Raw genomic sequence first — 116,532 nt, 5'->3', positions numbered from 1 at the left:
TATAATATATCTCCACATATTACCTTCTGTTTAACAAGACTGCCCAAACATAAACCAACACATTAATCATTTTAGTTTGTGTGTATAGTTACATTACTTTTACTTACTTGTACAGTTTCCCCCACTAAACGTATCCTTTTACTTTAAACTGTAATCAACAATACATTGTAACATAAAAAGATCTATCATCAGACAAGCAGATCAAACAAACAGAGGATATGATATGAATAAACTCTAAAATTCTACAACAATTGATACATTAATCACTGCATTTATAGCTAAGGGTGTTTGTTATGTCTTGAACTTTTATACCTTCAGAAATCAGCTTATTTACTACAGAAACACCAGAATAAACCTCAGCCCTTATCTCTCTCTCAGATCACTGCAGGCCTGAGGGAAGCAGATCAGGCTTCTGTTTTGTCAGCAGTGGTGTGTTATGGTAACAATGCATGCTGGGTAATGGGGAAATGGAGAGGAGAGTAAACACTGAGGTGAGAAGCCCCTCACCGCAGGAGTCTGAGAGTGTTTTCTCGCGTGTGATCTCTCTCGGGTTTATAACGTGAAGGTGTGAGACGCTGCACTCCCAGAGTGAAAAAACACACCACCCCACGCCTCACACTGAGAACCGGCACCTTTACAAACAACCAGAGCCTTTATAGACACCCATAAACCACCTATTTATGAGTCTGTCTGTCTGTCTGTGTGAGTGTTTGAGTGTGTGAGTATACAGGAAGACAAGAAGACAAGATCAATATCTACACGCCTTTGATCTAAACTAATAATATATACATCTCTGGAAAAAAAAGTAAGAGAGCACTTCAGTTTCTGAATCAGTTTATCTGATTTTGCTATTTATAGGTTTATGTTTGAGTAAAATGAACATTGTTGTTTTATTCTATAAACTACAGACAACATATCATTCATTTTCATTTAGTGCATTTATTTAGATTTAGAAATTTTGGCAAATTTTAGGCATTTATTTGCAGAAAATATGAGAAATGGCTGAAATAACAACAAAAACATGCAGAGCTTTCAGATAATCTCAAATAATGCAAAGAAAACAAAAAGTTCATATTAATAAAGAGCATTTAAGAGTTCGGAAATCAAAAATATTTGGTGGAATAACCCTGGTTGTTTTTTAATCACAGTTTTTATTTCATGCATCTTGGCATCATGTTCTCCTCCACCAGTCTTACACACTGCTTTTGGATAACTTTATGCTGCTTTACTCCTGGTGCAAAAATTCAAGCAGTTCAGTTTGGTGGTTTGATGGTTTGTGATCATCCATCTTCCTCTTGATTGTATTCCAGAGGTTTTCAATTTGATAAAATCAAAGAAACTCATCATTTTTAAGTGCTCTCTTATTTTTTTTAAAAAAGCTGAATATTTATAATTTGGTTTTAGTCTTAGGCAAAGCGTTAAATGCATTCGTCTGATACCAATCTTAACACTTTTTAAATTTACATTTTAAACATCTATTCATTTATTATCTCCATTATTCTCCATTCTCCAAGCCGAGCAATGGAATCCCATCATTTATTTTCACCTTATTCTCTCACCTAAACCTAAACGTGAATCTGCGCTTTATTATAGTTAAAACAACCCCAAATATCATTGACTGGTCAAACACACACACACACACACACACACACACACAGACAGGAGGTATCAGAAGTGGGAAATGATACCCATACATATACACATTTTAAGTAAATGCTACTTTTGCACATTTTAAGATGTGTCTGCAGCTAAAGGAAAATTAATGAATCATAAATTAACACCTAAAACAACTTTATACTTTGTACTCCTGGTAAAAAAAAGAGTAGTGGTTCACACTACATGACTGAGCCAGCGCTGAGTAATCGCTGAATTGCTTTCAAGCTGAGTTTTCCGCCATCAATCTACAAAAAAACTGCAAAAAAAATCTAAAAATGAGTAACAAACAGGCTACGATTGTGCAGTTTGAAGTAGTCATCAGTCAAGATTGAAAGACGATGGTTTTAAATATATATATTTTTAATGTGTGAAATGCTGCTGGAGTTTTAGTAGCACTAAAGGGGCAGAAGAGTTAATAACAGCTGCTGGTTGGTATTCATGTGATCTCTGAAGGGGCCTGTTCTGAATAAAACCTGAAGCATTTACGTAAGTAAACGGCGGTGTTGGGTCTTTGTTTGAGTGTGTGTGTGTGTGTGTGTGTGTGTGTGTGTGTGTGTGTGTGACGAGTGTAGTAGACACCGGGTCGGGTGGATGTCCACATCCATCTGCCGTCCTGACAGTGGGTGAGCCGAGTCCCGCGGGAGAGAGGGGCCCGTCCCGCCACACCAAACAATACCAAACCTCGCGCCCATTCACCCCCCCCATAACTCACATTATTCTAATCTCTGCACGCGCTCAGAAGCAGCCGCACGCATACACACACCTGCTCCAATCACTGCTCAGCCTGCACGAATAATCAGTGTGGAAATCTAAATTTCACAGTGGCCCGAACGCAGCTGATTAACCAAACCTGAGCTGAGTCTAAAAAAAGAAAACATTATATATATATATATATATATATATATATATATATATATATCATCTTTCTAGAAATCCAAAGAAGCTTTACAATCCCATGTGTGTTTTACACACAATCACCTACAGCGACAGCCAATCACACACAGCATACTCTCAACCGGAAACCACTGTCCACCTGCAAGGACTGCAACAGGCACTGAGAAGTTGACCCAAATGCAACTGAATAACCCAAGTTATATACTAATATAGCGCCTTTGTAGAAGCTCAAGGACACCTTAGAATCATATTTTACACACAACCATTTACTGTATAATCAATATTCAACAACACACACACACCAGTGAGAAGCAGCAGCCAATCACACACAGCATACTCTCAACCGGAAACCACTGTCCACCTGGAGGACTGTATCCAGCACTCAGGATCTGACCCAAACACAGCTTATTAACTACTATATCAATGTATTCTACTAGATCTGTTTATAAGATGCACAGAGTTATCATAGGTTATTCCTACCCCCCATTAACAGGGTCCTGGGCTCTTGATTGGTTTGCTTGCCTTGTTGTAAAGGGACTAACTGTGGGAGTGTGTTCTGTTTTCAGTCAAAACTGCTTGAATACGACCTGTAAACTGATAAGCTGGAGATTCTGAAGAGGAGCTGCTGTTATCTGACACAGCGCTCTGTCCTCGCTCATCCTGTCTATCTGTTTTAGGAAAACAGAACCCCCCCTCGACCCTGGGGAGGTGTGTAATGATGCTGCGCTGAGCTGTTAGGAAGTGTAGGCTTGGACTATGCTGTTAAAAGAGGTGTTTTATACCACAGATAAACACTTAACAACACTGCTAGTGTCAGATTTTAACACTAGCTGTGTTAATGTAAACCTAAAAGTGTTGATTTAACACTTATTTACTCTTTATTTTCTCTGCAGGGTTTATTTTATTGCAGCTTCTGATTTATGGCTATCAGTTTCACTTTCCAGGACTGGGCTAGACTACTAAGATACTGCACATTTATTATAAAAAAAAAACTATTGTTAATATATCAGTAATCAGTTATTTTATAAAATTAATATTAACTAATCCACAAATCCAAATTCTGACTGTGTTTAAAATAAAATAAACAAATGGAGATAAAGTATTGTAGATATATCAATACAGGATATCATTTGTCAGCTGTACGTATGTACACACACACACACACACACACACACACACACACACACACACACACACACACACACAGAGCTCAGGCCAGACTGCAGCTCTAGAGGGAATTTGATTGAACTCATTGAAGCTCCAGCACAGTCTGCGCGCACACACACACACACACACACACACACACAGTCCTGACCCGTCTAAAGCAGCTGACCTTTGACCTCCACCCCAACTGCCCCGAGCAGCTGCCAGCCCAGCCCACCCACAATACCCCGCATCTGCCACTATACCCCCCCGAGGGTCCGCAGGGGGAGGGGCACCAGCTAACTTCATTATACTAAACACACACACACACACACACACTTCCATACACACGTGCTATGAACACACACACTAAAAATAAGTTCTCTATAGGGCACACTTTCATTCATACACACATTATAAACACACACACACACACACACACACACACTGACGCTTCCACACACACACTATAAACACACATAATACACAATACACAAATATAAAACACATACACACACTATATACACACTACACATATAAACATATAAACTCTTTAGATTCTCTATAAGGCTCACCTTCATACACACACACATTATACACACTATATACACACAGACATTCTCTATAGGGCACTATTATATTCTCTATAGAATATAAACTTTTATTTTTTGCTTTATTTTGCAGATCCACCAAAAAAACTACACTCGAAAACCACCGGGCTGGAGATGACTACAGCTGCAACAACACAAAACCTGCATATAAACTGATATAAATGGATATAAACTGATATAAACTGATATAAATGGATATAAACTGATATTAATGGATATAAACTGATATAAACTAATGTAAACTGATATAAACTTGTATAAACACATCTAAGTTGTATAGAATAATAGGGTTTAGAGTAATTAGTCCAGCTGAGCAGAAGTATAATATTTCCTCTCCACACCTAAAAGCTGCGTTTCTGAAAGGTACAGGTGAATCCGGCTCTCAGAGATGGATCTGATCAGCGGCGGCTGAGGAATGTGACTGAGTGAGAAATCACACGTTCCACACGTTCCAACTAAAATTACAAACATTCCTGCTAAAAGTTCAACTAAATCATGTGATTTTCATTTTTACTCAAATAAAAGTAGCTCAGCCAATCCGCTCTCCCTCCTGCCCCACCCCTAAACCCATACATCATCCAGTGCCCCTCACAAACTACTCCTCACATTTTTGTAAAATATTTTTCAAATTTGAGTTGAGGGTCGAGTCAAGTAAAATCAGGAAGTTTAGACGCCATTAAAAGACAGACTTTAAGACTTTTAAGACATTTTGACATTTTAAGTTACATTTTTAAATACAATACTCAAAATATGCATTTACTCAGAACAGCTACAGTTTCCAGAAGTGTTCTTGCTCTGGCCCCAAAAGTGAGGATGCATAACATGATGAAAACTAAAGGAAATACCCAGCATTTACTTAGAATTCAATACAGACGGGAAAAGATCCTGTTCAGACCCACAATAATGAGTTTTTCAGTTTTTTATCCCTAGTAGCACTTCAGCTGAGGACTGCAGCTCGGAGCTGAGAGCCGGAAGCGGGTTTGGTGTGAGACGTTGCAGAGGCTGGTGGGTGGGAGTGAGATGATTGGAGACTCTGGAGTGACGCAGAGTGTTCTAGAGTGAGAGGAAACCCGCCGGTGGATCAGCGCCGGCGGCTCGTGGGAGGTTTTACTGACTGTGTCACAGATTTCCTGTCTCTCTGGCACTCGAACCAGCCGAGCCTCGAACAATAGAACTGCAATTAGAGCAGAACCGCATTAGTCTTTATTACAGACTGTACACACAAACACACACACTATAAACAACAACACACACACAAACACAAACATACACACACTTCCATATACACACACACACTGTAAACCTGACCAAGAACATGATCACAAAATATACAAACATCCCCTTCAACTCCTGTTCTCCATTCTTCACATCTACTAGTGACTTTTTCACAGATATGACAAATTATGTCATTCTGGAACGGGGTCAGACTGGAACAATATCTTTCTGGAACAGTTCAAACTGAATCGGTATTATTCTGGAATGATTCAAACTGAATTAATATCATTCTGGACCGGTTCGAACTGAATCACTATCATTCTGAAATGATTCAAACTGAATTAATATCATTCTGAAATGATTCAAACTGAATCAATGTCATTCTGGAATGGTTTAAACTGAATCAATGTCATTCTGGAATGGTTTAAACTGAATCACTATTATTCTGGAACGGTTCGAACTGAATCACTATCATTCTGAAATGATTCAAACTGAATCAATGTCATTCTGGAATGGTTTAAACTGAATCACTATTATTCTGGAACGGTTCAAACTGAATCACTATTATTCTAGAATGGTTTAAACTGAATCAGTGTTATTCTAAAATGGTTCAAACTTAATTAATGTCATTCTTGAACGATTCAAACTGAATCAATGTCATTCTAGAACAGTTCAAACTGAATCACTATAGTTCTGGAATGATTCAAACTGAATCAATGTCCCTCTGGAACGGTTCACTATCATTCTAGAACGATTCATACTGAATCACTATCATTCTGAAATGATTTATACTGAATCACTATCATTCTAGAATGGTTCAAACTGAATCGATATCATTCTGAAACAGTGCAAACTCATTCTTGAACGATTCAAACTAATTAAATGTAATTCTGGAACGGTTCAAACTGAATTAATGTCATTCTGGAACGGTTTAAACTGAATTAATGTAATTCTGGAACGGTTTAAACTGAATTAATGTCATTCTGGAACGGTTTAAACTGAATTAATGTCATTCTGGAACGGGTCAGTCTGGAAGTCTCAGGTGAGGTTTGTGAAGCTCAGCTCTGTTCTCTGAAGCTTCCTGTGGAAAGTGGTGGTTTATGGGGTGTCGGCGTGTTGATGAAGCTGCAGTAGATGTTTGTGTTCTGCAGTTTGTTGCTTTGTAGATGTTGGGTTTCCTGTTTACTCGCGGTCGGCCTGCAGTCAGGTTCAGTGGCAGGTTCAGTGCCGGGTTTAGCGCCGGTTCTTTAAATAGCCTGAGCTGCTTTTTTTCCAACCACTGTTATTTCCATTCACACTAATAACCACAGACCTGTGAAACGATGCATAACAACTCAAAGACCCCCGATCATAAACAACTCATAAATAAAATCCTAACTGAATAATTTTAAAGTTTTAGACTTTCAGACTTTTAGAGTTTAGAGTTAAGACTTTTAGAGTTTTAGAATTTAAGAGTTTTAGAGTTTTAGCGCTTTAGAGTTTTAGGGCTTTAGAATTTTTAGAGATTTAGAGCTTTAGAGCTTTAGAGGTTTAGAGTTGTAAAGTCGTAGAGCTTTAGACTTTTAGAGTTTTAGAGTTTCAGAACTTTAGAGTTATAGAGTTTTAGGGCTTTAGAGTTTTAGAGTTTTAGAGCTTTAGAGTTTTAGAGTTTAAAATTTAGAGTTTTAAAGTGTATTGTAGTGAATTCCAGCTCACTGCTGCTTTGTAGCTAAAAGATGATTTACCAGCTGATCCAGTCAGTAGAGCGAGTCTAATAATTAATACTGTTATTTATAAAAGTTATGAGATATAAAAGGGCATCAAAAGGAATATAATAAAATCCAGATTTGAATCCCCCCCCCCCCACTACAGTTTACAGGAACAGGAGTTCACTCTGAAAGGGGAGATGAGAAAAATCAGAAGCTGAATGGATGCGTAACCTGAATTTCCCAGCCTCTGATCAGCATCAGCTACATAACTCTGAATGACTCAAATGTTTCAGTGATGTATCAGATCTGAATGATGATGTCACTCAACCCACTGATGTCAGACTTCATCGGAATGTGATGCTTATCTTTAATCAATACAAGCATTCTTTTAATGTTTTCAAAACTCTAAACTCTAAATACATTTAACACAACATCTGTCTGTTGTGGAATATACTATTGATACAATTCATGTTGTTATCATGTAATATGCACTTAATTATCGTGTTATTAGCATACTTACATTTTATTAACAAACATAACCCATAATTCTGCATCTTTCTTGAAGTTTAAACGAGTTTAGACTACACCTCTTCGCATAGAAAAAAATATATATTATTATTATTATTATTATTTATTTATTTTAAAATATATTTTTTGTTATTATACGAAATAAACGAATAATGATGATGATGATAAAGATGATTGATACAAGTAGACTCAGGACTTAGAACTGCATGAGCCAATAAAACTTTTTTTATACAGCAGCGCCATCTAGTGACATTAAAGTTGTCGGACTCATTAATAAAATTCAGACTTTTTTGCCACCCAAAAATATGTAGCATTGGATCATTTTACTAAATAAATAAATGATCCAGAACAATATTATTTGTCTCATTTGTGTAACTGCTTTCCCTTTATCTACTTTTAGGACATCTGATCTGATGTTTTACGTCATATTTATGCAGAAATATAGAAATTTCTAAAAAAAAAAATAAAAAAAAAGTGTTCACAAATTCTAAGGTGTGACATATGCATAATTTTACTCTGTTGCATGTCATTGGGAGAGATATTGATCAAATAATAATTTAAATAAACCCTAAAGCGTAAAAAATAGTAAAAAATAAAAATAAAAAATTACACTATTACACACAGGGAGGCTCTGACTTAACATTTATTTAAAACTTTAATTAGAAAATGGAATATAAAATTTGATTTCAAATTAAAATTTTCATTAATTTTCAGAAATAGCATAAAACAAGCAAGAACATACAAGATAAATACAAAAATACAATCAAATTCTGATCTATATCTACAGTATACTTTTTTTGAGATTATAATTACATGGGTAGATATAATGTCGGATTTTTAAATGCACTTCTCTGACTTATTGTGTTATAAATACAAAACTTATAAAGGAGTAACCAAGGGAGTTCCTCCAAGAGGTTTCTATAAAACGAGAATTCCATTTTATTTATTTAATATTATTTTCCTAATTTTTCTTTTTTATATACATATATAAAACTTCTTAAATATGTTTTAATATAGTTTAGATAAAAAAAATCAGTTCTGAAATTTGACCATTAATATAAAGCAAAGGTTTAAACTTGAAGACAGTGTAAAACTGAATATGAGATTCCATCAGCATTAATAATAAAGCTTTATGAGTACCTTAAGCTACGACATGTTTTTCTTTATATTTTATAGGAAATAAAATCTTCATAAAGAGAGCAAATGTCCAGATTCGTCCAACAAATTAGCAGCATAATAAATAAAGATTTATTTTTTTACTGTTATTATCATTGTTTAAAAGACCTGATTTATGTCGAGAAAAATAATAATAGACATAACACAAGTTTGTCCACATGGTCAGTGTAGCATGACGTGGTGCAACTCTGGCCGCGGCCTGTGGGGGCGCTGTTGTGCAGAACCGCCTCATACCATAACAGAGCGCAGTGTTTAGTGTAAGTTATAAGTTATACGCAGTTTAATGTCGTTTTTCTCTTCGTAAACTGTTTAAACTCGGGAATCCGCAGGTGTGGAGGTGTGTTTGGACTCAGGTGAGGATTTTACAGTCTTTCTGTGTCTCTGCAGCGTGTGGAAAACTGTGCGGGAGTGATTTACTTGTGATTTTGCTTCTTGTTTCTTGAATTTTCCGTTCCACCTTAAATACTGGGAGAGGTACAGTTACAGCTATGGTTGCAGCCTTGGGCGCCAGGACGTAACTGTATCGGTATTTAAGGTGGAACGGAAAATTCAAGAGATTTAAACAACTTAAGCTTTATACTTTTTTAAAGTTAGTTGGATAAGATTTAATATGTTTATATTTGTTTATAACATTGTAGTTTATGGTGTTTATGTTATCTAAAGTCTCTACATCTGAAGAAAAAACGCTGTAATCTGATCTTCTTAACCTTCTTAACCTTCAGGGAACAGAAGGGAGGGAGGAATGCTGGGTGGAATTTTTAAAACGACCCCAAACACCTGTGACACACCTGTAAGTTACCTGCACATGTATTTTTCTCTGTACAAATAAGAATAAATATAAGGGATTAATTCTAATTGTGTTAAAGCAAACACTGTACAGCAGACTATTTAATAATTTAGTGTCTCAGATTTTACTTGGTCATACAGCTCTGGAAAAAAATAAGTTTCTGTATCAGTTTCTCTGATTTTGTTATTTATAGGTATATCATGTTTGAGTAAAATGAACATTGTTGTTTTATTCTATAAATTACAGACATCATTTTTAATCACAATTTTTTCATGCATCTTGGCATCATGTTCTCCTCCACCAGTCTTACACACTGCTTTTGGATAACTTTATGCTGCTTTACTCCTGGTGCAAAAATTCAAGCAGTTCAGTTTGGTGGTTTGATGGTTTGTGATCATCCATCTTCATCTTGATTATATTCCAGATGTTTTTAATTTGATAAAATCAATTTTTAATTTTTAAGTGATCTCTTATTGTTTTCAGAGCTTACGCAACTTCTTTATTGTTTGTTTAATTTCTAAACATCTTTCCATGCTTTCTGTTCAGACCACTCTCTCAGTTGATAGAGAGGCTTCGGCCAGCAGTGATCATGCAGTGACCAGCGTAAGTAACGTAACTCTGTAATTTTTGTATTTTTTTGGTCATTTTACTTATTGTAGTCTGTCAACTGTGTTTTATTTCAGGATAATGCAGGCTTGCTAAGCGGCCTGTTCAGACGATCACCCAAACCCAGCCCGAAATCAGCTCACGGACAGGTAAGAAGCCTGAAGAATCTGCAAACTTTTCTAAATTGCAAATTTGTAGGTTTGATTAATACAATTTGTCTGTAAATATGTACCATACTACTTGTAGCATTTAGTTAAAACAAGGTTTATTTTGGGCGTAACATGAAATAATAAACCAATCAGAGTGTCTCTTTAAGCTCATCATTCTCTTTAAGAGTAGATCAGGTGAGCTCTGTCTTTGGTGGATTGCTATTGTAACGGTGCAGCTACCTGGACGTGTTCAACAAACTCTTCTCAGCAGAGGAAACTGAGCTGCTGGTTGACGCTGTGAAGGAGCTCCAGCAGCTCATTTACGGGAACAGCAATGTTATTTTATTTACTATTCTGTTTATTGTTGATGTAAAAGTTGGGTTTGTGCTGCTGTGTGTTCATGGGGGCATATGCACGTTGAGCATTGCCAAGATAGCAATGAACGTCTGACTGATGACTGCTGTCAGAGTTTTAATCAGTCAGTGGTGCACCTGTGTTTTCTGTTGGCATGAAAGCAATACTCTAGAAATGTATCTGAACACTAATGACATAACACTAATGTAATTGTGTAAAAGAAAGCAATTATATCTTTTTAACGACTACAAAATTGATAATAATTAATTAGTAATAAATAATTAGTAATTAATCATTGTTTGGGAAATATATATTTATAGTTTATTATTCATCTACTGCATTCTTTCCATACTGTGTGTATATTATAAAATCATAGTTATTGAAGCATTGATTTGTTATTTAGCATGACTGGATAAAATACTGTACGCTGTTAATTATACTGTTCACATATAAATAAACACACAATGACCATTATGAAATATTATTAATTTCATACCCATTTATTGTACTATAAATCAGTAATGCAATGTAATGAGTCTGACAGAGAACAGTCAGTTTAGTTTTCAGTTTTTAAAGCTAATTTTGCGAATTTTGAGAATATCATCAATCTTATCTCTGTCAAATATGAACTAAACAAGATTTTAAAAAGCTGGTGGATGTGTGGTTTCTCAGAGATCAGCTTTTAAGTGTGTGATTTATGAGGACAGTGCCTCAGGGATATTAAAGCATGTTAAATCACGCCCAACAGAAAATAGGCTGTTTCTGTCTGGGCACGGCTGTGAGAAGACACTCCCAAACCACTGTGCAGCTTTATCAATCTCTTACTGTGTATTAATATGAGTTTTTAAGACTTTAAGATGTTTAGCACCCATTATTTAAAAAATAAAAAGATTTGCACTGTGTTTCATAAGCAGTGAAGTTTGTCTTATTTTGAGATGGAAATGATCATTGCTATCAAACAAAACAACAAAACATTTAGCTTTAAAGTAGTTTTCTTTAAAATTGGTGGAGAATAGATTTTACCTGCTTTAAAATCTCAATCACAGTCTATACATTACATTACAGGTTCAACTTTATCTCCTCCAGAGAGTCCTATTCTACTGGCAGTATATCTGTGATGTGTTCATTAGAAACCTTTGGACATATATTTTGAGATATTGTTCATAACAAGAATAAAACATTTAAAAACAAGTCTGCATGACGATTATCAAATATTGAAGACAATGAATTTAATTTATATATATATATATATATATATATATATATATATATATATATATATATATATTAATGACCCAGAATGCTTAATACATGAACAGAAGCTCTGTCATTTAATATTTCAGCTCCTCATGTGTCATATCTCTAAATTTAGAGGCAGTTTTTGTTGTGATGGATGTTGTGATGTTTCAGTGGCCCACGCTGATCAGGTGATGAGGTGGGCTGAGGAGTGAGGAAGTTTGGGTGATGTCTCAACATCTCAATCACCAGATTTCACCCTTATTAAGAGAGTTTATAAAGGATTCTGGAAGCATCAGCTCTTTTTTTAGTTTAGATTAAGAGAACTGTGAAGACAGAGGTGCTAGATTGAAGGTAAATCACATTTATTTATATTTACTGATGTTCCCTATGTGATTTTTTTTTATTTTTTAGGAAAATCCACTTGTTCAGACCGAGTCAAACCAATCAAATCAACCCAGTGTAAGTAACTATCTATCTATCTATCTATCTATCTATCTATCTATCTATCTATCTATCTATCTATCTATCTATCTATCTATCTATCTATCTATCTATCTATCTATCTATATCTATCGTATAATGATAGAATATTTTCATTGACTGTTTTTAAACATAAGTGTACTTTTAAATTTCCTTCAGGATTAGTAAAGTGTCTATCTAGCTATCATTCATTGCTGTTTTAAGCCACACCTATTTTAGCAGCTGTAATTAGTATTAAAATATTAATTAGGGGTGTATATATAGATTAGGGGTGAGCCATGTCGTATTGTACTAATAATAATAATATGCAATAATATGATATAATAATAATTGTTTTCCAAAATGTTTAAATATCGCTATCGCAAAAATACCCTGAAATATCGTGATATTATTTTAGGGCCGTATTGGCGACCCATAATGCAGATTCAGAGCAGTGTGTGAAGAGTAAATATATAAACTGCTGTGATGGTTGTGTGTTTTTAGAGTGGGATGTTTGGATGGATTTTCAGGAACCCGTTCGGCTCCTCAGTTCAGGTATCTCCTCCTCCACACCTGAGACTCCCGTTTCTAACTCATCAGTGACATTGGTCCAGATATTGGAGTGTGTGTTGACTGGTGTGTGATATGATGCTGGAGTGTGTGTTTAACTGGTGAGCATATGTGTTTCCCTGCAGGAGCGGGAAAAAGCAGAGCCGCCTGGAGATACACACTCAGAATCCACCCAGGTTAGTGTTTACTCAGTTTACCTGTGCTTTAGCTGGACAGGTGTAATGATTTAAAGATTGGTGCTGACAGAGTACATTATCATCTCTCATTAAAAGATTAAATGATTTGATTCTCTTCTATTTTTATTTTTAAAAACTCATTTTTAGTGTGATGTTTATTTGTTTTATTCAGTTGGTCTACCAGTAAAGGGTATATTTTTAATCTGTATTATCTTGGGTTCATACTGTCTGTAGTAAAATAAAAGTTATAGTTAATATAATAAAAACTTTTTTGTTTTTTGTACTTTCCTTTTTCTTACATGGGGATTGTCGTTTTGTCTCTATATATCTCTAGAATCTGGATTATGTCTGATAGACAGTATAGATTATCATTGACATGCTCTTTTCCTTGTCGCCGCAGAAGACTAGCTCATGTCCTGATGGGACGACTGAAGAAGACAGCTCCTTAAATCAGGTACAGACAGCCCTGATCCCATTTAACATTAACCTTTACAAAAGAGAACAGACCAGAGAGAGAGAGAGAGTACAGTAGGTCATGCTGCTGTTTCTCCATCAGCAGCCAGAGTCTGAGAGAGAGAGAGAGAGTACAGTAGGTCATGCTGCTGTTTCTCCATCAGCAGCCAGAGTCTGAGAGAGAGAGAGAGAGAGAGTACAGTAGGTCATGCTGCTGTTTCTCCATCAGCAGCCAGAGTCTGAGAGAGAGAGAGAGAGAGAGTACAGTAGGTCATGCTGCTGTTTCTCCATCAGCAGCCAGAGTCTGAGAGAGAGAGAGAGAGAGAGAGTACAGTAGGTCATGCTGCTGTTTCTCCATCAGCAGCCGGAGTCTGAGAGAGAGAGAGAGAGAGAGAGAGAGAGAGAGTACAGTAGGTCATGCTGCTGTTTCTCCATCAGCAGCCAGAGTCTGAGAGAGAGAGAGAGAGAGTACAGTAGGTCATGCTGCTGACTCAACATGTATCACAGGAGATTTGGGGGGAAAAATAATAAAAACTAAAATATATATTATATATTTTACACTTTAATGAGATTAAATAAATGATCATCTTCAAAGCAAAAAAAAAAAATCAGGACAGTGTCTCAGAGTTCCGTCTGTTCTCACGGCGATTCCTTCTGCGCCTTCTTTTATTTTGGGTCTGAGTCCCAGCAGTCATGTGGGAGTCATACTGAGGGACAAACAGTGCTTTCTCTGTCTGTGTGTGTGTGTGTGTGTGTGTGTGTGTGTGTGTGTGTTTTAATCAGACTGGTGTGAGCTCAGAAATTACAGACAGTGTGTTAAAAGCAGACGAGACGCCCCCCATCCCCCCCAGACCCACCCAGGAGGTACAGTAAAGGTGGAATATCCACTTATTAGAGTTATATTACAGGTAAATGTAAAGGTAATAACATACATTAGTTCTCTCTTTCGCTCTCTCTCTCTCTCTCTCTCTCTCTGTCTCCAGGAGCTCAACACTACCCTGATTTACAGACTGAGTCTTCTCCATCCAGCAGAGAGTGACTGCACTCAGGTATCACACTGATTTACTCACCATCTGCTCCATCTGTTTGTGTATTTAGGGCTGGGCAATAATGTAAAAAAGTATATTAAATTTTTTTTCACATGCAAAAAACATCAGTATCGGTAGCAACAGATTCTTAAAGAGGCACTAAACCCATAAACATATTTTATTAATTAATATCTGAAATGTCTTCCTTTAAAGTAATGAATCATATCAGTCCAGCTTACATTTATATAAACATTTCCTAACCTTTAAAAATCTTTATATTTCCTACCAGGAATCAGTGCAATCGGTGGACCAGTGCCCAGTCAAAGCAGCACAAGATGAAGACCATCAGGTGAACACACCTTTTATGGTCAGCTCACACAGCTCACACAGGTTACATGCTAAAAAGTGACCCAAATCATGCCATTGACAAAACTCGTACAGAACTGCGTAAAGCTGCAAGTCCCATGCATCATATGTGTGTAAATTCCTGTAATATTACTTTCCTGCCTTATTTTACATGATCTTTTTTTAGTATCTCTCAGCTTGTCAAAAAATGCATGTGTAAAGCTTGACCTTTTGGGTGATTTAAAGCGTATATTCCACTTCCACTTTAAAACTGCTTTAAGTAAACCATGCTCATAGTCAAATCGATTTATTATTCGAACTATTTATGTGGTTAAATGTTTCAGACTGACTTTATAAAACTATTAATTCAGTAATTTACAGTTGTGTTCAAAATTATAATATTAGTATAGTATAATTAAATTAATTAAATTATACTATAAAGAGCACTATCAATAAACGTTTTTTTTTTTTTGGTCTTGTCGCTGGGTGACTAAGACAAGTTGAGTAAACAAAACTGTAATTCTAAAAAAACCGAGTTCTGGATGTTAATCTACACAGATTTCTCTCCTTAAAAAATGTTTATTTGGGTAAAGAGTAAAGCGCTTCTATTTATTTACAAGAAGCTAAGATTTGCAGGTCCACTAAGGCTGGGTGCAGCAGCATTAGCAGCTAACCGTTAGCACTAGCTGTGGTTAGCTGCTAATGCCACCCGACAGCGCTACACTGAGGAACACTGAGTGTTTTTTGTCCAGTTAGCCAGGGTGATATTAGCTAGCGGTTCATCTTTCGTAGCTTGTTTTAACACGGTAAACACACAGACTACAGTCTGATAAACTCACCTCTGAACGGCAGTGAAAGAGCTAGAGCATAGCGTGGTTAGCGGCTAATGCTAATGCTAATGCTAATACTGCTCCAGTCTGGGTGCTGGAGAACTATACTGAAACTCCTGTATAACTCTGTACTTCAGTGTTCAGAGTGGCTTTACTGCTCCTTAATACCTGACTGATAGAATTCATACATAAGGAGCACCGGATTATATATAAGGAGCTCTGATGATTTTTTGGGAAAATTTAAGGATTTTGGATTAAAACTGCTGTCCAGTGAAAAACATGTATTTCCATTTTTATCCATTTTAAGTTTTTATTATTGCTTGAAACCTGTAGCTGCTCTGTACGCTGTGTAAACATTCTGTGAGGATAGACAGATACAATTGCTGAAAAATAAATAAGAAAAAAATGATCTTACACCATTTTTGAGATTCTGATGCTTTTCGTTGGACGAAGATGATATACAGTCCTATGTATAATCTAAAAATGTCTTTCTCAGGATGACGCTGAGGAGTGTGCTTCCATTACGAGTCAAAAGGACAAAGATGGCAAAGAGGAAACGGCTGAAAATTCAAAAAGCACACTGGTATTTCATCGTATATAATATAATATATATATATATATATATATATATTTTTTTTATGTCTCCTTCAAAAATAAATCAAATACTTAAATACGAAAAAAAAATAATTTTATTAATTTCCCTTCACAGCCAAAGAAGAAGATAGTGAAAAAGAAGAAGAATCCATTTATGCCTCATGTTGTGCCCAAGGTACAGCACACACCTTTACTAAACATCTGTATGAGAGGCTTATGTTTGTCTGGGTTTGATAATAAAAAATTGGACAAACTTTAAAATAAAATTCTGTCTTTTTTCATTATTTTAAAATGTTCTGAATTGTAGATTAATACTAAAAATCTATGTTTATCCGAAAACAGATGGAATGATTTATAAAAGTGATAAAAGTGTTAAACAAACCAGGATATGTTTTATATTTTACGTTCTTTGAGCTCATGCTTTATGCTGTTCTGTGTTTCAGGGTAAAGTGCAGCAGAAGAAGAGTGGAGCTGGAGCTGAACCTGTGGAGGTATCACCTACAGAACTGTCTCACATCTTATCTAACAGCTGTGTAGTGTGTGTTTAGCGGTAATTTTACTGCGTGTCAGAACAGAGTAAAAAAATTCCCTCCTAGAACTGAAACTAAGTGTAGCGTGTCCGTACATGAAGCTGTGTTATGTAGGATTAATACCCTAAAGAGCCACCAAACCCTAAAGCATATTTTTTTAATTAATAACTGAAATGTGTTCTTTTAAAGTAATGAAACATACCAGTCCTGCTTAAATTTGTTAAAAATCTGTCCTAACCTTTAAAAAAAACTCTTTTATTGTGGTGATTTCTGCCTCTGCAGCTCCTCTCAGGTTCTGTCAATCAATAATACCAATGTAATGTCCAGCCATCTGCGTCTCACCCCTATCAGAGTGTATGCGAGGGTTCTTACGTAATTAGTGTTACACAGTGTGTTACAGTTACTACCTCCACCATGTTTGGAAGCTGAACTTCAGCCTGGCTATTTCTCACTGTGGGCTGTTAATCTGATTAAAACAGTTATTTTATTATGCTAAACTATGTTTTAGCAGCAGGATTAACAGTGTTTTCTGCTGCTGTGTATTGAGGAGTTCCTCTTTGTGTGTTTGTTAGGTAATCTTTTGTGAGTACTTGTGTCAATATTTGGGAAATTTCCTCCCATTTCCTCTTTTTTTATCGGTGCTTCTGTTTCTGTATTTCTAAGCTGGGGGTTTTGCAGAAGTCTGTGGCACCTCAGACAACGGCTTTATCTTTTTTTTATTAGGCTCATGAAAAATCTGGAATTTGAAAATAGTGATTTCCAGGCCTGGATAAGTTTTGGAAAAATTAAAAAATTATGGACATTTGCTCTACAAACCTTTGTTTTTCTGTTTTAACAACAAATTAAATGTTTGGGTAAATCAATTGTGTCTCTTTACATTAGCTATCTGGCTGCGTGGAATCCTACTCTGACTGAGTTTTACCTTACCTTACCTTTTCTAATCCTTACCTTACCTTACCTTCCTAACCTAACCTTACATTTCAGAGTGAAGTGCAGAAGAAGTCCCTCATGGAGCAGCTGAATGAGCTTCGCTTGGAGAAAGCTCATAAGGAGGAAGAGGAGGTGTGTTTTTTATTAGTAAAGCAGAAACACAGGCTGTACATTCCTTAAAGGAGCCCAGCAAGCAAATTATATTATCATTCAATATTATTTATTTAAAAACACCAGCTGTAAACAAGCCTATATATTTTATAAATATTTAACATCTTTAAGATCCCAGAAGTTAAACCAACAAAACTCTTATATAAATATATATATATATATATTTCTAGCACAGGTTGGTTTAATATTCTCTGTGTTGCAGGATCTTGAAGGCCTGATGGAGTGGTGGAGCACAGTTAAACGTGAGTAATGGTTAACTAGAAATCTGCACAACATTTCCCACCATTAGATATGAAGCTGAACTGTTTATATAAACAGTGCTGTTATATGATGCTGTATATAGAATTTCTACTTCTATACATCTAATCTTCTCACATATCCTTCAGAATGGGAGCAGATGCCCAAAGAGGAAGATATGACAGAAAAAGAAGAGGCCAAGTAAGTGATATTGATGTTGAAACTACTGAAAAAAACATTATTAATCAGTTAAGATGTGTTCAGTGTTTGCTTATTTAGTTCTGCACTGAAGCCACAAGAATTCAAATTACAATTAACCAAAGTTTCAACCAAATTCAGGCCAGCACACTAAGAGTAGTAAGTAACAGAGTCTCAGAAAAAACACAAAAAAACAAGTCTGTTAGAGATTACCGTGTTTTTCAGACAATAAGGAGCACTTAAAATCCTTTAAATTCCCAAAAATCAACATTAGCTTCATACTTTCAGTGCTAATTGGTTGGAATATATACGCTTTCATTGCTTGTTAGCAACATTAGCTTCGTATTGTCAGTGCTAATTGGTGGAGTATAAGCTTTAATTGCTTATTAGCACCATTATCTTCATATTTCTAGTGTTAATTGGTTGGAATATATAAGCTTTCATTGTTTGTTAGCAACATTTCGCTTCATATTTTCAGTGCTAAGTTTTTTTAGCAATATTAATCATATAGTTCCAGTGCTTATTGCTTGGGCACACGCTTTTATTATTTGTTTACTTGCCACATTAGCCTTAAAGCTCCAGTAATATTTGCTGAATATTTGCTAAACCACATTAGCCTCATAGTGGCAGTGATTAACTTTTTTTAAAGAAAGTAAATATATCTTAGCTGGAAACTGGTGGAATAAGAAATGAACACTGTTGTTATTGAGTTATATGGGTGTTTAAGTTGTTGAGTTGTTGAGTTATTGGTCTGGTTGTTGGTGCACTCTCTCTCAGGGCGTTCGCGGTGACGGCAGAGAAGATCCAGAGGGGGATCCGAGTGTTTAACCAGCTGTTCTCAGAGCGAGCTGAAGGTCTCTGGCAGCACGTTATTGATTTGCGGGCGATTGCTGACGGTCTGGACCGCTTCAACTGGAGAACCAAAGTGGCGCAGATCACCGGCGGCTCCACCAGTGCCGTGGGTGGAGTGGCGACCATCACCGGCCTCGCCCTGGCGCCGGTTACAATGGGAACCTCCCTCATCGTGACGGCGGTGGGCCTTGGCGTGGCGGCGGCCGGCGGCCTCACCTCCGCGTCTGCTGGGATCTCCAACGCTGTCAACAACTCCATGGACCGCAAGAAGGTGGAGCGCATCGTGGAGGACTACCAGAGCAAGATGGCCGACCTCAACAAGTGCATGAAGTTCATCAAGCAGGGCATCGAGAACCTGCGTCAGTTTAACCTGCTGAGGGTGAAGAAACAGGCCTACAACCGGGACTTCCCCGGCCTCAACAGCGTCTACGAGGACGGAGCCATGGCCAGCAAAGCCATCCTCAGCAACGCCAACGAGATCATGCGGGTGGTGCAGATCGCCAACGTGGCGGGCAGCACGGCGGCCCGAGCCGTCCAGATCGCCAGCATGGCCACCGGTGTGCTCACCGGGCTCTTCGTAGGCATGGACATCTACTTCGTGACCAAGGACTCGCAGGAGCTCAGGAAAGGAGCCAAATCCGAATTCGCCGCCAAGATCCGAGAGGTGGCCGACCAGCTGCACGAAGGACTGGTGGAGCTCAACACCATCCGAGAGGAGCTGCAGTGCTCGGGATCCAACGCTGGAGCACCAGATACCAACCCTGCCGCACCACCACCGAGCTCTGAGGAACACCGGGAGAAGAGCGAACCCAGTCCAGACTCACAGCAGGCTTAAAGAATCACGGTTATAGACTTTTATAGACTTTTATTGACTCTTTAGACACTTTAGTCTAGTGTTTTAGGGGTTGTTTGGGTTTAAAAGGTGTTAAAAGATGCATCTCTTCACCTGGTCAATCTATTTTTCTCGTAGTTGAATAATAAGTGACTGCAAACATTTCCTTTTAAACTTTTTATGGTCTTAATATTTAATATATTGAAAGTTTATTTATGTTTTGTATGGATAATGTGTGGTGGTGCCACAGTGTGTTGCACAGTTCCAGGGGCTTGGGGTTGGGGGTTCGATCCTCACTCCTTGGTGGACTATTTTCGTATCCACATGGGTTTTTCTGGAATAATCCCAAAAATACATGTGGAAAAGGAACTGCCTGTGCCGAGTTACCCCTTAAATACAAGTGGGTATGTGTTAACTGTGTGAATGGTTGTGTATGGCACTAGGACTCTTGGTTAGCTTCAGACCTGACCAGAAAGAAGCGAAAAAGAGATGGATGGATGTAGGGCTGGACAGTAATTCAATAATAATATTTATCATGATAAAAAATGTTTTAAATACATTTTCAATATGTCAGTATAACAATCTTAAAAATGCACTAATGCTACTTATTTACTAATACTAATTATTTAAAAATCATACTATGATTTTCTGGATTTTCTGTTAAATTCTGTCTCTCACAGTTAAAGTTTACCTACAATAAAAATTACAGACCTATATCAGGATATGAATTATATCCGTAATGTAGATCCAGCAATAGATAGATTTTGTATAAAAGTTTTAGTTTTAATATATTTAAGAGTGTCCAGATTTGAGAAACAAAGTTGGCGTATTCCAGCTGCTTTAAAGTCCTTTATTCCTTGTTTCCTCATTTTTATTTAATTAGTAATTTTGCATTTTATTTCATGTGTAAATCGAGGGAGGAGAGTCTGGAGAGACAGACAGTCCGAACTGCTCGAGGTCTATTGTGAAGTTTCCACCAATCAGTGATGGTTTGGAGAGTCATGTCATCTGCTGGTGTTGATCCACTCTTATGAAGATTTCATTTTCCAGCAGGACTTGGCACGCTCCCCACACAGCCAAAAGTACTGTACAATATTCTAGTTTTCTGAGACACTATTTTTAGGTTTCATTGGCTGTAAGCTTCATAATCAATAATCAACAATGAAATAAATAAACGCTTAAAATGGATCACTCTGTGTGTGTAATAAATATATAAAATATAAGATATGAGCTTCACATTTTCAACTGAATTACTGGAATACATTAATTTGTCATTGATTTTCTAATTTTTTGAGATGCACCTGTACGTTCCTGAAGTTACAGACCTTTTTACAGAACTTTACACGGTGACCTTCTGTTCTGTTTTAAATATATATATTTTTTTCCCTAAAATTATTTTAATTACAGTCGATATTTTACCATGACAGTGTGGACAGAAAAGAGTATAAAGTGTAAAAAAAATAATGCACTTTAAAATGAAGATTCTGATGATGAACTCCCTCTATATATGTAATAAATATGTAATAAAGTGTTTATTCAGAGTAAATATTGAATATTAAATGTACTGTTACACAACGTTTATATGAAATTTTAACAACTATGCTGCAGACAAAGACGAAACGCGCAGTGTATTGATACTCACCCAGGAGTGAGTCAGTTTGTTCCATTAATATTTTATGAGAAATAAAAGTGTTCTGAGTTAAGGAGATAAAAGGGTTACATTGTTCTGTTTTCATTTGTTATCTGTCCTTGGAAACTCTGTATCTGTGGTTCAAGGTCTATCAGCAGGCTGGTGCTACAGGTAATTCAGCCCCCTCTCTGGCAGGAAACAGGGCACGATGAACAGTAGTTTCATTTTTGCTGAAAGGAAACGGGACGTCCTGCATCCTTCCGTGCTCTTCTAGACAAAGCAGCTCTGTTCTTCAGGTACGACTGTGTTCTCCTGCTTTAATAACCGCTATTTTAATAATAATCTAACAGTATTTATAAAAATCTACCACTAAGGAAGTCTGTGATTGTTTTGTTTGGCTTGTTTTTTTGTTTTATTGGTACCACTTTTCAATAAGGGTACATCAAAAAACAGTATTTACATCATTAATAAACATTGTTACATGGTAAAATAATGTCTTGGCTATTTATTAATTGACACTAGTTATGATATTATTAAACATTTTTACATTTTAAGGCTTAAGAATGTTGTAAACAATAATAAATGGAGATGTTAGGCAGAAAAAAATGCAATTGTGACTAAACTAGTGTCAATTACTGATTAGTTGAGAAATTCTGTCGTTTGTACTGTTAATTAACAGATTTCATTCAGTTTTAAGTATAAATATTCTGAAATATACATTTTCAGTTAATTTCTGGGCCAAGAGCTATTTTAATTGTGATAGATGAGTGTATATACTCTTTTATATAGTGTGAGTGTAGAGAACATGTAAAAGTAGGTACAAAACATTACACTATATGTCCAAAGTGTGTGGACACACCTTCTAATGGATGTTTTCAGCTACTATAAATATACTAATATTTATATTGTAAATATTTGTTTTTATTTTATACTAATATTTAGCTAGATACTGAGGGGTTTCCAGAGCTTCAGTTTTTGGGGGGTTTCCAGAGCTGGGTTTTGGGGGGGTTGGTGGGGGTGTGAGTGGTGGGCGTTTAGGAGATGTCAACAGGTGATTATAATCAAGATTTGCTACAAAAGCAGTATCTATAAAAGGACAAATAGCCCACACAAGAAAATGATTGTTTACGATGTTCTGCAAAAAACACTGATGATTTTATGTGGTGAGACAGCACCACTGAAGCAGCTAAATTCTAATGTTAGTTTACAAAGCAGACAGACGCAAAACATTCATATCAAATTAATGTTTACTGAGATTTATATTTATTTTCCTAAAGCCTTTTCCCATAAATCCATTCCATCGTATGGCACAGAAAATGGTACCACTTTAAAATAAGACTACCTTTATAAAGGGTTTATAAATGGTTTAAAATGAGTTTATTAATGGTTGATAATTAGGTTGTAATCAGTTATAACACATACATAGAAAGGGCAACAGTATAGATGGCTGTGGGTTCACTATTTGTCAAACAACAGGTCATTGTTGCCCTTTCTACGTATGTGTTATAACTGATTATTAATGATTTTTGAAGCATTTACAACCTAATTAGTAACTATTAATAAACTAATTGTAAACCATTTATAAACCCTTTATAAAGGTAGTCTTATTTTAAAGTGGTACCCAGAAAAGTTTAAGGCATAGAAGAGGCAGTTTAATGCACACTGGTCTTTTTCTTTTTCATGAATCTTCTGTGACGAGAGGTAACTTTAATTAATTAATCATTAATTAAATTGGCTAATGTTGTTTCATATATGTTCAAAGTCCAAAGCCAGAGCTTACAGCACTTAATGCTTCCCTTTGCTGACTTTTAACAGTTAAGGAGATGCGGATTTCATTTTCCAGCAGGACTTGGCAGATACAATAAAGAGAATTCATACTGGTGATAAGCCATTGCCGATTCAATGCACAAATTGTGTTCAGGCAAAAATAGGCTTGCCTGTATTTTTCTTGTTTTCCTATGTAAACATAAAGAACACAGGCTCATGTAGAGTTTCGACTGGTGTGTTTCTTCTTTTTAAGGTTTGTCGTCGCTCGACCTTCAGATCAACATGAGTACGGTTACATCCCGACTGTCCAGACAGCAGGAGAAGCAGCTCTGCTTCTTACTGAACTGCTCCAGACTCAGCCTGCTGTTCAAGGCCAGTGTTCACGGCTACACCGCGGACGCCTTCCACAGGCGCTGCGATCGGCAGGGGCCGACCGTTACAGTAGCCTACAACAACTCTTATTTTATCTTTGGAGCGTACACCAGCAAAGACTACGCCCAGACAGGCCAGAATATCGCAGATGACAAAGCCTTCGTGTTCAGCTTCAACGAGCGAGAGATGAAGAAAAAACCTCTGCGTGTGGTCAGCACAGAAGCCCAGCGTTCCTTCGTTGATGCAAATACTGGTCCAAATTTTGTATCCCTGTTGTTTTTACATAACAATACAGCCACAGTTTACAGCAATCCAGGAACCTACAATTTTGACCCCGTGGAGATGCACGGCAATGACCTGCAGCTGACGGAGTTTGAGGTCTACAGAGTGGAGGGTGAGACTGTAAATCCCGATTCAAACCTTTAGATATTGCTCTATTTACACTGATCCATAGATAAGAGCCATTCTTGTTATTGGTAACCGTTTCTTGCAGGTGCTGGATCCCTCATGGAGAAGCCTTGGAGAAACATCCATTGGGATTTTGAGTAAGTATCTTTGTTGGCAGTCAATGCACTGTAAAGTAGCTGAATGCATTTATTAGATGCAGAGTCCAAGTCTTGATCTGGAATACTAAAGTTACTAAAGGTTTACTCACCAATGAAGAAATCTCATGTCCTGCTGTATTTCCGCAGGAAGAAAAAAGGTCTGATGGACATGATCACAGGCTGGAAGCACGGAATGAGCTCTGTGAAGAAAGCTCGTATTCTGCTGGTTGGACCTGTTGGAGTTGGGAAGTCCAGCTTCTTCAACTCCATCAACTCTGTCTTCAAGGGATACGTGTCCAACCAAGCCAACACAGGCTGTGCAGGCACCAGTCTGACCACACAGGTACCAAGCTCAAACTTAGGCAGTGATCAGTGAACAATAAACCCAGAGTCCGAGAACAGTCCCAGTTACCTAGAGTTTACAATGATTATGTTTTAATTGTTTTGTAGTTCCGTGCCTACTCCATAAAGACCGGCGGTGGGAAGTTTCTGCCTTTGACTCTGTGTGATACTATGGGATTGGAAGAAGGATTAAACGCTGGACTGGATATCGATGACTTCGCAAGCATTCTGAAAGGCCACGTTCAAGACAAGTATCAGGTCGGTATCATCAAATCTGATAAATGCACACTTCCATTATTCCATGTATGTTCCATTATTTAAACATACATGATTCTTTGTCCAAACTATGGAACAATTAAGCATGAGATTGGCTAAGCTATTAATCTATTGATTGATCTTCGTTCTGACTCTCACCTATGTTCATGAGTGATGGGTTGCGACTGAAAGAATGAAACCAAGAATACAGAAGAATGGCTGGGGTCTCCTTTAGTCATCAAACCGTGATTGACTCAGAGTAGAAGCACCAGTTGAGATGATTCGGCATCTGATAAGAATGCCACCAGGGCACCTTCCTAGGGAGGTGTTCCTAGCACATCCAGATCAAGGACTAGTTGGAGAGATTATTTCTCCACTTTGGTCTGGGAGTGCCTAGAGATTCTCCAGTCACAGTTGGTCAAAGTAGCCAGGGAAAGGACAGGTTGGGACAACTCGATCTCAGATAAGCAGTTAATGATGGATGGATGGATGGATGGATGGATTGATTGATTGACGGACTAGACTTTTTCACTGCTGGTTCAAGTGGAGCCATACTGTTTTGTGCTGCTGTATATCTGTAATAATGGTTAGGGTTTCTCTTTCCATTTCTGTAGTTGAAAGTGTCTAGTCTCACTCCTGCCCTGATTTATTGTAAAGCAGATCATATTAACTACATTCAAACACAGAACTCTATGTTTTTATGCCATCTACCAGTCTCATCCAACACCACTACTGGTATAGCCCTCGTTCCACATTACTGCTGGTCTTGTCCAACAGTTGTTACCATGGCTAGCATGCCAGCTATCATCCTTGCGTCCTTGCCTCACACATTGCTACCTACTGCCCAACATCAGCGGATTCCCATGCCTTTAAACCAGCCTACCAAATGGACACAATGGTTCTGTACACACAAGTAAGGTTAGCGAACAATGCTGTCCCATGAGATTAATCATTTTTTCTCTGTTTTAAAAGTCCCAGGACATGAATGAATGAAACTGTTGAAACATGAATGAATGAAACTGCAGGCTGGTAGCTGTCAATATGAACAACAAGTCTCGTGTACCTTCTCCACAGTTCAACCCATCGATGCCTCTGCAAACAGAATCTCCTGCATTCTGCAAAGAGCCGGAGCTGAAGGATAAGATCCACACCGTGGTGTACGTGATCGACACCTGTAAAGTCAAGCTCCTCTCTGACAAAATGATGGAGAAGTTGGCTGCTTTCCGTAGGAAAACCAACCAACTGGGTAATTAACACTCAAACATTTCTCTCATTCTATCTTTTTTATGGTGGTTTTCCCTGCAAGTCTTGTTTCCTTTCAGTGTTTTTTTTTACTATACTCTAAAGCCCTATCTGGATGGGATTAGTTTTCTCAGTAAAACGTGATAAAACTCCTGCATCCGGACTGCAATTGAAAAAACAGGAGGACCAGTGAGTTTTTACGCTTTTTTTCTCGGTCACATGACATCATCACAGCGTTCAGTAGCTCCTCCATTTCCACTCGCTGTTGTGTTTTTTAACGTGGATCTCTGTGGAAACGCTCGTGCACAAAATGTAATTACGGTGCGCGGCAGTGGACAAATATCTATTTTATTAAAGGCGAGGAGACGAAACTCAGAGATGTGCGTCCGGACGGGACTAAAATTACCGGAGGAGCACGGAGTTCAGAGAAAAACAGTAGATAATTCAGCCTGTAATTTGTTTATCAGACGACGTCTGAGAAATAAAAACATGTACATGATCGTTCTGGACGGGAATAAAATCACAGAGGATATTACCCCAGGACCCCATGAGAAACTAATCCCGTCTGGATAGTTGTTAAGAGAAGTTCGTCGGTGTGTATAATATTCTCTTTTGTTGTTTTTTCAGGTATCCCACAGCTTGTACTGTTGACAAAAGTGGATGAGGCTTGTTCTGCTGTGGCATCAGATCTGAGGAGTGTCTACCAAAGCCATTATATCTACAAAATGGTGAGATTTTAGATGTTGATAGAAGGGCTTGGAACAGAATGGTTCAGGTTGCTGTAAAGATGCTCAAAACCTGTCTATCTCTTTTTGCAGGTTCAGGAGGTGAGTGTGAATCTGGGAGTCTCTCTCTCTGCTGTGATTCCAGTGAAGAACTACAGCGAAGAGCTGGAACTGGATCCTAAAACAGACATCCTGCTCCTGAATGCAGTTATTCAGATGCTCAGAACCACTGAGAGTTACTTCGATGATCTTTACCAGGAGGATGATTAGAAGTCTGACTGCAGGTTGTTGTAAAGGGTAGACTTGGTTGGTAATGATAATGTTAAAAGGCCTATAGACTGGTGACAAATGAAAGGAAATGGCTGGTGGGCGGGGCTTTGTGCGTACACTTCAAATCAATCCGACTTTATCCTTAACTTTATACGATCCACCTTATTTTGCATGATGACACTTTATTACAGTGTAAACTAGACAGTGTACCGCTACATTATAACAGGGTAAATTTGATGTGCCCTCAACATAACTCAACACTTAGCCATTAACGTCTGAACCAATGGGAACAAAATTTGAGAGTACCTAGCCATTGTGCCCAATTATCTATTTTCCCTCTATTTTCACCGATGTCATATGACTCACTATTATTACAAGGCCTCAAATGTTAATGGGGAGCAGAGCTGTTAAATTTGTTTTTTTTGGGTTAAATTTTCTCATACTGACCACTGGATATGTAACATGGCACTTCATGGCAAAGAACTCTCTGAGGATGTGAGAAATAGAAATGTTTCTCTACATAAGGAATTTCATTGCTATTGGGAGTGGTCATTTTTAGGATAATAGTGCGCTTCATGGTCATCAGATAAAAACGTATGGTGGTATTGATGTTATGGACAGTGCTTTTACCCAATAGAACAACAGAACATCCTTCCAATCAGTGCAGGGCATCCAAAAGCTCTGTTAATGACCCAGCACCTCAGTGAGACATTTTCATTTGTCACCAGTCTGTACAGGCATTTTGTAAACTAAACTTTGCCTCAAGAAACTAGAAACTACAACCACTGATGCCGTCTGACAGTAAAAGATTAACAGTATGTAGAATGCTTTAGGATTTAATGACCTATCTGCTGTATGTGGCTACATGCATCTCAAGGTGCATCTCTAAATCGTTGCATGTTAAACATAGAAAATGCAATAAAACTGTTAAATATGTTTTCTGTTCCATGCTTCGAATGTTCTTTTTCATGACCAAAAAACACATTTTTAAACTCTCTCACAGTTCAGGATTAGTGTTTGCTCTTTACATGCTTTTCTCTATATAGTTATCATGTTATGTTCAGTCACTGCAAAATCTTTGTCAGAAAATAAAACAAATAAAAAGAAAAAGAAAAAGCTCTAAAACTGAACTTAACATTTTGTAAATAACTGATGGCATCAAAAAACAAGGGATTAAGTGAGCATTAGCATTAGTGGCTAACCGCTAAAACTCACCTTTGAACGGCTAACTTACCTTTGAATTCTAATGCTGCTCCAGCAGTGCTAGCCGGGGTTAGCAGCAGACTACAGGCCGATAATACTCGTCATATCTGACCGGGGAAATAGTGGTTAGTGGCTAATGCTAACAGCGGAGTGGCTTTACTGCTCCTTAATACCTGACTGGTAGAACTCATACATAAGGAGCACCGGATTACATGGTGCACTATCGATTTTTGGAAAAATTAGGATTTTAAGTGCACCTTATAGTGTGAAAAATATAGTAAATATAAATCAGTATAAGTATAAACTATTTTTAATACCCTTGATTTTAGAAGAAACAATGAAAGAGCTGTCCAATTAGTTTTGCTACATTTTCCTTTGCTTTTTTATTTTTGTAATTTTTGTATACATCACCTTAAATATTTTAAGATTTCAAGAACCCAAAGAAAGCTGAAAACGAATGCAGAAGATGGCGATTCTAGCAGAAATTATATTTTAAAAGAACCTTTTGTCAATTAGACATTTTTCTCAGACATTCTGGGCACAGTGTACGAGATATCACACGGCACAGCATTACAAGACTCATGATAAAATGCTTTTTATTAGATTAAGGAAGTGGTAAACTTACAGCTATTCTCGTTTTCATTGTCGATGCTACGAGGACTGACAGTATGGAGGTGTGGCAGTGTGATCACATCCCGTCCCATTTATCATAAAGATAAAAAAAAAAACAGTATATCAGTATTTTTTACACATCGCCAAAGTTTACAGAGGTAAAAAGCAGGATTTAATAAGTCTCTAGTGTTACACAAACACACACTATAGATACATTCATTTCCATCAATCAAACCGACAGGTAGTGCATTTCTACAGAAGGGTTAGATAAAATCAAATCATTTCATCACTAAAACTCTTTCTACCAGTGTTATCATAACAATATCACACCTCTGTGCAACATTAAAGGGGAAATCCAATAATATTTAACATCTTTACATCATAGAGAAACTTCCCAAGAGAGAACTGTTTAGAATGGTGGTGAATTGAAGTGAAAGGAGTCTGAACTTCTAAAATTATATCATTTTTTTATAATATTTGGGTGAAAAACTTGTTTTAAAAAAAAATTAGAAGCCTCTACATTCACATTACCAGGCTTAACTGACTCAAATCTGATTTATTTTTGCTCAATGTGGCTCAGATCTGATTTTTTTTCATACCTGTGTGAATGTGCCAAATCCGATTTTTTTGTTAAATCAGATTTGATTCACTTTAACATGTGGTCCTAAATCAAGATACATATCTGATCCACGTACATGCTACATGAAAGTGGACAACAGTCAAATCTAAATTCATGCTTTTTTTTCTTTTTGCTTTTACACATTAGCATTAGCGCTACGTGCTTCTCTCTCTCTCTCGTACCCACACTGCATCTCTTGGTGCAGCTGTGCAGCTATAACTGCAAAAAAAACAGCAAAAGCAAACCACCTGTCCTTTTTTCATCTCCTGGAGCTGAGCATGAACTTCAGAGCAGCTGTTTACTGTTTCTCCACTCCAGCAAAAGATGCTCCACATATGAGCTGCTAACTCATCCATTTCCCTTTATAAAGCTACGAGTCTCTCCTCTCTCTAATATGAGGGTTTTTGTTGTTGGTGAAGAAGGAGGCGTTTATACAGGTATCAATGTGCAGCATGTGAGACGATTCAGGAACAGATTCTGTGTTCACACTACACACAGATACAGATCACTTACATTTACAGTGAATGTGAACCGACAAGATACACAAATCTGATCTGAGCAAAAAATCGAATTTGAGCAAAGTGGCTTGTAATGTGAACGCAGCCTCAGTGTCCTGATTAATGATGATTGGAGCAGATAAATGGACAGTGAGTATATATATATATATATATATATATATATATATATATATATATATATATATATATATATATAAACACAGATTTGGTCAAAATAACTGTACAAAACTGTTAATCCTAATAACTATTAATGTGAGGGAAAAGGGAAACAGAAACAGAGCAGACTCATGGAAACATTAGGTGTGGCCAGATCTACAGACTGGTACATTGTTCAATAAAGGAAATTCCCAATTTTTGCCTGCAGCATGTTGTTTAAAAAAGAGAGGTTTCTGTTTCATTTTTGTGGAAAACTATAAATAACGTGCGTGCATTTTTCTGTGCTCACTTTGAGAACGCTGTTCCTTAATTCAGGTAAGAGATCTTCTGCTTTAATTATGATTTGGTATGAGATTTATCACCTTTATCCTTGGACTTCTTCAGTTATCCTGAAATAACTGAAGTTACAGAACATTGCTAACAATAAGTAGAATTAAAATTATTTGAATTAAATATAAATAATATAAAATAAAACTAAATAATCTTCCTTTTAATCTTCCAGAATCACTAACTCAATGTAAAATCTAAATTTATTTTCTCTTTCTTTGTAATAACACTATAATAACAGTATTAATAACAGCAATAGCATGAAAGTAGCAATAGAAATAGATCTGTAATCAAACAATAATACTAAAAAATTAACACTGCAAAATAATATTGTAATAATATAGTAAGTAAACAATACTAATAATAGTAATAGCATGTAGTTTTGGAGTAACATTAATATCATAATAACAGTAAAAACGTTGTAACAGTGAAGTGATGACTTTTTTGTAAATATTGTATTACAGTTATAACATGGTAAATACACAATATAAATAAACATGCAATAACACAACAGAAATAACACTGCAATACACAATTGTATTTCCAGATTGCCATTACAATTGATGTAACCCAGTAATAACACAATAGCAATAACATGTTATAATATCTAAAATGTAGTAATATTACCATAGTAATTACACAATATTAACATCTGCAAATCAATTTATCTGTTCTTTTTATCTCGCTATACCTCATCTACTCATTCTTCAGGGATCAACAACTCAAGCACAATGTAAAAACTTGTTTCTTCTTATTTCTATCTGTTTGTCTGTGTCAGTCTATCTTTCTAAATATCTATAAATTTGACTGTCTATCTTATCTGTATTAGTTTGAATGTAATCTGTATTTAAACATTTTCTTTTATCATTTTTTGCTTTGCAACCACTAACATTTCTTTTAAGAACTCTGCTGATTCTTAGTGCAAATTAAAGACTGATTTTTAAAATGGTAGAGAGAGTATTACTCACAAAAATCTCCATCATTTAAAATTATATTTATATTGCAACCTGCTTCACAGTGAGCATCAATTGTGTGTTACTGTGAAATAAACAATCTATGAAGATTCTCTTCTTGAGAGAATAGCCATGGAGGAGCATGGCCGCCCTCACTCGAAAAAGCCCAGGCTAGTTCCAATGGACCACAGTTCTGAACACTGTGCCCCTGTTCTTCAGCTTCAGAGATTGCATTTGAAGTCAGTGGGCCAACGAGAACTGCTAGCTTTATTCTACCGGTCCTTTCCTTGTCTCTAAGTTGGGGCATATTTCCCTGAGGTAGTGTGCTCAGGTGGTAAAATGTTGGCCAGGATTCGAGCCCCCAAAAAACATGGCTCAATTGCCAAGTGTGATCGCTCCGAATCGTTCTCGGGCCCGGTGGAACGAATCGTTTTTGACCCACTTGAAGAGGTGGGTAAAGGCTTGGTTTACTTAGACTCGAGCACAGTATGCATGCAGTGTAAGTGCAATCCGTGCCCAAACACGGAACAAGATGTTGTCAGGGATGCAACATTTCTGTATACGAACATGACAGTGTTGTGCCGAATTCAGCACCACCAGCAGGAAATGTGTAATGTGTAACTGTGACTTTTGGAGCGTATTTCTAAGTAAGCTAAAGTGGATTGTCAAGAAGATGGTGCGTACGCACTACCAAGAGAGGGTGCTTTGCATGGCGGGGGTGCTGAATTCGTTACAACGCCGGCAAGCCCACGGAGCAGTGAGTAATGACGTAAGCTTGCTCGGGCACGGATTGTTTAAACATAGTGTGAGGGGGCAGAACCGTGCTCCAGCACCATTCAACAAGAGTAAACCCTTACTGTGTTTTGAGTCTTCTTACCTGTTCCTTGATCAGACCCTTGCCCTATAATGTGACCCCTCTCAAATTGCTTTACAACTTTATTTTGCTTGCAAAAGATGCTACCAAACCACTGCAGTGTCAGATTGAAAAGCATATGCAATGGACCAGCTGAACGTAATCATTTAGGTACAGTAAGGTAGGTAAAGCCTGTCCATGCAAGCATCATTCCTGTCAACTGATTCCCTGTGGGTGCAGCTATTTTAGTTTACTATTAAGGGGACTTATTAAGGTGACCAGTTCATCTTGTGAAACAGTCAGATTGTTTAGACAGATGTGTTTCTTCTTTTTAAGGTCTGTCATCACTCCTCCTTCAGATCAACATGAGTACGGTTACATCCCGACTGTCCAGACAGCAGGAGAAGCAGCTCTGCTTCTTACTGAACTGCTCCAGACTCAGCCTGCTGTTCAAGGCCAGTGTTCACGGCTACACGGCGGACGCCTTCCACAGGCGCTGCGATTGGCAGGGGCCGACCGTTACGGTAGCCTACAACAACTCTTGGTTTATCTTTGGAGCGTACACCAGCAAATACTACGCCCAGACAGGCCAGAATATCGCAGATGACAAAGCCTTCGTGTTCAGCTTCAACGAGCGAGAGATGAAGAAAAAACCTCTGCGTGTGGTCAGCACAGAAGCCCAGCGTTCCTTCATTGATGCAAAAACTGGTCCAAATTTTGTATCCCTGCTGTTTTTATATAACAATACAGCCACAGTTTACAGCAATCCAGGAACCTACAACTTCAATCCAGTGGAGATACATGGCAATAACCTGCAGCTGACGGAGTTTGAGGTCTACAGAGTGGAGGGTGAGACTCCTAACCTTTAGAGATTGCTTTATTTACACTGATCCCTGGATATTCTATGGACATTCTTCTTATGTCTGACTGTTTTCCAGCAGGTGCTGAAGCCCTCATGGAGAAGCCTTGGAGAAACATCCAGTGGGATATTGAGTAAGTAAAATCGCTCATGCAAAGTTTCATAGCTGATATTGCCAGACCGTACAAGCTAGCCTCATTGATTCTCATTCAACCCCAAGAAGAGTCTTAATTTTGGAGGATACTGAAGGTCTGTTTATCCACCAAAGAAAAAAATCTCATGTTTTATATTTCTGCAGGAAGAAAAAAGGTCTGATGGACATGATCACAGAATGGAAGCACGGCGTAAGCTCTGTGAAGAAAGCTCGTATTCTGCTGGTTGGACCTGTTGGCGCTGGGAAGTCCAGCTTCTACAACTCCATCAACTCTGTCTTCAAGGGATACGTGTCCAACCAAGCCAACATGGGCTATGCAGGCACCAGTCTGACCACACAGGTACACTATATACTCTACTATACTATATACTCTAGTACTCTAGTAGGCTAGAAGGCTTTCCCTGGAGAGTAGAGACTCATTAACCACAAAAACCTTTAAATTTAGGAGAGGCAATGCATGAGCAGATGTTCCAATATTACATAGAGTCCTAGCATAGTCCCAGTTACCTAACAGAGGATTAATCCAAGACAAGACAATGTTTACAATGATTCTACTTTCATTTTTTTGTAGTTCCGTGCCTACTCCATTAAGACCGGTGGTGGGAAGGTTTTGCCCTTTACTCTATGCGATACGATGGGATTGGAAGAGGGTATAAACGCTGGACTGGATATCGATGACTTCGTGAGCATTCTGAAAGGCCACATTCAGAACAAGTATCAGGTGGGGCTCATTACATTTGATAGATGCAGGTAATGAATGGATGAAACCGTTGGAAACACTGACTGGTAGCTGTCTGTACGAATAACCCTTAAATAAATTTCTTGTATCTTCTGTACATCTTCTGCACAGTTTAACCCAGCGATGCCTCTACAAACACAATCTCCTTCCTTCTGCAAAGAGCCCGAGCTGAAGGACAAGATCCACACCGTGGTGTACGTGATCGACACCTGCAACGTCAAGCTCCTCTCGGAAAAGGTTTTGGAGAAGTTGGCTGCATTTCGTAGGAAAACCAACCAACTGGGTAATTAACGGTTTTCCACATTTGTCTATTTATAGGAGAAAGGTTTCTGTTTTGAGTCTTAATGGTTCTTCCTCTTTGTGGTTCTCGCACGTGCCTTTTGGGAGATTTTCAGTTTTCAGCTGTTCTTTCTCTTCTTAGTCTTAGATAGGCTTGTAAGAATAATTAAATGATCAACATACTTTGATGATCGATTTCTGCGATCGATTGTTGCTGACCACGCATTTTTTACCGCACTCCTCCAGGGTTTTTTTCCGATAAAGGTGATGACATGTCTTTTTAGCCTTTCTAGCCTTTTTTTAGACCTTTTTAGCCTTGGTTCCTGTTGGTAGTCCTCCCTCATGCTCTATGTGCAGTTTTACTTTTTATTCTCTTTTTCAGTCTTCTGAAAAAATTAGGAGAAATGAAGGAAAACCATCTGCAAAAAAAAGAAGAAAAAGCAAAATTGTGTGTATAATGTTCTGTTTTATCTGTTCTTCAGGTATCCCACAGATTTTTCTAATGACCAAGGTGGATGAGGCTTGCCCTTCTGTGGCATCCGACCTGAAGAATCTCTATCAAAGCAATTACATCCACAAAATGGTGAGATTTTAGCTGGAGACGTGGGTGGTGCAGCTTCCTTTAAAATCTATCTAAAGTTGAAGTTTTCTTTTCTTCAGATGCAGGAGGTGAGTGCAAACCTGGGAGTCCCTCTCTCTAATGTGATTCCAGTGAAGAACTACAGCCAAGACGTGGATCTGGATCCTCAAACGGACATCCTGCTCCTTAACGCATTCGTTCAGATACTCAGAACCACTGAGGGTTTTTTTGAGGATTTTTCTCAGGAGGAGGAATAGAAGCCAGGCTGCAGATTATCTAGAGCTAGTGGTGATGAATGGTAATGATCAATAAAAAGCCTGAAGACCTGTTTACGTAAAAGACAGGGTGGTGGTGCATTGTGCTTCCAATTCAAATTTAAATCGGCCCAATTTTAACTTACCTTCATCTGCAGGACATGAGGGGTAACTCAATCAGATCTCCAGTTAAAAAGCTATGGAAATATCAACAATTTCCAACTTTACAATTAGAGAAAACCACTTACAGTGGTATTTTTTTGCATGTTTGTCCAACTAAAATCACCCCAAAAGCTCATTGACGACTCATCCAAGAGGTCACGAAAGACCCCAAAACAACATCCAAAAGACCTTCAGGCTTCACTTCCCTTAGGTCAGCATTCATGACTCCGATATAAGAGAAAGACTGTCTTTGTATATTATTTAAATTTGTTTGATGATCCGAAACATTTACGAGTGGCAAACATGCAAAAAAATAAGAAATCATGAAGGGGCAACACTTATTTACACCACTTTAATTGACATGTTACCAGCCCTAGTCTGTGGTGTCTAGGGTGAAGCTATTTAAGTTAGGTGCTCTAAACTTAAATAGTGCTGGACAGTGTAGCCAAAATCTATATACTGATAATTATCATGATAAATATCAGTATTGTCCAGCCCTACCTACCAATAAACTACATCCATGGATGCTCTGATAAAAAAGAGCAGTGCTTCATCTATACAGTGGAATTCTAAAAAATCTGTCATATCAATTTCAATAACTTTTTATGATGCTTTTGATGCTTTCTTCTTCATATGGGTTCTCTTTTCATTTGTCTCTATATTCCTCTGGTGTAAAGGGGTTTGAGGGTTTAAAGTACATATTTAGGTTAAGTTAGGAGTTAGGGGTTAAGGTTAAGTTTATGGTTTGGTTAAGAATTAGCTTAGAGCTGTTTATCATAATGCTTAGGGTTATGTTTTATTTTGAGGTTATATTATATTTAGGGTTATTTTAGGGTTTGTCTAGATTCTCTTTTGTAAGTATGATTGGATCGTCTGACTGTAAGTCCAAGATTCAAGTCCATAAAGTGTCTGAAAAAGGGTCTTGAGTTTTTAGCGAATTAAAAAAAAAAAGATTATGAACTTTTAAGTGCACTTGCTTCTTTTGTTTTATTTAATTCCAAATTAAATACATGCATTTAATATGGGTGTGGTCTCATGCCACAAGGTCTTGCAAGATTAAATCTGTGTTTAAAAAATGTGTTTTGTGAGACTTATACAGGTATATTATACAGGTAACCAAAACAAATGTTCCTTCTATTAAAACTTTTTTCTCTTTAATGATACAACTTTTACTTTTACAACTTTTAAACTCAACTTTAATTGATTAAATTAATTAATAAAATTAATTGACACTATCTTATTACTTTTGCTACATCTTTCTTTCACTTTTTCATTTTTGTTATATTTTTCCTTATACACATCACCGTTACATTTTTTTTTAAAGATTTAAAGATTTTCCAGGTCCAGCTAAAATATCCAACACAAAGAAAGCTGAAATCGAATCCAGAAAATGGCAATTCTGGCCAGTTTTGGAATTAAAAATACATTCTGGGCACAGTGTACGAGATATCACACGGCACAGCATTACAAGATTCATGATAAAATGCTTTTTATTAGATTAAGGAAGTGGTAAACTTACAGCTATTCTCGTTTTCATTGTCGATGCTACGAGGACTGACAGTATGGAGGTGTGGCAGTGTGATCACATCCCGTCCCATTTATCATAAAGATAAAAAAAAAAACAGTATATCAGTATTTTTTACACATCGCCAAAGTTTACAGAGGTAAAAAGCAGGATTTAATAAGTCTCTAGTGTTACACAAACACACACTATAGATACATTCATTTCCATCAATCAAACCGACAGGTACTGCATTTCTACAGAAGGGTTAGATAAAATCAAATCATTTCATCACTAAAACTCTTTCTACCAGTGTTATCATAACAATATCACACCTCTGTGCAACATTAAAGGGGAAGTCCAATAATATTTAACATCTTTAACATCATAGAGAAACTTCCCAAGAGAGAACTGTTTAGAATGGTGGTGAATTGCAGTGAAAGGAGTCTGAACTTCTAAAATTATATCATTTTTTTTTATAATATTTGGGTGAAAAACTTGTTTAAAAAAAAATTAGAAGCCTCTACATTCACATTACCAGGCTTAACTGACTCAAATCTGATTTATTTTTGCTCAATGTGGCTCAGATCTGATTTTTTTTCATACCTGTGTGAATGTGCCAAATCCGATTTTTTTGTTAAATCAGATTTGATTCACTTTAACATGTGGTCCTAAATCAAGATACATATCTGATCCACGTACATGCTACATGAAAGTGGACAACAGTCAAATCTAAATTCATGCTTTTTTTTCTTTTTGCTTTTACACATTAGCATTAGCATTAGCGCTACGTGCTTCTCTCTCTCTCTCTCATACCCACACTGCATCTCTTGGTGCAGCTGTGCAGCTATAACTGCAAAAAAAACAGCAAAAGCAAACCGCCTGTCCTTTTTTCTCCTCCTGGAGCTGAGCATGAACTTCAGATCAGCTGTTTACTCTCCACTCCAGCAAAAGATGCTCCACATATGAGCTGCTAACTCATCCATTTCCCTTTATAAAGCTACGAGTCTCTCCTCTCTCTAATATGAGGGGTTTTGTTGTTGGTGAAGAAGGAGGCGTTTATACAGGTATCAATGTGCAGCATGTGAGACGATTCAGGAACAGATTCTGTGTTCACATTACACACAGATACAGATCACTTACATTTACAGTGATAGGTAAATCTGATTTAAGCAAAAAACTGGACTGGATTGTAAATAAAATGGCTAAATTTGTCTCAATTCACCACCACTTTAAAGCAGATTTAATCAGGGTTGGTACGTTTCACTACAGTTACAGTATATGAAATATTTAGCACTATTTAGTACTATTGGTGGAATTTCCCTTTAAAAGGAAATTGAACTAATGAAGAAAAATAGAAAATCAAAAAGCTAGCAGCCATTAGTTAGCAAAAAGTAATGTGCATCATAAAAATAATAATAATTAGTGGCTAATTCTCTTCACTCGGTATTAGCACTGTCAGACTTTGGGTTTAAACTATTTCTAATGCAGGAAAAAAAACAGCAGCGAGCATTACAAACGAAAAAACAACCAAAAACAATAGTTAATTAATAAAAACAGAATAAAATAATTGTAAACAAATCTAATAGTGAACTCTAGCTACACCGCGCTACATCGTCTCACACCAATAGCTATTGATCCTTCTCACAGCGCCATAGCGTCTGTATACAGTATACAGTACAGTATTCTGTCAACACGTCAAAAGTGCACCAATATAGTGTCAAAAATCTCTTATTCAAATCTTCAACATTTTCTTCTTGTTTTTTTTTTTGTTTTAAATAGAATCTATACCTCGGATTTAACTGAATTAAAAACTCAAAATTCAGTCCTGATTAAAAATTAAAACTAAAAAATAAAATAAAATAATCCAATAGCAAGTTATTCATCCATACAGTATCCAAACAACTGAGGTAATTTGTTTGTAAAACAAAGTATTACACAAAGTGATTAAAGGAGAACTCCGGTGTAAAATTGAAAATTGAATTTTGTTGTAGTTAAACATGATAAAGAGTATTAACCTTGACCTTGTTGTATAGCTCCCCTCCGCTTTCCTGCAGCTTTCCGAGATCCAGCAATTTTATTGTATTATTCTGTTTATCAAAACACCCTTAAGACTGAGTTTTAATGGGGCATATTTTTGCCCCTGCAGATAAATTGCATTTTTTACACTGTTAATCAGGCTCAGAGAAGCTTCACACTTTATTGGTAGAACACGGAGAGCTCTGACATTTAAAACGAGCCATTAATACCTTAAAAACTGCAGAAGAAGTTTATTAAAAATAACTCTATAAATAACTTTACAACCCGTAGCGTTACGCTACATCCCCGTACGAAGTAGATTACACTTTTAATAAACTTCTTGTGCAATGCCTCCTTTTAAATGTATGTGAGACTTTAAATAAACATGATTATTTTAATGTTTTTTTTTACATATATATATCATGTTTTACTACAACAAAAATACATATTACACTGAAGTTCTCCTTTAAAATGGGCTTTTTTAGGACACCAGACTTCATTATGTAATTTGAGGGATATTCAACGTAGATCATAGATCCACAAATTAGTACAAAAGGGGAAGAAACGACAACATTCAATGATTTTACGTTAAAATTCGTAACTGACAGCAGGCAGGGAGCGAATACAGACATCAGACGTGATAAAGAAAGGCCTCTATTAGCATATAGCATATATCTTTAAATATATATTAATCAGTGAAATAAGTTGACTAAAAGATGTCCTCATTAAAAGCATAATGAACCAAGCATTTAGCGTTCTTTATTTTTCCACTTTAATGTAATATAACAGCTAATAACTCCGAATTAGCTGCTGAATTTAGGGCGAATAAACTTATTTTATTTTATTTTTTTCATAACTTTACCTAAATACCAATCCAGCCTGCTGGACTTCATCAAATTCCCTGTTTCTCTTTTGTCATTTTTATTGTAATTAAATTTTTTTTATGAAGCTGTATCTTCATATCTATCCCATCAGTAATGACATCACCAGGGCAGGTCCGCGCTCAGTTCGGTCCGTAGAAAAAGCTAGCCTACATTTCCCACAATGCACCACTTTCAAATAGCGTCCAACACAAAGTTGTGAATGACGTCGACCGCCCGCGAGTCAAAACCACAGATATCCAGCATGCCCCGGTCATCAGGATCAGCCACAGAGAGGCCGTTGCTCGTCATTCCGCAAACAATCAGCTTGGAAAACACGCCGGTTTTCTGATGGAGCGAACAAAATTAACATTTTTAACATTCTGCCTTAAAGAAATAAGAGAAAAAAGCATGGAAAGTTTAAAAAATAGTCAGAAAATAATAAAGCATATCGTTGCTGCCCAATGAAAAAACTTAACTTTCAATGGAAGTCAATATATATATATATATACATTTAAAAAAAGTTTATTACGAGTAATTTTGAACTAAAAAGGGTCCAAAATGAAGATTTTTTCGCAACTCACAGCCCACTGAACCAGCCACAAAACAGTCCTACAGTTTCTACAGTCCCCTGAAATCTACAGCTCTGAAAATATAGATATATAAATATAGAAAGTACTTAAAAATGATGAGTTTCTTTGATTTTACCAAATTATAAACCTCTGGAATAGAATCAAGAGGAAGATGGATGATCACAAACCATCAAACCACCAAACTGAACTGCTTGAATTTTTACACCAGGAGTAAAGCAGCATAAAGTTATCCAAAAGCAGTGTGTAAGACTGGTGGAGGAGAACATGATGCCAAGATGCATGAAAACTAAAATTGTGATTAAAAACCAGGTTTATTCCACCAAATATTTCTGATTTCTGAACTCTTAAATACTCTTTAAACTATTAAATAATCTTTTTTTTTGTTATTTCAGCCATTTCTCATATTCTGTAAATAAATGCTCTAAATGATTTAAATATTTCTATTAGGAATTGAGGAGAAATGTTGTCTGTAGTTTATAGAATAAAACAACAATGTTCATTTTACTCAAACACAAACCTATAAATAGCAAAACCAGAGGAACTGATTCAGAGCTGTATAGAGTAGGGCCACCTACTTCTCGATACGTCCTCAGAGCCTCTGTGGGGTTAATGGTTGCGTAGGTCTCGTTGTTGGTGAATATGATGAACACGTCCACGGTCTTGTCGTTCTCTGAAGCCCACTGTATGGGCAGAGTGCAGTCCGTACCAACACTCTGTATCTGCAGGAAATTAAAAGAAATAAAGTGTAATAAATCCTGTTTAAATAGATAATGTGCAGCCAAAATACTTAATCTATAATTAATATAACGGACTTGCACTACACAACACCTGCACTACTGATATACTTGCACTGTCAATACACACTTTAATTCTTTAAGGACTTACGCACCCATTCACTTTACCAGCCTTAAGCTATATACCATATACTGTATTTGCACTACTGTTATTTACTATTTTTACTGTCATTCCATCTCAATCACCATCAATATTGCACTACTGTCTTACGTATGTTTATTGTGTCTTGCTGTATTGAACATATAGTGTCTCCCACTCTTTTATATTATAATTATATATCTATTTTTACTTATTTACTTATATTTATATATCTATTCCTCCCCCACACCACTGCACCTTGTTTTTGTCTCATGTATGTCTATTTGTGTCCCTGCTGTATTGTACACATAGTGTCTCCCATTCTCCTTTATTATATCTATTATCTGTACTTGCTGTAAAATTGGGAAGGAGAGTAACGTAATTTCAATTCTCTGTATGTCCTGTACATATGCAGTATTGACAATAAAACTACTTGACTTGATAAAATCTAAAACACTATAGGCCTTTTAGAGATCTATAGGCGAGACATCACTTGCTCATCGTTCAGCGTGATTTAGGAGCGTGTCGGTGCGCCTTTGCTATCGTAACATCGGGAAAAGTACACCTTGAGCAGATTGAAATGCACAAAAGTCATGTACTAATTCTCTTTACTAATCATGGGTGTGGAAATAATAAACCAATCAGAGTGTCACTTCAAGAGATCATCATTCACTTTAAGAACCGGGTGAGCTCTGACTTTGGCGCATTCATATCTTAACAGCGCAGCGCTTTTGTGTGTCTCAGCATCAATGGTATTTTATTTAGTATTCTGTTTATTGTTGATGTAAAAGCAGGATTTGAGTCTTTGTGTGTGTATATATGTACAGATGGATGACTTCTGACTGTTGTCAGGGTTTTAATCAGTCAGTGGCGCACCTAGCAGGTGTTTCTGCCACCAAGATTGAATAAAATTATTGAAGATGCTATTTTAACAGCACTGTTGTTGTTCTAACCCTGCACAGGGAGTACAATAGAGCCCTATATCTTTTAAAATGAATTTTTAACAGGACATTTCTGTAGATCTTCAGGTGTTTCTTACCTGGACCAGCTGTGCTGTTACTTGGATTAGAGACGTGTCGTCTGAGATCACACAGGGAACCAAAGCCTCCTCAGAGAAGATCAACACCTCAGATTCCGGTTCAGTTCGTGCAATCACCTTAACACACAAGAGTGGATAAGTAAAGGGTGATTGCATTTCCTTTAAAATATATGATTAACCCTTAAAATATCAGTAACAATTGGTTAAACTGAGTTATTTACAGTAGAAAACTGAGCAAAGTGAAGATCATTAATTATCAAATATTTTATTAATGTAAATTCAATTCATGTAATTATTTAAAACCCAAAAAAGCATTTTATTGAATAATGTTTAGACTGATCATCTTATGTTATTAAAAAGAGAAAGATTTCTGGATGATTGTTTTTTCCGTCAAAAACTTGATGTAACCATAAAAAGAGAGAGAGCGCCACCTTGTGGATGAAATGAAGAAATGACAAAGCATTTTGGTTATTGATTAGCCTAAAAAAGAAGTAAAATCTTCTACAATGTTAATAATTATAGTTAAAATCAGTAAATATTAAGATTTTATATGATTAGACCAACACAGTGAAAATAATACATGGTTTTCAAACAATTATTATTTTTTAATCAAATAAAAATATAAAATGTGTGACGTGCAAAAATACTCAGCCCCCCTTTAGCACTAGTAGAGCCACCTTTCCTTGCAATTACAGTTTAGCAATAAAACCACAAATAAGCTCAACAAAAATGATTGAGGTCACGTCCACACATTGCGTGATAATCAATAATTTAAATATGGTGACAGGCCTATAACCATTAGTATTATATTTAATTTTAGTAGTGTATTCTTAAAATATATTTTTTTTATTTAATGTTTGTCATATCACAATGACTATCTTTAATTTTTAATCGCGAAAACACCATGAAATATCGTGATATTATTTTAGGGGCATATCGCCCACCCCTAATATATAGTGTATTTTTTCTGGTCTAGTGTTTACATATAAAGACAGGCTGCAGCCGAGTCCTGTAACAGATCAGCTGTCGCCCTGCTTCAGCAGCGTGTGTTCAGTGTGTGTTCAGTGTGTTTATAAGACAGACAGCTGCTGTTCGTCTACATGAGAGGTGAATTCCTCAGAAGGTTCTGAGCATGCCGTCACAACAGGAACGCTAGGAATGTGTCTGAAGGCCACAAAACAAACCCCTTTAGGAACTGTTTCAGACTAAACCCCACTTATATATTATTACACATTCTGCACTCTTTAAATTGCACTGTTTTTTAAATATAATTGCTTATGTTACATTTTTTATTATATATTACTTATTACCAACTTCTAGGAATGCCTTTTGTCGGAAATTTAAATCAAACACATTTTTTTCACAGGGTTTCATTCAATTTGCTGGATAAACTGGTGTTTATCTCACCATGCTCATGGCTGCAGCTACGGCCACGCTGGGGACGGAGCTTCCCAGAGCCAGGCTATGGAGACAGGCGCTCACATCCACTCCCACCATGAAGCGCTTCCCCGTGGGCTCCACGTTCTGTCATCAGAGATTCCACACACAAACACAAGCACATGAGACACGGACCAGTGTTTAAAAATTAAATCAGTTAAAAGTTAGCTTAACGCTAGCTTATGTTTGCTGCTATTACCAGGCCAATAATTATATGAAGACGTTAAAAAATGAAAGATAAATTAGAACTAAAATATAAAACCCTAAACAATTCAATTATTAAGGATTTATGAATCTAAAAAATTAATACAATACAATAAAAAAAAACATGTTCTGAATGTCTGTAAAGGTGAAGCAGGTCTGGACGTGGCAGGACTCACTGAGAGACACTTAGCGAAGGCGCAGTCCAGCGCTTGAATGATGTCTCTGTTCGGCTGCCATTTTAACTTTCCCCGCTTCCCGTGGCCACGCTTGTAGTTTTCAGATGCAACCAGGACGCTGAAGGGGTGCGTTTTAGCCTGTATCGACAGTTAAAAACAACACAGCTAGCTTTGAAGACTGATTTATGTAAAAGAGCTCGGATTTGATTGGCTGCATTAAATTGTACCTCATTAAAAAGCAGTCCAGTTCAGTGTTCTAAACTGCTATAGGATGGTTAGGTGAATATTACAGCTGGGCATCGTTTTAAAATTTATGATACTGATACCATACAGATACCCAAACAATACTTTTTTCGATACTTTTTTCTAAATTTTAACCCAAAAATTATTTAACAGCTGACATGAGTAATCTCATTCTCATACTCTCATACTACGTTTTCGTTTTTTAATAAAACAGCAGCATTACTTTACTTCTGCTTTGACTACAAATAATTTTCCCTAAGCATACTGCTGAATGTAGTTCAGTTTTTAAGAGGTATTTTAAAGAAATAGCAGCATTACATTGGCAAAATTCAATTATATTTACATAATTTGTGTCAATTCCTTAAAAATATCAGTGTAGTATGGTTTAGGTGGCAGGGTACATCTTTTTTACTGTATTATAATATCTCAGGGAAGAGAAAGAGAGAGAGAGAGAGCAAGCGAGTAAACCTAATTTATTTAAAATAATGTAAAACATTCATTTTAGCCCCAGCTTTAATATCAATAATCATACCTTTGTCAGGGCTTGTTCGTCCTGGATTCTCTCACAAACAGCAGCAACTTCAGGACTTCCAGGCATCAGAACTTTATCTGCAGTCATTTTACCCAGGTGCCTCATCAGAGCAGACATGGACATCTCCTTCAGCAAAGCTTTCCATACCTACAAGCAGACATGAGGTCATGAGGTGATCTGAGGTGATCTATTTACTTAAAAACTTGGGACTAGAGCTGAACGATATGTTGAAAATATTCATGATATTTAAAGGCATTATAAGGATACACAATATTTATTGTTATAAATTCATATGCAGACAAAATGCATACACATTACACATCCGATATTCAAATATAAACTCTGGCGGATTGCTATTTTAACGGCGCAGCTACCTGGACATGTCCAACGCTTCTCAGCAAACCAATCAATATGAAGTACACAGAGCTGCAGGTGATGATGACAGCATGTAGGACAGTTCTTTAATCCGATTGATAAGGTGATAAAATGCCATGTGTGATTAAAACTAATAATATACAATATAACATACACACGGTGCATCTCGTGGTCTGGACTCTAATCCTGACTTTCAGGTGTTAAAACTCACCTCTTTGGACTTGAGATGAGTGGTCAGAATCTGCTCGCGCTCCAGCCTGTACTCCTCTATCAGATGCACGACTTCCTGTTCATCCGTCGAGTGCTTGGCCTTCTCCACCGCCTCCAGATACAGAAACACCTTCATCAGCTCCTCAGACTTCTCCTTATCTGCATACGCCTCCTGCACCACCTTCCAGCCTTTCGTCACGTATTTGCTTATAAGTGCAATAGCTGTGAAACACAAAGTACATACTGTATATTAATGTTCTTATACATTCATTCTGGATTGTGTGCAATATTTTATTTTTCATATCGACTTTTTATTTCATATTTATTTATTTCATAAACCATTCCTAAACATGATTAAAAGTGTTCTTAAACAATCGAAATTAATAAAAATTAGATGTTACTTTGTCTCAATGGCTCTAGTAGTACTACTGTTTTTCTAGTGTTTTTGCAGTGGGCGTGGCCAAGCTACTGTTTAATTAGTTTATAAACATGTTCATTGGCTGGATCATGGTCTATTCTGATGGACAACAACCAGCTATCAAATAGTGTTAATAGTGTTAATATACAACAAAACATAAAAAAAACAAGGAAAATAAATGATGTCCATTGTAATAGACACAGGGTCTGAAAGAATTAATGTTATTTTAGAGCCTCCTTACGGATATTAATGTTAATAGAACTTTATACTGGATATAACTGTTGTTATTCTGGATATTAAATGATTAAAACTTAATTCTGGACAAAATGTTAATAAAACTTTAAAACTGACTTTAAAACTTTAATATTGACTATAAATGTTTTTAGAACATCACTAACTATTATATTATAAATAGTGTTACTATAGCTTAATTAAAGCTAGATATATATATATACTAACATAATTCTGGACATTAACATGAACTAAAACTTTAGATTTGAAAAAAAAATTATAAGTTTATAGAACTTAATTCTGGATATTAATGTTATTAAACTTAAAACTGGCAAGTAATGTTATCAAAATAAAATTCTTGATATTAATGATACTAGAACCTCATATTGGACATAAATGTTTTTAATACTTCAGTAACTAATATATTAAAGTGTTATTACATGTTATTAAACTTAAAACTGGACAGTAATGGTATTAAAACCATTACTATGTTGCTAGATCTTTACACTGGACAAAGATATTTTTAATATAATACCTATTACATTATATATAGCTTTACAGATTCATTCTGGATATTACTGTTACTAGAACATCATACTGGATATAAGGATTTCTAAAACCTTAGTAACTATTATAATATAGTGTTATTACAGCTTGAATTTGAAAATTAATGATATTAGAGCTTCATTTTTTGTGTTTTTCTCTAAGCTGTAACCCGCTGCTCACCATCGTTGGCTGGTTTAAGGTGAGACAGTCTGAGAAGGTCCTGATGGGACCACCCGGCCCGGTGTTTACACCTGGTGACGGTGTGCGCGAGGCTGAGGGCATCCTGGCTGTTGTACCAATCAGAAACAGCCCTGCGTAGGCCACGCCCCCACATGCCACAGCACAGGCCATCCTTAAGCTCCTTCTTGTACTGTATGAAGGTGAAGAGCTGCCCGGGGGAGCTGCAGAGCTCCTGCAGGGCGCGGAACGCCGCCTGCTTGGCCTTAGAGTCCGAGTTCTGCGAGCACACGGCCAGAGCGAACAGCGCCGGGTTCGGCCGGACCGTTTTACCCTCCAGACACATTCTCTTCACCTCCTCCACCACCTCGCAGCCGCGGCCCCCCTGCACCAGCTCCATGAGGGCCAGGGCGCCCTCCGGTCCCAGCGCTCGCTCCCTCGTGCAGTAGGTGGCGCTCTCCGAGCCGTAGCAGAGGAAACGCCGCAGACGCAGAGACTCTGTGACCGCCCACGGATGATCAGCGCCGCCTGAACTGAAATGGCCCTGCTCCTCCTGATCGTTCAGCAACTGCTCTGGGGGAGAGGACAGCTCCATAGTGATGCTTCCTTTAAATAATATACAAAAAAATAAATCACAAAAAAAAACTTAAATTAGTCTTTGATTATTTAATACAAAAATACACAGTGGTGGCCACAACTACAACACAGTTATAGTGCATTTATTTACTATCCAAACCCACCAGTGAATCTACAGGTGTCTTCACCTGTGTTTCATTTGAAATGCTGATGGTAGTACAATAGTGGACAATCAGAATTAATACAATAAATATATATTTTTTGGGGGGGGACTACTTTTTGATGCACAACATGGTCTTTCTTAAGATTGTGACAGTTTCGAAGATTATTAAAAAAATTAAAATGGGCTTTTTTATACGTTTGTAACTTACTGTGCTGTTAGAAGTATACATGATATAAAACACTAAGGGTTTAAATTAAGGCTTTTATAACTATTGTGTTTACTTTGTCCCACAAAATTACACAATATATGAAGGAATCAGACTTCCATAACAAATAAACAGCTGATGAATGTAAACAATAGGCCTTAAAAATAAATTTTAAAAAGTGTGTAGATATATTCAAAAGCTATGTTGCTATTTAAACGATGCAAGCTAAAAACAGAGTGAAAACAGATTGCTGATGGGGTGTAAAATAGCAATGAACATTACGACACGCCTTGCTCAGGGATTTAAAGTGAACTGTTTATTCATATTTTAAGCATTTGTTTATTATTACGACTTCCAACTAATGAAAACCGACAAAATTCCTCCCTTAATAATATAAAAAAACATTCATTTATAAACTGCATTTTGTGTTTATTTGTGTTATCTTTGACTTATATTTACAATTTGTTTGAGGATCTGAAACATTTAAGAGAGACAAACATGCAAACAATTCATAAGATAAGAAATCATAAAGGAGACAAAGCCTTTTTACACATCTGTATTTATAGATGTGTGTCATATTTGCCTAAAATAACATAGATTGAGCAAAATATAAATTTTATTAGATATAATATAACAGTGAAAAAGAGAAGGATATCTAGCAACCTAGCATCCTAGCTATCCTAAGCTATGCTAAGTTAGCTTTCCACCCAAAACTTGACCACCACAGGATAACCAGCAGCGTCTAAAACAGCCTGTTTTTTATATATTAACCCAACTATCCTCTATATTCGCTATTAATTTAAAATTAACTAACTATAAACTACCAGCCTTTTAGCTATTTATCTCTCATTTTAGCTGGATAGGAGGTTAGCTAAGCTAGTTAGCATTCCTAAAGCTTAGCTTAGCGCCTAATCACTCCTGAATCTGGATGCTGAGGGGAGGAAGGGAGCGTCACATTACAATAATCAACATTTACGGTATTTTCCCAGTCTTTATAAACATCTCGCTGTATTAACTCGATTTAAACAGTATATATCTGCTTACCGAGCTGTGTGCCAAAGCTCTGGCTTTCCGAAATTTCCCAAATATCCAAGTGTTCCCTACTTAGGAAGGAGAAAAGCTAGCTAAATCCAAGGCCGCGCTCCAATACACACACCCTGCTGCCCTAACTAGTTAGGGCGCCTAGTTGGAATGTCACTTAGATACCTAAGAAGGAGAACAGCTAGCTAAATCCAGGGGCGCGCTCCAATACGCGCACCCTTCTGCCCTAACTAGTTAGGGCGCCTAGCTGGAATGTCTCTTAATCACTTAGGAAGGAGAAAAGCTTGCTAAATATGAGGGCGCGCTCCAATATGCGCACCCTTATGACCTAACTAGTTAGGGCGCCTACCTGAAATGCCTCTTACCCACTTAGGAAGGGGGAAAGCTAGCTAAATCCAGGGGCGCGCTCCAATACGCGCACCCTTCTGCCCTAACTAGTTAGGGCGCCGAGCTGGAATGCGCTTGTGTCCTGACATAGAAGGCTAGCAAAATTTGTATGATTTACTTTCCACTGGTTGATTATGAGTTTAATACTGGAAATGTTTAAAGGGTCAGCGTAAACGTGGGGTTTTTGTAAAGGATGGAGTGTAATTCATAGTGTCGGCCAGAAGGGGGCAGCAAGCTTTAAAGAAACAAACACTATATTATTGCCATCTATCTAAATTATTCAATTAAGGTGTTCCAATTAAGGTTTTCACCTTTGGAAATTAAAATAAGGTAAGCCCACCACAGCTCCACTGGCACATGACCACCACGGGCCAACTCCTGTGGAGTAAAAATCTAAAACTAAATTTGATGTATATAAATAAAATGATGGCGTGTAATCCATAAACTCTGCCAGAAGGGGGCAGCAAGCGCCAATAAACAAATCCGCACTGTTGCTTTGAACTTTGAAGCATTTTCAAAAACCTTTACCCAAAGAAACGTACAAAACCTCCACCCTGGAGAGTGTTATCAAAAATATTCACTATCAAAAAAACTGCACACTAATAACAGTTCTTAAAAAAACATCCACCCTGGAGAGTGCTCTCAAAAAATACCATTGGGAGCATTCTTAAAATCCTCCACCAAGCAAAGCACACTTAAAAAACATATCTACTGGAGATTATATTCAAAAACCTCCACCCAAAAACCTTACCAAGCAAAGCACTATGGGAAACCATATCTACTGGAGAGTATTCCCAAAAACCTCCACCCTGGAGAGCATTATCAACAACCACCATCCTGAGGAGCATTTTCAAAAACCTCCACCCAATAACATCCATCAAGCAAAGCACTCTGAAACAACATATCTACTGGAGATTATTCTCAAAAAACTTCACCCAAAAAACTCCACCAAGCAAAGCACTCTGAAACAACATATCTACTGGAGATTATTCTCAAAAAACTTCACCCAAAAAACTCCACCAAGCAAAGCACTCTGAAACAACATATCTACTGGAGATTATTCTCAAAAAACTTCACCCAAAAAACTCCACCAAGCAAAGCACTCTGAGAAAACATATCTACTGTAGAGTACTCTCAAAAACCAGCAGAGATAATGGAGGGTCAGGAGGTTCATGATTATTTGATTATTTGCTCATCTGTTCCTTCAACAGTAAAACCATAAAGAAATGAGGTTTTAAATCTTCAGTCCTGCAGGAACAGTGATCCCATTCAAACCAAATTCATACTGGATTTAAAGACAGTGAAATCCCTGCACCATTTACCATGAATCATCCTGTCAGAGCAGGATCACCAATCAATTCCAGAGCAGACAGAGAGATGAGAGGGAGACCGGTGAGTTTGATGGCTGAGAGAAATACGCTGCAGATCTGAGGAGTTTCTGTCGGACAGTCGGAGACGAAACGGCTTCAAAACACACAAAACCTGCTGCTGTAAAACTTCAGACCTTCAGATTCCTGCTGTGTTTCCTGACCTTGAAAATAAAGTAGAAAGTGCTCAGAGATAAATAACACTGACAGACGGAGCGCAGGATTTATACAACATTTTATTAGAAACACTGAATTTCTGACAATATTAATATCCAGAATATATGGAAACATTTTGCTGCCAAATATAATAAAACAAAACATAATTACTTGGTAGATAAAAATTACATTATATGTTGTAATTATGACATACATTTTTTCGTGATTGTGAAATATTCTGACATAGATACAATATATGTTGTTTTTATTATATAAGACCTTAATTATTAGAGGTTTATTTCATGAATACGTCATAAAATCTCATAATAATGACATGCAGATTTTTTTTTGTTTGTTTAATTGTACTTGTCATCATTACACTTCCGTAAGTATTAACTTTTATTAACGTTAATATCCAGAATTACATTTTAATAACATTAAGATCCAGAATGAACTTCTAATAATGTCTAGATTAAAGTTTTAATAGCAATATATACATATTTAATATTTAAGTATTTATTTAAACCCACCTTCAGTGTCCTGCTGTATAGTCTTTTATACTAGAACTTGCAAAAAAAACAGCAGTAAAGGACTTGTTTATAGGTTGTGTTGGACAAATGGTCTGGAGCAAAAAAACAAAAACAAGAAAGCATCTCAACAAAGATTTAAGACTATGACTGCGAAGTAATTTAAGACTTATTACTTTTAATATGAAATTAAAAAAATGTTTATATTATAAAAGTAACTTTTTTGAATATTCCAAAAATAACTATATTCAAATCTTCAGGTTTAATGTATTTAATACAACCTGACCATACAGTATGTAGAGTACATTATCTAGAGCTAATTATCTCCTAAATTTAACTGCACTAATTAGCCTTCAGTTCTGGTGTGTTAAACAGGACGAGGGTCCAAAGAGGAAACAGACAATAGAACAATAGAACAATAGAAGAGTAGCCCAATATGTCATCTCTGGATAAGGTGTCTTGGGCTAATTAGCCACATAGCTTTACTTAGTACTTCACTATTGACTTGAATTTTTCTTCCCCCCTACCGTTAGTGATGCCCCTCAACACCAGGAGGGTTAAGAAAACTAGCCCACGCCTCCTCCGACACATGACATAAAGTCAGACTCCGCCTCTTTTTGAGCTGCTGCTGATGCTTTAGCATTGCACAGTAGCATCACAGCAGTGCTAACGCTCAGAGGAAAGCAGCGCAGCGACTCGGTTCTGATACATCAGCTCACAGATGCAGCCTTTTGCTGATCCACATCACCCTAGGAGTGATGAGGGGAAAGAGAGAACGCCATCTACTGTACTGTACCCACCCAGAGAAAACAAGGACAACTGTGCTCTCTCGGGGCTCCGGCAGCTGATGGCAAGCTGCATGCATGGGATTCAAATATTGTTAGCAGGGCTGCCCTTCTTACATTTTTCTCGATGTTGCATTAAAGACAATGATACATTTTTTTAGAATGAGTGTCTGTTCACTTTGGTTCTGAGTTACGACTCAGAAAACCCAAAGAAATCTAATTTGATTATTTGATTTAGAACACAGTGGAAAAACCAATCATTGTTTTTTTTTTTAAGAATCGCAGTGATTGTATTGGAAAAAAGTGATAAATAACCAACAAATACATACAAACAAACAGAGGAGATCCTGACATTTAACAAAACCACACGCCACATAAGCACTGTTATCCCAATCACATCTTCTCCTCTAAAGGCAGGCAATGGTAAGGGCATACATTGACATTTGAAACTGCAAGAGGGAGAGTAAAATGTCACTTGAGCAATTAGTGATTCCTGTGTTTGAGTGGAGCAAAGGCTGCTGAGCTTCTTCCGGTTTCTTCTGGTGAAGCACTGGGTCCTGAACTGGCTTATGAACATGCAAGAGAAACTAAGAGATTAAGAGTACAGGCAAATCCAAGCTCCCAAGATTCTGATTAACTGATAACTTGTTATTAATAAAAAATATAAAATATCTATTGAGTATTGAGCTGTGGAGAAGTGCGACTGTGTTGTCGGGAAGGATGGTTCTCCATCCAGGTCTTATTGGATAAGTCGGGGAGGTGGGAATGAGGTTGGTGGTGATCACTCTCATCCAGTCATGGATCTAATTATTGATTACTGATTACTGATCACCCCTTTGAGGAGGTTACTGCCGCCTCAACATCAATCTTTTACCAAAACTCACTTTACTGAAAGCTTCGCTCCACCATTGAGACTTTGGGAAGTGTGCCACTATAACTCCAAACATTTCTTCAAATTTGATTTATATCTATGTATATGTCTGCATATTAATTACACTATAAAAAAGGTTGCTACAGAACAGCTGGAACTTTGCTCAAGGTCCAACAGTGAGCATCAAACCCACAATTCTATAAACATTTAACAACACTTTTCACACCTGAAAATGTAACTCCGGATTAGAATTCGCACCAAAGTTTGTGTGTCTGCTGCATTGTATCCACTCATTTCAAGTAGTTTAGGTTTCACACTGCAGTTTAGGGAGTGGACTAAGAAACTACACCACATCATGTCCTCATCATCAGCTACATGGGCGAAGTCTTTCTATACTTCACATTGTGAAATGTTAGTTATGTTAGAGTTAGGCTTTGAGTTGCTTTGCTTTATTTAGACGTTGTGCCGAATCTTAGCTCTCTGTCAGAATCCGACAGTGAATAAATGAATTCCCTGCTTTTGGCACAACACCGGTTTTACTGTTATTAGTTGAAATATTTAATGTTGAACCAAAATATGTGTCTAATAAAGAGGTTAAATAGAAAAAGTATTTTCTAGATAAAGTCTTTGGCGTGACGTATCATTGGAATCTGTGGTAAAACTTACGCTGTGCTTTTATTTCTTTTTTTCTCAGGTTTGATTAGACTGTAATTGGTCTGAAACAACTAGAAAAGTGTATCACACTGCAGACAAGCTGGAGACCAGACCATGGTTCAGTAGATCTGGACCACAGAGAACTTCTTATTTGGTCAAACCAAACTCTGGTCCTTTTTTCCTTTTTTCCAGACTTTGTTTCACACCCACTTTTATATCTAATACTTTTGTTTTTTACCCAAACTGATAAGTCTGAAAGTCTGAGCCAAACAAGCAATGCAGACTGAAATAAAAACACCTTCTAATAGGGCCTATTACTGAGCCCGGTGGTACACCATACACCATCAGTACCTTCAGGAGACACATCCACACATCCAGATGATTTTTTTTTTAATTTAAGAACTTCCAAAGACATCCAAAGTTTGTAGAAGAATTTTCTTCCCAGTTTTTTGGTATAATCTGCAGGATCAGAAGGTCAGTTATCTCCTGGCTGCAGCTCATCTTCTGGGACACTCCAGTGAAGAAGAGCGTGAACCAGGTTCCCACTGAGGCAGAAGAAACTCTCCGTGTCCCGATCATTTCACACCTGACTGCTCTCTCTACGACAGACCCCACAGATTTTCTGCCCGAGGAGAGGTCACGGGGTCGACTCCCGACCACGGCACCATTCATCACACCAGCGCTGATAATACCAGCCTGCGCTGACATTAACCTACTTCTGGACTTATGGGATTTAAAAAAGCCCAGTAGGAGGATGAAGACATTCTTCAGATCTTACTGGTCCCCTTTTAGTGTTCTATATACAGCACTGGAAAATTTCTGAAAAAAGTTTCTGAATCAATTTCTCTGATTTTGCTATTTATAGGTTTATGTTTGAGTAAAATGAACATTGTTGTTTTATTCTATAAACTACAGACAACATTTCTCCCAAATTTCAAATAAAAATATTGTCATTTAGAGCATTTAAATTGGCAAAAAGTGAAAAATGGCTGAAATAACAAAAAAAAAAAAAAAGATGCAGAGCTTTCAGATAATCTCAAATAATGCAAAGAAAACAAATTCATATTCATAAAGTTGTTTTAAGAGTTCAGAAATCAGAAATATTTGGTGTAATAAACCTGGTGGTTTTTAATCAGTTTTTTATGCATCTTGGCATCATGTTCTCCACCACCAGTCTTACACACTGCTTTTGGGTAAAGTTTAGATAACGTTTAAGCAGTTCAGCTTGGTTTGATTTGGCTTGTGTTGTGTTTTTTTTATTTATTTACTTATTTACTTACCATTTAGATAAAAAGGATATGGACAAAGTTCTATATAGTCTACTCAGTAACTAAAACTACCAATATACACAGAAACATTAACATACAAACCATATAGTATAGAAATGGTATAATTGAACCACTTGGAACAGCAGAGCAACCACCTAGCAACCCCATAGCATCCTCCTGGGAAGCAGATTAGCAAAAACTACTGGGAAGCGGTTGCCTAGCAACCCCTTAGTAATCAACCGAGAATTGCTTAAGCTTTGCAAAACTGTAAATCTGATAAATATTTCGTTTCCCAACATACTTTCAATATACGCAACCCTGACAGGATGATCAGAAAGCCTGGGTTGGTCCTCGGGGGGTAATTGGACGCAGTGGAGATGTGGAGAAGGTGTAGGAGATGAGGAAACAGCGGCTCATGAAGAATCAGTCCGCTCCTGCAGGAAAACACGATTCTGCGGCTCATTTTTCTTGCCGCCGTCAGATTGCAAAGCTCTGCACTCTGATTGGATATTCCCCAGGCACCTCTGAACATGGATGGATCATCTGCTGTGGACAATTCAATGCTGCTTACTTTGCACTGGTCATGGATGCAGCATTGTTCATATCTCAGCCGTACTTTATGAGCTCATAACTCACTATGTCTAGTGACATTCAGAAAGAAATATACACAGGACTAAACCTATAGGGGTTTGGAACATGTACTATGTGTTTACCATAGGCTGAAGTAGAGATGTTCTTCAACCATCAGGAAGAACAGCTCGAATTAACAGCTCTGGAAAAAGTTTGATTTTACTAAATTAAAAACCTCTGGAATATAATCAAGAGGAAGATGGATGATCACAAACCATCAAACCACCAAACTGAACTGCTTGAATTTTTACACCAGGAGTAAAGCAGCATAAAGTTATCCAAAAGCAGTGTGTAAGACTGGTGGAGGAGGAGAACATGATGCCAAGATGCATGAACAAAAAAAAAATGATTTAAAAACCACCAGGGTTATTCCACCAAATATTGATTTCTGAGCTCCTAAAACTGTGAATTACTATGAACTTGTTTGGTATCTTTGCATTATTTGAGGTCTGAGAGCTCTGCATCTTTTTTTTTTGTTTTTCAGCCATTTCTCATTTTCTGCAAATAAAAGCTGTAAATGACAATTTTTTTTATGTTTTTATTTGGAATTTGGGAGAAATGTTGTCTGTAGTTTATAAAATAAAACATCAATGTTCATTTTACTCAAACATAAACCTATAAATAGCAAAATCGGTCTTACACACTGCTTTTGGATAACTTTATGCCACTCCTGGTGCAAAAAAATCAATTTGGTAAAATCAAAGAGCTGCATATGTCTTGGAAAAGTCCTTCTTTCATTATTTGATTTTATTTATTCATTTATTCTTACATATTATGTATTGTAAAGAAGTTCTAAACTATCAAACACTCCACACAACATATATGGAAATGTGTTTGAACACCTTTTTTAATGAATTCATTTACGACCCATTGCTGACATGAGTAGGTGTCCCAATGCATTTGTACAGATTGTATTTTTTTTTTGTCTTTTTAATATGATGGAGAGTTCCAGACTCAGTTTCTGACTTTAAAACAAAAACTAATTTCTTCATTTTTAACTTTCAGAATAAAAATATAAATTTCAGACCTCCAGTTACTCTGAACTGCGCTTCTGTCTCCGTCATGTGCAGGGCTGGGTTTATACAGAGGTCCTCCTGGAAATGTGTATTGAACTCCTGTGGTTCCCTGTTTTATAGCGGCTAATGCTAATCATTTACATGCATGTTCATACCTCTCTCGCGCTACGTTCCCCCGCAGCGCTGCCACCTGCAGTGTGTGCAACCTGGGAGTGTATTCACACACACTGTGAGCCTCAACATAGGCATTCGCGTCTTCTTTCTTCTCCCATCTGCTCTTTTATAAACCCTCAGATCATTCTCTCGCTTATTTCCCTCACAGCCAGAGACTTCATATTCATTTCCCCACGCCATGTGCTTCCACTCGCTGGCCACTTTATTAGAAACACCCACCAGCGTCTCCTTCCTCTCGTTTTATACCATATTATATATAACTATCTTATACCTGTCCTTGTGTCCTTTTAGACACTGTCCACTTTATTAGAAACACCTGCATCCTGGCGTCTCCTTTTTTTCGCCACTTTATTAGAAACACCTACATCCTTGCGTTTCCTCTTTTTGGCCACTTTATTAGAAACACCTGCATTCTCGTGTTTCCTCTTTTTTGACACTTTATTAGAAACACCTGCATTCTCGTGTTTCCTCTTTTTTGACACTTTATTAGAAACACCTGCATCCTGGTATTTCCTCTTTTTTGACACTTTATTAGAAACACCTGCATCCTTGTGTTTCCTCTTTTTTTGCCACTTTATTAGAAACACCTGCATCCTTGTGTTTCCTCTTTTTTGACACTTTATTAGAAACACCTGCATTCTCGTGTTTCCTCTTTTTTGACACTTTATTAGAAACACCTGCATCCTGGCGTTTCCTCTTTTTTGCCACTTTATTAGAAACACCTGCATCCTGGCGTTTCCTCTTTTTGGCCACTTTATTAGAAACACCTGCATCCTTGTGTTTCCTCTTTTTTTGCCACTTTATTAGAAACACCTGCATCCTTGTGTTTCCTCTTTTTTGACACTTTATTAGAAACACCTGCATCCTCATGTTTCTTCTTTTTGCCACTTTATTAGAAACACCTACATCCTTTCGTTTCCTCTTTTTGGCCACTTTATTAGAAACACCTGCATCCTGGTGTTTCCTCTTTTTGGCCACTTTATTAGAAACACCTACATCCTTGCGTTTCCTCTTTTTGGCCACTTTATTAGAAACACCTACATCCTTTTGTTTCCTCTTTTTTGACACTTTATTAGAAACACCTGCATTCTCGTGTTTCCTCTTTTTTGCCACTTTATTAGAAACACCTGCATCCTGGTGTTTCCTCTTTTTTGACACTTCATTAGAAACACCTACATCCTTTTGTTTCCTCTTTTTGGCCACTTTATTAGAAACACCTGCATCCTATGTTTCCTCTTTTTTTGCCACTTTATTAGAAACACCTACATCCTGGTGTTTCCTCTTTTTTGACACTTTATTAGAAACACCTGCATTCTCGTGTTTCCTCTTTTTTGCCACTTTATTAGAAACACCTACATCCTGGTGTTTCCTCTTTTTTGACACTTTATTAGAAACACCTGCATTCTCGTGTTTCCTCTTTTTTGCCACTTTATTAGAAACACCTGCATCCTGGTGTTTCCTCTTTTTTGACACTTCATTAGAAACACCTGCATCCTATGTTTCTTCTTTTTGCCACTTTATTAGAAACACCTACATCCTTTCGTTTCCTCTTTTTGGACACTTTATTAGAAACACCTGCATCCTGGCATTTCCTCTTTTTTGCCACTTTATTAGAAACACCTGCATCTTTGTGTTTCCTCTTTTTTGCCACTTTTTTAGAAACACCTGCATTCTCGTGTTTCCTCTTTTTTGCCACTTTATTAGAAACACCTACATCCTTGTGTTTCCTCTTTTTGGCCACTTTATTAGAAACATCTACATCCTGGCGTTTCCTCTTTTTTGCCACTTTATTAGAAACACCTGCATCCTGGTGTTTCCTCTTTTTTTGCCACTTTATTAGGAACACCTCTCAGCTTGTGCTTTCACTGTCTGCACACGTTGTTTTGTTACATCAGACGTCAGAACTGAACTCTCATTGGCTCGACACAAAATATCTGTAAGCCCATCTGCATCAGAGCTTCAGCTAACAGATAATACCAGTAGCTATGGACTGTTCCATCATTCCCGAGGGCGGGGGGTCAGTGTGTCAGTGCAGGGTCAGTGGAGAGTGCATCATACAGTGTGTGAAATGGAGGAAAAGTGGCCACCCAGGGAATCCTCCCACAGCGAGGCAGGAAATCAGCGCTCTGTTCTTTCTGCAGAGCTGAACCAGCCATTTAAATGTCACGGCTATAATCATCCGGAAGTTTCTGAGATGTGAGATATTGCTTAAATAGAGGAGTTCATCCTTCTGAACCAAAATCAATCAGAGCCCAGCGTGAGAGCTCCCTCTTACACCGCACTCACAGCATCGACTAAGAGCTTTCTCAACACCACGGCCGAGCAGCACATCCCACAGCTGCAGTCCCATTACACACACGCTGCAGAGAGCTGTTTCTAATAAAGTGGCCAGACTGTGAAAGCACAAGAAGGACGGTGTTTGTAATAATGTGGCTAAAAAGAGGAAACACAAGGATGCGGGTGTTTCCAATAAAGTGGCTAAAGAGTGGAAGAACAAGGCAGTGGGTGTTCATGATAAAGTGGCCAGTAAATAGAAACAGGTGGTGGGTGTTTCTAATAAAGTGGCCAGTGAAGAAGCACAATAAGGTATAGGTGTTTCTAATAAAGTGGCCAGTAAGCACAGTAAGGTAGAGGTGATTCTAATAAAGTGGCCAGTGAAGAAGCACAATAAGGTATAGGTGTTTCTAATAAAGTGGCCAATGAGGAAGCACAAGGTGGTATAGGTGTTTCTAATAAAGTGGCCAGTGTGTGCTAGGTGTAGATGGGCTGTATCTCTCAGTAGTGACAGTAGCAGCAGTAGTGTTTCTCCCGGATGGTGGTTCAGATGAAGCTGCTGTTTGGTAGTGCAGTAGTGTTTGGTAGTGCAGTAGTGTTTGGTAGTGCAGTAGTGTTTGGTAGTGCAGTAGTGTTTGGTAGTGCAGTAGTGTTTGGTAGTGCTGCTGTTTGGTAGTGCAGTAGTGTTTGGTAGTGCAGTAGTGTTTGGTAGTGCTGCTGTTTGGTAGTGCAGTAGTGTTTGGTAGTGCAGTAGTGTTTGGTAGTGCTGCTGTTTGGTAGTGCTGCTGTTTGGTAGTGCAGTAGTGTTTGGTAGTGCTGTAGTGTTTGGTAGTGCAGTAGTGTTTGGTAGTGCTGTAGTGTTTGGTAGTGCAGTAGTGTTTGGTAGTGCTGTAGTGTTTGGTAGTGCAGTAGTGTTTGGTAGTGCTGTAGTGTTTGGTAGTGCTGTAGTGTTTGGTAGTGCAGTAGTGTTTGGTAGTGCTGTAGTGTTTGGTAGTGCAGTAGTGTTTGGTAGTGCTGTAGTGTTTGGTAGTGCAGTAGTGTTTGGTAGTGCTGTAGTGTTTGGTAGTGCTGTAGTGTTTGGTAGTGCAGTAGTGTTTGGTAGTGCTGTAGTGTTTGGTAGTGCAGTAGTGTTTGGTAGTGCTGTAGTGTTTGGTAGTGCTGTAGTGTTTGGTAGTGCTGTAGTGTTTGGTAGTGCAGTAGTGTTTGGTAGTGCTGCTGTTTGGTAGTGCAGTAGTGTTTGGTAGTGCAGTAGTGTTTGGTAGTGCAGTAGTGTTTGGTAGTGCTGCTGTTTGGTAGTGCAGTAGTGTTTGGTAGTGCTGTAGTGTTTGGTAGTGCAGTAGTGTTTGGTAGTGCTGTAGTGTTTGGTAGTGCTGTAGTGTTTGGTAGTGCAGTAGTGTTTGGTAATGCTGTAGTGTTTGGTAGTGCAGTAGTGTTTGGTAGTGCTGTAGTGTTTGGTAGTGCTGTAGTGTTTGGTAGTGCAGTAGTGTTTGGTAATGCTGTAGTGTTTGGTAGTGCAGTAGTGTTTGGTAGTGCTGTAGTGTTTGGTAGTGCAGTAGTGTTTGGTAGTGCAGTAGTGTTTGGTAGTGCTGTAGTGTTTGGTAGTGCAGTAGTGTTTGGTAGTGCAGTAGTGTTTGGTAGTGCTGCTGTTTGGTAGTGCTGCTGTTTGGTAGTGCATTAGTGTTTGGTAGTGCAGTAGTGTTTGGTAGTGGAGTAGTGTTTGGTAGTGCAGTAGTGTTTGGTAGTGCTGCTGTTTGGTAGTGCTGCTGTTTGGTAGTGCAGTAGTGTTTGGTAGTGCAGTAGTGTTTGGTAGTGGAGTAGTGTTTGGTAGTGCTGCTGTTTGGTAGTGCAGCAGTGTTTGGTAGTGCAGTAGTGTTTGGTAGTGCTGCTGTTTGGTAGTGCTGCTGTTTGGTAGTGCAGTAGTGTTTGGTAGTGCAGTAGTGTTTGGTAGTGCAGTAGTGTTTGGTAGTGCAGTAGTGTTTGGTAGTGCTGCTGTTTGGTAGTGCAGTAGTGTTTGGTAGTGCTGCTGTTTGGTAGTGCTGCTGTTTGATAGTGCTGCTGTTTGGTAGTGCAGTAGTGTTTGGTAGTGCAGTAGTGTTTGGTAGTGCAGTAGTGTTTGGTAGTGCTGCTGTTTGGTAGTGCAGTAGTGTTTGGTAGTGCAGTAGTGTTTGGTAGTGCAGTAGTGTTTGGTAGTGCTGCTGTTTGGTAGTGCAGTAGTGTTTGGTAGTGCTGTAGTGTTTGATAGTGCAGTAGTGTTTGGTAGTGCAGTAGTGTTTGGTAGTGCTGCTGTTTGGTAGTGCAGTAGTGTTTGGTAGTGCTGCTGTTTGGTAGTGCTGCTGTTTGGTAGTGCAGTAGTGTTTGGTAGTGCTGTAGTGTTTGGTAGTGCAGTAGTGTTTGGTAGTGCTGTAGTGTTTGGTAGTGCTGTAGTGTTTGGTAGTGCAGTAGTGTTTGGTAGTGCAGTAGTGTTTGGTAGTGCAGTAGTGTTTGGTAGTGCTGTAGTGTTTGGTAGTGCAGTAGTGTTTGGTAGTGCTGCTGTTTGGTAGTGCAGTAGTGTTTGGTAGTGCAGTAGTGTTTGGTAGTGCTGTAGTGTTTGGTAGTGCAGTAGTGTTTGGTAGTGCTGCTGTTTGGTAGTGCAGTAGTGTTTGGTAGTGCAGTAGTGTTTGGTAGTGCTGTAGTGTTTGGTAGTGCAGTAGTGTTTGGTAGTGCTGCTGTTTGGTAGTGCAGTAGTGTTTGGTAGTGCAGTAGTGTTTGGTAGTGCTGTAGTGTTTGGTAGTGCTGTAGTGTTTGGTAGTGCAGTAGTGTTTGGTAGTGCTGTAGTGTTTGGTAGTGCTGTAGTGTTTGGTAGTGCAGTAGTGTTTGGTAGTGCTGCTGTTTGGTAGTGCTGCTGTTTGGTAGTGCAGTAGTGTTTGGTAGTGCTGTAGTGTTTGGTAGTGCAGTAGTGTTTGGTAGTGCTGCTGTTTGGTAGTGCAGTAGTGTTTGGTAGTGCTGTAGTGTTTGGTAGTGCAGTAGTGTTTGGTAGTGCAGTAGTGTTTGGTAGTGCAGTAGTGTTTGGTAGTGCTGCTGTTTGGTAGTGCAGTAGTGTTTGGTAGTGCTGTAGTGTTTGGTAGTGCTGTAGTGTTTGGTAGTGCTGTAGTGTTTGGTAGTGCAGTAGTGACTCGGCCGCTGGCTCGTCTCCCAGATGTTTAGAGGCCATCTGCGCCCGGGTCAGAGTGATGTTCTCTGAACATATGGAGGAACACTGTGGGGTTGGTGTGACAAGACGTGACTGTGAGCTGCTCATGTTTATCAGATGAGGACGGCAGTGACCTGTGATGTTTACAGATTGATGATGTTGTCATCCAGACAGAGTGAGGCTTTTTATTTCTCAAAAGTGCTTAATTATAATAAGAGAGTGGCATAGCAGCAGCTGGGTGATGCCATCATAATTTACTTTAGAAATATAAAGCAGCTGTAGTGATTTACTGTGCATGCACTTTTTAGTGTACTCCAAATTAAGATCAAAGAACTCCAAGAGAAAAGGTATTTATATAGAAATTTATTTATACCACAACAAATGTTGTCACTAACTGCTTTATGATGATGATGATAAAGTTACATTAACTGTATTTTTCACACTATAAGATGCACTTAAAATCCTTTCCTTTTCCCTTATAATCAGGTGCTCCTTATGTATGAATTATATCAGTCAGGTATTAAAATATATATTTTTTAAGAATTAAATTTTTGTTTACTAAACTTAGCTTAGCTTTGCAGGTATAACTACCCAGCAGTGAGATCTGCTGAATTAGAAGGAAAACATGGCGACCCCCTGTTCCTTACTAGTGTAGGATAATGTGCATTATAATCCGATGCGCCTTAAAGTGCAAAAATTTGGTACCAACACACAGTAGCACCAATCACCCGTTTTTCTGTTTTTCCAGGCAGATGTCACATAATGCTAGAAGATATTTAACACTTCCTGAGTCTCTAAAAACAAACTTTCTGAGGTGTAAATCGTAAAATTTTCAATCACAGCTGTTGTAATCATTTGGCAACGTGAATCAGATGCACTAAACTCGCTCAAATTCTGGAGTTTTGTCACTTAGGAGATGTATAAAACATAAGATAAGTTCTTCTGAAAGTGATAATGTGAATTTTGTATTAGAAACAACCCGGGGCTAATTTAAAAAGACTTGGGGCTAACGAAAAAATGACTCCAGGCTAGTGAAAAAAGACCCGGGGGTACAGCCTTATGGCAAGACCAGGAAACACTTAAGGAACGTTAAGGAGGTTTTTTTCTTCTCATGTAAACTTAGAGATACAATGTTCTTGAATGACAGTTTCTGAGTTTTTAGGCTGCAGCCATTTATCACCAACTTTCTAAAATAAATGTGCAGTTTCCCAGAGAGGGACTAAGTTTAGGTTTGGACTAAACATAATAAAGGTTTATTATAATTATACTGTACAAATACATATAAATATACAGCTCTGTTAAAACTGAATAGAGCACTTCAGTTTCTGAATCAGTTTCTCTGATTTTGCTATTTATAGGTTTATGTTGGATTAAAATGAACATTGTTGTTTTATTCTATAAACTACAGACAATATTTCTCCCAAATTCCAAATAAAAATATTCTCATTTAGAGCATTTATTTGCAGAAAATGAGAAATGGCTGAAATAACAAAAAAGATGCAGAGCTTTCAGACCTCAAATAATGCAAATTAAACTAAAAGTTCCTATTAATTCAAAGTTTTAAAAGTTCAGAAATCAATATTTGGTGGAATAACCCTGGTTGGTTTTTAATCACAGTTTTTTTTCATGCATCTTGGCATCATGTTCTCCTCCACCAGTCTTACACACTGCTTTTGGTTAACTTTATGCTGCTTTACTCCTGCTGTGAAAAAAATCAAGCAATTCAGCTTGGTTTGGTGGCTTTTGATCATCCATCTTCCTCTTGAAAAAAACTCATCATTTTTAAGTGGCCTCTTATTTTTTTGTAAAGCTTTAAAGTCCACAATTACTACAAAATCATTACTTATTATGAAGCAATAGTGCGAGCAAACAATGATGCAAAATTTAAGTGAACATTTAAACATTTCCAGGACAATTTACACAAATTATTTCTGTGTATGTGTTCTTTAGATCCTGAAAAGTGGACGTCTGTTTACTCTGTTGGAAAATGTAAAAGTAAATATTAAAAAGTGTTAAAGCCTGCAGACTTCTCAAGGTTGAAATCAAAGTTTACACTCTTTAGCATGAGAGAATGAGCGCTAGCAGGTCCATCGCTCGTTTGGCTCTGACGGCTGTGTTAGCCGGTTTAAAAGCTTTGACCTTGTGTGTGTATGGATACATGGCATTGTAAATCAACGTGGCGTGAAGTCCTACAGGGTCTTGCGGTGTGTCCAGGTAAGATATGTCAGTATTTATGTTTGTGCTGGAGCCACATACAGGCTCAGTAATGGTTGTCCATAATACACAGTTCATCACAGCATCTTTTAGGCCGTATGATGCCAAGGCCACCACAGAGATTTATGGGATGGTGCAACATGGCTGCAGTTTGACAGCGGCAATTAATCTTCCTTCCAACTCTAGTCCTGAGGGGTCAGAATAGCACACAAGGTGGAGTTTTTCTGCTCTAAGGTCCATTTACTGTCAGTGATACACCCTGTATTTCAGCATTAAACCTAGAAATGTTTACCCTTGTGTGCTAATGACTGATCTGTTAAAGGAGAGGGATGAAAGATAGTCAAACCCAATGGTGAAACCAAATCAAAATTTCGATGTTTGTTAAAGAACTTAACAATATAAAGTCAAATCCAACAGCAAAATCAATCAAATCTCCATATCTATTGATGGATGGGTCAACACAATGTCAAACCCAATCAAAATCTCCATGTCTGTTGGGGGTGGGACAACACTGTCAAGTCCACTAGTGAAACCATTCAAAGAGTCAATATCTGTTGGGATTGGGCCAACAGAAAGTCAAACACTGAGTGATAAAGACAACACAGTCAAACCCAGTCTTAACAAAAATAATCACCAATAATCTCCATATCTTTTACATTACATTACATTACATTACATTTGGCAGACGCTTTTGTCCAAAGCGACTTACAATAGTTGTTGGGACTTACAATATCTGTTGGGATTGAGCCAACAGAAAGTCTAAACCAATGGCAAAACCAATCAGAATTTCCATGTTAGTTGGGAAATGGGACAAATTCAACCACACTGAAAAATATTGTCGCTGTCAAATAATAAAAAAAAACAAGTATCTCCAAAAAAGCAAAAGTAACATGAGAAAGAAAAAACCTTCTGAACTTTTAATAAAAGTCAATGTAAAAAGAGTTTATTTCAGATCATTTTGGAGAATTTCTAATGGTCTGTTCATCATTTTGGCGCAGTGTAAGGAAACAGTATTCAACAGCGACATTGGACAGCGACAATATGCAAATCCAGTGAGATTTGGACAGAATAATCAAACACAATTCAAAAATTCAAAACAATCTCCATATCTGTTGGGATTGAGCCAAATTAAATTAGAAATTAAAAATTACTAGCAATAATCTCTATATCTGTTGGGATTGAGCCAATGAAAAGGTAATGTCTAATGGCCAAACCAATGAAAACTTGAATATGTAAAAGTCTTATTGAAGTGGGATAACATAGTGCGACAAGTCATTCATACTTGTTAAGAGATGACTACCAACCAATCAGTAGTTTGAGACAAACTCATCTACAAAACCAATCCAAAATCTAAATTCCTCTTTTTTGGGGGGGGGGGGGGAAACAAAGTCAAACTTATTGGCAAAACCAAGAAACGCATTACTTTAAGTTTTGAGGATATTTTAGATTTTCACAGACAAATCCTTAGCTGGTTTTAACTGGTTCAAACTGGTCTGTTGACAATAATACCAGAGCAACACAACACAGCCTGGGCTGGTTTCAGCTGGTGATCAATTTCAGTGGATCGTTCCAAAATCAATGTGGTTGAATTATGAGCTTGATTCGTTTTTATGCTCCTGTCTAAATCCCACATTCTGCTACAAATCAACATTTGCCCTTTTCTCAGAGTGGAAAAGCTTTAGTTCCTCACAAGCCATTTATGTTTTCTGAAGCCCATCAGTTTCAGGCTCTGTGTGATTCCCCGGGGCAGAGCTCAGGGAGTCCAGCCATGCAGGTCAGATTTTTACCGCAATGCAGTAAATAGTGAAAGTGACTTATTGGCCCACTTTAATTTCAGTAAGTTCAGGGTTTCTGGACCTTTGACCCCTACAGTTCTCCAGCAGTACAGATACATCCAGCAGTTCTCAAAATCTACCCATAAAATTCACTTTATGGTATGGCAGGTACTGGGACACCTGCTTATTTAATGTATCTACTGATATCAATGAATAAAAAAAAAGTTGATAAATGTAAAAAAAATATTATTCCCAATGGAACACAGAACACATATCAGATGCTGAAAATTAGAAAATTACCTTTTCACGAAAAACTTACTTACTCATTTACAACTTGATGGCATCAACACATCTCAATTAAGAGTAAATGGTGCTAATAAAAAAATAGCTGCAATAGAAGCAATTGGCAACGAACTCAAGTTACTTTTAAAGTTCTCCTTGTTCTTGGTCTCTCTGAGTTGTTTATGATGCTGCACATGATGAAACTCTTCCTCAACCTCTTCCTCATTGTCTAGTAAAAGCAGCAGCTAGTAAAAGAAAATATTCCGAAAAACAAGTCGAACAGGAAAAGCACCGTGTCTACATCAACCCGGCAATTAGTATTCATGGCCCCGCCCGCTTCAGCTCGGACAGACAGAGCTGAAGCCAGGCAGCGACGCCGTCTCGTCAGATAGGAGATAACTAACAGCGCTAGGAAAAGCATGCAGTTCATTCCTGTGTTATTTGTGTGAATAACACATCAGTGTTTATATACTTTACCCAGTAATTCAGAGCTAAGAAACAAATGGTTAGAAATAGTCTATGGAGGAAAAACACCACCAGCCAAGTACAGTTGAGATAGGTAGGTGTTTAGATGTTTAGAACAGTTCTGATTACACTAGTTAAAGTCTGGATCTGGACTCTACCCACCTCTGTGTGTAAGTAGCTATAGGTTTAAATAGGATCTCGGGTGGATTTGGTGTTTTACAGAGACTCTAAGACTAGGTCAGTGGCTGAACTGCACTTAGCAGGGCTTTATTACACTTTATGTTGTAAAGTAACACATGACATTGCAAAGACTGTTATTAGTGTAGAAATGTCTTTATTTTAAATTGTTTTTAACTGTTGTTCGTCTTGTTGCCTCACTATTTGCATGTATGAATGTTCATTAACAAGATCTCATCTTTGTTATTTTAATCATCCCAGTCTTACGTTTTCTTGTTTTGTGTTTGCTTTATTATTTTTATTTGTTATTTGCTGTAGTTTACCTGCATTTACATATGTCCCTTTATTCTTCCGCCTGTGACATATGCTGTTTATGCTGTTTTTTTGTTTGTTTTTTTTGATGACACAGTACAAGCTGATAGCGATTTATGGTTGCGCTTTGCATGCAGGATTAGCAAAAATGGCTGATCAGTGTTTGTAAAGCATTCCTTTACACTTAAATGGATATGATTGGTGCTGTTTTTTTACCTGCTGGTTTCTAGATAGCTAGTGAGCAAGATCACCACACTCATGTTTCAGTCTCTTCTCTCTTCTCCAACCGCACTCACTGTATCTAAAGATTCACATTAATATTCATGAGACTCCTCTGATTCATTTATTCTATTCATTCCTGAGGGTTTTCCTTTCTCAACTCTTATTTTACTGGAATCTAAAATCCTCTTTAAATTGAGCATAAAACATTTTTCCAGTGCAAACTGATGGCCTGATGTCTGAGAGCTGCATGAATCTACTCATCATATTCACTTCATTTCAATGCGGTTCACATGTTTCACATCACGCTTCACCCCTAAAGGAGCAATTAGCCGTCTACCTTAATTATTAACCGATTTGCTATTAGGCTCCGCTCACACCAGCAAAACTACTTGTAGCACTTAAAAATAAAACGCAGCTCCAGAAAATCTTACAGGCAGATGATTGTTAGGTCACCAATTAAGTCAGGTAGCAAACTCTGTACATTAACGTTTAATGCCTCCTGATGCGTAAATGCGGCTCCCTTAGCTGCCAAAACCAAGATAGATGAGCCAGAATTCACATAATTTGCATTCAGCTCACCGCTAACGAGCGAAACAGCAGATTATTGGTGTTATATTTACATAAATTACTAATGTTGCCTGCAGCAGACGAGGGGACAAAAAAACCCTTACAAGTCTAGAGCTGTACTTTTGCTGCGCTATTTGATTTACATTATGTAATTTTTACTGTTTCAGTAGCAAAAAAAATGGATCCCTACACATTATTTTTATGTAATAAATGTATATAAATATATGCATATATATATATATATATATATATATATATATATATATATATATATATATATATATACACACACATATGTATAAATTATATGCCTAATAAAGGAGTTAATTAATAGCTGTTAACCATTAATAAAGGAGTTACAACACATCATCAGAAAGGGCAATAGGCAACATTTGTTGTCATGCTTCTGAAATAAACTCCATTTCCCATGATACACCTGCACTCAACTCTACAGACATGCTGGATCACATGACTTATCAGTGTTCCGCTTCACCATACTACTGATTGCACTTACCTGGACTCTATAGCACTATAAATACCTCTCAATTTAATTCACTATTTTTTTTACTCAGTTTTGAACCTACTATATTTTACGTAGCTCCTCTGCCTCGTGTTTCTTTCATGTTTTGACCCTTTTGTTTCTGATCCTTTTTGCTTTTTTGACTACTTTTTAGCTTAGCCCTTTGTTTTTATTATTTTTAGGTTCTGACCTGTTTTTTTTGTATATTTACCTTCCCTTTTGCCTTGTCCTATTATTTTTCTGTTTTGGATTGCGTCTTATAATCTGGTGCGCCTCATAGCGCAAAGAATACAGTAATAACTTTTATATTAGGTATCCACGCTTGTCTCCACGTCTTGTACAGCAGAATACGGTGGATAGAACACAAAAAGAGACATTCCCAACAGAGCATCCTTATCTCTTTTCATGCTTTTAACATTCAAAGGTCTCACTAATGTCCAGAGACCTCATTAGTGATAACCTTTGCCCTCGTTTGGAATAAGAAATGTAAGCTCTGCATAGTTCTGCCAGGAGACTCTGATGCTATGTCACCTTACTTTGACCAATCACCAGCTTCCACCTGCCTTTAAAAGAGCTGTAATCACACCTGTCTTACTCTTTTCAGAAGCAGACGATTTATGTTTCCTCTCCATCCATCTCATTGCTGTCGAATCTTTATATGTTTAAAATATCGTTTCCATTTGTAAAGATCTTGGACCCTATTTTAGCTTCATCTATAGGCGAGACTTCAGTTGCCTACTGTGCAGCTTAATGTCGAGCGTGCCTTTGCTATCGTAACGACGGGTAAAGTACACCTTGTGTGTCTCGAAATGTGCAAAAGGCATGTATCTGTTCTCTTTATTAATCATGGGTGTGGTTAATTTTAGGTGTAACATGAAATAAACCAATCAGTGTGTCACTTGCTCATCATTCCCTTTAAGAGCTAGGTGTGCTCTGACTTTGGCACGTTGGTATCTTAACAGCACAGCATTCATCAAAGTTATTTTATTCTTTATTCCGTTTATTGTTGAGTTGAAAGCTGGACACTGAGCACACCTGCATAGATAAGGTAGGTATGGACAGCTGACTGTTGACTGTTGTCTGGGTTAAAATCGGTCAGTGGCACATCTGTTGGCGTTTTTCCACCGCCAAGATAGAAACATGGCAGAAATTGACCTAAACACACCTCACTTCCAGTCCAGACCACCACATTCATTGGTGTAGATGTATTCCTAAACTCAGATGTTATTTTAAGAGGCAAAAAAAGACTGTTGACGGGGTGTAAGATAGCAAAGAGCATTGCAACACACCTTGCGTAGTGTGTACAATAGTGCCCATTGTCTTAATTAAAAGTTTATCTTTCGTATGATCTGCGAATCTGGAGTCTCCTGGTAGAATTTTTCTTTAAGGTTGTGTTCAGTAGGTCTTTTCTTTTTTGGCCATATCTCCTAAAATTGGAAACTTCATTATATTTTAGAATCATCAGCATTTGGCTAGAAAAGACAAGCAACTTTGGCAAAAACACATTTTAAACACAATTATTCAATAATATTAATAGAGGCTTCACATTCATGTCCTGCAGGTAATTTAGCTTACATTTCACATGGCAAAAGTAGTTCCTGGCCCAGGACATGACACATGTAATTTTGGTACATATCTATGGCTCAAACATCTTTTAAAAACAACATATCGTTAAAATGGTGGAGGGATACATGCAGCAAAAAGTTGTCCCCAATGAATAAATGTGTTTTTAGTCTTGCGGCTCTTTTTCCAGCGCTCGATATAAAGCTCACACATGTAGGATCACTGCTGAAGGTATCTGCTGGTAGATGTTGCTGCATTTCACACCGTGACCTCACCTCCTCCGCTCTGCATTAGCAGCGCTGTCTAGTGTGTGCTCTTCCAACACATGAATTATGAATTCTATCAGAGCGCTTTAGGGGGAAAACCTGATGACGAGCTGAACACACACACACACTCACCAGGTGAAGATAAATGAGGACTGTTTTGCAACTAATTCAATTGAGAGTAGAATTGATAAATGTCTTGGAGAGCTAAATCCCATTTACAGCACTCATTCAGGACCCGGAGCAACAACATCTTCAACCTGGGAGCAATAAATTCTCCAGTTTGCATTACCTAATTGCTTTTGGCATTCTTAGATGAAGATAAAGTGGTTAAAATGGTTAAATTGCTTCATTTTCGAACAGTATAGCATGTTCTCAATTCAGTTCAGTGGTTCGGTTGGTCTACCTCCATGAGTAACCTTGCTAAGCAAGTCAACAAACTTGATCAAACTGGTCGAAAAAACAAAATAAGAAAACACAGGCAATGGGATAAACGTGTTGTATGTGAAAAACAGCAATACTCGGCAAGATGTGTGTGGAGTGAGGGTGTATATATATGATTGTGAACAGGTGTAATCAATATTCTGGTGATTGACTTCTTGGAGGTGCCCTGTGCAGTGACATGTGATCGTGAAAGGGAGTGACGTAATTGTGTGGAGCATTCTGGGTATCGTTGTCCGGAGGTACTATTGGCACCAGGCATGACTCAGTGTTAATACAACAATGTAATTATTATATTTATACACTAAAATAATTTATACTTTTTGAATATGTTTCATATACGCTAGTTATGGGTTTAATACAATGTTAAAAGAGTGTTAATGTTATTATATTTACTATATTTATTATATATATTTTTAGATATCCTTAATATATGCTACACATGGATTTAATACAATGTTACAACAGTGTTACTACTATATTTACACACAAATAATTTGAATATACTTAATAAATGCTAGCTATGGGTTTGACACAATATTACAACAGGGTTATTATACAGTGTTAATACAACAGTGTTGTTATTATACTTACACACAAGAACAATTCATAATTTTTTATATCTTTTTTTAATCTATTTTTTATATATGCTATGGATTTATTGTTAAAATTTTACAGCAGGGTTATTATACAGTGTTAATATAACAGTGTTATAATTATATTTAATATATTTTTCTAATATATTTGCTAGCTATGGCTTTAACATAATTTTACAACAGTGTTATTATACAGTGTTAATACAATTATTATTATTATTATTTATTTATTTATTTTTTTATTATTATTACACTCAAAAATAATAAACAAACTTGGATCTGCTTATTATATGCTACCTCTGGATTTATTACAATGTTACACCAGCGTTATTACACATTGTCATTATACAATGTTATTATGCTGTATTAATAAAATAATATTATGATTATTGTATTCACACATAAATATTTTTTTTATGTATGCTATATATTAATTTAATATTCATTCATTTAATATTTAATGTTATAACAGTGTTATTATACAGCATTTATACAACAGTGGCATTATTAGTATTATTATTATTATTATTATTATATTTACACACAGAAATAATGGATATGTATCAATTCCCCTGCGTGTATAAATGGTAAAATCCTGTGTCTAGAGTAATATCCCCCCCTCTCTGTGGCAGTTTGGTTCAGTCCTGTATCAGCACAGTGTTACAGGTGATGCTGAGCTCCGCAGTGTGGAGCTGCATCCACTCAGCACGGAGCTCCAGTAGTGATTGATAGTGATGGTGAACACTGGGGGGGTAAGTGGTGATTAATCTTATTTTTTGCACTATTTTTCCTTTTATCATAACGTCATTAAGTTGTTTTTTTAAAGAACAAAAGAATAAAAATTAGTTAAATTTTTCTTCTTGGAATTGTCCGTTCCACCTTAAATGGTGCTGCACAGAATGGAACTGCAGCACCATTTAAGGTGGAACGGACAATTCCGACAAGACCCTGGAGAATAACAAACCAACGTGGGTTATCGTGCATCCAGGGGTGCATATGAGCCCTGGACACTCAGAGTGCACGTGCACAATGATTTTAAAGCTATATATCTATCATTTTCTCCTCGTTCTGGTGTGAATGTGTGTGTGTGTAAGAGTATGTGTATATAGAGAAGCTGCAGGAGTGTATTGGGTTGCATTGTGTTAGATGGAGAGAAACTTTTGCCTTTTTGTTTTTTTGAGGGGTGGAGTGAAATGCATTAGGTAATCAGGTTTAGCAATTTAATAAAATTACAGGAATTAATACATTAATAAATAAAAATAAACATGTATTTATTTATTTTTTTTGCTGCTGTGCTGGTGTGTTGGTATTGCTTGTAGTAAAAAAAAAAAAAAATATATATATATATATATATATAATATACTATATACTACTGTATTTGTGTGGGTGTGTTTATATAGTTATGTGTATATATGTCAAGGTTTTTGGAACCCCTTGTAATCTGTAATTACACTGCAAACAATTCAATCTGTAATTAAGTGTAATTATCTAATTTCAAGGCAAAAAATCTTTTTTTTTCTAATAATAATAATAATAATAATAATAATAAACTTTATTTATATAGCACCCTTCATACATAAAAATGCAGCTCAAAGTGCTTCACAATAAAATTAAATAAATCAGCAAAATGTAAAAGTAATATAAAACAAATAAAACAATTAAAAAGTAACAATTTCATAAAAGAGTAGGAAATAAGACATTTATGTTATAATAAAATATAAAATAAAATAGGTTCAAACAAAAATTATGAAATAAGGATAAGAACAGCACAAACATTAAACATAAAAAAATAAGTATAAGGGGAACAGAACTAGTAAAAAGCTAAACTAAAAAGGAACGTTTTTAGCTGCCTTTTAAAGCTAGTAACACTCGATGCCTGACGAATATAATTGGTAAAGATCTTATACATGTAAGATTATTTAACTTATTTTAGAAATAATTATCTTACTCAGACTTTTCACCTTTTTTTAAGTAATTTGAACTCCAAATAAGCACAAAAAGACACTCTGCTCCTTGTTTACACATTTAAACCACAAAATAAGGGATTTTTGCTTGATTTAAGTCTTACTTCACTCATTTTGAGACTTTGTGACTGCTTATTTTTAGAAATCTTACTAAGAAAATATTGCTCACCACATTGGCAGATTGTTTTGCTTTATTTAGGCATTTACAACTAAATTTACATATGTTTTTTGTCTAGTTTTTGCCGATAGATTTTTGAAGTGTGTATTATAATATAGCTATACAATGTGTGTGAGTGTACATATATTTATATATACACAGGTTATTTGCAAAGCCTCTGATTGACTTTGCAATTACAGAATTCACAGAATTGTGAATTATTAATATGCTTGTAATAAATGTAGTAATAATTATTATTACGTATGCACCAAAAAAATACTTTTAAAGCTGAAACTAAAATGAAAAAAAAAAAATAATAATAATAACAATTTGGTAGCCTAATTAATGTACAGCTGATTTATATACAAGCTTTTCCCAGTTAACTTTGCAGTATTTTACCTGTAAACTGTTGTTAATGTTTCTATTATTATTGTTTAATTAAATGCTTCATTTGATTTAATGATTAATTAAATAATTAAAGGCTTTCAGGCTTTCAGGAATTCAGGCTTTCAGTTAACAGCTGTGCTGAACCCGTCAATAGTTAATTTAATTGAATTTCTTGTCTCTTAATGTAAAGTTAGAGAGCATCAGTTAAAGTAAAGTAGTGAAGAGGTAGAGTTACAGGTATACAGTGAATAGTAAGTATTTCAGTAATGTTCGAATCCAGATTATGAGAAGAAACAACTACTCAACTAAGTAAAGATTAAACTAAATACTTTAAGAAAAATTTAACATGATTCCTTATGTTTTCCTTCATAGTCTTGGTCACTTTAAAATTATTTTACTTCATTTTCATGCATCTTGGCTTCATGTTCTCCTCCACCACCAGTCTTACACACTGCTTTTGGATAACTTTATGCTGCTTTACTCCTGGTGAAAAAATGTTCAAATGTTTTCTTCTAATGAATGTGTTACACTACTGTTGCTGCTCCCATTGCTGACACAGATGTGCAAATGCACACACACATCTTGTCTATGACCTGTGAATAATGGCATTGCCAGAGACAGTTACTCCAACAAAAGCAGGATGAACTGTTTTTGTTTTGGAACTGAAAATTATGAATGATCAGTTATATCAATATTTTTGTCCATGAATAAAACTTGAACTCCCCAGCGTTGGGGTTTGGGCTTCCTAAGAGAGATATGGTGCTCCATTCAGTACCTTTATTTATTAATTAAATAACCAACATCACTGATGTTCTACTTGTGGTGCTGAATGCAGTCAAATCCCAATCACAGCAATGTTCCAAGGTCTAGTGTAAATTATTCCCAGTGGATTAGAGGCTTTTCCTACAGGAAAACTATAGAAAAGAGGGACAAATCTCTGCTAATTACCTTCATTTCATGAGAAACACTGAAGGAACAATTACTAAAATATAAAACGCAGTAAATTCAGATGAATAATTGACTTTATTGACTTTGTTATATTTTATAATGCTCTGGCCTATTACAGATCAGCTGTAGGTGTTTTTATATTGGCAGTAAAGTATATAACCTGCTCTCAGCACAGCGCTCTCACAGCTACACTCTATTGAAATAAATTAGATCCATCTGATCACCTCCTTGCTCTGACAAAAGCAATTTCCAGCCAGCATTAGCTCTGCAGTGTGTGATTGTATCTATATGTGTGTGTGTGTGTGTGTAAAAGTGTGTGTGTGTGTTTACTGGCAGACAAACTGCCAGTGAAGCGGAGCGCTAATAATAATACGCTATACGGTAATATGGACTGATGCTAATTGCTAGTGGACCCCGTTGTCACCTACGCCTGAACTTCATAACAGACTCCCTCTGTTAATTGTACATTCTGCTTTTACCGCCATCCCTCCCTCCGCAATTACCTGCTCGGGATACGCTGCAATTAACGCAGCGTCTAGTGCCACATCCATCAGGTACCTGACAGAGTGAAGAGAACACAAAGCCTGGAATAATCAGGATTATCAAACTCTTCAGACTCCATTAGATAAACTAGATAAACTACAAACAAGTGGAAGAGCTGATTGTAAACTTTTTAAATCCGTTCAGCCACATTAAAATCCTGATCCAGTGCAGGGCTGCCACGATTAATCGACGTAATTGACCATGTTCGCAAATTTCAGTGTCAACTAATCGTAAATTATCCTCATTTGCACAGTTGCTTGTTTTAATACGGTAAACACGCAGGCTATAGGCCGATAATACTCACCTCTGAACAGTGAAAGAGCTAGTGCTTAGTGCGGTTAGTGGTTAGTGGCTAAAGCTAATGCTGCTCCAGCAGTGCTAGCTGGGGTTAGCAGCAGGTTACAGTGCAATTACTTACTGCAATATCTAGTGCCATTTAAATTTGCTCTGTTCTCATTTTCCATATCTACCAAAGGCATGTTTACCGTATTTTTCAGACTATAAGGTGCATGGCAATACGCCTGTTCCTTACTAGTGTCACATAATGCACTCTATAATCCAGTGCACTTTATGGATAAATAGATAGAAAGATAAATAGATAGATGGACAGACAGACAAACAGATAGATAGATAGATAGATAGATAGATAGATAGATAGATAGATAGATAGATAGATAGATAGATAGATAGATAGATAGATAGATAGATAGATAGATAGATCGATTCTGGACATGTATGAAAATAGATGTTCATTAATAACTCACCTTATAATCCGGTGTGATTTATAGATGATTGCATCATCACTATTGCAAAATGTTGCATCACTGACTTGACTTGAATTCCTGTATATCAATCAATTTTGCAGGATAACAAAATGTCACAATCTCACAATATATATATTTTTTATAATAATGAGCAGCTCTACTAACAATCCTAATTGGGGTTGATCACTAATATGACATATAAGTGTTATACTATTAAATCCTGACCAATGGGAGTGCATGTTTAACTGAATATTCCATTAAGAAACAAATTTAACCCGTCATTTTTCAGCAGAGCTGCAGAGTACTGTAATAATAATAATTCTACTGAAGCACTGAAGAGTTAAAACACCAGCTTTATTCTATTTAATATAAATGAAATACAGTGACTGGCGTATATATTTCAGGACTTAGACGGCCCGCAGTCTTCCCCACGGGTCACTCTGGAGCCAGTGATGAAAATATGAATAGAAGGACCTGATTAAGCCCCTCAGCTGAACGATTTAACATGATTTAATTTCTTTCTGAAGGATTTCTGTGAGTCTTATTCCAGTTAGAGTTTGTGTATATGTATTTATGTGTGTGTATGTGTGTGTATGTGTATGTGTGTGTGTGTGTGTGTGTGTATGTATGTATGTGTGTGTGTGGGAGGGTTTGGAAAACTAATGCATTTATGAAGTCAATGTAAGTCAATTGGCTGAGCTGATTACCCGAAGGGGCTTATTAATTGTAGAGCTGCAGTCTGAGGAGCACAGGCCCAGTTAGAACTTCCCCGGGGCACACACACACACACACACACACACACACACACACACACACACACACACACACACACACACACACACACACACACACACACACCAACATACTCATTCTAGCTTTTGGTCTCCATCTGTGTGTTTGTGAGTGCAAATGTATATATACATATATGAAGTAGTCCAGTGTTTTAGTGTTTTAATATATACATAAATATATAAGTTCTAATAAAAGCAATATATCGAGTATATAGTTCATACATTGTGGCAGTTCCAAGGAGAACCCTAAAAAACAATTATAGAACCCTTACATTATGGAGCAGTTTTAGAGTGAACCCACAAAGGAGAATGCCTTTGTACTATATAATATACACTTAATGACAAAATATAGTACCCCAAGAAAGAGCTGTTGGAATTAAACGAAACATTAGAATATTAGAGTGAAATAATTGAAGTTTTTTTGGGAAAAGTGTGGAGTTGGAAGAATTTCCCAGTGCCCTGTCGCATGGTTGGACATACAGCTTCAAAGACAACACGAGTAAACACAAAATGATATATTTAAATGAAGATTTTTATTATTAAGGGAGAAAAAAATCTAAACCTACATGGTCCTGTGTGAAAAAGGTGTTTGCCCCTAAACCTAAATAACTGTTTGGCCCCCGTATATGTTTTACTCTAGGTATAATGTTCTTTTTCTGAAATAAGGTGTTATTTTTACACCAGATGTAACAGGCCACACACACCTTTTAAAAAAGTTAAACTTTTCTTTTGTCAGTCCACAGAGTATTTTTTTTTCCAAAAGTCTTGGCAATCACCAATATGTTTTCTGGAAAATTTGAGACTTGTCTTAATGTTTTACCTCAGCAGTGTCCTCCTTGAGTGGTTGGCCGGCCACTCCTGGGAAGGTTCACCACTGTTCCACTTTTTCACCATTTGTAAATAATGGTATTTTTCTGCAGTCAAAAACTTTTGCTAGATCTTAACCACTTCCTTTCTCATTTGATTCTGAATTTATTTGGATGTCTACATGATGTCTAGATTTTGAGTATACTTTGGTCTACTTTGCTTTGTCAGGCAGGTCCTATTTAAGTGATTTCTTGATTTATAACAGGTGTGGCTTGAGAAATTAAACTTTGGTGTGATACACCACAATTAAGTTTAACTCATTAGAACCATTACATTATATTGGGTTATATAAAACTGTTGATACACACACAACTTAGCACTTAAAAAATGATTTTACCAAATTGAAAATCTCTGGAATAAAAGAGCCAAGATTGATTATAGCGCCAACATGTGGAGTAATGAAGCAGTAACTTCAGTAACTAAAACATCTCCTCTACTACAGGAAAGTTCTATTGGTGGTTTAATTTTACGATTTCCTCACAGTTCCATCACCTGTTTGTAAGATCCGTGAGTCAGTCGTGATCAGACAGGCCTTTGAGGAAGTGATTCACTACAGCAGATCAGAAGGTTAAAGGAATTCATGCAGATGTAATGCAGTATCAGATCCTGAGTCTTTTTCCCACACTGCCGTCTCTCCTGAGCCTCGCGGGAGCGTTTCTCTCCTCCTCTCGACCTCCAATAAAGCGACAGAACCCAGCCCGGGCCCGACCCGTCACTCCCGCGGCGCCGGCTCTAAAGTGACAGGAGACCTGCCACGAGGGCCGAGCCCAAGGTGCCCGAGGGCAGCTGTCGAAACTGGTTAATAAGACGCCGCCAAGCACAACCTCCAATACAGCAGCTCCCTCACTGCAGCATGTGTGTTACACGCCTCAGAGCACTAACTGAACGAGGGATAGGAGGAGGAGAAGAAGAAGACAAGGAGGAGTGAGCTGAAGAGGAAAGATGGTTTAGAGAATGAGAGAGAGAGAGAGAGAGAGCAGGACCTGGAAATAGAAGTGTATAAAGATAAGGAATCAGGTTCAGGATGGGTAATTGTGGTCCTAAAAAGCACCTAACCATTTTTTTTTACAATATAGAATTTTGGCTTTTTTCCTTTTTAAGTTTTTCAGACATCCCAAGTTGCAAAAATTAATTTCAGGCAGGCTCCCCCTGGATCTGGACTTGGACCCCCCCCAACTACCCCCCCCCCCCCCCCACAATAAAAAATAATGGGTAATGGGTAATGCTAAAATCACTATTACAAACAGTACAGCAGGCAAGACTTTCACTGTTTTTGACGTTTATCAGACATGGATATACTTTAGAGTAGTCTGAGGTGAAATTAGTTTTGATGGTAGCCATTAGAGTGGCTTTCTCTCACTCTTCCTTTCTTTAGCATACATGATTAGCGTTTGTGTTCACTTTTGGGCCACTCGTTGTAGATTCCGGGAGATTTTATCTGACTTGTGGGCATCAGAGAGCCGTAATTGATATGCGGTAAACACGCAACTTCCTGGAGACTTGGGATGTCTGTTTTTTGTTCATTTTTTGTCTAAAAATTTTGGCAGTGTAAATACACTCACCGTGAAACAATTGGTGCACCAAGAAGGAACCAACAGATGGGAATGAATCAATGAATCTTGGTGGAGAGGTTTAAGATTGTGAATGCAAATCTTAAGGGCCTTTATCGACTGACTTTACCTGATTGGTAAAGTCGTCTTGTTGTGCTGTAGAGTTGGTAGTGTTGGTTGTGTCCTTTGCAAGTTATATATGAAGCCTTTGTAAGAGTTCGTAAGCAGTATTCCATTATATTAAGGATCTGGGAGATCTACACGAGCCGTGGACATGAAAAACTGACTGACTGCCTGACATGAAGTGATTCAACAGCCATAAACTGCAGACATTCAGCAAACGGCGATGGCCTCCATGAGTCATGTTCTCATACAGCTGCATAACACAGGACCACATGTGCGCAGATCAGTACGATAACTGCCCTTAACACTACAGTAGTGTTCCCAAGACTGCGATGGTGTCATGAAGTGACTCAGAGAATCAGCGTCATTCGCGTCACAGAAGTGTGGGGTGCAATTTCCTACAAAGCCAGATCACCTCCGGTCTTCACTACAGGCATTTTGACCACCTGAAATTACTGTAAATCAGTAAAGTCCTGCAATCAATGACAGGACCTTCTAAACTTCTAGACTCCAACAAGACAATGCTCAACAACACACACTCAAAAATGTTGTTCACGTGAGTGCAGATTTGAAAAAATGTATTGTTCCTTACAAATTTCATTGCAATTCGGCACTTCCTTCTGGTACAACTATTTTTTTGGATGATAAGCCTGTTAAAAAAAGATTTTTGTAATTATTATCTAGCAATCATCAACACTCTTATACAATCAAGAGGAAGATGGATGATCACAAGCCATCAAACCACCAAGCTGAACTGGTTGTGAACTTTTGCACCAGGAGGGAGTGTAAAGCAGCATAAAGTTATCCAAAAGCAGTGTGTAAGACTGGTGGAGGAGAACATGATGCCAAGATGCATGAAAAAAAATGTGATTAAAAACCAGGGATTTCTGAACTCTTAAAACTGAAAAACAACTGAATTTTTTCAGTGTTTTCTTTGCATTATTTGAGGTCTGAAAGCTCTGCATCTTTTTTTTTGTTATTTCAGCCATATTTTTATGTGGTCTCTAAATTTTCCTTCTTCCAGAGCTGTATTTTAGCACATTTTAGACTGGTATAAAAAAGTCTGGTATAACAGTGTCGCAGGCATCAGACAGTGTCTCAGACATAACTATTTGATGTAATAACTCTCTATGAGGGATTTTTCAGAGAGAGTTCCATTTTCAAGTCTCTTTAGAAGTGAAATGAATATATATATATATATATATATGTCTTTGCCTCGTGGCTCTAGTGGAAAATCAAAGACGCAAACTTCAGTCGGGCGTTGGACATGCAGTGACTGATCAGCTAGTTTGGGGTGAGGGTGAAAAATTATGTTTTTTGAAGAACTATCACTTTAAATCCCATTTGGTTGTGGGAAACCGGCTAACGCTGAGATAATGAGTCCATTGGTTGGTGGACATCCCTCATCCTCTTGGCTCTGACAGGGAGGCTCTGGCTCTGGGCTCGCTGTAGAGAGTATGAGCTGGGTTATGAGTGGCACTATGGGTAATCAGAAACTCATTAATCAGCATGGGACGTCTGCTGGTAGCTCTTCGCCCTCCGCTGTCCTGAGGTGTCTGCTATTTTTCACCCGTGGTAACTCAGTCGCTGAGAGGAATTGCAATGTGATGGTCATCTCAGTCCACGTCTGAATAAATCAGGCAGACGGCGGCAGACGCCGGGGTGAATATCCAGCCGTAATCAGTGCCTCTCTTCATGTCACTTCATTGATCTGACACTTTGCAATATTCTCGCTCTGCCTCTGTGCGTCTAGAAACCATTTAAATGTCTCAATGTTTGGCTCCGGCGGCGTCCATGATTGGATCCAGTGGGCTTCCAGGGGCTGAGACCAAACACGGCCCAATTCTGATCTGTAATAAAAGAGGTGGTTTACAGAGATGGACAGAAGTAATGGACTTGTTATCAGTTCCCAGCAGTCGTTGATGTGGAACACACCGCCTGCAGGACAGCACTGCGGTCTGAAACTGACCTGATTGCTGGAGTATTGATCAGAAGGTTGTGGGTTCAATACCACTGTGTGCTAAAATGAGAATGTTGGACCCTTGAGCATGAAACCCTTTAATCATGTGCATAGACGATGACTTACTTTATTAGTGTAGGGCAGGGGTCAGAAATTAAGCTTGATATTCTCCAAGCCATTACGTGGCCTCAAAAAAAGAATTCTGTTTTGGAAAATGAAGTGTAATGGGAGGATGAAGCGCTACAAACTAGTAGTAGCTCTCCAGCCCAGAGGGTTCTTGAACCCAATTGCAGAACAGTTGATCTTAAAGCAGGAAAACCCAAGAAGAAAGGATTAAAAAAAATAAAAATAAACTCATCGCTCCTCATGCAGGATAGAACTTGTGTCGTCAGGGTCGAGCTCCAATACACTACCTCTGCCCCGGCTAGTGAATTGGGACACAGCCGAAAAAAAAAAGACTTTATAAGGAGATCGGGAGTCCAAAAACGGGAAAAAAACGAGAACGGGCGGAAACTAAAGTCACGACGAGCGAGACAGAGAGAGACAGGGTGAGGCATGTAAACAAAAGCTCTCTAGAGAAGCATTTTATTTTATTTATTTTTTTTCATTATCCTTCATTATCCTTCATTATAGTTTAAACAAACAACCTCACACGCTTTCTATCTGATTGGCCTCTTGAATATTTTGAGCAATTGTTATTCTTTCCCAGGTTCTAAACAATCCTCAACAGTACAAAGAAAACAGCTCTGGAAAAAAAGAAGAGAGCACGTAAAAATGATGAGTTTCTTTGTTTTTATCAAACTGAAAACCTCTGGAATATAATCAAGAGGAAGATGGATGAAGTCATTAAACCACCAAACTGAACTGCTTGAAAAAAAAGCAGTGTGTAAGACTGGTGGAGGAGAACATGATGCCAAGATACATGAAAACTGTTAATGATTTCTGAACTCTTAAAACTTTATGAATATGAACTTGTTTTCTTTGCTTTATTTGAGGTCTGAAAGCTCTACATCTTTTTTTGTTATTTCAGCCATTTCTCATTTCTCATGCTCTAAATGACAATATTGCCACACACTGACTTTATGTAGCTAGCAACATAAACGTACCTGATTAATGAGCAGATTATGTTAAATGAGGAAAAGCTTTGATGTGTAACAGTTGGTCTTGGTCTTGTCTGTTTGTGATTATAATTTTTGATCTTGAGGTCAGGAGGAGACAAAACATTTATGCGGGTCTAGTTGAGTGTAAAGCTCTCTTGACTTCCACTTGATTTCCACTTTGAGGGGTGAAATGTGAAGCATATTTCAAAGCGAGAGAGTTTCTGCTTCATCTCTTAAAACATCTCTACAATCCAGCTTTTTAGTCAAGAGCAACTGGTGTAAAAATAGCAAAACAATTTTTAATGATTTTGCACTTGATACTGCAATGTTGGGTGGTTTGAAAGGACTTAAAACAACACTTAAGTCCTATCCAGATGGGATTAATTTATTAGTTTCTCAGGTGGTTCTGGGGTAATTTTCTCTCTTTTATGGGTTTTTTTATCCTCTGTAATTTTATTCCCATCCAGAACGATCATGTAAGTGTTTTTCTCAGACGTCCTCTGAGAAAATTACTGGCTGAATCATCTACTGTTTTTCTCTGAACTCCGTGCTCCTCCGGTAATTTTAGTCCTGTCCGGACGCTCATCTCTGAGTTTCGTCTCCTCGCGTTTAATAAAATAGCTGTTAGTCCACTGCCGCACACCGTAATTACACTTTGGACGCGCCACGGTTTCCACGGAGATCTACGTAAAAAAAACACAACAGCGAGTGGAAATGGAGGAGCTACTGAACGCTGTGATGATGTCATGTGACTGATAAAAAGCCAAAAAACTCACTGGTCCTCCTGTTTTTTTATTTGCAGTCCGGATGCAGGAGTTTTATCACTAAGATGCTCTGTGAGAAACAATTTCTACTATCAACTATGTCCAGTATTACTATGCTAAGTAGGAGACTTGCAGTCACAGTTTGGGCAGTTTACTCAGTTTACTGTGCTGCAGTAGTTAGTTAAAAATAGTTAGTTTGGTTAAAAACTCATGCATTATTGGATCTGCATCGGGCAGCAGACCTTTTTTATATACTATTAAGTGTGTCATTGCCAGCTGTCGTTGAAAAAAAGTACTGAATCGAATCACTATGCAGTGATTAAGTCCAATTAAACAGCAATTACATTAACTAAATCAGTTTGACAAGCACTCACAAAACAAAGGGACATCATAATATAACGGCTCAGATCAGAGGCTTTGAACCCTCAAGGACTGTGCAGACTTTATTATGCCGATAACACGCCGAGGACAATGGCGCTCCTCATTAATGATCCCCGAAATAATGAAAAATGGCCACAAATCACGTCCTTGCTTTTTCCGGGCCTGAGGTTAATTTGACAGTTTGAGGTCTTTCACGGCTGCCTCTGAAAGAGTTATAGATCTAATTTGCGGCAAAGGGAACATACTTGGCTGTCAGAAGGGCAGATTAGATGATAACGGAGTGCGGTGAACGGCCGGGTCAGCAGAAGATTGTGCAAAGCTCAGCAAAGGCCTAAAGCTAACAGGACACTCGGAGCTAATTATACAGTGTAATGTAATGGAATAATCATCCACGGCCCTTCTGTTGCAAAGGCCTGAAAATATCAGAGCCATTAAATTCATTTGCAAAATAGTTAACTGTAATCACCTCACTGCTGTCACCATCTCAGCAACGCTGCTCTTTCTCATAAAGCTGGTTCGAGTCCTGGCCATGCAGCTTGCCATCAGCTGCTGGAGCCCCGAGAGAGCACAATTAGTCTTGCTCTCTCTGGGAGGGTACAGTACAGTAGATGGAGCTCTCTCTTTCGCCTCATCACTCCTAGTAGGGTGATGTGGATCAGCACAAGGCTGCGTCTGTGAGCTGTTGTATCAGAACCGAGTCGCTGCGCTTTCCTCCGAGCGTTAGCGCTGCTGTGATGATGCTACTCGGCAAAAACAGTTCAAAAAGAGTCTGACCACTTGTCTGAAGACTGGTCTCAATACCAAGATTAGACTTGAATACTATAAAGCTACCAGTGAGTACAGTATAAATAATAATAAAAAAACGACTTGTATTGTTAAAATCAAAAGCTGACCAATCAGTGCTCTGTTGTCATTATTACAGCTCAAGCAGAACAGCTCAATGAACTGGTATTTGCTAAAATACTGGAAACGGAATGTAAACAACATTTTAAACAGTGATAAAATCTGATAAAAGCTTATAAACAGTTTATTTCATATTAATATAATTTTTGACTGGTATTGGCTGCTGCGCTTGCGCAGATCTCCACTTCCTCAAGAGGAGCTTTCCCCTTCTAGCATGCTCTGTCTCGCTCTGTTTATTTGTTGAAGGTGTTTAGAGCAGCATTTTCATTTTGGCCCAAAACTGCCCAACAGCAGCCAGCTATGGCTTTGTTCCAGCATTCATATTTGGAAAAAGCAAAGCCTTTGGTAGCTCTCTTCATTCCAGAGCAGATTGCAAGCTGTTTGTAACAGTAACAGGCCAGAAGTGGTCGTAGACCTCTAGAGAGTCGAGTTCTGGGCTGTAGTTTTGTAGTATTGTGCTGTATCTCATTTGAGCATGTGGTGATCGTAATAAGGTCAATAGCCTCTCGTTGTTAGCTGTGTCCGTCGTTCGCTTGTAGCCACTCTGCTGGTAATTACAGCAGTTTTATATATAGAGAGAGTATATATATATATAGAATAGAGCGTGACTGCTTGCTGCTTGTTTCAGTCCATCCGTCCATCGAGTCTAAATGTGGTAAAGGGGCTGCAGAAGGCAGGGTGTTGGAGGGCGGTGCGAGCTCTAGCCGTACGGAGCAGCAGATGCCTTGAAGTTGCTTTGTGGCTTTTTACCAGCACATGAAAGTAAATGTCTCTTTGTGTGCTGGGAGTGGAGGGGGCAGAGTGTGAAGATGACAGTGATCAGCTCCTCTCCCCCTCACTCCCTCCTCGTGCGATTCGTGAGCAAACTGCTGATTAGCCGTTGCACGGGAGTGCTGTTGATTCCGCACAGCAAAGCCACGGACCTCAAAGCTACAATAAGCTAGAGGGTCCTCTCGGTCCTCTTGGAATATGTTTTAAAATTCCATCAGTTCTCCTTGTTGAGGAGAAGGAGATTTGATTTATTCACGTTTCTTTTTTGTGTCTTGCAGGATGGAGCCCCCTGAAACCTTCAGGACATGTCTGCGAGTGAACTTCACCAAATATCTGGAGGCTACAATCTCCTGACTCCCAGAGCAGTGCAGAGTGCCCGGGCGTAATGTGATTGCTCTTTTTAATCAGTTTGACAGCAGCTGGAGCCCCGGCAGTCCTCGCCCGACCAGCGGTGGAGCCGTAAATCTCTGTAGAACAGCCTAAAAAACAGCATAGGGACTGTTTTTCAGAGTTGAGGAAAACTCTACAATCTTTAAACATGGCCATGTTTGAGCTAAAGAAAGAAAGCTGAACTCTTAAAACATCTTTACACAACTTTCTAACAATCATGGCAGGCTGTTTTTATCTAGAAACTTCCTATTCTCAGCATGTTCCTCACTAACCAGAAAGTCCTAAGACTCCAACTGGCAGCTTAATCCATCTGGTTGCTTGATCGCTGGTTCTGACCTCGCCACAAGGAATAAAAGCACCGTTGCAATAGTCCCGTGAATACCAGCAATGCCCCATCTCAACGTTACGACGTTACACTCCTCGAACTTTACCAACATCCCAGAATCGGGCAATCTGTACCGTCCGTTTTCTGTCTTCAGCGTCCTCACCCTCACCCTCCTCGCCATGCTCGTCGTGGCCACATTCGTCTGGAACCTCCTGGTCCTGGTGACCATCCTGAGGGTGCGAACCTTTCACCGCGTTCCTCACAACCTGGTGGCCTCCATGGCCATCTCCGACGTGATGGTGGCGGGTCTGGTGATGCCGCTGAGTCTGGTGCGGGAGCTGTACGGTCGGCGCTGGATCCTGGGCCGAATCCTCTGCCAGGTGTGGATCTCCTGTGACGTGCTCTGCTGCACGGCCAGCATTTGGAACGTGACGGCCATAGCCCTGGACCGCTACTGGTCCATCACGCGGCATCTGGAGTACACGCTCAAGACCCGGAAGAGGATCTCCAACGTGATGATCGGACTAACGTGGCTCCTCTCCTCGGTTATCTCCCTCTCGCCGCTCTTCGGCTGGGGAGAGACGTATTCCGAGGAGTCGCTGGCCTGTCAGGTCAGCCAGGAACCTTCGTACACAGTCTTCTCGACTTTTGGGGCTTTCTACCTGCCTCTGTGTGTGGTGCTGTTTGTTTACTGGAAGATCTACAAGGCGGCCAAGTTTCGCATCGGATCCAGAAAGACCAACACCATCATGCCCATGGCTGAGGTCATTGAGGTAAGAGCAAAAGTTTAGGAAATAGTTCCTTATACATGGCTTGAATCAGCCTTGAATCTCTCAAGATTGGATAGAGGGTGCTCTATTACCCCACATCACCTCTAACAGGCATCTGTTAGCTGGTGTATTGGAGCTGGGGATCTGGCACTTTCCTCTGAGCATGCTGGTTGCTCAGTGATGCATTTCTTGGTCTTCAACCTCCTAGTGTTGTGGGAATTGCTAGTGATTGGTGGAAGTCATGAAAATGGGGATTGGGTCATTGACCTTCCAATTTGTGGAGAAACTTATAGAAGAAATGTGGATCAATTTGGTTAACTATTAACAGACAAACATTCTAATGTTAATGCAATAAAACCTCTAATATATTAAAATAAGTGTAGCTGATGGGACCAAGGCTAACTCTTGGCAAACTCGCACTGGTGTACAAGTCAAGTGAAGATGGCCAAACACACGTTAGCAAAATACAGCTGAGCCAATTCATGAAAAAGTTGAACCTGGTTCTAGTGCTTGACCCTTCTCCATTTAATGTAGTGTAACATTATTTTAGCCCCTTTTAAATAGACCAAGCTAGTTACTTAGAACATAAATTTAGTCCGTTTATTATTTACCATCCAGTCCAACAGGGGAACTACATGTCGTTGCTGTCCATTGAAAAAACAAGTATCTCCATTTTTGTCGATTTTTAATTTACTACATAATTTGAACCAAAAAACTGTTTATTACACTATGCCCAAATTTCTTAATGAACAAACCAAAAGAAATACTTAAAAATGACTAAAATACACTCTTTTTACATTGACTTCCTTTGAAAATGTGGAAGTTTTTTTCTCTCTCCTGTAAAGTTGCAGTTTTGAAGATACTTGTTTTCTTTCATTGGACAGTGATGGCGTGTATCGATGAGTTTCATATGTAATTTGGTAAAATGTTGGTAAAATAGCTGTAAATATGAACGAAAACAGTTTTCTTTGGGGACTATTTTTTTTCGTGGCATATGTATCCCTCCACCATGTTAATAACATGCGATTTTACCAACATATTGTCGACCCAACAACACCCAACAACTTCTCCAGGCATAATAATACATTTGGTGTAATAACGTTCTCTATGAGGGAGCTTTCAGGGTTTCACACATTTTTTTTTATGTACCAGCATTGTGAGCTATTCTGATGATGTTTCTCTGGAAATAATTGCTGTTTTTGTATTTGTATATTTGTATTTGTATCTGTTTATTGCTTTTTGCATGTGGCTTCATGCTGCACAATGGGGAAATCCTGCGTTCTGCCTAAAAGCACCAATTACTCGGGTCCAGACACATTGATAAGGAAATTCAGAGCAGTTGTGAGATGAAAGGAGCGAGAGTATGGTGAAAGATGGTGGAAAATAGGGATTTTTTTGTATTTTTTTATAAATCAACCTGACTGAATGACTCTCAGCACAGGTGACAAACACACACACACACACACACACACACACATCCATACTCAGGCAGGCCAATTTAATTGGACCATCTGATCCTGAGTGGTGGCACGTCTGATACGTTTCCAATACAAACAGTGACTCATTTAATTTTCATTAACGTCCCTCTGACTGTTCGCCGCTTTTTGGTCATAAATCATTATAAGGCGATTACGGCAGCACGCAGGGCGCTAAGCATCCTCACGAGATGAGTGCAGACAGGCTTATCTTGAAGAACCCACGCTACAGCAGCTAGCAGCCCACTCCCAGAGTGAGACGTTTAGCTGGTGATGTTCTTCAGTGGGAGAAAGGAGAGCATAAATAATTACTGCCTCTGTTTCCCCTCTTTGCTCTCATGAGGACACAAAAAAAAAGCATTGCTCGGCTAAAACGCACAACAGTCATGAATCACTTGCTCATCATTCCTTTTAAGAGGCGGGTGAGCTCTGACTTTGGCACGTTCGAGGCGCACTGCAAAAAGCGCCACACTGTTAAGATAGGAACGTGCCATTTACGGGAACAGCAGTGTTATTTTACTGTTTTTTTCTTTATCCTTTACTCAACTTTTGTTGATGTAAAAGCTGGATTTGTGTGCATGGCTCTCCTGCATGGCTAAGATAGGATTGGAAGGCTGACTGTTGACTGTTGTCAGGGTTTTAATCAGTCAGTGGTGCACCTGAACACACTTCACTTCCTATCAGTGTAGTTTTATAATTTATTAAACTCTGATGCTGTTGTAACTGAGCGAATATAGACTGTTGGTGTTAGAAAGAGCCCTTTATCAGTACCATGGAAGGTGTTAATTGAAAAGCAGAGTCAAGCTTAGTGCGTAAAAATGCTTTAGTAGCGTTAATTAGCGCTGGATGGCAGTATTGTAGCTGGAGTCGTGTTTATGGCCATGTCCTGATTACACTTTCACCAAGTCAAGTGCTGAGGACCAGAGGGAGCTTGTTGTGCCGGCCCTAAGTGTCGCCCCGGAAAATCAATACGAGTAAAGCATTTGTCATTGAACGGATCACACTTCGGCCAGGAATTACATCCATCTCTACAGTATTCGAGAGAGAAAATGACTCATAGGTGTAATATTTGTACTCGAATCAATTAAACAAGCCTGAAGTAATCACAAGGGGGGTTAAAAATGCGCCTGAGCATAATTAAAGGGTACCACAGGCTTGTTGGTAACTCTGCAATCACCAAATGAAACCCCCGGCACACGCAGCCTGCGTGAGAATCAAGAGTAATACAGAATTAAAGAGATGTGTTAATGTGTGTGAACATGGCATGATCGCACCTCAGCGTGTGGAAACACGTATTAAAAATAGATCATTAGCAAATCGGCGATTCGGCGACAACATGAAACATGGCGCTATTAGATATCTCCCTAATAGGTGACCGGCAAGGTTACCTTGGCAACTCTCATTTAATGACTGTTTAAAAAATAAATGTTCAGTTATTGATTTATTTTATACCGGGTGAACTAATATCTCACTGCAATTAACACCACATTTATTGAGCCTGTTTTAAAATATTGAATTATTAAGAGGGGGATGTAGAAACTGTTATTGAGCTGCACTGGTTGAATCTGGACCCTGCAGGCGGTGTAAAAATCCATCTCCCTCTCCGCCTCCAGGGCATGCTCATTTTTAGTAGGTGTGACAGTAAAACTGCACAATTAATTACATTAACTGTTCCCTGAACGTCCGGCAAGAACACAAAGTCTAGGACTGGAAACTGGAATCAATGACTAGGTTTTAAAACACGTCCAGAAGGTTAAAATGGATTAGGGCTGTTTTCTCTAAATTCTTGTGGTAACTTGCTCTTATAGCCTTTAACACTGTACAATAATACATACTATATTACAAGTTAACACATTACATAGGGGAAGGAAGCCTAGGGGGGAATGACTACACATTAAAGGTGAATAAAGGATGGAAAGACACACCCAATGCAAGTATGCTAGCGGCTACGCCAGAGGTTATGGCATGTAGGTTTCTTTGGCTACGCCATAGGGTACGGCATGTAGGGTCTGTGGAACAGTGTAGGCGATGGCACGTAGCGTCTGTGGCTATGTTTTAGGCTATGGCGTGTAGGGTTTGTGGCTGCGCCATAGGCTATGGCATGTAGGGTTCACAGCTATGGCAAAGACTTCACCGTATAGGGTGTTCAGCAACGCTGTAGGCTACGGCATGTAAGGTTCGTGGCTACGGTGTGTAGGGTCCGCAGCTATGGTATGGCTATGCGTAAGCTACAGCATAGGTTTGAAGCAGAAGTATAAAAGGTCCAACAGTCTTACAGTAAGGATTCAAGGAGATTTTATTGTCATTCGCATCACATGTGGTACATGAGGTGGAACGAAATTGTGATCTCACGGTCCAGTTTACACCCTAGAGCTGTTGTTAAAATAGATATATAGATAAAATATAGAATACACTAAAATAGAATATACAAAATAGATAAGATAAATACCCCCCAAAAAATAAAAAATTAAAAAACAGAGAGAGAGTAGACAGGTTGCAGCAACATGAGGTCCAGAGTGCAAGTTTGCTATAGCAGCATGATATAGAATTAGAGCAGTGGAGATAAAGTGTCTCAGTGCGGTTTAAAGTGACAGTGTTTGTAAACAGTAATTTGTCCTTGTGTGTCAGTGCAGTGTGTTGTCAGGTGGAGTTTAAGAGTCTTACAGCTTCCGGAATGAAGCTGTTTCTCAGTCTGGTTGTTTTGCACTTGATGCTCCGCAGCCTCCGGCCTGAGGGGGGCGGGACAGGAAGTGCATGTGCTGGGTGGGTGGGATCCTTCCTGATTCAGGGGGCCCTTTTCCTGCATCTGGAGGTGTAGATGTCCGTGGTCCGAGGTGTAGATTAATGTGTTGCTTTGTCGTCGCGTGTTTGCAGAAGTGAGGAGATTCACTCCTAATTTAGGGGGTCCATAGTGGGTTCAAAACAACCATTATTACAGCTTTGTGGCCAAATTAAAGATGTCATTTACTATTGTCTTAACTATATAATAAACCATAGCTTTGGTTGATTGGATTGTCGGCTTGTCTGAGGCATTAAACAAAGGGAAAAGTTATTTATAGTATATATATATAGTACTTTAGAACATCAGCGTTCATCTAGCAGTAAATCAGTGTCCTCAGATATTGCAGTAATTAATAGTGATGTGATGCTGTGGGTGATGTGTGATGCACTTTTTCTCAAAGCTTCTTCCAGATCTCTTCCTTATTCTTCTTTTAGATGAAGTTTCTCAGCTGTATCTGTGCTCCTCTCTGCATCGTTTCTGTGAAGGAGACGAGGAAGCGCAGTCGGACGAGTCGGGTTTCAGCGCAGACTGGAATAAAGAGCGTGAGCGAAGTGCGGCTCTGTGGAGGAGAAACCTCAGCTACAAAGGAAGCCCTCCAGACCCCACACTGACAGTTCATCAGGAACAAAACACATCTCCGCTGGCGTAACCCGCTGACGTAAATGAGCAGAGGGAAGAGGCTGTGATTGGCAGAGGTGGGAGGAAAAGCTGCGGTAGATATCTTTTCCTGATGAGCTCAAATCTGTCCTCATAGTGCGAAAACCAGTAGGGGGCTTCATGTGGAAGAATTTAAACTTTTTTTTATGCTGAGGGTCCATGAAGAATTTTCATAGATTGTCCATAACTGAGCTGTTCTGATGGAGGATGACCCTCTCTCTAGCTGATCATTAAAAAAAAAAAACTTTAAACTTAGGGAATTAATTGTTCAACCAAAATCCCGGCTAACAGAGGACGTTTTTACCTCATATAAATATGTTTGAAGCACTAAAGGTAAATAATATTGGTTGGGGAAGGAGATTTTTCACTTTTTTAGGTGTTTTTTTAGGTGTCTCTAAATGGGTTTCTTGTAGATTTAGCTTTACCGCACTGGGATGTGATCACTATTTTTAGAAAGAGTAAGTTTAAGCTCCGCCCTTTATAGCCATATATGGATTATGTGTGAAGGAATTCCTGAGTAATTAAGCTGAGAACACAAAGTGAGATTTTGGACGGAGCTCTTTTGAGATACTGCATATAGCGTTCTGTGTGACAGTGTGTGATTTGGGACGCAGCCCAAATGGGAGATTTTCAGGCTGTTTCTCACTGCATTTCTGTATTTTTTTGGCTGCTACTCTTAACCGAAGGCTAGAGCTGCAGGTCCTGAAGCCAAAGGACACCTTGAGAAATATCTCCACATGGCGGCGCGTGATTGGCTGCAGGGGCATGTGCTCCAAGCCCATTTCCACCATTAACCTTCTAACAGCTTCCCTGAAAGCAGAAAAACCATCTGGCCTTCTGACACAACACAGATCCAGTCTGACCATCTCTGCCCATCCTCTCTCTGCGGTTCTGTAACAGTGGTCCGTTTCAATCATCACTGTGTTTCCCGACGGTCACGCTTGGGTTCTTTCCAGCTGTAGTGCTGGAAAAAAAATGGTTAGGCTTCAAGCTTCAGATGGAAAATGTTCTGAATGGGTTTTCGTGGGTTTTGATTGACAGTTTAGTGGTGTTTCTCTGGGGTTTTGCACAGAAAAGAGTGAAATTTGGGAAGATCTCTCACAGGTAGTCCATTAAATAAGCTTCAAGCAAAGCTCTGTATTCAAAAACATTGGAAATGCCCACACAAAAAGTGAGGGATGATGATGCTCTGCTTCAGTAAATACTGATCCACCTGCAGAGGTGTCAAGTAACGAAGTAGAAATACTAATACCTTACTTAAGTATAAATTTTGGGTATCTATACTTTAGTGAAGTATTGAATCAAAAAGTAGGCAGGTCCTCACTAGCAGCTCGACGAGAAACACACTGGCTTATATATTTTTTAAATGATATAATTATAATCTCCAGCCGCACGCCATCTTATATCATAATCATCCATGATTTCTATAAACACCAGTAATTATCAGACCCTCTCTAGTGACTTACTGAACTGGGAAAATCGGCTTTTAGCTACAGTTTAGCACCAGTGAGCTGAAATTCACTACAGGAAACTCTAAAACTCACTAAAGCTCACTGGTGTCACTCACTTATTTTCAACTTTTAATTTCTAACCACCTTCAGACAACAGCCTGTAACTGTTTTAGTTGAGTTTTTCTTTTAACTTGTTATTTATTTAATAACAAATAACTGCAGTTTGTGTAGCACTTATGTGCTCTAGGTAGTAAATGGTAAAAGTGCTCTTCTTTGTGCAAGGGAAGTGTGTAGTCATGCACTTGGTAGTGCACTAGTTAATTATGTGTTAAAATGCGCCAGCTACTAAACTGCTAATGCAGTAAGTGGTGCTAGTGCGAGTGCTTATGCAGTGAGTAAAGTGTAGAAGTGAGGATTGGAGGGTTAAAGTGTGGACGTGCACTAGGGCGGTGCACTAATTAATCATGTGTTAAAATGCAGCGTTAGTTAGTGCAGTGAATGAAGTGTAGAGTTGTGTGGTTTGGAGATCAGACCAGAAACTTTCACCCAGTAAACGAGAAATTTCAGATCAGATGATCAGAAGGTTTGATCAGTAGCCAGATGCCTATGGTGCAGAATTTATCGCACTCCTCACGTGCAAAAAATCTATTTTTCTCATCCTTTTGATGGAAATGAGCTGTTGGGCTTGTGGGCTGTGATGCCACCCTTTGAAACACCACTATAGGCACTATATAACACCTTGGTTTAACACCTGAGATTAAACCCAACCCCCTCTATCCTCTACAGCCTACAGCCTACAGCTCTCCATACTGTACGTTCAGACGAGTCATTTATTCTCAATATTCAATAAAATCGAAGACCTGGAGCGGAGCCTGGAGAACCCTGACACTGCATAGCTTCCTGCTGTCAATTTAGAGGAAATTCCACCTGAGCGGAGGTGAAATACAGTATATATCTCTATCCGCCGGTTCTCCCGGTGTTTAATGGGAGTTGTCAGCTGGTGTCATAAGTTAATTTCCCACTTCTGTGAGATTTCCGCTCTGCTGGTCTAATGAAGGACGGTGAGACGGCGTGAAGCGGATGCAGGCCGTCGGGTGCAGCCTGGAATTTCACGACCCGGCCGCCGAGACGCGTCACCGCCCTCTCAGACTCGTACGCAAGTCTGTTCTCTGACGAGGCGCCGGTTCCTGCCGCTGTTCTGGTTCAGATCAGAGAGGGAGATGAGGTGATGATTGCTGCTGAACGGTGCGGAAGCCAATTATTCCTCTGCTCTTCAGGAACTCTCGGGGCGGAGGGGAAAAACGGCTGCGCATTTCCAGCAGACCGAGCTGAACTGCTCGAATTTTTCGACCAGGAGTGTAAAGCATAAGATATCCAAAAGCAGTGTGTAAGACTGGTGGAGGAGAGGAGAACATGATGCCATGATGCCAACATATTGGCTATTCCACCAAATACTGAGGCATATTCAGAACATTTAAAACTTTATGAATATGAGCTTGAAAGATCTGAAAGCTCTGTATCTTTGCATTTTTGTTATTCCAGCCATTTCTCAATTTCTGTAAATAAATGCTCTTAATGACTTAATAAAGGACTTTATTTGGAATTTGGTAGAAATGTTGTTTGTAGTTTTTTAGCATAAAACAATAATGTTCATTTTACTCAAACATAAACCTATAAATAGCAAAATCAGAGAAACTGATTCAGAAACTGAAGTGCTCTGTATATTTTGTGACATTATTATTATTATTATTAATATTATTATTCTATACAAAGAACATACTGCACTGAATGTTCTGAACTGTTATATTTATACCAAATGAAACTTTAGCATACATTTGTTTTCAAGAGTATCTTCTTGAAATTAGGAGAATATTTTTCAGAGCATATTGTTCTGTTATACTGCATAACATTACAAGAATATTTATAATAATAACCGTAGTCTTGTTCTGGTTCAGATCAGAGAGGGAGATGAGGTGATGATTGCTGCTGAACGGAGGGGAAAAGCGGCTGCACGTTTCCAGCAGGAGGACGGATGTTCACTGGATCCACACCGTCCCGGCTGACACAGGTCTTCAGATATCCTGCTGTGTGCCTCATAACTCGTGCTCACCTTCTAAAAAAAATAACAATTCAACTTTCCCTTTATGAAGGAGCTTCATGCCGGCAGGGTTTGATTGCACAAAGCCCTCGTCTGAAACTACATCTCTGTTTTGACTTGTTTGAATCAGGATTCCTAGAAAGAATCCCTAGATAAATGAATAAAGATTTCTCGATACATTTATTGGAGACACCTTCCTTCTTTCTTCTTCTACTCTTTGGTCACTTTATCAGAAACATCTAATCAATCTTATTCTAATCTACGTATACGTTGCTAAAATCCTGGGAACTTTTCAACTTCTCTTCCTTGTTTGATGTCCACTTTATTAGAAACACCAAAAGTACCTCCTTGTTCTTCAGCTCACTGGCCACTATATTAGAAACACCTTGTATTTCTACTCATTGGCCACTTTATTAGAAACACCTTGTAATTCTACTCACTGGCCACTTTATTAGAAACAACTTTTATTTCCACTCATTGGCCACTTTATTAGAAACACCTTGTATTTCTACTCACTGGCCACTTTATTAGAAACACCTTGTATTTCTACTCACTGGCCACTTTATTAGAAACACCTTGTATTTCGACTGACTGGCCACTTTATTAGAAGCTTTGGGTTTCCACACTTTGGCCACTTTATTGGAAACACCTACAGCACCATCTATGCCTCCAATCTTTTGGCCACTTTATTAGAAACACCCACAATCCTTGTGCTGCCACTCACTGGCCACTTTATTAGAAACACCTACATCCTTTTTTTATCTACTTTCAATATCTCTTGTGCACACTTTGGCCACTTTATTAGAAACACCTACCTGTTATGCTTCCACTTCTTGGTCACTTTATTAGAAACACCTACATCCTTTTTTATCTACTTCCAGTACCTCTTGTGCACTTTTTGTCCACTTTATTGGAAACACTAATAGTACATCCTTGTGCTTTCACTCCATGGCTTCTTTATCAGAAACGGTTTAGGTATATGTGTATGGATTCAGACAGTGTTAGACGTGTGAGTGACGGTGTGTTCAGGCGTACCTGTGTTTCACAGTGACGTTGGAATTGGAACACTTCTTCTTAGCGCTATTTAGCTTAGCGCTATCCAGTCACACGCCAGATCCGCTGGGACATGAATTTTAATACTGGATGTAAATGGGCTCGGTGACAAAACGAAGCGAGGATGGGGAACATTTGTAATGAGTATCTAGTGACTCATTCAGGTGCGAAATGCAGTCGGAATAAGTTATTCAGTTTCGGCTCCACGGAGTGATTATAAACGCCTGCAATACGGTGATGTGCTCCAAATCTCACCACGCCTGTCCTGCTCATACCCTCACTTCAACAAAAATTAGACACTTGGATCCAAAAGCTTTCTGTAAAACTCTAGAATAGAACTATCTTGAATAGAGATTATTCGATTATTGTAAGAACTACTCAACTAAGTAAAGAAAAAATGTAAGTAAAATTGAAAAATGTCAAGAACTTTTAAAGCATTCTCAGGTGCAGTCGCAAAGACTTTCATAAACGTTATGATGATGGAACTGGCACTCATCAGGGCCGACTCAGAAACCGCAAGCTAACATCTCCCCAGATACTTTTCCGTAGCCACTTTGTCAGTAACCCCACTCATGCTCCACAGTGCACGTCTGTGTGTGAGTGGGCGTGGCCTAACCTTTATCTGTGTGTTTGTTGTGACTAATGATTTTTGGAGCGAATGATTTGACTGATCTTCGTATGCAAATTATATGGAAATGATATGTAAATCATGTAAAGTTATATGTAAATCAACAATCATAGTGCAGGATTTGATGATCGGGAAGAAAATGCTGTGATGAATATTTGAATAAAGATGAAAATCTAGTGTGTGTGTGTGTGTGTGTGTGTGTGAACAAACAGTACCACAGTGTCAGTGTCTGAGTGGGGCATTCAACTGCACTTAAAGCACTCTGGGACACAGAGAGAGAGAGAGAGAGAGAGAGAGAGAGAGAGAGAGAGAGAGAGAGAGAGAGAAGACAGATTCTGAGATAGATAGATAATATTGTCATTTAAAGCATTTATTTTTCAAAAAATGAGAAATAACAAAAAAAAAGATGCAAAGCTTTAGCTTCAGAAATAATCAATATTTGGTGGAATAACCCTGGTTTTAATCACAGTTTTTTTTTTCATGCATCTTGAGAGTGTTATACAGAGTGAGGGAGTGTTACAGAGAGTGTGAGAGTGTTATAGAGAGTTATAGAGAGTGTTATAGAGAGTGTTATAGAGAGTGTTATAGAGAGTGTTATAGAGAGTGTTATAGAGAGTGAGGGAGTGTTACAGAGAGTGTGAGAGTGTTATAGTGTTATAGAGAGTTATAGAGAGTGAGAGAGTGTTATATAGAGTGTTATAGAGAGTGAGAGAGTGTTATACAGAGTGAGGGAGTGTTACAGAGAGTGTGAGAGTGTTATAGAGAGTGAGAAAACGTTATAGAGTGTTATAGAGAGTGTTATAGAGAGTGTTATAGAGAGTGAGGGAGTGTTACAGAGAGTGTGAGAGTGTTATAGAGTGTTATAGAGAGTTATAGAGAGTGAGAGAGTGTTATATAGAGTGTTATAGAGAGTGAGAGAGTGTTATACAGAGTGAGGGAGTGTTACAGAGAGTGTGAGAGTGTTATAGAGAGTTATAGAGAGTGTTATAGAGAGTGTTATAGAGAGAGTGTTATAGAGAGATTGAGAGAGTGTTATAGAGAGTGAGAGAGTGTTATAGAGAGTTAGAGAGTGTTATAGAGAGAGTGTTATAGAGAGAGTGAGAGAGTGTTATAGAGAGTGAGAGAGTGTTATAGAGAGTTAGAGAGTGTTATAGAGAGTGAGAGAGTGTTATAGAGAGATTGAGAGAGTGTTATAGAGAGTGAGAGAGTGTTATAGAGAGAGTGTTATAGAGAGAGTGAGAGAGTGTTATAGAGAGTGAGAGAGTGTTATAGAGAGTGAGAGAGTGTTATAGAGAGTGAGAGAGTGTTATAGAGAGAGTGTTATAGAGAGAGTGAGAGAGTGTTATAGAGAGTGAGAGAGTGTTATAGAGAGTGAGAGAGTGTTATAGAGAGTGAGAGAGTGTAATAGAGAGTGAGAGAGTGTTATAGAGAGTGAGAGAGTGTTATAGAGAGTTAGATAGTGTTATAGAGAGTAAGAGAGTGTTATAGAGAGTGAGAGAGTGTTATAGAGAGTTAGATAGTGTTATAGAGAGTAAGAGAGTGTAATAGAGAGTGAGAGAGTGTTATAGAGAGTTAGATAGTGTTATAGAGAGTAAGAGAGTGTTATAGAGAGTGAGAGAGTGTTATAGAGAGTTAGATAGTGTTATAGAGAGTAAGAGAGTGTAATAGAGAGTGAGAGAGTGTTATAGAGAGAGTGAGAGAGTGTTATAGAGAGTGAGAGAGTGTTATAGAGAGTTAGATAGTGTTATAGAGAGTGAGAGAGTGTTATAGAGAGTGAGAGAGTGTTATAGAGAGTGAGAGAGTGTTATAGAGAGTGAGAGAGTGTTATAGAGAGTTAGATAGTGTTATAGAGAGTGAGAGAGTGTTATAGAGAGTGAGAGAGTGTTATAGAGAGTGAGAGAGTGTTATAGAGAGTGAGAGAGTGTTATAGAGAGTTAGATAGTGTTATAGAGAGTAAGAGAGTGTTATAGAGAGTGAGAGAGTGTTATAGAGAGTGAGAGAGTGTTATAGAGAGTTAGATAGTGTTATAGAGAGTAAGAGAGTGTAATAGAGAGTGAGAGAGTGTTATAGAGAGAGTGAGAGAGATAGTGATGAGCGTGCATGTGTCTGTGTGTTTGTGTCTCCTGCCTCTATTTCAGCCTGTGGACAGATAAATCTATAAGCGTGCTCTGTTTAATTATGCACACACTCCGCTATCGCTAATGCTCACTGTATCATCATTATCATCGTCTTCATCATCTTCATCAGATCCTGGTGCACTCTTCTCAGCTGCACTAACGAGGAACAGGACTGGAGTCTGAGGAGCAACAGGCTTTTTCTGCAGCTCCTATAAAAATCTGCGGCGTGAGGATTTAAATAGACTCACAGTGTTCAAAAATACATCAGATGAAGCCTGTAAATATATCAGGCACATGCCTCTGCATAGCATAAGGAACTGATGCACTCATGCATTGTTGTCATAGTAACCCTGAATCATATTCTCCATAGTTTTTTACGCTGCCATAAACACACGGTTTAAATACAGCCGCAAATAACCTACCGTTTATCAGCTTCCTTTTTTTACTTTATAGAGTCCATATCTACATTACACTGAAATAAATACTGGCAACCTCAATACTGTAAACACTGAATTTACATCCTCCTATTCACTGGATAAATACTATCAGAGACACTGGATAAATACTGGAAACCTCAAATGAACTCAATAAACACTGGGAAATCAATTAAAAATGGAAATGTACTGTGTAAAAACTGGCAACCTCAAAAACATTGGATAAATATTTACACATAAATTGAATAAATACAAAAACTACAAGGTACAGTAAATATCAGAGATCTTACATGTACTGGAAAAACATATATTTTAACATATATTGGTTTACCACTGGCACTGGAAATTATTTGAGTAAATGTTCACATTGTGAACCTCAAATACACTGGGTAAATACTGGCAACCTCAAATATATCCAGTAAATGATATATAAACTGATACACTTAAATGCATTATAGCAAACACTGACAACATCAAAAGCATTTGGGTAAATACTGGAAAGGTTAAATGTATTGAGGTAAATACTGGAAATACATTGAGTAAATACTGGCAAATTAAAATGCATTGGGTAAATACTGGCAACCTCAAATGCATTGAGTAAATACTGGAAATACATTAAGTAAATACTGGCAACCTCAAATGCATTGAGTAAATACTGGAAATACATTAAGTAAATACTGGCAACCTCAAATGCATTGGGTAAATACTGGAAATATATTGGATAAATACTGGCAACCTCAAATGTATTGGGTAAATACTGGCAACCTTAAATGCATAGTGGTGTATAACGGCTGCTACAAATGCATTGTGGCAAAACTGACAACCTTTATAAATTAGGTGAAATAGAGGTTTGGACCAAAAAAACATAGCGAAACTTGTGAGAGGATGTTTGTTTGTTTGTGGTAAGAATGTGATCCTGTCTTGATCTGATGCAACAGTCAAATATAATCATTTTATTTAAGATAAACGGCTGTTCAGGTGCAGTTTAACCTGATTTATAATAACCCTGATAATTACCATAGCTATCATCTGCTGCTGCTGCTGCTCCATGCTAAGCTGTTTACTCACTAAACTTCACTGACTACACTGCAAATCACATTAAAAAGGAAAAATAAACACTGTAAATCAGCAACACATAAGTATTAGCTAATGGTTGCTTAAAGTGAATTTACCAGCTAATTAATTATCTGAATTTTTGAAAGGGCAGGCTTATGGTATAAAGCAGGGTTGCTACGTTACGCTGCTAAATACTTTAAAAGCTTCTGCACAGCAATTAGCAGCAAATGCGCTAATAAGCACTTTTCTCTCTCCTCCAGCGCCGCTATCAATTCCCCTGCGGCGCGCTAACTCTGAGCCTTATCAATAATATCGGCGTGTGCATAACATTAAGACAGGAGCGGTTAATTTGACGTAGCGTCGCTCTGTGCTTTTGCACGAGGAACCGATTAATAAATGGAAATCCGTGCACACAAAGACGACGTATTTCTTAAAGGCCTGCTGGGATTAGCTAGCTAAGAACGCTAAGGGAATTCTGCTGCCGCTACAGTTTACCAACAATGTGTTATTAAAGCTTCAGTACGCGGGATTATCCCTCCCGGAGCAGCCGCACTGCTGTATCCGCAGTTTCCTGCTGGTGTGTTACAGACTGAGCTGTAAATATTTCCATTTTCCCAAGGTTCCTTATTGATGCTGCAAGCAGCTCTTCATTATCCCAGACTCTCGCAAACACACACACACATGTCTAACATGTCCACATCTGTGCATGATTTCATTATACTGGGCGCCTGCTCTCGCGTAATGACTGTAAACTGAGGCGTTCCGCAGTGTGCCGGGCAGATTAGCATACGAGTGAAAACAGGACAGATTAGCGCTAAAGCAAAACAAACACCCTTTTGCTAACATCGTAGGATGATAGCAAACGTGCTTAGCCTTCGCTATCTTAGCGTCTGTGTGGCACTATTTTGAAAAACTCACGATGCAAGACGTTCTTTTTGTAGTATGTTAAAATACGTAGAGCTGAAGCAAGTGGCATATTTATTTTCATTAGCATTTTCATTAGCATTTTTCATTAGCATTGTCATTAGCATTTTTCTTAGATGGTCGCTATACTGTTGCTAAGTAATTCCCCAAAGTAAGTCCCCAATGGCTGCTAGGGATTCGCTAATTGGATAACTGTACCTTACGTGTTCAATGACAAGTTGTAAGTCATTGTGATGTTCACACTACACAACTGGTTGTGCTTCAGGTGTTGAGACTTTCACACTACAAATTACACGATTTCTCGATTTATCACGAGAACACGCCAGAAATAAACACACGAGAGAACTAGCGATGCCATTCCTGAGAATCTCTATAGAGGAGAATACGCACTTAAAGTGAGTCCAATATGAACAGGTTCATATGAATTAACTATGAAGCAAAATCAGAGTTTATAATAGATGTTTGGTCATTTTATAAAATAAAATATATGTACTTATGCCCTCAACGCAGAACTATATCAAATGTGTCAGTAGTGGAGACATAATTTTTTTAAGTTTTTAAACTCCAAGTTATATATACAGTAAGTTATAAACCTTATAGACCTAGTGCTCTACCTGAATCTTCAGCATCACCAACCATTACCAACCAATCAGCTCACAGTAGCAGAGATGCAGCGTTTTCTTTAGATGAACTGAAATATACAGGCACACTTTCTTTGCTTTTTAGTTAAATACATTATTGTACTTTCTAAAATTAAAGGAAATCTCTGAACAAGTGAAACATTAATATTTTTAATTTAAAAATTGTAGCTTTTAGCTGCATTTACCCCTATTCACAGAGAACTCACTCGCTGCTCCCTCTAGTGTTTAAAAATCATTTCATGATATAACATGGTAGCACATGCCCCTCACTCCTCTTAGTTGCTGACTGGGTCAGATGTCTAGCATGCCAATATTTGACAGGCATCTACAGAAGAAGAGCTGGTAACTTAGCTAGTTAGCTGATTAATAAATATGTAGAGCTTCTCATTACCTCAGGCTATTCGATACTCAATAAATTACTGAAATATTAGTTTTTTACTAGCCAGCTTGGTGAAAAGAAGATTTGTCACATGTTTACATTTACAGTGTTCTATTCACATGCAATTGCTTAAGAAATATATTGTACAAACAGTATAAACAAGTAACTAACTAAAAATAACTATAAATAGCAGTTTGAGGGCAGTAACTGCAGTGAGGGTTTGCTGTAGCTGAATCTCTTCAGTTCAGAAGGTTTTTTAAGGCTGTTAGCAGAGGGGTTTCAGTGAGGATGAAATTCAGTGTTTTCCGGTCTGCAGACCTTTCTTGACCCTCCACCTCCAGCCTGAACGTCTGGAAGGCGATTCGGTGGAAGGTTCTGCTGGACTGAATCATATAGAGGTGAACTTCGGGGGTTATTTGTGTTTGCGCTTTCAGAGGAATTCACTTTCCGTGTCATATAGACGTGAAAATGTGGAGAATTGTTGCTTTTGCCGTGAGCAGAAATAGTCTTGGAAGAACTGAAGGTGAAGCTGAATCCTGCAGATAGAAGATAATACTCCTGAACTCTGGTATAAATATATAAATAACTCTCTGTTTCGGTTCACGAAGGTTTGCTTTATGCTTGAAGATATTCTGACCATTTTTTTCATTATACGCTGCATATAAATCCAAATATATTTTATTTCCTGCCAGCAGCATTGTCAGGGATAGAGGACTGCATTAACACATCTCCTGTTCTATAACTGTGTAAAATATCTGTGGTCGTTTCCGGTTGTTTTTGGCCAAGAGTACTCTGTGGGCGTTTCCGGTTGAGAGTATGCTGTGGTTAAGAGTATACTGTGGTAGTTTCCGGTTGAGGGTATGGTGTGGTCATTTCTGATCGTTTCCAGTTAAGAGTACAATGTGCTCGTTTCCTGTCATTTCCGGTTGAGAGTATGTTGTGGTCGTTTCTGGTTGAGAGTATGTTGTGGTCGTTTCCGGTTGAGAGTATTCTGTGGTCGTTTCCGGTTGAGAGTTTTCTGTGGTCATTTCCAGTTAAGAGTATTCTGTGGTAGGCTGTGCTCGTTTCCGGTCAAGACAAGAGTACTGAATGTGTGTAGCTAAAACTACTGTAAGCTGAATGGTTGGAGCTAAATTACATGAAGTAATTTTGCCATATTTCCCACCTCTTGTACTGTATATGGACTGTACACTACACCACAATGTTAAATAAAAATAAAAACAAACGGTGTTCTAGATTGTAAGGAAAAAGAAGGGGGTGCAAAAGAAAGGCAATACAAATTAATTAGAATGTTTTTTCTTAATCTTAATCCCACACACATCCTGCATCCTGCTGCATCCTCTGAAGCTTACAACCCTCCACTACTCATACAGCATTACTACACCAGAAAACCGCAGGCTAACTAAATTTAGCTCCACAGATTAGCTTTTAGTTTAGAGCTTAACCTACTAAACATCTAAAAAGAGCCGCAGTTTTATATTCACTTTATCAGAATTTCTTATATTAATATCTGAGATTTTAAGGCATGGCTCGGCTTTCCACCAAGACAAATAAATAAAGCCCTGAAGGTCCTGAAACATGAGTCCCGTTTATTATTCAGTGTTTGATGGCCTCTCTGCTCTAATCACGGCCAATCAGGATACAAAGGGAAGGCGTTAAGCTGGGTGGCGTGTTGTCTATGAGCTCTATTCTCCAGCGCTGTTCTAACCGCCAGACCGTCATCAACCTGCCAGACGAGCCGCGCTAAAGATAAGATACATCAAACAGCAGGAGGGCTTTAGAGGAGCGCTGGAGCTGATCTGCATGCAGGTTCTCAGATCACTTAAACCAACCTGAGAGTCTCTGTCCACAATCACCATCGCCATCACTAATCATAAAATACTTCACTAAAGCTACTGTGAGAGAAACATGCAGTGGAGAGGAACGATTAAACACTAACAGAGAACAAAGCAGTCAAATGAGGACAAGTAGAATGAGAAAATGTATTTTTTTTGACATATTGGCAAAAATATATGTACAAGATCTCATTATTTTTTGTTTACCACAATATTGACTTTGATGTTTGTCTTAACAAGGAGAGCCTAATGCCATAAAAGAGCTGATATGCCAGTAAACCTGGAATATATTTTATATATTTTTTTTTTATGTTGGATATCTTAAATTCCAAATCCAACGTCAGAATTTAAAAAAAATAATTAAAAGTTAACTGTTCTTTAAAAGACAGTAGTAGCTTTATTATGGCATACGATTGTAATTAACCTTATAGTAGTAGAGTTTATTTAGTATTTTCTGCACTAAAATCCTTTAATTTTCCTAAAAATCAATCAAAAGTCAGTGTATCTTATGTATAAATTCTAACAGTCAGGTATTAAGGAGCAGTAAAGCCACTGAAGCCGCTGAAATACAGAGTTATACAGGAGTTTCAGTTCAGTTCTCCAGCAATATTAGCATTAGCCGCTAACCATGCAAGGCACTATCTCTTTTTCCATTCAGACTGCCAAAGCAGCACTGCTGGAGCAGCATTAGCATTACCAGTAGTGGTTAGCCACTAATGCTAATGCTCCAGCTTTAGTGGAATTACTGGAAATCTAAGCTTTCTGTTAATAAACAGAAGCACTTTACTCACCCAAATAAACCTTATGTATAAAAATACGGTACTTAAAATCCAGAGAAGATTAGATCATTATAGACATTTTTGTACTATAAAAAATACATTATTTTGACAATTTTACAGAAACACAACATTTCTTTGGATCAGCGGTTGGCGGGTATATTGGAAAAACGCCCACGGCTGAAATTGATTAAACCGAATCCATTTGTCCCGAGCATTGTTTTAACGTCTGAAGCTGATCTACCGCTGCTGGAGTGTGTGAAGCTCTGTGACTGTGAATTATGTGCAGCATCATGCTGTTCTCCTCCCAACCCGACAGGAGAATCCATGCTGCAACCTGTAACCGCCCTCCTACTGTAGCTCTGCTTTATACCAGAGACTCTCAATAACATTTCTGAGCTTCAGATCGTATTCTACTGTTCCAACTTTACCCACTTTGTGCTTAAACTCATTGACCACTTCATTAAAAACATCTAAAATATATAGGTTTTTTTTTAGGTTTCATGGCTAAATTGGAGCAGCCTGGTGGTCAATCTTCATTAATTGCACATTGCACCAGTAAGAGCAGAGTGTGAAGGTTCAATTAGCAGGGTAAGAGCACAGTTCTGCTCTAAATATTGCAATGCACACAACATTATGGGAGACATACCAGAGTTCAAAAGAGGACAAATTGTTGGTGCACGTCTTGCTGGAGCATCTGTGACCAAGACAGCAAGTCTTTGTGATGCATCAAGAGCCACGGTATCCAGGGTAATGTCAGCATACCACCAAGAAGGACCAACCACATCCAACAGGATTAACTGTGGATGCTGTAAGAGGAAGCTGTCTGAAAGGGATGTTCGGGTGCTAACCCGGATTGTATCCAAAAAACATAAAACCACGGCTGATCAAATCACGCAGAATTCAATGTGCACCTCAACTCTCCTGTTTCCACCAGAACTGTCCGTCACCACAATCAATTATTGTGCTCTAAAACCAGGTGTTTCAGTTTCATTCTCCAACCACCGTATGTATATACTGTAGAGTTTGGGCAGATTGTGCTGCATTGTTCTGTTACTACAGTAGACGAATCCAAACCCCTGAATAATTCAGGAGACTCTCTGGTGTAGCAGGTGTTCACAAACTTTCGTTTTTTGTCGGACAGTGATATTTGCTCTCAGATTAGTTGGTCTTCTTGTTTCCATGGTGAAATCCAGCAGCTGATCTCTGACTGTTTCTTCTCCAGACGATTAAAGAGATTGGGCAGCGGCTTCAGCCGTTATTTACTGTCCTCGCAGTCGTCCTACTGATTAATATGTTATATTTTTACACTGTTGAAGAAAACATGCTCATTTATATTAGAAAACACTCAGAAAAGCGCAGAACTGTTTGATGTGCTGTGTGGGTGTGGATGATGACAATAATGGTAACTATGACTTCAGTCAGGGTCAAAGCACCAATCAGCACAACAATATGTCTAGTAAAAATGTCTGTAAGATCATAGTTTGATTGACTTTTTTATTTAAAGTATTACATTAAAATATCTGACATACAGCTCTGTAAAAAATTAAAGACCACTTCAGTTTCTGAATCAGTTTCTCTGATTTTGCTATTTATAGGTTTATGTTTGAGTAAAATGAACATTATTGTTTTATTCTATAAACTACAGATAACATTTCTCCCAAATTTCAAATAAAAATATTCTCATTTAGAGCATTTATTTACAGAAAATGAGAAATGGCTGATGATAATGCAAAGAAAACAAGTTCATATTTCTAAAGTTCAGGAATAAATTTTTGGTGGAACAACCCTGGTTGGTTTTTAATTACAGTTTTTTTGTCATGCATCTTGGCATCATGTTCTCCTCCACCAGTCTTACACACTGCTTTTGGATAACTTTATACCACTCCTTTTTAAAAACACTTTTATTGTGGTAATTTCTGCCTCTGCAGCGCCCTCTCAGGTTTAACTGTGCAATAGGCGATGATGATGAGTCTGTGTACTTTGTACTACTGCCCCGCCTCTAAACCCATACATCACCCAGTGCCCCTCCCAAACTACTCCTCTGCTTTTTTTTTTTTTGTAGCATTTTTAGAATTTGAGTTAAGGGTTGAATCAGCTAAAATTAAAGGGTTTTAATTACATTTAAACCACATTCTCAGAGATATGAAGGTTCCTCTTCTAAAATCGACAACATTTACTCCTTAGGTCAAACATCCTCCTGGTTTCTATGGTGATATCTCTCTCTGAACATCAATCCTTCCTCTCTGTGTGTTTTGTCAGGTGAAGGAGGCCAGCCAGCAGCCTCAGATGGCCTTCACGGTGCGGCACACGGCCGTCTCCTTCCAGACGGATGGCGAGACGTGGCGGGAGCAGAAGGAGCGGCGGGCGGCGCTGATGGTGGGCATTCTGATCGGGGTCTTCGTCCTCTGCTGGATCCCGTTCTTCCTGGCCGAACTCATCACCCCGCTGTGCTCCTGCGACATCCCTCCGGCCTGGAAGAGCGTCTTCCTGTGGCTGGGCTACTCCAACTCCTTCTTCAACCCGCTCATCTACACCGCCTTCAATAAGAACTACAACAGCGCCTTCAGAAACCTCTTCTCCAGGCAGCGCTGACTGAACACGGCTGTGTGAACTACAGTATTTACTGTATGATCCATACAGTCATTCTGACAGACTGTAATGCACTACAGGAAGTGTAGGGGGCGCTCTACAATGTTTATATGATCAACATGTTCATTCTGACAGACTGTAATAAACAACAGGAAGTGTAGATGGCGCTTAAGAATGGTCTATATATGTATAAGATTTCACACAGTCAATATGGCTGACTGTAATACAATACAGATACAGTACAGGCGGCGCTCTATAATGCTCTATAATGTTCATATGAACAACACACTCATTCTGTCAGAGTGTAATACATTACAGGAAGTGTAGGGGCGCTCTATAATGCTCTATAATGTTCATACGAACAACACGCTCATTCTGTCAGACTGTAATACACTACAGGAAGTGTAGGGGGCGCTCTATAATACTCTATAATGTTCATATGATCTACACAGTCATTCTGACAGACTGTAATACATCATGTGAAGCGTAGGGGGCGCTCTATAATGTTCATATGATCGACATGTTCATTCTGACAGACTGTAATACACTACAGGAAGTGTAGGTGGCCCTATAGAACGGTCTATAAATGTATAAGATTTCACACAGTCAATATGGCTGACTATAATACAATACAGGAAGTACAGGGGGCGCTCTATAATGCTCTATAATGTTCATATGAACAACACGCACATTCTGTCAGACTGTAATACACTACAGGAAGTGTAGGGGCGCTCTATAATGCTGTATAATGGTTTATATGATCCACATGTTCATTCTGACAGACTGTAATACATCATATGAAGCGTAGGGGCGCTCTATAATGCTCTATAATATTCATATATTCATATATTCATTCTACACAGTCATTCTGTCAGACTGTAATACACTACAGGAAGTGTGGGGGCGCTCTATAGTGCTCTATAATGCTCTATAATATTCATATATTCATATATTCATTCTACACAGTCATTCTGTCAGACTGTAATACACTACAGGAAGTGTGGGGGCGCTCTATAGTGCTCTATAATGCTGTATAATATTTATATGATTCCCATGCTCATTCTGACTGACTGTAATACACTACAGGAAGTGTAGATGGCGCTGTATGTTGATTTATCATGTTCATATGATCCATACCGTCATTCTGACAGACTGTTATACACTATTACAAGCAGTAGGGGGCAAGACACCTATCTGTGTCTTTATGTAGATAAAAGGCAGCTGTTTGTTTTTGTTATTTTCCTGAATATTTAAGACTATTTTTAATATCATTAAAAGGTGGAGCTCCATTAATTCAGAGTATTGAACATTTAAACATATGCAAATCACACACTGTCTTCATGTAGCAGCAATTATAATGCTAGCATTCAAAAATACAGAATCATCAGTATTTTTTAATCAGTAAAAATCATATTGTGCTACAAAATTTTAGACTACTAATCACATCGTTTAAAATAACTTAAAAACACCAGCTGACTTTAGAACAGGTGCAGGTAAACTGGGGGAATGACTACACACTGATGTCGAATGAATTCGTTCAATGAAAACCAAGTATCTCCATTTTTGTCGATTTTTATTTACTTCATAATTTGAACAGACAAACTGTCTCTTACACTGTGTCAAAAAATATTGATGAACAAACCAATAAAAATACTTCATTAACACTTAAAATAAACTCTTTTTACATTGAAAGTTTGGAAGTTACTTGTTTTTCATTCGACAGCGACAATATGTACAAAATTAATGAAATCACTTAAATATTGATTCATGGAATGATTAGAAAAAAAGTCATTGATCATCTATTAGTCTGGAAAAGATTACAAATCACAAATCATTATTTCTAAAGTTGTAGGACTATTATTCACAAATGGAGAAAACATGGAACACTGGTGAACCTTCCCAGGAGTGACCAGCCTATCGAAATTACCCCAAAAGGGCATGAACAACTCATCCAGGAGGTCACACCAGAGAAGAACCCTGAACAACATCTGAACATCTAAATAAATAACAGCAGGTCTCACTTTATTCAGTTAATGATTCAATAATAAGAAAAAAAGTTGAGACTAGAACTCAAACATGGTTTCTATGAGAGAGAGTTTCAAGGCAATAAAAAACTCCCACAAAGACCAGTCATACATTTACCAATAAACATCTTAATGATCCAAAACCAAGATAATAAGAAAAAAATGTACGTATGAAAAAAAACAAAAACAATGAAAGAAACCTGTAAGGGGGCAAATACTTTTCTACAATACTGCATATATTTAAATTTACTGGTACCACTTTAAAATAAGACTACCTTTATAAAGGGTTTATAAATGGTTTACAATTAGTTTATTAATGGTTACTAATTAGGTCGTAAATGCCTTAAAAATCATTAATAATCAGTTATAACACATACGTAGAAAGGACAACAGTATAGATGGCTGTGGGTTCACTATTTGACAAACAACAGGTCATTGTTGCCCTTTCTATGTATGTGTTATAACTGATTATTAATGATTTTTAAGGCATTTACAACCTAATTAGTAACTATTAATAAACTAATTGTAAACCATTTATAAACCCTTTATAAAGGTAGTCTTATTTTAAAGTGGTACCAATTTACTAGTATATGGTTACCACAGAATATTTTTTCTGTTTTTTAAATTTGATGATAAAAGCTAATGTCTGAAACTCAGAGTATCCATACTATTGAAGATACTATGGAAGATACTGTGGAGTGCTGGGCTGACTGCATTATTCTAATGTGTTCTAAGCAGTATTGACATTTTTGACATCACTATCTCACAGCGCAAAGAACAAATCATCACACACACACACACACTGTGTACACACACACACACACACACACACTCCTGATCCAGCACCTTCAGCAGCCTCTACTGCAGCAGCTCTGAACGACAGCAGCGGAGAGAAAAAGAAGACAGAGAATAAGGGATGACAGGCCGGGAGCGCTGTGTGATGAGAGAGGAGTGACAGAGGATGGACAGATGGATGGATGGACAGATGTGCTTCACTCTCTCAGCTTTCGGCTCTTCAGAAACAGAGACACCACTGGATTGGCTAATGTCCCAGCGCTCTCCAGAGACTTTCCAGATCAAACCCTGGAGTCCTCTGAGACAGTGAGACACTGAGACACTGGGACACTGGGACCACGAAGGGCTCCGTCTTTCATGCAGGGTTTTAATTTAAATCCATCACTCTGGAGTTCCACTTCCACACTGTGGGGACGGGTCTGAGTCTCAACTCTGTTCTGTTTGTTTGAATGTAAGAAAAAGAAAAGGATAAAATATAAAAATGTGGCAAAATGTTAAAAGATGTTCTTTTTTTCTTCAGTAGATTAAAACAACAGATTAGCAACCACATATTAACTCCATAGCAATCACTTTGCAACCTTATATAAACTTAGGAACACTGGGAACCACCTAGCAACACCTTAGCAACCTCCTGGAAGACCCTGGCAACAATATAGCATTGCACCATTGCAAACACCTAGCAATAACAACTGCAACAACCTTGCAAAAAATAGCAACAAAACATAAATGCAGTTAGCAACCTCCTGAAACACAAAAATAATCATCAAGCAACCACCTAGGAACCACTTAGCAACACTAGCAACCATATAGAAATACCCTTAGCGCCAATCTGGGATACCACAGCAACACCTATGGTGACCACCTAGGAACCTTTTGACAACACCATAGCGACCACTATGCAACCACTTGTAAATGTCATAACAGCTATCTAGAAACCATTTCGAAACAACACCATAGCAACCACCTAACAACAACTTATTAAAAATGTAGCAACCACCTGAAATACAATATCAACCCTAGTAACCATCTAGCATTAATTTACAATTACAATCCCCTGGTACACATCGATCAATTACTTAGCCAAAGCTTAGCAACCACCTAGGATACCGTGGCAGCCATGTACTAACACCAAAGGAAAAGCTTATCAAACACATGGAAACTGTGTGATCAGAGAGTGCTCAGAGTGTTTGTGTGATTCTCGTCTCACTCTCTCTCCTCAGGGGTGAGTTTGTGTCGGGGGGTGGAGGAAGTGCCAGACTGGAGCTTTATCACACCCTGCCCATAAACACTCCTCACTTCCTGTACCTGCAAGACATCCCATAAACACACAAACACACACACACACTTACACACATAAGCAGAGAGGTGAGAAATGAGGGTGATCTAAGGAGAGTGATACAAAGAGAGATCAACCAGAAGTGAAAGTTTGATTGATCCAAACAGAACAAACCGTAACCAGATCTAAAGAGATAAAGTGAATTTGTGCAGAGTGACATTTTATAAAACCCAGTTTATCTTTTTAGATCACTCTCACGCTTTATAAAACAGTGAGATAAAGTGACTAATCTAAAGCATGAGAGTGATCTAAAGAGATAAAGTGGGTTTTATAAAGCGTGAGAGTGATCTAAAAGAGATAAAGTGGGTTTTATAAAGCGTGAGAGTGATCTAAAAGAGATAAAGTGGGTTTTATAAAGCGTGAGAGTGATCTAAAAGAGATAAAGTGGGTTTTATAAAGCGTGAGAGGGATCTAAAGAGATAAAGTGACTAATCTAAAGAGCGAGAGCGATCTAAAGAGATAAAATGTGTTCTTGTAGTTTAGATTAGTCACTTTATCTCTTTAGATCACTCTCATGCAGTGAGATAAAATGACTAATCTAAAGCGCGAGAGTGATCTAAACAGATAAAGTGGGTTTTATAAAGCGTGAGAGTGATCTAAAAGAGATAAAGTGGGTTTTATAAAGCGTGGGAGTGATCTAAAAGAAATAAAGTGGGTGTTATAAAGCGTGAGAGGGATCTAAAGAGATAAAGTGACTAATTTAAAGCGCGAGAGTGATCTAAAGAGATAAAGTGGGTTTTATAAAGCGTGAGAGTGATCTAAAAGAGATAAAGTGGGTTTTATAAAGCGTGGGAGTGATCTAAAAGAAATAAAGTGGGTGTTATAAAGCGTGAGAGGGATCTAAAGAGATAAAGTGATTAATCTAAAGCGCGAGAGTGATCTAAAGAGATAAAGTGACTAATCTAAAGAGCGAGAGCGATCTAAAGAGATAAAATGTGTTCTTGTAGTTTAGATTAGTCACTTTATCTCTTTAGATCACTCTCATGCAGTGAGATAAAATGACTAATCTAAAGCGCGAGAGTGATCTAAACAGATAAAGTGAGTAATCTAAAGCGCGAGAGTTGTTGACAGTTACTGTATAATAGTGATCCCACACCTTCATAGGCAGCACTGATTCCACATCATCTCCATTCTATCCTTTATCTGAAAGTGGTCCTAATGTTTTGACTCATCAGTGTGTGTTTTGTGTGGGTGGGTGTATGGAGTGGTCAAGTGTCTCTCTCTCTCTCTCTCTCTTTCTCTCTCTCTTTCTCTCTCTCTTTCTCTCTCTCTCTCTCTTTCTCTCTCTCTCTCTCTTTCTCTCTCTCTCTCGCGCGTTTGATCTATCATGTATTTGCAGTATTATAATATAATGTTGTTTTTCTGAATCGGCTTCATACAGCATTCAACAGCCGATAAGATCAAAGTTTCTTTTCTGCCTCTGTGTGTGTGTGTGTGATGCTCCTATAAAAATACAGTGATAAAACTGGCAAAATAGAGACAAAAATTTATTTTTAGGCCTGCAGTTCTTTGGTTGTTGTTGTGGGGTCTTTTTCTGACCTCTTGGATGAGTCGTCACTGCACTCTTAGGGTAATTCTGGTCGGCCGGCCACTCCTGGGTAGGTTCACCACTGTTCCACGTATTCACCATTTGTGGATAATGGCTCCCTAGAAACAGTGTTTGCTGTTTCTAGAGAGTCCAAAAACTTTAGAAATGGCTTTAGAACCTTTTTTTAACTAATATATCTCACTTTCTTTCTTATTTGTTTCTGAATTTATTTAGATATTGGCATGATGTCTAGCTTTTGAGTATATTTTGGTCTACTTTTCTTGGTCTACTCTCAGTCAGGCAGGTTCTATTTAATTGATTTCTTGATTTAGAACAAGTGTGGCTTAAGAAATTGAACTCAGGTGTGATAAAACACAATTACGTTATGTTTTAACTGGGGTTCAAACTCTTTTTTCACACAGGACCATTTAGATTTAGATTTAGGTTTTTTTTCGTCCTTAATAATAAAAATCTTTATTTAAAAACTGCGTTTTGTTTTAACTTGTGGTGTCTTTGATTAATATTTAAATTTGTCGATTAAATGATTGATGATCTGAAACATAAAAAAAAGTGACAAACATTTATCTGACACTCTGATATTGACACTGGGATTACAGATTTGAGTCAATGTAATGTTAGGAGTCCAGCCCAAGGATCTTATTGGTGTAGAGCAGCATTCAGTCACCCAGAGCTGGAATTGAACCCCAGTCTCCCTTTTATCAAACAGAAACATCCTCTAGCACTCTGCGTTCAGGCAGGTATTTAGACGTGGTTGTGATGATGTGGTGAGAACAGGATAGCTCTGGGTGCTGTGAGGAAAAGAAACCCAACAAAGAACACATTTGCATGTAAACGCTGCTGCGGCAGCGCCGGAGATGAAAGCAGAGTGGGTCGAGCTTCCTGTAATTTCTGTTTACAAGGCCATTCTCTGATTCCTGCCGCACTGAGCAGTCACCAGATACACAAACACACACTAACACACGAATACGCACACTTCAGTCCTGTAAAATCACTTTTTTGTGAGAGAGAGCGAGAGAGAGAGAGAGAGAGAGAGAGAGAGAGACTGTATTGAGATTGTATTGTTTAGAAAGCAAGAACTGTCAGAGGTGAAGTCATGAACTCTGATCTTAACTGAAGCAAGTGAGGCCTACAATTCTTTGGATGTAGTTGTGGGTCTTTTGTGACCTCTTGGATGAGTCGTCCCTGCACTCTTGGAGTAATTTTGGTCAGCCAGCCACTCCTGGGAAGGTTCACCACTGACTGTTTCATGTTTTCACAATTTGTGGATAATGGCTCTCACTTTGGTTCACTGGAGTCTCAAAACTTTAGAAATGGCTTTATCACCTTGTCCAGACTGATAGATCTCAATTACTCAATTACTTAATTACTCAATTACTATCTGGTGACTGTATATGGGAGGTAATTCTCTGTCTCAGTGCGTCAGGAATCATCTCACAGATTGTATTGTTTAAAAAAACAAGAATACTCAGGCCCCTATTTTAGTGATCTATAGGCTAGGCGACAACCGTACACCATGCAGCTTGATTTAGGGCGTGTCAGTGTGTCTTTACTATCGTAACGATGAGAAAAGTACACCTTGCACAACTTGAAACTCTCAAAAGGCATGTACTCATTCTTTTAATTAATCATGGGTGTGTTTTGGGCGTACTTGTGCAATTCTCTTTAAGATCCAGGTGAGTGACTTTTGAGATTACTTTGGCGAATCGCTATTTTAACGGCGCAGCTACCTAGATGCTTTCAGACCTCAAACAATGCAAAGAAAACAAGTTGATGTTCAATATTTGGTGGAATAACCCTGGTTTTGTTCTAGCAAATATACCCTGAAGTGTTGGGGTATAATTTTCAGGCCATTTCATTTCATTTCATATCAAAATGAATCTTGAGAACCCTGCCTTTTTTTGTTAAATGATGATGAAGTCTTCCCATTTATGTAATCTTTAATCATTTACTGAAGAAGAAAAAACATTGATCTGCATATTAAAGTGCAATTGCTAAAAAATCTATAATCTGGATCGTTTCGATTGGTCCATTCTCCACATGATCATGAGCAGCTGTTGGATAACCTGAGGTTTTGTTTTGACTAACAGTAATGGGCTTGTTGTTCTTCTGCGCTGGAATAGTAATGATTGTGAATTGGAAACACAAACATATCTAAATGAATCCTGTGCTATTCCTGTCTTCTCCAGCAGAACCCAGAGCCAAATCCTGTGTAAGACAGCGGCACCCAGAGCGAGTCTGTGGGAGGTGTGGGAGGGAGCGGCGGTGAAATCGTGAGGCAGGAAGGTTTTTTTCTTCTTCTTCACGCTGAGATGAAAAATACAGACTTTCTGGTGGAAGAAACCCACACACAAAAAACACTCGCAAACATCTGACTGAAGCTCCGGAGCCTCCAAGAGATCATTTCTGAATGGAGGATATTTCTATTCTCCCAGACCTGCAGCCAAAACAGCATCCCAGAAACCCATCAGAACATCCTCCAGAGAGAGCTCAACACCTACACAGGCTCTGAGCAGAAAGCATGATCGTTTAGGCCACTTTATTGGAAACACAATTTCCAACGCCTTTTACTTTAAGAGCCAGGTGAGCTCTGACTTTGGTGGATTGCTATTTTAACGGCGCAGCTACCTGAGGAAACTGAGCTCATTAACAGGAACAGCAATGTTATTTTACCTAGTAATAATTATCTGTATAATAAATCAGGTTAAACTGCA

General features: G+C 38.2%; 4 protein-coding genes across 8 annotated transcripts; 3 read left to right on the top strand and 1 right to left on the bottom strand.

Annotated features, from left to right (window-relative positions):
• The first annotated feature begins 9,129 nt into the window (after window positions 1-9,129).
• On the top strand, window positions 9,130-20,453 carry apol1 (apolipoprotein L, 1). Of its 2 annotated transcripts, none has more exons than XM_022677754.2 (18): window positions 9,130-9,264; window positions 9,634-9,701; window positions 10,245-10,301; window positions 10,382-10,453; window positions 12,458-12,505; window positions 13,010-13,060; window positions 13,201-13,251; window positions 13,652-13,705; window positions 14,488-14,568; window positions 14,688-14,753; window positions 15,022-15,081; window positions 16,404-16,490; window positions 16,617-16,676; window positions 16,945-16,992; window positions 18,016-18,093; window positions 18,335-18,374; window positions 18,519-18,570; window positions 19,345-20,453. In XM_022677754.2, exons 2-18 carry the CDS (start codon window positions 9,654-9,656, stop codon window positions 20,252-20,254), a joined length of 1,863 nt encoding a protein of 620 aa, XP_022533475.2. In that variant the 5' UTR covers window positions 9,130-9,264; window positions 9,634-9,653; the 3' UTR covers window positions 20,255-20,453. The 2 variants fall into 2 exon arrangements, with proteins under 2 accessions (XP_022533475.2, XP_022533476.2); XM_022677755.2 differs by having other exon boundaries at window positions 15,022-15,099.
• Window positions 20,454-22,041: 1,588 nt separating this feature from the next.
• Window positions 22,042-36,627, top strand: LOC103047078 (interferon-induced protein 44-like). 4 transcript variants are annotated; one of them, XM_049482036.1, is made up of 8 exons: window positions 22,042-22,177; window positions 23,902-24,414; window positions 24,514-24,565; window positions 24,713-24,908; window positions 25,016-25,165; window positions 26,237-26,408; window positions 27,032-27,132; window positions 27,223-28,335. In XM_049482036.1, the coding sequence occupies exons 2-8, from the start codon at window positions 23,931-23,933 to the stop codon at window positions 27,397-27,399; spliced, it is 1,332 nt and encodes a 443-aa protein (XP_049337993.1). In that variant the 5' UTR covers window positions 22,042-22,177; window positions 23,902-23,930; the 3' UTR covers window positions 27,400-28,335. The 4 variants fall into 4 exon arrangements, with proteins under 4 accessions (XP_049337993.1, XP_022533478.2, XP_049337991.1 ...); XM_022677757.2 differs by lacking the exons at window positions 24,514-24,565; window positions 24,713-24,908; window positions 25,016-25,165; ... (1 more) ...; window positions 27,032-27,132; window positions 27,223-28,335 and adding exons at window positions 33,579-33,633; window positions 33,798-33,993; window positions 34,225-34,374; ... (1 more) ...; window positions 35,154-35,254; window positions 35,332-36,627 and having other exon boundaries at window positions 22,052-22,177; XM_049482034.1 differs by lacking the exons at window positions 22,042-22,177; window positions 23,902-24,414; window positions 24,514-24,565; ... (3 more) ...; window positions 27,032-27,132; window positions 27,223-28,335 and adding exons at window positions 30,749-30,822; window positions 32,977-33,489; window positions 33,579-33,633; ... (3 more) ...; window positions 35,154-35,254; window positions 35,332-36,627.
• Window positions 36,628-37,139: 512 nt separating this feature from the next.
• ro60 (Ro60, Y RNA binding protein) lies at window positions 37,140-49,209 on the bottom strand. The gene is made up of 9 exons (XM_022677756.2): window positions 49,090-49,209; window positions 47,105-47,707; window positions 45,731-45,951; window positions 45,145-45,291; window positions 44,370-44,507; window positions 43,960-44,076; window positions 42,553-42,669; window positions 41,216-41,359; window positions 37,140-40,395 (listed from the first exon to the last, which is right to left on the bottom strand). The coding sequence occupies exons 2-9, from the start codon at window positions 47,694-47,696 to the stop codon at window positions 40,243-40,245; spliced, it is 1,629 nt and encodes a 542-aa protein (XP_022533477.2). The 5' UTR covers window positions 47,697-47,707; window positions 49,090-49,209; the 3' UTR covers window positions 37,140-40,242.
• A 23,224-nt stretch (window positions 49,210-72,433) lies between these two features.
• Window positions 72,434-109,039, top strand: htr5ab (5-hydroxytryptamine (serotonin) receptor 5A, genome duplicate b). Its single transcript, XM_007229188.4, has 3 exons — window positions 72,434-72,513; window positions 86,013-87,222; window positions 107,788-109,039. The coding sequence occupies exons 2-3, from the start codon at window positions 86,512-86,514 to the stop codon at window positions 108,118-108,120; spliced, it is 1,044 nt and encodes a 347-aa protein (XP_007229250.2). The 5' UTR covers window positions 72,434-72,513; window positions 86,013-86,511; the 3' UTR covers window positions 108,121-109,039.
• Window positions 109,040-116,532: the final 7,493 nt, after the last annotated feature.

Source organism: Astyanax mexicanus, chromosome 8 (genome assembly GCF_023375975.1).
Source record: "Astyanax mexicanus isolate ESR-SI-001 chromosome 8, AstMex3_surface, whole genome shotgun sequence".
NCBI lineage: Eukaryota > Metazoa > Chordata > Actinopteri > Characiformes > Acestrorhamphidae > Astyanax > Astyanax mexicanus.
This window is presented reverse-complemented; position numbering and strand designations above follow the sequence as displayed.

Coding starts and splice junctions, on each gene's coding strand:
- apol1 (XM_022677755.2), top strand. CDS start 9,654: ATGCTGGGTGGAATTTTTAAAACGACCCCAAACACCTGTGACACACCT. Junction 14,754..15,021: donor CAGAGAGTGACTGCACTCAG/GTATCACACTGA, acceptor ATTTCCTACCAG/GAATCAGTGCAATCGGTGGA. Junction 18,375..18,518: donor GTGGTGGAGCACAGTTAAAC/GTGAGTAATGGT, acceptor CATATCCTTCAG/AATGGGAGCAGATGCCCAAA.
- htr5ab (XM_007229188.4), top strand. CDS start 86,512: ATGCCCCATCTCAACGTTACGACGTTACACTCCTCGAACTTTACCAAC. Junction 87,223..107,787: donor CCATGGCTGAGGTCATTGAG/GTAAGAGCAAAA, acceptor GTGTTTTGTCAG/GTGAAGGAGGCCAGCCAGCA.
- LOC103047078 (XM_022677757.2), top strand. CDS start 23,931: ATGAGTACGGTTACATCCCGACTGTCCAGACAGCAGGAGAAGCAGCTC. Junction 24,415..33,578: donor TGAGGTCTACAGAGTGGAGG/GTGAGACTGTAA, acceptor ACTGTTTTCCAG/CAGGTGCTGAAGCCCTCATG. Junction 34,375..34,503: donor ACATTCAGAACAAGTATCAG/GTGGGGCTCATT, acceptor TCTTCTGCACAG/TTTAACCCAGCGATGCCTCT.
- ro60 (XM_022677756.2), bottom strand. CDS start 47,696: ATGGAGCTGTCCTCTCCCCCAGAGCAGTTGCTGAACGATCAGGAGGAG. Junction 45,952..47,104: donor CCTTAAACCAGCCAACGATG/GTGAGCAGCGGG, acceptor TGTGTTTCACAG/CTATTGCACTTATAAGCAAA. Junction 45,292..45,730: donor CTCATCTCAAGTCCAAAGAG/GTGAGTTTTAAC, acceptor GTCTGCTTGTAG/GTATGGAAAGCTTTGCTGAA.